At 37.2% G+C, this 144,179-nt stretch overlaps 1 protein-coding gene and 2 pseudogenes across 1 annotated transcript; all 3 read right to left on the minus strand.

Moving 5' to 3' along the window:
* Positions 1-1,737: 1,737 nt before the first annotated feature.
* Positions 1,738-2,706, minus strand: LOC149238280 (histone H2A pseudogene; annotated as a pseudogene).
* Positions 2,707-56,877: 54,171 nt separating this feature from the next.
* Positions 56,878-59,873, minus strand: LOC149238281 (cell division cycle 20.1, cofactor of APC complex-like; annotated as a pseudogene).
* Positions 59,874-60,919: 1,046 nt separating this feature from the next.
* LOC149238282 (uncharacterized) lies at positions 60,920-115,946 on the minus strand. Its single transcript, XM_089369519.1, has 5 exons — positions 115,864-115,946; positions 115,605-115,716; positions 62,404-62,535; positions 61,926-62,320; positions 60,920-61,883 (listed from the first exon to the last, which is right to left on the minus strand). Exons 1-5 carry the CDS (start codon positions 115,944-115,946, stop codon positions 61,061-61,063), a joined length of 1,545 nt encoding a protein of 514 aa, XP_089225645.1. The 3' UTR covers positions 60,920-61,060.
* Between the last annotated feature and the right edge of the window lie 28,233 nt (positions 115,947-144,179).

A 144,179-nucleotide genomic window follows, 5' to 3' on the forward strand; every position in this document is an offset into this window, starting at 1 on the left:
GTTTGCTTAGCATTATGAATTGTGATATTCTAAGAGGTTTGCCTGGTCATTTTAGAAATAGTTAGTTTCTTTCTTTTCATAGTCTCCCTGATCCTCTATTCATTGCATATTCCTTAAAATTCAATCACTCCTGCAAGAATCTCGCTGTGTATATATATATATGGTCTTTTGTTGACATAGACTTTATATTGGCCACTTGATGAGTTAGTTTATGAGTGACTGGGCTGTAGGGCCTAAAGAAAATAATAACATGAACAGGTTAATGGATTCCATGGTTAAAGATATGGAGGACGACACATTGAATTCAGTCTCTGCTATTAAATTACAACCCCCTTCCTGTTGGGTAAGTTTTTATCATTTCTCGCTGATTGTTGTTATCATCAGTTTGTTTCAGAGCTTCATGGTGCGAATCATTTGGATTTGAGTTGGCCTTGTATGAGGAAGCAATTGGATCCTTAAATTTATTTGTATCGCTTATCTTAAAATCTCAACACAATTAAAGGTTATGGTTTTTGAATTTAATGATTTGCCCAAATATGGTAGATACTGTACCAAGAATATAACCACCTCTAGTTTTTTAGAAATTAAAACATGGATTATATTTAATAATAAGCGAGAACCTGCAATTCACAAGAGGCTTTTGTGTTTCAAACTTATAAAACTTGGCAAATGAACCACATAGAAAAAGGTATCTTGTATCTGGTACACCATTTTCTGGTTGTTAGGACTTTTGGGAAATAAAATGATATTTTCACTGTATTTTCAATTTATTGTATAATCTCTTGGATTGATAAAATTCCTTTTGGCAATCTCTTGGATTTTCTCATATCGCAGTAGTGGCGACATTATACGGAGTCAGGGTTTGCCCATTTTAGGATTATTGATGAATTTCCTTGAACTGATGTTAACTGTTTAGCTTAGGTCTTAATTATACAGCTGTAGTATTCCATTGGCAATGATACAAAGGAGCCTAAGATAAAAATTATTTATCGACATAAAAAATATGGCATATATGGCATATCTAGCATAAAAATTCAGGCATAATTTTAAAAGTTGTTGCAAGAATAAATTTTTCTTAAAAAATTATAAAAATACCTAGAATGAACATAACATCATACATTTTATAAATTTTATTGGTATTTGAATAATTCAATCCATTTTGATACCCTGAACTGAGTACCAAACTATGGGAAAGTGAACAACGGGAAAAGTCAGTGGTCATAGCTGGAATGACTCGCAATTCACGGTGGAGTAGTGTTTTAGATTCGCATAGTCTTGGTGGTATATAATAGAAATTCCAGATTTTAAGAAAATTTGGCAGAAATTTTCGACAATCTAATTATAGCGATCAAGTTTCATAATTTTGACGGCCCTAAAGTTCTCAAAAAAATGAATTGCACAGTCACATTTAAAAAAAACAAACAAATTGGAATTCCTGACAAAATTTCTAAAAACACAAATGGGAATTCCTGACGGAATTGTGCCCTTGCTGGTCATAGTTTTTTACATTAATTTGAGTGAGTTTATTTATAATAATTGATATCATCAGTTTGTTTCAGAGTTTCATGGTGAGAATCATTTGGATTTGAGTTGGCCTTGGATGAGGAAGCAATTGGATCCTTAAATTTATTTGTATCGCTTATCTTAAAATCTCAACACAATTAAAGGTTATGGTTTCCGAATTTAATGATTTGCCCAAATATGGTAGATACTGTACCAAGAATATAACCACCTCTAGTTTTTCAGAAATTAAAACAGGGATTATATTTAATAATAAGCGAGAACCTGCAATTCACAAGAGGCTTTTGTGTTTCAAACTTATAAAACTTGGCAAATGAACCACATAGAAAAAAGGATTTTAATCCAAATTATTTACTATACAAAAGGCATCACCACCAGTCTCCAGATCGATTCCACACGAACAAACAAAACAGGGAGCAACATGGCCATACAGGCACCGTAACCCATAAAACCTTCGAAGGCTACAACATTAGCATCAAAGTCACACAAAAAAACCCAAAATCACGAAACCCAGGCCCGCTGACAGTCAAATCAGGCACATTCGTATTCATGGCTATGGATGCTTAAAAATACGCCAAAACCCCAAAATCCAAATGCCACTAGGACTTCTTTGAACCTTTAGCCTTCTCTGGCGTCTTTTCTCCAGCCTTCTTGGGCAAGAGCACCTGGTGAATGTTGGGAATTATGCCTCCATGAGCTATGGTAACTTTCCCCAAAAGCTTTCCCAATTCATCGTCATTTCTCACGGCCAGCTGAATATGGCGGGGAATTATCCTATTCTTCTTGTTGTCTCTGGCAGCATTTCCTGCCAATTCAAGAACCTCAGCTGCTAGGTATTCAAGCACAGCTGCAAGAAAAATGGGGGCTCCAATCCCAACCCTCTTGGCATATTTTCCATTCTTCAGATATCTGGCGAGCCTTCCAACAGGAAATTGAAGGCCGGCCTTGACTGATTTCATGACGGGATTTTTCTTGGATCCTCCCTTTTGGCCCCTAGCACCCTTCCCTGACTTAGTAGAGGTAGTGCTCTGTCCGAGTGACCATATCTGGCTCAGGTATCTCCTTAAACAGCTTGAACACTTCACCCACCTATCCATTCTGTGCATACCCAGCAATCATCACTGTCCATAAAACTGCATTTCGCTCGCTCGGTGGTTCTGCTCTGGGCAAGGGCGGGGTAGCAGGGGATGCTCCAGTTCACATGAATTTTTCAAATCGAGTTGGCGCGATTGCCATACGCTCGTTAAGGCATTGGCGGGGTTGGTGAAGTTGAAATAGGCAGTCGGCGTGCGAGGTGACGGTGACGGAGGTAACGGAGTTCACGTTCCGGCGAGGTGACGGAGACGGAGAGGGAAAGTCTGGTTGGGTGGTTGGCCGTAATAATGCGCTTTTCAGATGATCGGAATCTCTAAAAAGTCGCATTATAAACTACTCCAAATAATAAATACTAAAAAAATAAACACACCTCAACAATACCAAAACCTATCCATATGACTATAACAAAAAAATAACAATATATTATTTTATTATGAAAAATTTTGAGAAATAATAACTACACTAATTAATCAACGATATTTACACCGATATGCGTTATATGTGGCAAGGTTCTTCATGATGACACTGTTCAGATTCATTTTCCTCTACACAATCTGAAACATGTGTCCTATCCACCTACTTTGTCATCATCCCAATGAAAATCTGACACATTTGACACGTGGATCCCCTTCAGCATGGCATTGCAATCCCCAAGTGACGTCTTCACCTTCGTTTTCGTTCTGGTTACAGTAGGCCGCTTCACCGCATGATCGAGTCTTGTCGAGTACTGTCCATTAAGGACTCACTCTCAGAAACTCATAGACCTCCTCAATAAGCCTTTGACCGTTGGATAAATCATGACTAGGGTGGTCATCCTTGGTCGTGTATATTACTTTCCAAGCTATTCCCGGAGATGTCCAATAGTTGAAGGGTAGAAAACCCTCCTAGTGAAAAAGGAACGCTTCCAAAGAGAAACTTGTCGTATAGATTTAATAGGATCAATCCAGTAAGGTTGCTAATCCAGTGGGTATCTTACTAGTGAAATGAAGAACAATATCTTACTAGTAAAACATGAAGAATAGTACTAGTACTATTTTTGTTGGAACAACTACTCCAATGGAACAACCTGGGGTGGAATGAAGAGTTTGATATCAATGTTATCTTTGTCCAACTCCAAAGAGAATATCAATGGAAAAAAATGAAAATTCACGTGAAGGTAATAAATCAGAGACACTTAATAGGGAGAAATTTTATTTATCTATTAAAATCAAGGTTTTTCAACCTCCTGTATCAAGGATCAACAATTTTTGGTAAATAGGGAACAAAAGACAACACAATTTAAAGGTTATGGTAGAATGGACTATTTGATTAATCTTTGTATATTTGAGAGTTGTAGAAGGTGATTGGTAAACCTACCACTGTTGGGGAATTTGTCAAGATGCAATGTGACATCAATACAATAGAAAACAAATGGTTTTGAAATATTATAACCACCAATCCATTTTCTCTTCTAGCAAACACCATAATTTTCATATCTGCTCTGGTTGACATTCCCTATGATCTAAAAATCCTGCTTTAGTAAAGTAAACAAAGTTTGATTAATAGTGAAAAGCAGAGGGAGGATATTATTAAATGGTCGTTGAAATGCGTCACAGAAGGGTGACCCTGTCAAGTTTAAAGGTGGATTCAAGGTACTCGAACTGTAGTTCAAGTAGTACCAATCATCGCTACAGAAAAAACGAAAAGTAGGAGAAGCATAGAATGCTAGAAAATAACATACATAAAACACCACAACATGGTATGCACCTGGAATGGTGACAGTGGAAGTTGCTAGGAGAAACACAAACCTCTTACCATACAAGAAACCCCAATCATTCACCATTGAAGATGATTTGAATAAAAAATCAACAGAACGACCTACATAATCAAAGAATTAAAGAACTTACTTCATTGTTCGAGTAAGTAGGAATAGATAAGATCCAGAAATACAATCGAGCTCCCATTGGTCTCCCCGTCTTCATCACCATATTCTCTTCTGCCATGAATATCATCAGAATGAAGGAAATTTAACTCACAAATCACAAATCATATATCTAAGATTGCACCTAATATATCGAGTATCACTTTGGGAAATTCCGTTATAGACATGTTACAGTTTTAGAGAAGGGATGTGGTGAGTCGTCTTCAAGCATCTCACATAAGTTCTGGGAAATTTTCACGATGCTCATCTTTACTTCACTTTTTGAAGTTCAGGGGATATTCAAACATGTTTTCCCTGAGGATCAAACACACATCGATCATGTTGAGCGTGTTCTGGAAAGACAAATTTTTATTTTTTTTAGTGGTTTGATGATGATTTTACAAATTGCGTGGCTCACTTATATAAGGTTCAAGATGTTTCTAATTTAGTCCTACATCTGCATGCTATCCATGTGCTGGAGATAGAAAGAGCTCCTTTTCTTTCCAAAGTGAGCATGCAGTTCACACTACCTTGAATTTTTGTAGATCTACATCTAGAATTCCCTTGGAATCATATGCATCCCCTGAAACATTATCAACTGGCTCAATAGATTCAATATTATATGCTACATCACTTTTCATTTTCTTCTCAAACGCCTTAGCTTCAAACATGACCTTCGCAAAAACTCCAAAGGCACCCTCTGACATCAAGGCCTTCATATCATCCTCCAGGCTTCCATCTCTTACTTTCATGATTCGATTAATAACATATACTACATATAAAGGCTCATCGGGTATAGTAAAAGGAAGAGTAGTAAGAACTTCAACAAAATACACTAGAAATGGAAGTGATGAACAGCTCCAGCTTCCAAAATAAAATTGGCATATAATAGATGATAGGATTTTGTTTCTTGAAATACGCCTGCCTTGAATAAGATCGTATATGCAAGAAACCCCAACTTTTGTAGAAACAAATATGCTCCCAATAAAATTGGCATATAATAGATGATAGGATTTTGTTTCTTGAAATACGCCTGCCTTGAATAAGATCGTATATGCAAGAAACCCCAACTTTTGTAGAAACAAATATGCTCCCATAACTCTTATTATTTATATTCCTTGACACCTTGCCTGGATTCAATTCTTGACCAGAGCTAGAAGCACTTGATTGGATGAATTTGAAAGATAATTGAAGGCCATCACCCAAATGACTTTCGAAGAAAGAGGGATACTTCTCATTCATATGCATCAATAATAAGTGGTGTGCCAACTTTGAATTTGACTTTAGTTGATCAACTTCAAGAGCTATTAGATAAGGTACACATGTAATTGGATGGACTATCCCTTATAGAAGCACAATCTCTACAACCTTCGGTGTAGGTTTCTGAACTTGATCATTCATATCCAAGCATCTATATAATATGTTATTCCAATGCAACTAGATTATTCCTCCACAAATGTTACTATCACCAGCTCCAACAACAATAGGTATTGCACAACCAGCCATAGGTTGGCTATTCTTTTTATCACGAATACTAGAATCATGTAACCCCATTTTCTCCTCAGTGTCAACAAGAAAGTCATATAGGTTACATAATTCTTGCATCTTAATGCATGTATCAACAAGTGGCTTCGAGAATCTTTCCGATCTCCTTTTCCATCATGAACTCAAGTCTAGCAATAAAAAAGAAACTCAATTCCTGTAGTGATCAAGCCTTATTCAAAGAGCTCCTTATTCAATCCAACATCAAGGTAATGGCCCATAGTTACAAGGTGGTGTGATGTCAAGATTCTGCCAATTAATTCTTAGGAAGAAACAATCACCAACTTTTACAAAAACATTCAATGGAATGTTGTTTAATCAATGGATTCAATCCATTTATAGATATGATGCATAAGTGAAATTTGTTCATACAATCTTGTACTCTTGTGATCTAAAAATTCAAACCATTTTTAAAGGGAAAAAATTAGAATGTAATTTTGTTCTAGGATCTCTATTAAAACCATAAACTTTTCTCTACAAATGTATTTAATCATAGAACTGAGCTATCTATGCTTTGTCCTCTACAAACAAATGTTGAATTTTAAAAACAATATTCAATTTGTAAACTTCTAGATGCAATGATAAAATTCAACTCTATATTTCAAATGCTGCCACTTTCACAACTCTGTATTTTGTTCTAGGATCTCTATTAAAGCCATAAACTTTTCTCTACACAAGTATTTTGTATATAATCATAGAACTGAGCTATCTATGCTTTGTCCTCTACAAACAAATGTTGAATTTTAAAAACAATATTCAATTTTTAAACTTCTAGATGCAATGATAAAATTCAATTCTATGTTTCACATGCTGCCACTTCCACAATTTTCCCAAGCGATCACAGTTTTGTGCAGAGATTACCATAATTGATTTCAGGTACTAATTTCAATGCAAAATGTTTAGATATGGTGTACCATACAAAATGAAACATCTTAAGTCAATGCCATAAGAAGAATCTCCTTCGCGATTCCACCATCCAACCATTCGTTTGGCTTCACCATGACCAAAAGAACTCAATATCTATCTTGATCTACAACAATACTATTCAACAAATACCATAGATGTGTAGATCTTCTGGTAAAGAATTGGAGAGTGGATTATAAATGCATTAACCTGAAATTGGTGTACTTACAGAGATGGGGTAAAAACGGCTACGATACAATGACTGCAAATTCATAGACTTAGTTTTATTGCTATTATTTGAAATCACCAATTAGAACGGTTGTCCACCATCTTCAAATGTGCCATGATCTGATTTTAGAGAGCTCAGTTGACCAACTCTAATAAATATAGATCTGAACAAACAAAACAAAACAATAATAATACTGACAAACAAAACAATACTCTTTTAATCCAAATCAATACCTCATCTTTAACATATGTACATTGCAGTAAGATAATGTTTTGTTCAATCTACATAATGAGAGAAAAATAATATAATAAATATCACCACAAAAATAACAAAATCGATTATATAAGGTAAAAAAATGTTGTTGTATTTAAAATATATTCATTCAATTTAGAATAATAGGAAAAGAAATGAAAATTTTAATGAAAACTTATATGAAAATCCTTTTAAAATAATGAAATTGTAAAAGATAAAACTATATATTTTAATTATTATAAAATATTAAATGTTATTTAATTCATATTATAATTAAAAATAATTATTTTATTGATTTAAATCTACCATTTTAGCTAGGAGTAATGAAATTTTCTTTATTTATATTATATTTGTAATTTTGTCTAATAATTTTTTCTATTAAATTTATATTAAAAATATTAATTTTGTTTCTTAATAATTTTGATATATTAAAATAAAAAAACAATAATTATTTCATGTCGTCCTATCTCTGTGTTGTTCGACATTTATTTATATTTCTATTGGCATGTCTTTTGCACCCTTTTGGTGTAAATGGTAGTAATAATATTTGCCGGATAGAGAAGTGAGAGAGAGGGAGGGATGAAAAGGAGATCCATCCACCCATTCATCTTTTCTTCCTTGATATTTTCGCATTTGGTACACCCTTATTTAATAAAAGCACCACTAGACACTTGGGAAATTGAAGAATACCCAATTTTGATTGTCGTTCTTTTATATATACGTATGTAGATGGTTGGCCTAGACAAATCTGGAGGCTTGAACAATGTTGGAAAAATAACTATTAAGGAGAAGAATAAGGAGGGTAAAAATAAGAATAAGAAAGTGGAAATTTTGTAGGTTTGGAGGTGATGAGAATGCTTGCAAGTGTTAAGGACATATGATGGTGGATTTGCCCCAAATGTTCCCAAAAAGTGATGAAGAAGAATACAACTGCAAAGACAACAAGATTCAACATGAAGAGAAGACTAGTGGTAGGGTAGTAATGGTAACAGGTTCAAGGTTTAAGTCTTGTGATTGGAAGAAGATGAAATGGGTTTGAGAAGCATGCTAAGCATGCTCTGACTTCACCTTCCCTTTGAGATTCCCATTGTGGGTTGTGAGCTTATGCCTTATGTCCTCTCTTGTTGTTTGGGTAACTCCATTAGGACCGATGATGTTACGTAATCGACACATGCAGATGGCTACTACCTCAGATTCAGATGGAATTCCCATTCAAAAATATTTTTTTCTCATTTTATCAGGTATTATGGTTTGTGCCCATCTATTAATTTATTCTAGAGCTTTTATTTTTCTACCTAGGGTTTCATTACCGAGGCCTCTCAGTTTGTTTTTTTTTTTTTTTTTTTTTTTTTTTTTTTGTATATCAGACCGGTCTATGATGTGGATTTAGTTTATCTATTGCAACTTCTCCTTTTTAAAAATGGTCATAGAAAAACAAGATTGGGTTTTCAAAAAATATGATTGAAGAAACAAGTATGTATTAGAATGTTAAAATGAGTTTGAGAATTTTTTAAGTGGGTTGTGACCAAGTGGTTGAATAAAATAAAAGTAGTTTGAGTAATCAAACATTGATTGAATAAAATAAAAGCAGTTTGAATACTCAGAATTAGGTTCAAATCCGCTTGGTCAAGTGTTTAAATCAAATCAAAGTACTATTAGGGATCAGACCTAGGTTCAAAATCACCCAAAGGTGTGTTGCATTAATCATCCACTAACTCCTACATTTGGGACCAGGTGGAACTTTGGGTGAGTACCTTGATGGCTCATAGAAGTGGTGTATCTCAATGGGAAAGACAACATTCAAGTCCATCCTTGATGGCCAATGTATGTGGCTTATTTCAACTAATGAGGCCATGTGTAACTCCATGAATGTGGTGTAACACAACAAACAAAGCCAAGGGAAATTATTTTGGGACTTTGGTGAAGCATATATCACTAGGTCAAGGCATCTAAACTGAAAGTTGGGCACAATTTGTTAACAAAAGGATATTCACTGCCCAAAAAAGTAATCCTGTAATTTACTATTATTTATGATGAGCACTAATATTGCAGCAAGAATGCTGCAACTCCTGGGGCTACCGGATTTACTTTATCAACCTGGGGTTCGTACAAATTTGGAGGTGACAATGTTGTATACACAAGTAAAGTGATGGTTCTACATTTTGTCACTGTTTATCTGGTGAGAGACCACTAGGGTTTTCAAGCCAAACTTCTATGGATTCAGAAGAAGTTTGATTAATGATGAAAGAAAGAGAAATCTACTCTAGGAGAAAGCTTGTCTTCTGTAATAAGGAAAAGGATTGAAATCCAATGCTAAAAACACACCATTTCCTAACTAAATGTTGAGAAACTATGCTTGACAAGAATTCCAAGCTAACATGTATGAAATGCTACTATCCTAAGCATGGAATTTCAAAACATCAAACATCACTACTGTGCATGTAAAGGACTGAAATAAATCTGTTTTTTTATTTTTATTCTTTTTATGGGAAAACAAGTGTGAAAGCTAATTTCTTTTGATGGTGTGGCAGGTGGCTTAGGGATGCTCATGGATGTTTGGGAGACCCTTAGGTGACCTTGTGTGGCTTCCCAGAGGTTTCCCCTCAATTCGGCCTCAAAACAGGTCACTACAGGAAAACCTACAGGATGTCCTAAAAACCTACACGATTCCTTGTATTTCTACAGGATACAACCTAGAGAAAAACGATGGGTGGCTGAAGGTGATGGAAGGATTAGGGAAGGTGGTTGGTGGATGGAATGGAGTGAGAAAATGCCTAGGATCACTCAGAAATCAAAACCAATTGTTGAGCTAATTTATGTTCCTAAATTAGCACAAGTATTTAATATCAATCCGGGTTGTTTTATTCTTGGAGGCAAACCACTATTTGTGAAGATCTAATATAATCAATGCTTGAAAGATAAATGATTACAAACTAAGAAGAACTATATCTTAAAAACTCTTGATTCAATCAGCTTAAAAGAGGTAACATTGGAAGAGTTCTTGACTCAAGAAATCTACTTCCACCTCAAGTATTACTTCAATGAATTAGAGATTACAATCAAAGACTCAAGATGCATAAATCATACATGAAAAAGGCTCTTAACTTAAGAGACACTCAAAGCTTTCCATAGTAACTCATTCATCTCAAGATATAAATCTAAATGAAAACAAACCACTTGCATGTAAATGAAAGAGACTAATTCTAATTCACCATTTCATAGAGAGAATGCCCAACTTGAACATTTGTTTCCCAACTCAATTAGATGATGAATAAACCATTAACAAATGAAATCAATCACTATTCATAACCATGATACAATCTGAAATAAGACTTTGAAAAAAACTAAAGCTACCATCAACTAGATTTGTAATGAAATAAAACTAGTCTAACTTGGAAGTGTACTTAGCTTGGAGTGGGGGCCCTCCACCCTTGCCTTGCACACTTATGAAGATGATATCAGAAGCTTTATATCAGCTAAACATCCATGTATTGATCAGAAAAAATGAGAGTAACACAAGTCTTCAAATTAAGTCTTCAAACCCAAAAATATTACAGCATAAAAGTATCATATGTCAAGTGTGTTGAGCCATCAAAGTGTGGCTCTTAAATAAGGAGTTCATGAAACCAACTGATCTAAAATCACTCTAACAATCATATCTACTTTAGTCCACCTATCCAAGTCGAATCCACCTTCCTCATCCCAAGAAATATGACTAATATCTTGGAATCCCAAAACAGCCCTATTTAGATGGGATTTCTGGATGACTAGTCATGATTGACTAGCCCCAAAAAGGCATAAGAAAGCTCTTTCTGTTGTAACCAAGCATAGGTGGCTTGGTCCTAGTTCCCAAGCTTTGCATTTATGTATCCCATTCGTGCTCAAGTGGCCTGCATCCATATTATCCATAAAGTGATTACGGGAATTTCTGAAACAGCCAAAATTGCACTTAAAATCAAACTTTAATAAAAACTTTAGTATTTGACAAATTAAAGTTAAATACCTGTTTAGACTTCAAATATTCATCAAAATGTAATGGATGGAGTGGAAATAAAGGATAAATAGGTGTCTAGGTAGGTTTCTTAAAGCAAAAAGAAGATCAAAACTAAGGCCCAACATCTCTCCCTTGCTTATGTTCAAGCATGTCCCCATGCTTGCTTGCTTCTCTTGGATCTTCTGCCCTCTGAAGTGGATGTTGTACCTGTAGCTGCACCTCTGTTCACACAATCAAAATCTGTTCCCTGCTCAACCTTTAACATTGTTGTTTTTACTTTCTGTTTTTCATACTTGGCTTTCCACATGTTTTTGTCCTTCAACCAATTAAATGTCTGTTTGGAAAGTAGCTCATTCCTTCTTTTTAACCTGCTTATCTCTTCCTGCAATTTTTCATTGGTTTTTTACCAGCTGAGCATTATCCTTTTTGTGTGCTTTATTTTCTGTTTTCAATTGTTTTTCCACAATTTTACTTATCTCTAGCTGATCAGTCAAGTCTTTGATTTTAGCCAAGTCAATTTCTTTCTCAATATCTTGTGTGGTTTTTATTGCATTGAAAGGTTGGTTCTACCCGATTTGTCATTATGTCTGTGAACCAATCAATGTAATCTTCTGTGGTTACTAACTTCATTTTGAACAAAAATTATGATTATTGTTTTCAAATGAAAGCTTAGTAACACGGGGCTTACCTTTCTTCTCTGACCACTTTACCCTGTTTTGATGCCGACCTCCTTAACCTCTGCCCAAACTCTGTTTAGATTCCCTGTGTAAGGCAAACAATCAGCTGAATATGCTCTACTAACACATTATCCTCTGTTTTGTTTTTGAAGAAAATATATATTTTAAGTAATAATCATGTTTCCTTGAATCAATTAACATGTATTACAAAAAAAATTTACTCTCTGCCTCTCAACAAATCTTCAAAAACATATCTCTGCTCTCTGCCTCTCAACAATTTTCCAAAAACATATGGACAAATGACTGTATATAATATACAAATTTCTCTCGGCCTCTCATGAAAATTTGATTATATCACAGCAAAGTGTTCTGGCCTCTCACTGATTCCTCAAAAAGTAATGACTGTATGCAAGCAAATAGCTCTCGGCCTTGTAAATTCTTCAAAAACGATGACTGTATACACAATATACTCTCGGCCTCAAACGAATTCTCAAAAGAATGATGACTCTATAAACAACTAATTGTTCTCGGCCTTGTGAATTTCCATCGTTTTTGTCAAACAAGATCACTGTGTAAACAAAAATGCTTGCGGCCTCAAATAAATTTTCATCGTTTTTTTCATATACTTTGACTGTGTAAATAAAATGCTTGCGGCCTCAACAAATTCTCATTGTTTTTCAAACAAATTTACTGTGTAAATGCAAGGTTATAACCTAGAGGTCTCATCACAATCGCTCACCTCTTTTCCTCACTGTTTATACCACACAAATTCTCAAACAAATAAAACACAGAGTCCATAAATCCTCGGTCTCAAGTCAGATTTGCAGTCAATACAACATTTTTGCAGACGCACTACGCATTTCAATGGCACAAACATATGTATATGTGAGCGCACAGTGAGTTATAATTGCGTTTGACTCGTTTAAATCCTCCCTACAACATTCCTCTGTTTTGTTGACAGTCCTGGCGGCATACCTTAATGCGCCCTCTGTTATATAACTTACACATATAAACAACAGCCTTTGAATTTTAATGCAACTACCACACTCTGTTTTGTGCGACAATGTGTTTATGTGCGCATATGACAACTATGACCACTGCCACTCTGAGTTTATGCATATCAAACTTATTGCATCTACGCCGACGGCTTAAAACCTAGCGCGCAGGCCAACACATGTAAGTGCAACTAGTGCAAGTGGCGGTTCAACTTGCAACGGATATGGCATTCTTTATTGCATTCGGCGTTTAACAACCTTCTTATTTTATGCATAAAATCACTCAATGTTACCACCGTGTTATACATACAAATCATTCTTTAAATGCCGGCGATTTCTACCATAAATTTACACCATTTTCTACGCAGTCAATCTTTCACATACGCTCAGTAAACTTGGGTTATCCCGGATTTGAATGCTTACCTGATCCTCAACGGCCGCGTGGGAAGCTATCAACACTTCGATTCCTCCTTTGGCGGTCCTTTGAACTGATGTCACAGCGACCAGACCCGTGAGTTTAATGGCACTCACCTTATCTCCAGTTCTCGGGCGGATTTAACTCACTTCTCTCACCTTATCTCCTCACAGCTCTCGGCTTGTATTCAACGCTTCAACTCTTAAAACTCCCTCTCACACAGTCTTTCTTCCCTTTGGATTGCTCTCGGCCTCACCACGATTCACTGAGCATTTTCGCAATGAGGAACTTGTGGTTTGAATGTATGCCGAGAGGATTCTTATGACCGTTTCGTGTACGCTGCACGTTCATTACCTGATAGCTGTAGTTTTAATGGCCGTCCTTCCGCCGCTTTACTATCCAATAGCTCAACTCTGCCTTACCACCGTGTCGACGTCGTATCTACGTGCTGTCCCTCGTGGCTTTCATGGTTGATCATACCCTGGAGCGCTGCGCTGTTGGTAATGCTGGCCATGGTCGTGTGTTCTCATTGCACCGTCCTCCACATATCACACATTATTACGTGGCTTATACACGGCTTATGGTTATTACCATATGGCTGTAAATAAACGCCAAAACATTGTATTACGTTTTCCATGTTAAACGTGATGGTTTCGTTGCATCATTTACCATATGCCGTGACCATCATTACCTTGTGCTGTATGTTTACGGCCTTCACCTTGTTTATTCCTTCAGCATAACCCGTGGCCTCATACCATTCTCATATGCCATCGTATGTTGATTAATGCGCATAGACTATATGACTTATTCGTTTTTGAGCTTTTGAATAATGCACATATGATATGAGCCTTTGTTTGTTCAAATGATGCGCCTTAGGTTTTAAGCATTTAGGTTATAAAATATATATCGTCTAATCTTTGTTATTGCAGGTGCAATAACGTTACCATGTTTGATATATCGTTGATATATATATATACATGCATACCATATGTGTTTGTCAATAGAATATAGGTTATGCATAATATATTTGAGCGCTCATATATTTTGTAATTTATGAACCTTAGCACTCTTTTATAACCTTTGATATATGCTTAATATTTTAATATTCTTTGCGCATTTCTTTATAACATGTCCTTATAATTTTAAAATGACCATTGGGGTCATGTTTAAAATTATAACCATTCTAATGCTTGTGGGTTCTTGTGCAGGTACAAAGATGTTGGTTTAGCTTGATTTCTTTTGCATTTAAGGAAAATATCTAGGGAAGTTTATGTATATGAAATGGAATGAAAAAGAGGGAATGTAAATGGTATTTGAATAGGGAATATAGATGGAATATGAATATCAATGAATATTTGCAGGTACTAACTTCAATTAAATCAAAACTAGAAGTTTCTAAAAAAATTGAATTTCAAGCACAAAATGGCTATGAATATACTCCCTTGAATGCTGTTTGTACAGGTGGAATGTTGAATGCTGTTTGTGCAGGTGGAATGTTGAATGCTGTGGATAAATGAAAAGTAGACTTTTATTGCTTCCTTGTTTACTCTGCTCCCTTTCTTGAATTTATTCAGGTCCCTCAAATAATATTTCTCTTTTCAGGTCCCTTTGCAATGCCTTTGATAGATCATGTCGGCTCTGCTCTGGTTCTGCTGCAACTAAGTTTGCTTCAGGTCCCACTAAATATTATTTTATCTCAGGTCCCTCTGCAAATGCTTCTGGAATAATTTGATCTGCTGCAACTAAGTTTGCTTCAGGTCCCACTGAATAATGTTTCAACTCAGGTCCCTTCAGGTTCTGCTGCAACAAATTTGTTTCAGGTCCAAAGTGATCAACATAATACCTTAGCTGTGACAGCTAAAAGCTTGCTACAAGACTCTCCCTTGTTGAATGTTTGACTTGTCCTCAAGTCAATTGTGGAAAGGTCCTGTATTGAAATGATGTGAGAATAGTAAAACAAGAATAGTGAATTCATAGAGTCCAGGTTTCCCTGGTTTTCCCCTATGAATTCAAGTTTGCATGGTGCCAGTTGCCTGGTTTTCACCAGCAAACCAATTATTTTTTTATGTTTTGTTTTTTTTTTCATATATGTTTTTCTCCTTTTTTTTTTTTATGTTTTTGTTTGTTTTTTTTTTTTTTTTATATATATTTTTTTCCCGAACTGGAAGATGGCAGAGCCATAATTTCCAGTCTTGATTCTTCTACCAGTTGTTTCATGAATGTCTCTTTACTAATAGGCTGATGATAAACTTTCAGCCTATGACCATTTACAACAAATGAGGTGGGGTGTAATGGAGTTGGGAAGTATGAAAAGCTTATGGAAATAGGTTATATTGAAGTCATAATGTAGTAGTAAGGTTGGACTTCAACATGCTTGGTCATGGAGCTTAACATACAATATGGAGGATGAACAAATCATGAACAATATGAATTCAATATGAAAGGCTTCTTGGAGATTGATGTGACTTGACATGGTACTAAACTTGACTGCTTCTTCTAATGATTGTCTTCATGTCTTTTTGCCTTGATCTAGATCATGTTGTAGGGTTTGTGGATGTTGTTGGTCAACATTGAAGAGAAAGCTTCAAGAGTTTGAGTTTCATTGAATGAACTCAAGATCAGGTGTATCTTCATTTTTCCTTGACTTGAACATTTGTATTCACATTCTGAAATATGAATTTGATTTTGGAAAATTACTTCATCCATGGAGTTCACTCCTTCATTCTTCCTATGACCTGCAAAAACATAGCACTTGCCTGCAATACAACATTAGATGATGGAGGAAGAGAGTTGTACAGTCTCTCTTCTTCCAATATATATGTAAATCATTACAAGCATTGCTTAGAAAACAAGTCCAAATATGATAGACAAACATAATGCATTCATTTACCCCTTTGAGGAATGGTGGCCAGCCTAGACCTCCTAGTGGTATTTTGTTTACAAAATATTCGTTTGATATCCTATTAGAGTGATTCCAAAGCCAAGTTAAAGTGAATTCAGATGGCTACCTCCTGTATAAACAGGTTTTCAAAATGATATAAAATGATATGGTAAAAATTATAAGGAGTGCCATGTTTGATAAAGCTGTTTGTTAATTTTTAACTAGACCAATAATCACTATTTGAAGCGTAACTTCTTTGATAAAGATCAGATCAATGTGATTCCACTTGGATATTAAAGTAGATTCATTTTTGTATTTCCAGTAGAAACAGATTTTAAAAAGTTCTTAGGCTTGATATCACAAAATTGGTGATGAACAGACCTAGGAGGCAGAGTTTTACTATGTTGGTTTGAAGCCATACAGTCACTAAATGTGGCATAACTTTTTCATTTCACCTCCAAATGGGATGATTCAAATTGTGTCTTAAACTATACTTGAATATATATCTCCCATATAAACAGGTTTTGAAAATAAGATGATTTGGTATGTCAAATATGCCAATGAACAGTCAAGACCTAGAATTGTCACCATGCAGATTTTTCGACAAACAGTTAGTATTTCAAGAATAACTTTTTCATATGATACCTGATTGAAGTGATTCAAATTGATTTGGAAACTAGATTCAAAGGGCTATCTTCCCTATGAATTTCAGATAAAAATGTTTCCATTAGACACTTCAAACTCTGTTTTCAAAATTTCACTTGAGACCTAGTTTTGATTTTGATCACATTTTTATTTGTGATATGAATTGAGAACGTCAAAATGGATTTCAAAACTAGATTTCAAGATATATGTAAAATAAACCATGATTTCAAAATGATCCTATATGGTTACCCAAAATAGGCTTGGTCTTACTGCATTTTGCCATGTAGTCCTTTCAAATGAATATTGAACAATGATTTGAAGAAATTTATTATGGAAGTCTTATTGTGAGTTCATTCTACTTGTTTATTTATTCTATTCTATCCTATTCTATTTTAGAAAACTAATTCATTCTCTCAAGTATAAGAGAATTTCCAGTGCATCCATTTTCGTAACAAGATCATAAGTAAACTCATATCCAAATTTGAAAAGTATACTTTAATGAATGTTTGGACATGAAAATTTGTTTGATCATAAAGATTTGATGAGAAAGAAGGTTGAAGAATGGAGTAGTGTTGTAACCTGTTCTTTAACATCATCTTGTCGTTGAAAATGGATTTTGTAGTTTATTTTTTTGATTTTATGTTTTTGTTGGGGGGTTTTGTTTTGGAAACCTAATTCTAGGATCTCTATTTCTAGGCCTAAAGAAACATAATTAAAGAAATGAAATGTAACTAATGTTTTTGTTTATTTTGGATTTTATCTCTCTATTGACTATGCCGATATTTTGCCTCCCCGGCAACGGCGCCAAAATGTTGAGCTAATTTATGTTCCAAAATTAGCACAAGTATTTAATATCAATCCGGGTTGTTTTATTCTTGGAGGCAAACCACTATTTGTGAAGATCTAATATAATCAATGCTTGAAAGATAAATGATTACAAACTAAGAAGAACTATATCTTAAAAACTCTTGATTCAATCAGCTTAAAAGAGGTAACATTGGAAGAGTTCTTGACTCAAGAAATCTACTTCCACCTCAAGTATTACTTCAATGAATTAGAGATTACAATCAAAGACTCAAGATGCATAAATCATACATGAAAAAGGCTCTTAACTTAAGAGACACTCAAAGCTTTCCATAGTAACTCATTCATCTCAAGATATAAATCTAAATGAAAACAAACCACTTGCATGTAAATGAAAGAGACTAATTCTAATTCACCATTTCATAGAGAGAATGCCCAACTTGAACATTTGTTTCCCAACTCAATTAGATGATGAATAAACCATTAACAAATGAAATCAATCACTATTCATAACCATGATACAATCTGAAATAAGACTTTGAAAAAAACTAAAGCTACCATCAACTAGATTTGCAATGAAATAAAACTAGTCTAACTTGGAAGTGTACTTAGCTTGGAGTGGGGGCCCTCCACCCTTGCCTTGCACACTTATGAAGATGATATCAGAAGCTTTATATCAGCTAAACATCCATGTATTGATCAGCAAAAATGAGAGTAACACAAGTCTTCAAATTAAGTCTTCAAACCCAAAAATATTACAGCATAAAAGTATCATATGTCAAGTGTGTTGAGCCATCAAAGTGTGGCTCTTAAATAAGGAGTTCATGAAACCAACTGATCTAAAATCACTCTAACAATCATATCTACTTTAGTCCACCTATCCAAGTCGAATCCACCTTCCTCATCCCAAGAAATATGACTAATATCTTGGAATCCCAAAACAGCCCTATTTAGATGGGATTTCTGGATGACTAGTCATGATTGACTAGCTCCAAAAAGGCATAATAAAGCTCTTTCTGTTGTAACCAAGCATAGGTGGCTTGGTCCTAGTTCCCAAGCTTTGCATTTATGTATCCCATTCGTGCTCAAGTGGCCTGCATCCATATTATCCATAAAGTGATTACGGGAATTTCTGAAACAGCCAAAATTGCACTTAAAATCAAACTTTAATAAAAACTTTAGTATTTGACAAATTAAAGTTAAATACCTGTTTAGACTTCAAATATTCATCAAAATGTAATGGATGGAGTGGAAATAAAGGATAAATAGGTGTCTAGGTAGGTTTCTTAAAGCAAAAAGAAGATCAAAACTAAGGCCCAACACCAATGTTGGGAGATGGTTGGATTTGCTCAACATGCTTAGAGAATTTTCCTTGTAAAATGATGAAATTGGTGAAGGTCTTAGTGAAAGCAAGGAATGATTATGGACGGATGAAGTTGGAAGGAGGTTTCTTACTATAAAATCTTTCTTTACTTATGAGGTAAACTAGTTGCCTTGTTCAGTGACCAGTTCTCTAGGGTACCCAAACTTGTAAAATACATTCTCCTTTAAGAACTCAACCACCTTCTCCTCTGTTGCTCCCTTGATTGCCTTGGTTTAAGCCCACTTAGTCAGATAGTCAGTGCATACAATGATATAATGCTTTTTCTTGGAAGGAGGGTCAATAGGTCCAATGAAGTCCATGCCCCACTTGTTAAATGGCTCGAAATTCACTTGAGGTTGCAGAGGCATTTCATCTCTTGGAGTAGGCTTTCCCATCCTTTGACATCGATCACATTGAATAGTAAATCTTTTCACATCCTGATGAAGAGTGGGCCAATAATAACTTGCTTGTAACACTTTAAATGTTGTCCTATTTGCTGAAAAGTGACCTCCACAAGGCCCATCATGACATGTCAGAAGGATGTCAAAGACTTCCTCCTCCCTAACACACCTTCTCAGAATTTGATCTAGGCCTAGTTTGAAGACGTTGCCCCCAATCCAAGTGAAGGGGGAGCTCTTCCTCACAATCTTGCTTTTCTCTTTGGAATACAAATTCGGTGGGAATTGTGTAGATACCAAATAGTTTTCTATGTTAGAAAACCATCGAGAGAGAATTGAAATGGTGACTAAGTGCTCATCCGATAACTGGTCATCAACCATTCCCTCACCTGTAGGAAAAGTTAATCTGGACAAAAAATCTGCAACAACATTTTCCTTGCTAGGCTTATCAACAATAGTTAGATCAAACTGCTATAACAAAAGTAACCATCTAATAATACAGGCATTCACATCAGGTTTATTCATTAAATATTTGATTGCATCATGGTCAATATGTACAAATGTTTGATATCCTGTAATATAATGCCTAGATTTTTTCAATAAATGCATAACATCTAGTAGCTCCTTTTCGGTCACTGTGTAGTGTAGTTCAACCTTTGATAGATTCTTACTGATAAAGTAAATGGCATAAGGCAATTTTTCATCTATCTAGCCTAGGGCTTCTCCTATGGCTTTGTGTGAGGCATCATCATGTATATGAAAAGGAAGGGCCCAATTTGGACATCTGAGAATCAGTGCAGTGGTTAACTTGTCCTTTAGGGTGCCGAAGTCTTCTTGACAGCTTTTTGACCATACAAAATCAAAGTCTTTGGCCAACAACCCAAATAAAGGAGAAGCCAACTTTCTAACATCTCTGTGCTTTTGTGGAGGTGGGACCCTTTGAATGATAGCTATTTTGTTTGGGTCCGCTTGCAGTCCTTGCTGAGATATTGAATGACCTAACATAGTCCCCGTAGTCATCTAGAATTCAAATTTTTCGGGACTGAGAGATAGGTTCATATCAATGCATTTTTGCAACACCTTACCTAAGTTGGAAAAAGCCTCTTGGAAATCACATCCATAAGGTATAAAATCATCCATATAATTCTCTACCGCATCATGGACTAACTCGATAAAGATACTCAAGACTGCTCTCTGGAAAGTGACAGGGAATTGCATAGGCCAAAAGGAAGGACCCTATAGGCGAAAGTACCCCAAGGACAAGTGAAGATGGTTTTATCCTGGTCTTCTGGGCTGATTTGGATTTGATTGTACCTGTTTAATCCATCTAGGAAAGAGAAATGTTTTTTCCCTGCCAGGCCATCTAGAACTTGGTCGATGAAAGGTAGAGGGAAATGGTACTTCTTTGTGTCTTTGTTTAACTCCATGTAATTGACACAAATCCCCCACTTACCATTTTTCTTTGGAACCAACACCAAAGGAGAGACCCACTCACTGTCTGAGATAGGGTAAATGAATCCTGCATCTAGTAGCTTTTGTAGTTCTTCTTTGACTATATCTTTAAAAGCTAGATTCATCTTCCTTTGGGGTTGCCAGACTGACTTGCAACCTTCTTTGATATAAATGTGGTGAGTACACACCGAGGGGTGCACTCCCTTCATTTCTTTGTAGTTCCAAGCAAAGGCTTCTAGGTGTTCCTTTAGCATGTTACACAACTTTTCTTCTTAGTGAACAGAAAGATAAGGGTTGATTTTTAAAGCTCTCCCGAGGCTGAATTCTATGGTTTTGACACAGATAGGGTTGGAATCGGCTAATCATAGATCCATTTGATGGTTGTTTTGGGTTTCCTTTAATACTTCTTCTAAGGACAATGTACTTGGAGTTGGACTTTGGAGTATGTGTTCAATCAAATTATCTTATGTTTAATCAAATCATCTTCATCTTGTTGTCTCCCTCCCATGGTTGTTTCTAAGGTATAGAGTTGGGCAGAATAAACTTCATATTCATTGTCCTCTTTCAACCAAAAAGGTAAGTCATGTTCTAGAGATGGCTGAGCAGGAGGGTATAAGACTAACTGCTTGTACATAAGCCCATTATCGATGGTCATATCTCCAACCCTACAGCTAATGTAGGCATCAAAAATGGCTAACAAGGGCCTCCCAAGGATGAGAGGGTAACCAGTAAGCTTAGCCTTAGGCTGGAGAACTAGGAATTCTACAGGGTACTCCCAAGAGTCAATGGAGACCATCACATCCTCCACAATCCTCTCAGGGGTCACTGTGGAGTGGTCTGCAAGTTGCATAACTTTTGTGGTCTTTCTCAATGAACCTTTGAGGTTGAGTTTGAGCATGGTGTCCTTGGTCATCACATTAATGGTAGCCCCAAGATCGATCAAAGTGTGTGGGACAATGGTGCCATTGATGTGCACATATACTATATGGCTTCCAGGGTCTAAATACTTTGGACAGATTACCTACCCGAGCATTAAGTTGGACAACTGTCCAATGACATTAATGGTAGGGGCATCTCTTCTTCGCCTCCCTAGATGCTTGAAGAACTTCTCCTTAATCAACTTGTTGTAAATAGGTACATATTTAATAGCTTGGAGAAGTGGAATTTTGACACATAGGTTTTTCAATTCTCCCAGAAGTTCAGTCTCTTCGGGGGTAGGCTGGAGTGGTTCGGTTAGTCTCTTAGGAAAGGGTGGTGGATTTACTTTAGGCATGCTTTCCTCTCTTTCCTCCTCAACCTCCCTAGGTGGAGGTAGAGGTTGGTTGTTCGGGAGTACTCTCTCAGATCTTAGGTTGATCTCCTGAAGCTCCACAACAGAAGCAGGATAGGATGTCTCTCCACTATATACTTGTTGTGCTTGTTTGTTGTTCACGTTCGGATTTGGTTGGGCAATCATATGGGGTTGTTTAGGTGGAGAAAAGTGTAAAATCTGTGGTTGAGTAGGTGGTGAAGGCAATAAAGTTGGAGCATTGTTTTATGGGGGCCTCCACCCCTAGGGCAGTGCATTCCACTGAGGTTGTGGTGAAGCATATGGTTGAAATGATTGGCTGGCTGGCTGGGAATGATACTAAGGTACAAAGGACCAAAGGGGAGGTGCAGACTAGGAAGGATGAGCAAGGGAACCCCAAGAAGGTATGGATGCAGTCTAGTTGGGGTTGTAATATGTATGGGATGACCCTTGCATGCCCTTCTAGTATGGCCTAGGCCCATGAGGTCTCCTTTGGTTTATGTAGTAGAGTTGTTCTGTTACCCATTCAGTGCCTTGATATACAAATTTTAATCTAGGGAGAGAAGGGCACTTGTCTGTGGAGTGATTTTCTTCATAGACTAAGTAGATTTCAATAGAATTCAATGGACATTCATTCCTAGGGTACCTCTTGGTGCATCTAGGACAGAAAATGGCTAAAGCTCTCTCTTCTTCTTCCTATTTTCTCTTAATTTTCATAGTGTCCATCTATAGGGCAAGGGTTTGCAACATCTCACTCTTGAAATCCTTGAGCATGTTTCCAATTTCACCCTTGATGGATGAATTGGAAGAGGATGGACTGACCATAGGTTGACTATCCCTACCCTTTTTCCTAGCTACCCTAGAATGGTTTCTAAAGACAGTCTTTATATCCTCATAGCGTAACTGGTAGATATCTCCTCTTGCTAACAAGTTTAGGGTATCCAGAAGATCTTCCCTTACTCCTCTAAGTAGGACCAACTTCAGTGACTCAAGGTCAAGTGTGCACCTGGCCCTTTTGTAGCTAAGCTGGAATCTTTCTTCATAATCTTCTAGGGATTCATCATTGCCTAAGATCATCCTAAAAATTTCCTCTTTAGTGTCTTTAGACCTACAATAGTCTCGATACTTGTTGTTAAAGGCTTGCTGCATCTGAGCCCAAGTTGTGATGCTATCTCCAGGTAAACCCATGAACCAGCGCAAAGTTTCATCCTTGAGGGTGGATGGAAATAGTTTCAACTTCTGGTCTTCATTTGTGTAGTCATAAGTTTGACATATGACAAAAAACTCAAATAAGAAAGTGTCTGGATCTTCTGAGGTTAATCCATGGAAATGAGGAAGGGCAGAGGGGCTTATATTTTTCATCTTAGTATCCCCATTGGTTTCCTTGATGGGGAAGGCAACCTCAACTCTTTCTCTATTTCCTTTGTCATTTTTGTTTTCAGCCATTGGTTCAGTAGGAATGGGTTCTTCTTCTTATTCTTCCCTTGTAGGTTCTTCAAATACTTCTGGCTGCTCACCTAAGGGTTCCTCCATTTGACAACCACCAAAGAAGAGGGAAGGTTGACTGTTTGAAGTTGTGGGGGTATTTGGAAAAAGTTTCCCTAAGTTATCCCTATTCCTACGTGCATGAGAATATGTTTTTGTTGTGTTTTGCATTTTTTTTAACTTTGAAAGTAATTGAAGAATTGAAATTGTAGACTAAATGAAAACTACTGACTGAATGAAAAATTAACTGCTTGATTGAAATCTTACTTGCAGAATGGAAAGGAAAGAAAAGAATACAGAATGGAAAAGGAAGCAAACTAAATTACTTTTGCAGAAATGAAACTACTAGCAGAATAGTAGAAACAAGAAATGGAAGAAAGAAAGTAGTAATCACATATTACTCAGACACCTCCAAGGCAACGGTGCCAAAAAGTGATGAGCACCAGTATTGCAGCAGGAATGTTGCAACTATTGGGGCTACTAGATTTACTTTATCAACCCGGGGTTCGTACAAACTTGGAGGTGACAGTGTTGTATACACAAGTAAAAGTGATGGTTATGCCTTTTTTCATTGTTTAGCTAGCGAGATACCACTAGGGTTTTCAAGCCAAACTTCTATGGATTCAGAAGAAGCTTGATTACTAATGAAAGAAAGAGAAATATACTCTAGGAGAGCTTTTCTACTGTAATAAGGAAAATGACTGAAATCTAATGCTAGAAACACACCATTTCCTAACTAACTTCTGAGAAACTATGCTTGACAAGAATGCCAAGCTAACATGTATGAAATGCTACTACCCTAAGCATGGAAGTTCAAAACATCAAACATCACTACTGTGCATGTAAAGGACTGAAATAAATCTGTTTTTTTCTTTTTGTTCTTTTTATGTGAAAACACGTGTGAAAGCTAATCCCTTTTGGTGGTGTGCCAAGTGGCTTAGGGATGCTAATGGATGGTTGGAAGGTTTGGGAGACCCTTAGGTGACCTTGTGTGGCTTCCTGGAGGTTTTCCCTCAATTCGGCTTCAAAACTGGCCACTACAGGAAAACCTACAGGATGTCCTAAAAACCTACAGGATATAGCTGAGAGAAAAATGATGGGTGGTTGAAGGTGATGGAAGGCTTAGGGAAGGTGGTTGGTGGATGGAATGGAGTGAGAAAATGCCTAGGATCACTCAGAACTCAAAAGAAAGGTTGGGAGATGGTTGGATTTGCTCAACATGCTTGGAGAAGTTTCCATTTAAAATGATGAAATTGGTGAAGGTCTTAGTGAAAGCAAGGAATGATTATGGATGGATGAAACTGGAAGGAGGTTTCTTACTATGAAATCTTTCTCTACTTATCAAACACATGCACTGCATCAAATAATGATATTTTCCCAAGAATCATATAAACAAGAAGAATTTCAATGATCTAGAAAAACAGAGTTTAATGAGATAGCTGTCTACTTCATGCATGAGGAAAATTAGCAGAATAAGATGAATTCATTGATGAAATCTACTGTAAGACTGAAAATGAAAGAAATGGTAATTAAATCCTATGCTTGTAAATCGATCAAATGCTGGTTCAAGTACAGTAAGCTCTAAATTCTATGAGAAAGTAGAAATCTGTCTTTTTGGGGCTGCATAAGGGTCCTTTCCTCAAATCATGATCCCTGAAGGAAGAGGTGAGGCCAAGACACCTACTGACAGTTTTTTGATGCTCCTTTTATCCCTTCTAACTTGTTGCTAAAGTAAAGCACAAATGGAAGCAAAATAATAAACAAACTAATCACATGTACACTACTTGCAATGAAATACTTTTAAGGACAATTTAACCATGAATCTATGAAACTAATCTAAGAATACATATACAAGAAGAGGAGCCTTTGTTGCTAAGGTTGGGCCCGAACCCAAGAGCTTCAGCCCTCTGAGTTAACTGAGTACTGGATCATGAAAAAGCTCATTCTCATTATCAAAATAGAAAATTACATAGCAATGTCTTCCACAAGTCTCGAGCTCAAAAATAAATAGTGTTTTTCCAACAAAAATTTGAATCCTAATGAGGCTGTAGGCCTCTTTATTTATCCAACTGAAGTCTCCAATGACTTCCTTAAATCTAGGGAGGCTCGGCTCCCAAAATCGAGATGAACTAACTCTTTGAATATCACTAGCCTGACTGCCTTTTGATCTTCATGGCTTGGCTGCTTGTACTCCGAGCTAGCTTGATTGATGGAGGAATATTCGAATGGGGGAGGAGTAAATGAGGAGGATTTACCTTCTACAATCTCTCTTCCTTGTCCCATTCGAGTTTCAACCTTTAATCTTGCCAAAATTCCCTGATTTTCTCTCACAAACCTGCATTTAATGTACATTAGTCCACTAGGCATAATATCTCACTTTGACTCATCTCATTAAACAAAATATAATCAAAACATGTAATAAATTGTGAGAAGAGTTGATTTGACAAAGCTAGGAGGTGAAAATTAATGTCCATATAGTTATTTCCTTTAGTTTTTGTGCTGCCAAATGCTTAAAGTCTTGTGACTTGAAGAATGTGAGGAAGCTAGTGTTGAAAATGTAGCAAGAAAGTCTCAAATTTGATTTTACCTTAATCAAATTGAGGAAATTCGAAATTCCACATCAACAGACAACTTGGAGGAGTTAATTGAGGTGACATGGCCCTTTTCAGTCAGTTAAGAACACTCAATTCAAGTTAATTAGTTGAAGTTCAGCTTACTTGAGTTGATTCCTAAAAAATAGGATCTAGCTCAGTTAATTCGAGTTAGGGGTATGAAGTTAAGTTGTGTGTCGTGATTCCTAAATTTTAGGAGCCTGGGTTGAGTTAATTTCACTTGTAGCAATTTAATTCAGTTAAATTGAGTGTTGAGAATGCAACAAGATGATGGAGCTTAGTGGAAAGGAGTCGCCTTCACTAAGTGGGCCCGCAGGCAAATTATGGCGCAAAGTCTATTTTTAGACTATGTATATTTTTAGGCATATGGATCATGGTCTATGAGTTGCAGAATGCTGTTTATGGATGATTGGTCATGTTGGGAAAAATAGATGGACTTCTATTTTTGGATCACACCAGGAGTGATCAAAGTCTATTTTTAGAAGCCAGGCTAAAAATAGAAAAGTCAAATATTATTGTCTCATAATAATATTTAGACTATAAACTTTATCTTATCCTCTTGGAGCAGTTCAGTTTGAGCTACAGATGTGGCACATGCAGCTGTCAGAAGGAAATACGCTTTCTTTGTGGGTCAGTTGAGTTGTTGCATGTAGGACTTCAGTTAGAACTCAAGCAGTTGAGTTTGGTGGAGTTGGATGTGGAGTTGATGGAGTTGTGTTTAGTTTGACTTGGTTGAACTAGTTGTAATTAGTCTAACTGCAAATAGACTAGTGATGAGTTTTAACTCATAAAGCAACTAAAGAATACATCAGTTAACTTAGTTGCATGTCAGTGCATGTACAGTTCAGTGGAGACGGGTGTTAGAGGTTGAGATTGCTATCAGTTGTGACTATAGTTGTGCATGAGACTTTGCACAAGCAATGTATTGAGTATGCCAATGAGTATTTCCCACAATATGCCAAGAGAATAGCCTGTGCTCACGTGATTTCCAGTGTGAGTGATTCTCAGCAGGTTTTGTGCAATAGAGGCAGGCAAAGCAGTGGAGAAGATTTGAACCTGTGACTTGTTCAGGTTTGAGCTGGTTTGTGTGTAACAGGTGGAGATAGTGTTGGATACTTGAGAGGAGTATTGTACTATGTAATGTTACATGTTCTCAATCATTAATATACAAATACTGTGGGGTTTTCAGCTGTAATCTTTCCCCGGGTTACATACTGTGTTAATGTGTGCATGCTATTGACGTTTCATTGTTTTTGATGCTGCTAAATTGATGATCAACATAGAGGAGCTTATGTATTGTGCATGTATTCCACAATAGTGCATGATCAGGATAATCTATGTTGAATATGTGTTTATTATTCAAAATTTCTACATTGAGTTATGGTCAGTGGTTCTATGTCAGAAGTTAAGAATCTAGTGAATAGCATACATTGTTACCAGTAGTTAGTCATCGAACAATTACATAGTAAGCATATAAAGAGACGAGACATACAATAATGGAGAGATAACCTAGATGCACAAATATGCAATCTTTATTACGTATTGAACTAAACTCTTACATTGCTACATAAAAACATTTATCTCTCTCTCTCTCTCTCTCTCTCTCTCTCTCTCTCTCTCTCTCTCTCTCTCTCTATATATATATATATATATATATATATATATATATATATATATATATATATATATATATATATATATATATATATATATATATATATATATATATATATATATATATATCTATATATATATATTAATGAGACAGTTATACAGGTCTAACTATCAGATTGATTATGTTACTTAAATTGTCATCAGTTAAAATTATATCACATTATAGACTGTTGAATTAACTGGGGCTAGTCGGCAGGGCTGACTAGTCCTTTTTCCATCCAACTAGTTGGTCAAACTATCTAGCTCCTCCAATAAGACATGCTTATTAGGTATTACATATTGTTTACAACGTTTGCATCGAATTCACATGCCATTCCCACACTACTAAACACACTCCTTTCCTTGTCCACCATCCTATTCATTCTTTTAGGGAATCCATTATACCTAGGAATATATGGAGTATTCATTCAGGGTACTACCCCATGTTATTTGCAAGATTGTTCAAACTCTTCACTAGTACATATGGGCAGAAAATATGGCACCATACCCTGACAATTCAACCATACTCTCATATTTTACTTCCATTTTTTGTATTTTTTTAAAGCCTCAACTTTCTTTGGATATCTGATGAACACAATTATCCTTGGATATCTGATGATATGTTAGTTGCATATCTGATGATAATTGTGTACATCAGACATTTGATGACAATGGAATATCCTCTATCACCATCATTGCTATTAAAAATTCCCATGGTGTATCACCATAACTTTGCAACAAACATCATGTCCCTTTGGTAGTGTGAATGAGTGGACCTATGTAAAGAGTATATCTCCATTTATTTAAGTCATAATTGGCTTGGACATTCTACCCTATGGTTGCATGAGTCATGAAGTTAACACTGAGAATTCCAAGGAGAAGCAACAAAAATATGGGTGTTGTTAGAGAAGTGGCTCCAGGCATGGAGGACAAGACTCCAACCTGGTACCATGACATCATGGATCAAGCTAATGCACCTCACTTGTAAGTAGAATGAACCATATTTATCCTTGTTAACAAAATACCAACTCACTCCACAATAAGGAGGAGGGGGTATTTATATATGTTACCATGCCTAAAAAGTTGTATTATTATTCCATTTAAACTCGAGTTTGATATACATATTTAATTGTCAATTTTGAGAAAACAAAGTTTACTTTTCACTATTTCATATTGTTGCCATTTGTGTGAAATTTAAATACACATGAGTTTTGTAATCTCAAAGTACATATCAACCAAGATTTAGACAAGCTTGACTAATATCTATACACAATACCAATAAATTAATATACAAATACAAATGTCTAAAATTGAAAAATCACCTTCACCCTCAATTATATATATATATATATATATATATATATATATATATATATATATATATATATATATATATATATATATAGATATAGATATAGATAGATATAGATATAGATATGATCTTAAATTTCATAATAATGAATAATAATTTAATTCAAAGTCATAGTGTACTTACATATCAAATTGATGATAAGAACCCCCTTATATATTAGCATGCATAGACAATTGTACCCACGTGAAAAAAACATATTATGTTAAGAGATCAGCATGAAAAATTTAATCCTTATCAACAAGAACATGCATTTTTAATCAATCTTTTATCTGTAAATGCAGGCTTCTGTGATTTATGATAATATACCAAGTCTCTTTCGGATAAATCATATAGAGTTTTTTAGGGTTGCCACATTTTGAACCACTTACTTGGTTCATCATTAGGACAAAGATAGATAGGTTGATCAAAGGAACACATAAATAAAGTGGAGATGCAACATTTAAATCCAATAAATAATATTGTAATTACAAATATCATCACAAAAAAAAAAATGGAAATAAAATGAAAAGTCAAAACAAAGGCTACATAGTAGCTAGTACTTGTGGCTTAGCTTAAATATAGCTTAATTAATATTGTTTATATTAACATACATATATCTATGTGTGTGTGTTTTATTTTTATTAATATTTATAATTATTTATAATTAAATTTATTAAAATAGGTTTTTAATATAATAACAAGTCATTTTGAATTGAAAATATTGTGAAAATTTTATGATTTATGAAAATAGAAATAATAGAAAAAAGGAAAAAGAAAAATTCAAAAAGTTAAATAAAACTAAAAATAAAAAATTAGTAACTAATAGAAATGTAAATTACTGAACAATCCATAATAAGGCCTCAACCAATCACTTTACAAATAAATAAATTTAAATAATAACAAAAATAAAAAAAGTGAATTCCTAATGCTAAACTATGCATCAAAGTCATAATTTTTTGGTAAAAACAAACTAATACCAGTCAAAGGCAAAATTAAATGGGCTATAGTACGAAAGTTTAATAATAATAATATAGATATTTTTAATTTAAATTAAAAATAAAACCAAACCAAAAAGTAAGGGAAGAAAATAAAAAGATTTTTATTTATAATAAATAAATGGAAAATAAACTCTAAAAAGTAAATAAATAGAACCAAGAAATTAACAACGAATTGAAATATTTTTCTTTTTTATTGTGTGTTGTTTTGGTTAATTTATTTATTTAATATAAATTTCTACATAATATACATTTATTTAATTTTTATATAGTGATAATTTGAATATAAAACAATAACAAAGAATTGAAATATTTCTATTTTTAATTATTTGTTATTATAGCTTATGTATAATAATTTATTCATTTATCCATAGTTTAATATTGGAAATTTGATTTTTGTTATTTTATATTATTATTATTTAAATTTATTTATTTATAAGGTGATTGGTTGAGGTCTTATTATGGGTTGTTTAGAAACTTCCATTTATATTAATTACTAATTTTCTATTTAACTTTCTGATTTTTATTTTTTTATTTTTTTCTATTTTTCCATTTTCACGAATTATAGTTTTTTCTCCATATTTTCAATTTTAAGAGACTATATATATATTCTCCCAGGAAAAATTGTAATTTTCACACACATATTGTATAACATATCCAAAAATATGACTTGTACATACAAAAATCATATAAAAGTCTAAAAATTGATTTGTAATAACATATACATAAGAGTATCCATAAACATATGGCAAAATCCTATCCATGATAAGTTCAACTTTCTAGATATATAGATATATATATATATATATATATATATATATATATATATATATATATATATATATATATATATATATATATATATATATATTGCTTGTAATCATATGATAATGAGCAAAAATGATGTAACCATCAGTGTTCAAAATTGAACACGTCAGAGCCCTTCAAAGGGCCTGTGGCATGTCAGAGAAGTAAGGAGAAATTTTTACGCATCAAAAAAAAAAAAAAATTATGATTTTTGTCATTTAAAAAAAAATTGGAATAATATCTTAAAATTTTTTAAGAAGGGCTGTTAAATTTTCAACCCTTTTTTTAAATTTCATTTTTTCTGAAATTAAAATTTTAAGAATGTTGAATTTGTGAATTTCCTTTCATGTTAAAACTTAAATCCCATTTGAGAAACTCCCATTTCAAAAACAACAGTTTCTTTTTGAGTTGTTTTTTCTAATTGTGCATATGATGCAAGTTTTTATTACTTATTATGTCAAAATTACCTTTTCATACCATTACATTTGGCAGTTTCTAAGTTGCTCCCATTTAAAAACAACAAATTTTTTTTTTTGAGTTGTTTTTTCTAATTGTGCATATGATCCAAGTTCTTATTAATTATTATTTCACAATTACCTTTTGATACCATTTCATTTGGTAGTTTCAATTGAGAGCCACTAGATGTCAATATGGGTCATGTATTGGGTCTGTAATTTTACTGGGTTGTGCCTGAACGCTGCCCAAAGCAAGGTTTGACAACGATTTAAGCTGGAGAGGAGCATAGATTCATGATTCAGCAAACACCTGTCAAGCAAGGTTTAAGCACAATTTATGCTTGGAGAGGAGCGCATTCCACAGGCTTCCTAACATACTGGATTTTATTTGTTTGTGGATTCCCAATTCCTGGTATGTTTTCATATTCCCAATTTCTGAATGAGTTACTTGTATCAGTGTTAGTAAATGTGCTAGTGACTTGGAGGCAAGATACTAGTAATCAGAGAACAGATTTATCTTTGTTCATAATAATTCTAGATGCCACCCCAAATCTGGAAAGTATGTTGTGGAATTCTTGTAGTTTGCTTACCTTATTTTTCTAGAAAACAATAGGTCATCCACAAACATGAGATGTGAAATACCAGTGGTTCTTATTACCCCACATCTAGCAATTAGTCCATTTTCTCTAGCCAACTGAATGCCTCTGCTCAGACCATCAATAACTAAAATAAATAGTAACGGAGAAGGTGAACAATCTTGTTTTAGTCCCTTGTAGAGTTTGAAGAAATTAGTCGGTTTCTGGTTGATGAGTATTGACAGTTTTGTTGAGGAAATGCATGTCATAACGTAACAAGATTAGTCCAGATCTGTATAGCAGGCAATTCTCTGAGGAAATGCATGTCATAACGTAACAAGATTAGTCCAGATCTGTATAGCAGGCAATTCTCTGTGATCTGTAAATAAACATGTACTCATTTTTAATCAATCAATATCATATTAAGAAACACCACCCAATTGTGACTTCTCCCATAAATATTAAAAAAATCAATCTAATCCTATTAATCTAAAGAAAAACATAATATATTAAAATGGTGTGAGCAATCAACACTGATAACAAGATATAAAATATAAAATAACACAGAAAAGAAAGGAGATACCAAAAACATATACACCTTTGTACACTCTTCTGTTGAATCCTAAACCTGTTTAGAATTTTACTGAATTTTTTCATTCATGCAATAAACTTAAATTTGATTGAGCTACTTGTATATTGGCCTGTCTACTTGTAGTTGCGGCTCCTATCAGACCTACCTTATACACAACATCCATGGGGTTGTTGTTCCACCATTCTCCTATTACTCATTAAAACACATGTAAAGTTTTCTTTCTCTTTTTCATTTTTTTGAGGAATACATCTAGCTTAGGCTAGGCTAGCCCATGTATATATCGAAGAACAACTATCCACTCATATCAGCAATACTATTAATTATTAATTTCTCAAAACTAATGAGGAGTATCCCCACAAACCGACTGGTATACTTTATACTATGTCCATAAAAAAAATTAAGTGCATCAAAAATGATTTTGTGAACTATATAAACCTATTGCACTCACCTAAAAAGATTGTAGCTTCGTCTTTGGGTTTAGGAAAAGGATATGAACTGCCCTTCTTCGGATAGATCACGATTGCTCCAAGGACCCTAGCTCGGAGCCATGAGACATGAGCGTGCCACCACAAGGTTCCTTCCTGATCAACAATGATGAATCTGTATGTGTAACTTCCACCCGGTTGAATTGGGCACTGTGTAATATACTCGCGTCCATCGGCCCAACCTGTATGTAGTTGGTGTATTCCATGCCTGCCATGATTGAAACATCTATCACTCTCAGCTTTACATTATTTCTTTCATATAGTCAAAGAGGTAGGTTAACACCCCAACGAATTACCCTTTTCCAGAAGTTTAAAATACTGAGAGGTTAAGAAGTTGATTTCAAGGGATATTCAACGTAAAGTATTCTTGTTTGCTAAAATTATTTTTGTTCATTGAAATTATACGTAAGACCTATTTATGCATAATCTGAGATTGCACATATCAAAGGCAATAGGGACTTCGAAAATGGCTAGATTCATTTTTACAATAAATATCTGCGACTTTAAGAGATGGTAGATTTGAATTGAATCTGATATTCCAGGAATCTAATGCATATAAGTTAATAGATGGTAGATTTTAATTGAAGTGGATATTCCAGGAATCTGTAATAGTGGTAAATAGTAAATTTGAATTGAATAAAATATTTCAGAAATGTGCAATTAATATAAGAAATTGAATCTCCAAAAATCTGCCCGGTGAATTTGAATTAAATTAACTTCACCAAAGATTGAATCACCATATTCCAATTAAGGGATGTCCAAAAAATGAGAGCAGAGACAAACCAGTGAATAGTGGAATCCCACAGTCCCCGTTGCTTAAAAAAGAGTTGGTCCTGGTAACTGGCCATTTACAATGACTATATCATGCATCTGGCATAATCTCTGAATAGGGGTGATTTCAATCTGTTCCAATAAATTGAGATTGTAACAATATAATGAGACGGAATTTAGTTCAAATCATAGTTTGATATATGCCCATTAGTTTATTCATCTCCTTTCACTCAGAAATATTATATAAAATTTTCACAATATATCAATAGAGAGTTACCAGAACAAGAAGACATCACAAATAGCATTACAGAGTCATAGTTCTAAACAAAAGAGCTATGACAAACATACAGTGAAAGTATGATGGTGCATGTGTGATGAACAATTTCTATGGACCAAATAGTTTGCAACTCCCACCACTATGAGTATTAGTAACCCAACTGAGCATCCTGTCCAAAATACTCGTCCCACAAGCATTGGTATTCATACGATCTCGTCCTGAGTTTAAGCTTAGTCTCAATATTCAGCACGCAGTGCTAGGCCACAAAATTGTTTCAAGGGATTTAGTTGGACTCGATTTATTGCCAGGAAAATAATGAATGAGGATTAGAGATTTTAAGCAGGGTAGGAATATTTGGTGATACAATCCAGATCAACTTCCATAATGCCATAGGTTTTCCATCTATGTTACAGACAAAAAAAGGGGTTGATAAGTGGTCCAACATAATTTTTTAACAGGGAGCACGTTATTTCTATATTAATCTATTTTAAAAAATCAAGATAAATGGTATATGTATTTATTATAATATAGTTTTATAAATAATACAGTTTTATACAAGGTGGAAAAATTTATCATAATTTAGTTGTCAAATCAAAAGCCAGGATAGCTATGTCTGGCTGCGATTCTCAAAGGACTCATCACAGTTATTTAAGGAAAACCACGCCACCTAAAATAACCCGCTGGGGGTAGGCTTTCACCCTTGCCAGATGCCTCTCGGTCTGGGGTCGTTAACCTCTTTCCTTACGTCCAAAGAAAACGAGTTCTTACTCAAACAGGAGCAGTTAACCTCTTTCCTTACGTCCAAAGAAGACCAGTTCTTACTCAAACAGGAGCAGTTTTACGGCATACTCCAGACTCATTATTCATCATATTTACTCTTAATTTCTAATTTATTTATTTTTATTTTGGTTCAAGGAGTATTTTAAAATTGGATAAATAAGAAAGAGGTCAATTTATTGTTAGTTTCTTTATTTATGGACAAGAAAAAAATCAATAATTTGATTGGTTTTCTAAAAAAAACTATAATTTAAATAAAAATAACCATTTATTAATAACTTTAACATGTATAATTAAACCTTTTGCCAGCAAAATGTATTTTTCAAAATTACAAATGGTAAGGATAAATAAAATTGTAAAAATAAATAGGATATACCAATGTTCGACCAAGACTCTGGTGCGGGGAGACGCACAGGGGGACGTGTGGGAGTACCCTCAAATTTTAGGAAAATTTCGGGGGTGCGGCGAGTCGTCAAGGTATATATATATATATATATATATATATATATATATATATATATATATATATATATAGATATATATATATATAATTCAAGTTCATATTCATTGTCCACTGTTCAATAATGAAAACATAAAGATATTAAACAGACAATTGAAATTTGAATCATTGATCCATCCTCATCATTCATTTTGATACATACATCATTCATATGACATACTCAAGTGACAAGTCTCATTATTGAATTAATTATTATTCATACATACCATGAGATTCAAAAAACAAAAATAAAAATCAATAATAAAATATTCAAATACATTGATCGATATCATTCATCATTCAATGGTTCATCATTCTACAACAATGACTCGGCTCACCGTCCCTCAGCTTAGCGTCTCAACGTTCAGGCAAACAGTGGGCTGGAGCAATGCAAGGCGACTGGCTCAGAGTCTTGGCTCAGCAGCGGCGGCAGGGAGGTTGGCTGGGCGTGTTCACTGTTCACGCTTTCAACTGTGCGTGGAAATGGTATTTCAGCGCTGTCTGGAAATGCCTCTGCGTGGAAATGGAAATGACTTTGGATTGAAATGAAATGAGCTTTTAACTTTAAGTTTTGCCTTTCATGACTTTTAGGTTTAGGCTTTTAAGTTTTAGTTATTTAGTTTTAATTTTAATTTTTTTTGTAGACTTTTAAGTTTTAGTTATTTAGTTTTAATTTTAGTTAAAAAAAAAAATTAATGGTTTTGATTTTTGAATTTTTGATTTTGAATTTTTAATTTTTAAGTCTTATTAGACAAATTTAAAGGGGGACGCCCAGGCGCACCCTTTTTGGGGAGTCTAGACTCCCACACTGAAGGGGGACGCCCAGAAGCACCCTTTTTGGGGAGTCTTGGGGAGTCTAGACTCCCACACTGGGGAAACGCACCCCCTTGCGTCTCCGCAAGACTCCCCAAAAAGGGTGCGTGGGGAAACGCACCCCCAAGAGACTCCCCATCCCTGGTGCGTGGGGTGCGAGGGGTGAGCGCACTCGACCCTAGGGGATGCGTCCCCGTGGAACACTGGGATATACATGTGTTGTGCAAACATTATTCCTTATTCCTTTTATATGTACTAGTGGTCTAAAAGCACACAATTATAAGATTGATATACCTAGATAGGAAATTAGAAAAAGTTGGACTAAAGAGATATTAGATTTAAAAAATAAAAATGGTTTATATTTATAAAGATTTGTTCCGAATTTTACGTGAATTTTTTTTAATGGAATGTTACAAATACGTTATTAATATATATTTCTATGTTATTAATATATATAATTAATAAAAAATATAAGTTAAAATAAAAATATGTAAATGAGAGTAAATGTTTTGTTTAATTTTAGTTTTATTAAATATTGGTTATAAATTAATTATTTAAAAAAATTACAGAGGCTTTTTAATTTTGTGAATTATTATTATTTTTTTTAATGTGAATATTTGTTATATTATAGAATTAGCTTAATGCCTAATAATATATTGGTGATAATTTTGGACTAAGTTAAGATGAATCTATGATATAATTTTGGACTAGGTTAAGATGAATTTATGATATATTTTTAATGTATTCAAATGATTTTTTTTATTGTAATATTGACATTACACGCAGATGAATTTTTTTTGTTTTCAAGGAAAGTTATAGGGGCCAATGTTTCCAAGCGAGCTAATTTTCCATGGTTTTCTAAAAAAAAAGATTTGCCAATTTCCGTTTATTCTAAAAATGATTCGCCTAAATTTTATACTAATTTAGAGACTATAAAATAATTAAAAATTTTAGTATTCTTACAAAAATATTGCTAAACATTTTTTAGCTTAATATTGAGGATTAATAAGATTTTCTAACATTTTTAAACTTGGAAATTTTTTTCCATCCTTCAAATTTTCCATGTTCAATTTGAAGAAAATTTTCGGTCTTTAAAATTTCCATACTCATTTTAATTTAGACACATAATTCATACATTTAATTCAATTTAAATGCAAAAACACCTCATTCTCCTAGTTGCAATTAAGCTTAATTTATTCAATTTATAAGAATTAATAATAATTTCAAATGAGTGGCCATTAATTTTGCTCATACATTTGTGTTGACTATGAATGTATGCTCCAAAACATAATATCCCAAAGTCTAATTGGTGAACGGGGACCAAAGCGATACATTGATTGATTTAATAATAGCGCAATATAAGAGATTTAAAGGGACCAAACATTGAAAGATTATCAATTTCATTAACATTGTATCCCAAATGAATTATGTATCCCAAACTCTAATTCATGAAGCTAGACCAAAGTGATACATAGATTGATTTAATAATAGCACAATATAAGGTATTTAAGGGGAACAAAAATTGAAAGATTATCAATTTCATTGCCAATAAAGTTAAGGGTAAAGTGATTTACAATCAATTGTCTCTCATAATAACCTATTTTGAAGATCAAAGTTTAGTTAATGAAATGAACATAGAAGAATAATGAGTAAAAAGAGAATAATAAGATGTAAGTGGAAAAGATTTAACAACAATTTTTTTTTGTTTTTTTATTTTTCAATATGTCAATCATCTTTTTTACTAAATGTAATATGGATTCCAGTTTTATAAATCAAGAAGTAAGAAAATAATTTTTTTATATCTTTTTAAATTAAACAAAGAAATTTAAAATGCTATATTTTAGAGTAGAAGCACAAGTTTTTGGTCATGATATACAAAGCAATTTAATTACACTAGAAAAAACTCACACTCATGAGTGAATTGATTATTATTCATTCACTTTATTTATTTTTACAAAAATATAAACAAGCATTTTGAAGGATAAAAAAATTGGAAGTTATTCAATCAATCAAAGTATTGTTTAAATTCCTATACAATAATGACATTGATCAAAGTATATCTACCTATATTTTAATCCTAGAGACGTCTAATATCACATGTTTGCAATAGTGAAATGAATAATGTTAATTTATTATAGAGAAATCCAACATACAAAAAACAATAGATATAAATCCATATAAGACAATAATAATTAACAAGATAGAATGAGTGATGGCTTTACAATGTCATGTGGTAATATGTTTATATGTGTTGACTAGTCAATACTATGTTCATTATAACAAGTTGACTTGAGATGCAATGGAATGATTTGAAACATCCCAAACCATTGTACATTGTTCAATGCATTTTTTTTACTGTATAAAAGAAGGATAAATAGATGAAGAAAAATATTCCACTAATAAAGGCATGTAACAACTGAGAGAGAGATAGAGGCATTTGTTGTTTTTATTTTCCTAAAGAAAAACACACAATAAGAGTATTTGAAACAATTGAAATGCGCACTCTTTCATGTTTGTAATTTTATTTGAGATGTAATTAGAACCATAACATTGAAATGTACACACATGCATGTCTATAATTTTATGTGTGATGTAATTAGAACCATAACATTGAAATGTACAGTTGTTGAGCATTGAAATTTGGACTTCTAGTTGCCCACCTCCACTCTCAACCATATGTAGTTGTTAACATACATAACAATCATGGAACCATGCATGTTAATATTCATGGCTATCCTAATCATCTGGTGTTAGCAGTGTTGGGAGATAATCGTGCGTGATTTTTATTCATTATTTATTATCTAGCCACACCACCTTGTACAGCTGAATTTTCTTGCCAATTTCTACCTTCTAATTCTGGGTGGGTGTAATTCAACTGCTGAGAATCACTTTCTTCATTTGAGACAAAAGGAAGCATCTTAATGCTCTTCTCTAGTTGGAAGTGTTTGTGAACTCTTCTCAAGAAGTATCCATACATGACACATGCTGCATAGACTTGCCCCACTCGAACTGCCAACTGCTGGTGTGCTTTGTGCATCCCCTTTTTTGTGATTGTTTTCCTTGTGAATCGTGATGCCTTCTACATTACAATTACTAAAAAACAATTTGAGATATTCCTTGTTATAGAAGAAATTTCATTTTGGTGATGGCAATGTGCATAACCTTCCATGAAGATCAATGTTAATTTTAATTTTCAATGATCAACAGACCTATGTGTGTGAGATCTATTTGTTGCTTTTCATTAGTTTTCATATGAATTTTGTTGTATATTGTCTTATTTTCAAATAATATTATGTATTTTTATATTAATTTATATTTTTATATTTCTTGTTTTGTTGATTATAGGTATAAAATTCCACCTCTTGGTCACCCCAAAAAGGATCTGAAACAACTTTCACTTTCCGATGCATTTGGTATCTCTCAATGTTCTAATCAACTGCATATTTCTGAAAATGAAGTATATGATCATGTGGATGAGGACCATGAATCAGATAGTGCAGAACTTCTTGAAGAGGAACCAACATCCAAGAGGTACAAAAGAACATTCAAGTCCAAATGGAAGTTGAGATTTCCATGGGATTATGCTGTAAAAGATTTTAATGGTGTTGAAAGGATAAAATGTTCATGGTGTGTAAAATTTAAAAGGGAAACTCCATTTGATAAATATGGAAGCACAACCCTTCAAGTTAGTGCTTTAAACATCCATGCAACATCAGAGGCTCATAAAATTGCTTTGCAACTTGTAGAGGGAGAAAGTAAACGGAGTACTCTTCCAATTACAAAACATGTAGAACTAATGGTTGATGCTCAGAAAGAGAGAATTATATCAGTTATTGAGAACATGTATTTTGTTGCAATACATGATTTACCTTTGGAAGTATATAAGCCAATTTGTGACTTGAATAGGTATAAAAACACTCCTCACATGCCTCTAATAGATGAATACTCAGCATATACAAATACAACATCTGAAAAAGACTTTCTAGAAGCTGCTAAGGAGGTATATTGGAAAAAATTAAAAGATGAGATTTTCCAAAGTCCATATTACTCACTTTTAGTTGATGAAAGCACTGATCGGACTATGGTGCAACATTTGGTTATTTATATTACATATTTGACCAATGAAGGAATAGGTCCATGTGCTACAAAATTCATACAATTGCTACAAATTAGGGATGGAACATCACAGTCTATGTATGATGCCGTGACATCTCTTTTAGTAGACATGAATCTATCCATGACAAAGTTAGTTGGATTTGGATCTGATGGAGCATCATCCATGAGGGGTATTCGTGAAGGTTTATCTACTAAGCTTCGTCGACATGCCCCTCATTTAGTAGATATCCACTGTATAGCTCATCAAGAAGCATTAGTAGCTAATGATGCTTCATCTTATTTTGAAGAGTTGCAAGCTATTGATAAGTTTGCAAACAAGATCTATTCATGGTTTGGTAAATCTACTAAAAGACATGGAGAATTGAAAGAGTTAATGGAGTCATTTCAAATCACAAGGCTAGAAGTGTTACAAATTCATCATATTAGATGGCTTTCTAGAGGAAAAGTCATGGAAAGACTCGTTAAGCTCATGCCTACTTTGTTAAGGGACTGGGAGTTAGTGGAGAAAAAAATGTATGAGATGGCTACAATATTTCAAGTTCAATTTTGCATCCACTTACTTGCAGATGTGCTTATTGAGTTAAATAAGCTGAATCAAAAGTTTCAAGAGGATCATGTTGACATTACATCTATTGGAACAACTTTGGATATCACTATTAGCTTGCTTCATAAGCGATTTCTAAGAGGCACATTTGGGGCAGGTGCAATGCACACATCATCCTTCTTAAATAAAACACAACAAGGAACTCTTGAGTTTGCAGATTGCACAGGTATAGTACATGTACATGAATTGAGGTTTGAGAGTTTGCCAAAGTCACAAAGATCAGGGACACTAGATGACTACATTACGCTGGGAAAGGCTTTTGTAATGAAGGTGATTGACTCTCTAAATGCAAGGTTCACAGATTTACCTATTTTTAATGCAGCTAAGTTTTTTAGTCCTCGTAATTATTATGAGGATATGGATGACAGAGACTCTCAAACAAGAAGATGGTTGACATGTTTATGTGAAAAATTTAGTTCTGGAGGCTTGCTTGTTGTGGACAACATTAAATGTATGGGTGAAATGGATGAATTTATATGTACCATGTATAAATCTTACCCAAAAAAGCATATGTTTGGAGCATGGGATCTATGTGGAGGTGAAATTGAATGGTTTGAAGGATTTCCATGCTTAATGCAGCTATGGCAAGCAATTCTTGTTATTCCGGCTAGTACAACAGTTTGTGAAAGAGGTTTTTCAAAATTAAATCAGATAAAAAATGAGGATAGGTCAAGGCTTTCTTTAAAAACATTGGATATGTTAATTTTTATCTCTTTCAGTGCACCTCATGCTCTAAATGAGGTAGATTGGAATGCTATTTATGATGAATGGAAAGAGATGAAAACTCGAAAACCTCTTCCACTATGAAAATAGATTGAAAGAACTAGTAAGTTTCAGTGTTTATTACCATCATTGTCTTACTCTATCGAGTACTTGAATGAACCATTTTGGTAAGTGATTTTTTTTAGTTTTATACCATTTTCCTTTTGTAAATGAAAGCATAACCATATTTTTCAAGTTTGTATGTGAAGTTTTTCTGACACATATTGAATGTAATCATTGTAGGATATTGCACAAGATATGTTAAGCTGGAGGACCACAACTGTCAAAGTTTTATAACTGAAAGAAGAAGCTATCTTAGATCAATTTTGCAGCCAAGTATAGGGACTGTAGTTCCAATAATTTGAGATGTGCAAATATTGGAAGTCTCAGCTTTCCAAAAGAGTTTTACTAGACAATAGAATAGTGATTTGGTCAAATTTGAAGTTTATAAGCTAGAATTACACTGATACTTCCTATATAAGCTAGAATTTATTTTTAATTTTATAAATGAGACCTTCCATATACTTTTAGTATAAGTATTTTTGTTTCTTCGTATTTTTATTTTTATTTCAATTTCATTAAGATGTAATTATGTCTATATGTTTATTTTTTGTACTCATATGCAGTTTCCCAACTATGATTTTGTCCCTATAGTTGGTTCAATTGTGGCTGAGTTCAAGGGCTGCACAATATGCTCTTATGTGGTTACATTTCTCAATCACACGTGTAAGAGTAATTCATTTACTAATGCAGCCTTTGACGTAGTAGTATCTTTTTGTTTGTGAAAAAATAAAAAGAAATTTGAAAATAATTTACTATTGTCAATTGAATTGATTTTTTTTTTAATGCTTTTCATTATAGAAGTGTGACCTAGATGTGTGCCCTTATAAATGAAATTAAGACCCGCCCTTCAAATTTGATCACTGGTAACCATATATCAAAATAGGTGCCCCAAAAAAATGGAAAATAAACTCTAAAAAGTAAATAAGTAGAACCAAGAAATTAACAAAGAATTGAAATATTTTTTTTTTTTATTGTTTGTTGTTTTGGTTAATTTATTTATTTAATATAAATTTCTACATAGTATACATTTATTTAATTTATATATATAGTGATATTTTGAATATAAAAAAATAACAAAGAATTGAAATATTTTTATTTTTAATTATTTGTTATTATACCTTATGTATAATAATTTATCCATTTATCCATAGTTTAATATTGGAAATTCAATTTTTGCTATTTTATATTATTATTTAAATTTATTTATTTATAAGGTGATTGGTTGAGGTTTTACTATGGGTTGTTTAGTAATTACTAATTTTTTATTTAACTTTCGGTTTTTTATTTTTTTCCTTTTTCTATTTTTCCATTTTCATGAATTATATTTTTTTCTCCATATTTTCAATTTTAAGAGTGTATATATATATATATATATATATATTCCCAGGAAAAATCGTAATTTTCATTAATATAAGTGAAAATTACATATTGTATAACATATCCAAAAATGTGACGGTTGTATATACAAAAATCATATGAAGGTCTAAAAATTGATCTGTAATAACCTATACGTAAGAGTATCGATAAACATATAGCAAAACCCTATCCATGATAAGTTCAACTTTCTAGATATATGTACTGCTTGTCATCATATGATGATGAGTAAAAATGATGTAACCATATATCAAAATAGGTGCCAAAAAATAAAATCACTCAGTAGCTTCCACATCCTATAATGTCTCAATAAATGGTCAATGGTAGTATTGGTAATTCTCATGTCCATTATGTTATGTCAATGCCATATCCCATACACCCGTTGCCCACCATATTTAGATAACCTGTCCGAAAGAGTGTTCCTTTCCCTATAAATATTGTGACAAGTAACATAATCAAAATGTTCTTTTAACATCACAACCTCTCCAAAATGTTTCTGTGTGTGTGGGGGAGACATGTTGTATGCTAGTTAAACCAACCAAATACCACATTAGAGTCACCATAAACGTAAAACGTAAATGTGTAGTAGTTAGCATTATTTTTCAATAGTAAATAGAAGAAGTAACTCAAGCCTGGATAATTCTACAAAATTGTTTGACCTAGGTCCCAATCCAAACTTTAATTTATAATGATGGTTGTCATTTAAATGAAGTACTACTCCCCCACTACATCTGCCATGTTGTGCATATCCATCAAAATATGCCCACGATATCTAACAATCTAGAAATCAGTTATGTGACTTTGATACTCTTTATGGAGGATATTATATATTGCTATAATCTAAGCACTAATTTCCTCAGGGAAGAAATCACAATTTTGAAAGATCTTATGGTTCCTCCAGATCCATATATACCAATACTTGTTATTTTGTTAAAAGCATATTTTAATAAATTTAATTATAAAAAATTATATATATAAAAACACGCACACACATATATATAAAATAAGCATATATATTAAAGTGTATATATGTTAATGTAAACAATATTAGTTAATCACATTTCTTAATTTTAGGTGATGACATTAAACAATACAATATTTTATTAGTTCTTTTATTTTTGTGATGAATTTTTATGTATTTATTGTTTTTTAGTTTAATTATGTTGTAAGAAGTCTCCCTTTGAAAACAATTCCTGTAGCTACCACTGTGTCCCTGCCTGCCCCATTGGATTGAATGTTAGACAATTGAAATGTTTTAAACCATTAGATCCACTGTATCCTTCCAGCTAACCACCTAATTAACTCACAAAACCTTAACTAATCACAAAAACCTACTCATGTCTCTTCCACCTAACTATGAAATACAATACGAACTCTCATGTATCAGTCAGAATTAGTAGGTCACCTCCTAGTGGATTCTTTTCCAGAAGCAAAGATGGAGACTAGGATAAATGTAAGTAAATCAAGAATCTTCGTTGCGGGTGAGAAGAGATTCCCGTTGTTATCACAAAATCAAGCACTGGAAGGCTGCTGACCAGATAGACTCTGTGTAACTATTTCAAACCAGACTTTTGACTAAGGCTTAGCCTCCTTAGCCTGAGAGGGCTCTCTCAAAAGGTTATAGATTTTGAATATTGATAAGATGGCTAACTCTTGTAAGGTGAATTTAACAAACATGTTGGCTGGACAGACATTACAAAGACTTCCATTGGGCTCATGGAGTTAATCATCATTTCAGCAAACTATAAAACTACTCATTCATAGAAGTCAGGGCATGTAATGTTTAAACACTCAAAATACCTCTCATAGAAACCTCAACTTACAAATACACACAGGAAATCAGAGCAGCAAAGTGAATTCTGAGTGATTGTGTATCTATACAGTTGTAAAACATAAAGGATAAAACAAAACCACATATATCTTGAGCATTTGAAACACTGTGTGAATCCTGAGAAGAAAAGCAGTCATTTGTATTACTGAAAATAAGTTTTTACACAAGCCAAAATAAACTCTATTTTCTCAAATATCCAAACCTCATTACATCAAAGTTTCATCTATATATAGAAACATATCTTTAACTACTTAGAGCTTCCTCCTCCAGCATGAGGGGAGCTCGATGACTGCTGCTAATTACCCCTATCTGCTATTTAACTGACTCATTAAATACAATAAGTGCTAAACTGGAATTTCAAAGAGTCCTAATTAAACTAAAACTCTAATTCTATCCTCCTCGTAGAATGATTCTTTCTTGCTCCTTGACACCTGTCTCCTTTCAGTTTGGTCGAGATAGCTGGGAAGAAGATTCAATGTTCCAGGCTAGCTTTGGATGCTGGATGCGTTGATGGTTCAATAATATTAGGATAAAACCCCTGTTTTTCCGGTTCCAGTCTTCCACTACCTCTTCGAAAATGTAGCAGCATGTCTCCAGCTCTTTAATATCCCAAAAATGATGAGCATCACCATATTTCCAAATGTGCTGGAAGCTTCGTTGATGAACAGGTGTGCCAACCAAAACTCTCCATATGCAGCTCCTTCCAAACCCTAATGACCGATAATAAAGTGACTTTATAATCAAAAACTTTAAACTTAGGTCAAAACATTTCACCTTTGTTAAAGGTACACCTGTCATAATTTGAATGGCCTGGTAGCTTCCTTTGATCTCTTTCATGTCACTTAGGTGTTCCCTTTGAAAATTTATGATTATCCCATCAAACTATTTGCCTGTATTAAAAACAACACCTACAGTAGTTTCGCAGTTTCGTAGCGCGCTACGAAACTGCGAAACTGTTTAAACAGTTCATCTTTTCCTTGAGATTTTCACTGCTGGACCTTTAATTCTTTAAACCTCCTTTACATGTGGCAGAGATCTATATGTCTTCAAAATAATGGAACTAAACAAAATTTGACAAAACTTAGAACAAGACCTTTCTCACCATCAATGAGCAGCTAATTGACCTAGCTGTGCTTTTAAGTTTGCAACCTCCCTCCTCAGGACTTTGTTTTCAGCTCTTAGATTCATGTTTATTTTTCTGATGAATTTAGCTTGTTTGAGAGCTGGAACTGTCCATGTATAAACATCAGCTACTGAATCCACCTGACCTACTAGGTTTTTACTTCCTTTTAACACAGCTCTTCGATAATTTGCATACCTGACTGCAAACTCCCTAGTGGCATTTGTCACTTTATCAATTTCATTTTTTGCTGCCTCCAACTGGTCCTTTATGACTATAATATTACCTCCTTGGGAAATAATGACTGTTCTATTCTTGCCTTTTTGCTTAATTCTCTCTGCCTTCTCTGTTCTGGACAATTCTTCTGCTACCTCTGTTCTGGGCAGTTTCTCAGCTTCCCTTACTTGTTTTCTTGTAACAGGTCTTCTTGGTTTGAAGATAAATTCCTCACCTGGTTCATCAAACCTTAGTCTTTTTGAAGCTTTAGATTTTTTAGTGCTTTCTGGTGATGATTGAGTTAAATCAATGTGCATTGGTTCAACATGCACCGGTTCAACCTGCTCAAACTCAATGGCCTCAAGCAAATCACTCAAGCTGGCCTTAGATATCGGGCTTTCCTCAACAGCTAATGCTTTGCCTTTTTCTTTGCTTATTTGACTCCTTGTCCTAACTCTTGACACTGTTTCAGATCCACTTGGTCCAGGTGCATCTTTCTTATGCTTAGCTTCTTCTTTTGATGATGGCTGAGGTTGCTCTTTAATAACCAAGGGCTTCACTGATTTTCTCAACTGTGACTTGGCCTTCTTTTTATCCTTTGCCTCCTTTCGAAGCTCAGCTATCGTGGGTTCCTCAACTGATTCTTCTTTTTCTCTAACCGGCTGTGGAGTAAGACCTGTTTTACTCTGGAAACCAGCCATGAAGATGAAAGAGTTCCAGTCTCTACCAATTTTCTGAAGACCATCCAGCACTAACAGTTTAACCAAACCATGGTGAAATAATGATGTTTCACAATCATCCTTCCTTAATTGCACTTTGTCACACATTTTGCTGAGACTGCGAAACAAGTAAAATGGAATATCTATAGATGCTTTACCCGTAAAATGCAACAGCAACTTAAAGTGATAGGAGTAGACCTTATTATATCTTCCCTCACAGGTTAAGTACTTTTGAATACAGGTGAGAAGAAGGGCATAGTGCTCCTTAACATAGTTCCTAGGCACAACTTTTGTTAGATCTTCATTCACATATGCCTCTTTTAAAAACTCTTTGCAGGGGTTCATATCAAATTTAAAGTTCTTAAACCACTCTTGTCCCCCTCTTGGAATCTCAGTTACAGTAGCAATTGCCTCTGGAGACACTTGAACTTCTAACATAGCTATTTTAGAATTCAAACCCGTGAAGTTTAAGGCAAAATCCTTTGTTACCTGAGCATGGCCACCCTGCAGCTTCTTACAGAAATTCCAACAGCCAGCATCCTTGAAGGCTTTCTTCACGCTCTCATCTCTTAATGTAAGGTCCAAACCTTCAGGCTCTGTTCTCTGACATTTTCCAGACCTATGCTCTTTCTTCTCCATTTCACTTTTGAAATTTTCACACAGAGAATGGCCAACAGCTTCAACTCAAATGGTAATTCAATTTTTTTAATGCGGGCTCGCTTGAAAACAGGCTCACTTGAAAAACTCGGGCTCACTTGCAAAATCAAATATCTCATCACATAGGTTGGTCATTTATGCATCATCTACGATCATCATAAAAAATCTTTGCACGGTAAAACCATTTGAATAATATTTATGTGCATGCCTAAAAATATATTAGTGGAGTGATGGTTAATGAGTGTTTGGGAGGTACGCCCACTGACATGAACGGACAGAAGTGATGACTCATCCATAGACTTGACCCTTTAAGGAATATATGCTGCAAAACGCACGAATCTGCGATTTCGTAGCGCAATTAGTTATGAATTGGCAAAATGCGCTGCGAAACGACTTGATGCTGACGCACTACGAAATGGCTAAACAATGATTGCACTGCAGAACTGACCAATGAGACTGCGCTGCGGAATTACGGAAAGGATCGGTGACATAGGTAAGACAAGACATGGCTTTAACAATCATGATGGAGGATGACCGATAGGATTAGAGAATGATTTACATCAAACACCTTTAAAACTTCAACCCTAAGTAAGAAACATAGGACAAAAAACATTTGACACCAACTTTTTGACATTAAACTTGGACAAAGGATTATATACATATGTTTATAGTTCTAAGTGATAACACCCGTAATTTCGATTCTTTTCCATGGGCAAAGACAAAGACTCGGATAAATGTAGGGAAATCGAGAATCTTTGTTGTAGGTGAGAAAAGCTTCTAGTAATTTTGTTGCCCGTGAGAAATCATTGATGTCTCGTTAATTTTTCATCATTGTAAGACTTTTTTTTTTCCATCAACTTGTTTGTGGCTTTTAGGAGCAATTCCATAATTTTGTCTGGTTAATTTCATAATTATAAGATTTTTTTTTTCATCAACTAGTTTCTAGTTTCTGGTTTTTAGGAGCAATTCCATAATTTTGTTTTTGGTTTTTAGGAGAAATTCCATAATTTTGTTGTTGTTGAGAAATCATTGATGTCAGTTCATTTTCTATCATTGTATGAATTTTTTTTTTCTTCAACTTGGCTCTTGGTTTTAGGAGCAAATCATTTTTTTCCATCTTTAAAATTATGGTATTTGTTTTTTTGGTGGAAGTGATTATTGAATTCAGAAACTAATGTGAAAATGATACAATTATCAAATTGAGTAAGTGTTGTTCATACAATTTTTTCAATTAGTTTAGTTTATTGTTTTTAAGATTATTGAAATCTAAATATTGAAATATAAAAATGTCACTTTTTTTCAAATAATCCATTGTATTTAAATTAAATTAATGCAAGAAATTATATATATATATATATATATATATATATATATATATATATATATATATATATATATATATATATGAAAACCCAAATTTAAAAAAGAAGTATTCCATATATAGTCTAATAAAATAAGTATTCTTTATCCCATGTATGTTCATATACTAGTATTAAAAAAATGTTATTCCTTTTCCTCATGCATGTTCATATATTAGCATTAAAAAAGGCTCATATGTCTAGCTGATAATATATTATCATATAATAACAAAAAAGGATCCATTAAAAAAATAATAGATAAAAGAGATAGAATGGATAGAATAGATGTCATTTCCCTTAATCCAAGTGCAATCTAATATTCAATAAATTTGAATATGCCATTTAAAGCAAATGATAATATTAAAAGTTAAATTCAAAATCTGTTTTTTTTATTATATGATGTGAAATGATATTTTTTAATTACTTAAGATAAAGGGAAGAAAAATCAATATAATCGAATATGTTTACTCATTGTGCAACTATGGTCTAAGAAGAGTTTTTCCAATTTGTGTAGCAAATGGTGGTTATATTGGTTTTATTATCTCATGCATAGTGTTCATAAGAAGTATGACACCTAAGGTAGTAAGAAGTATGACCTTGAGCTTATTGGATTTTTGCCAATTTGTGTAGCAACTGGTGGCTATATTGGTTTTATTAACTCATGCATAATGATCATAAGATGTATGACACTTAAGGTAGTAAGAAGTATGGCCTTGAGTTTATCCACCTCAGGTATGCTATAGTTGTTCGCATATTAGCAATTGCAATGATAAGGTCCATGTGATAATTTGTATCACCATCTTGCATTGCAATGAAGCAACAACCAAAATTTTAGACTGAGTTTTCTTCAAATGGATAGTATTGAATTGAAATATTTTATTTAAGGGAGGAGAAGTTGTGTAATTAGTAGAGGATAATAGGTATCATTAATGTGGAAAGTTAGAGAATACCTTTTCAAACTTAATAGGATTCATGTGAAATTATTAAGGTATATTTTGAACACCATGTTGCAGTGTGGTATTGATTTGTCATTCATTATCATCATCATACAATGTATAAGAAGTGTTCACATATGTAGCTTTGTCATTTATGAAAATCTTCACCCCTTCTTTTGGCTCGAAAATTGGAATATGCACTTATCAACCACATGCACTGCTTGAATTTGGATTTGAAGTCCAATAAGGAATGGGAATGACATATTTATTAGCTTTTAAAATGGAAGTTGTAAGAATCAAGGACATGTGACTGGGATCATGGGGAGAAAAGTGGAGGAGATTTGGGAAACACTTGAGAGAAGACTAGAATGATGCACCTCCTCTTGTAGCTGCATCCTCACCGAAGTTGAAAGTAAGTTGCTGTACACAATTTGAAAATAAATCCTCAAACCTAAATCCTCAAATGAGTCAATGATTTGCAAATCTAGTTTACTGAAATTTGATCTTTTCCTATATAGTAAATTGTGCTAACATTTGTTGCAATGAAAGATGGAAATGAAAAGTATATAATCATGGAAAGGGAAGGGAAGGGAAAAAGGAAGGGGATTTAATTACTTACCTAATTCTAGCCCAAGAGACACAATATTTATATGTTAGACATTTGTGTGAAACCAAATAATCGACAATAGACTCTAGAAGTTATTTGACCTTATTATCCCCGACAAACTTTATTTATGCTATGTATTCTTCTAATTTTAAAAGAAAATCATTTGCCTCAGCTGGAGTTTTTTCTAAGATATCTTCAAATTCAGACCTTTCCCATGTGAGACAGTGGTGAATATTACATGGAAATGAATGAAGCATGCACATGGGTGCCTACTTTTTAGGGGGATCTCATGATGCTCCATAGTTCTTAGTCAAGTGAGGTATAACCATTTGGGTGTTACACTTGGTTCCCAGTGTTCAAAACTAGCAATGACTCCTAGAAGTAAACACACCTTGAATATGCATACAACATGGTAATGACATTTTCCAGAGCATTCAAAACAACATCAACCTCACCATTCTAGAAGGAATCACCAAAGACATTTTGGTATCTGGGATCACACGATTCTCCATTGCTTGAACCTGCAAATGTGGGTTGATTGCATTGGTTGTTGATGGTGCCACTCTTGACATTGCCTGCCCAATATTCCAATCCCAAAAGAGGAATTGTCTACTAATATTTCTCTTCTCAATAACGTCATCATCTGTTATAGTTTTCTTTCCCTGGCTCCCATGAGGCTAAGTTCTTTAGAAGCTCACATCCTAGAGAACCATCCCCACAACAAATAATTTTGCATGTTCCAACATTTTATGCACCTTTTTTCCAAATACATAAATATGAGCATCATAATGACTATTCAAAGTTTCACATCCTCTTACCCAATAGGATCTACAGGAAGAGATTCCAATGAATTGAAATAGAAGAGCTGCATAAGTATGAATGTAGAAATCAATATTAGAGAATAAATAATTGAATTCTCTTTTACCTTTCCCTTCCATTCCTATATGAAATGATACACTTCCATTTATATTTAAGATAGACACATAAAAAGAGTAAGTAGGGTACCAAAGAAATAAAACTTGCAAAAGTGGACGAAACATGCCATAACAATATTTCACAACCTCGTTTCCAAAGACCAACCATAGATGCCGTGGGATTCAACACTTGATGGGAACCACTTGCAAAATGTTTGAATACATTTAGATGCGATGGTATATGATTTCTGACAACAATAGATAAACAACAAACTAGCTGAAGACGACTAGTAGTAATTGAATTTGGTCCATTCACTCTCTTCAATAAATAATGGAGGAAAGAGAGAATTGGGACAATCAAGCATGTAAAACAATATCAATAGCGAAATCCTTCCTTGAAGACTTATATGAAAAGTTTTAGTCTCACATGATTAGTTGTTGCAACACCTTTTGGAAGATATTTCAACATTTATTGGGTTGTCAGCTTCATTTCTCTACTGACTTTCATTTGAAAATGAATAAATGGGTAGACCAAAGTAAATCACTCGAGGACAAAAACAAAATGTTCATACCTAAGTAATAAAATGCAGCCTATTAAAAGCCCTTTGTGTTCACTACAACACAAATAAATAGTGCAATTCTTATTTACATGTCCTACAATAAACTTATAATCAAGTTGTTATGGTTACCAATGGTTGGCCCCATACAAGCTTCCCAACTCTCTTCCTCCAGTTGTCTCCCATCACCAGCACAAGAAGCAACACAAGGCATCCTGCTTTGTTTAGAAATTGGATTGCATCCATTCCCAAGTAGTCAATGCTCTTAAGATCCCCTCGTCTTGCTAGAAATAAATCCATAATAGACATCAACTGTATGTACAATTTTACATAGGTGACTGATTCTAATTTTATCTAGATAAACTATGTTTTAAGGGGAAGTGACATCATAAAATCAATCCCATCCACTATGGTCCTTGTACTATTCTGAAGCAGGTTGGTGTGAATTCATGTCATTTAGATTTTCCTTGCCATATTTGCCTCCACAATGTTGGTAATGTTAATCATCTCAAACCCTGTGGACCTCCTATTTTGGAAGAGGAAGTTCACGTTTCCCACCCACTTGATAAAATTATGGATTTTCAATTATTGTTGGAGGAAGACACGCTACTAGACTTGTGCACCTGCTCCACTTGTTAGCAACAGACTATGACATATCTTATTTGGCACCAAAGCCGGCTTCCTTCTTAGGGCAAATGGTTGTCCCAGGTTTCTTTTGAACATAGCTTCCCGCCCCTTGTTGAGGCAGTGGGGTCATTCTTGCTAAAACAATGAAGAAATGATGTGCCACATCTAACAATCATTTATAGCTAGTCTTAATAGTTATTTGTAGGATAACAAAGGCATGGTTAATATTGAGCACTATGCATTTTCAGTATATATTATTTCTTAGTTAAAGATGACTTTGTCAAAAATAATCAAATCTGATCTTAGGTAAAATCTTATAAACGACATTTTCTTATAAAATGCATTTGCTTAGAAACATAAGATACTGAAGTTTTGGGAATCGATATTCTTGTGCATTTTATGTTTTCAAGTTTCCATCTTCAACATTTGAGTATTATGGCTTATCAATTAGCGAACCATCTGATGAAGGGAGGTAGATCCAGCTGTCTAGCAGTTTGAAAATGGGAAAGAGGTTGATATCACCTCCAGAGATCCCAACATGTGTAGTGATATGGGTTGTCAAATCCAAGAGGACGAATTAATGACAAAGTATGCACCTGCATAATGGATTTTTATATGTTACAATTCTTCTCCAGTTTATGCCTTATGACATTTCCTTTGCAACATTTGGTGCAATTTATAGTTAAGCTATATTTAAGATAAGCGGCTATGTAACCCTTGTTTTTATCTTTTATCTTTTAATTTTAAATTTATAACAACAAACTTAACTTAGTGGAAGTCATTTTTCTAACCTAATTACTTTTAAAATAATGCTAAGAAACAATGAACTTTCCTTTTTTTATTTTATGTTTTTTTTACATTTCTTTCCAATTTGCCAATGGATTTGCGAATGATGTTGACATTGTTGAATTTAGATTTTTCACATCTTTTAAATTACATATAATTCCTAATTTTGTTTTTGATTTTAAGTTGTGGAGCACCTTAGTTGATGTTACATTATATTTTGGATATTTTATTTGATGTTATATTATTTTTTTGATATGATTTATCAATTTCAAGTTGAGGTTGTTTCTCGAGCGTTATAGTCTTTCCGTTTGGGTTAAAATTCAATTAAAATTTGACTCGTTGTGATAAAGCTAAAATAATAAACGTTAATGTACCTTAAGTTAAATACCCATTATGATATGGCTGAAAGAATAGACTCTAATACCCTAGAGTTAAATATCCATTATTATGCCCCCTTGAATTAAATATCCATTCAAATTTGAAGACATCTCAACTTTTACTAAATAATAAATACTAATATATACTATTTAATGGAAAAAAATAAACACACCTCAACACTACCAAAACCTATCCATATGACTATAATAAAAAAATAACAATATATTATTTTACTAGCAATTGTCCCAAAAGGTAAAAAGAGAGGCCGATAGGATTATTAAATTTGAATTGTTGAACTTTTCTAGAAGAGTTAATTGGTTTGTGGAAAACCTTGTTTTCTTGGACTGGAGCATTGTGCAATTACTTTTCAGGAACACATTGAATGTCTTATTTCATTTTAGAGTAAGTTAATTACCCAAAATCAAGAGGTTAAGTTAATTACCCAAAATCAAGAAACCTCTATAGATGGCCAAGCATATACGAAGAATACATCTCATTCATATGCAATACTAAATCCATCTTTTCTTTTCTCTGAGTAAAATTTCAAAAGCATGAACACATGCCATTTCATATGCACAATAAACCCAACTTCTGAAATTTCAATGCTTGGTCAAATCTCCAAAGAAATTTGAACCAAAGAATCTACTTTTTGTTTTAATTGTCCTGTGTAAAGGAACGAGAAAATGCGAGGTAAGCGATGGAGAAGCCTGGCCACTAAGAGGAAACATGGCCACAAGAATGACCTGGTTCACTTCCGGGGCAAGGAGAAATTGTTGCCGCCACGGTTGCACTGTGGAAGCCATCAACAGTATAGCCCTGTAGCTTTCCCCTGCAAAGAAGGGGAAAAGGAAGTACCAATCAGCCATGCATAATAAATTACAGATCATCTGCAAACTCTGAATAAAACTAAGTGACTAAATGTTGCCACATTAAATTTAAGAAACCTAACAAGTATCTCCTTTTAATTACCTTAGAACTTTATGAATAGGGAAAAAAAGGGTTTTCATCTCGTTATTTCTTACTCATCAATAAATGAACTCATTACCAAAATGTACTGGAAAGTGGCAATAAATAGATGAAACCATGATGGAACTTAATCTACTTTATTGGCACTGAAACCCACACTATCTGGCATAAAGAAAGGTATTGGAAAACACATGTGGGTATGTTAAATTTTAGTACCAGCAAAAATATCAATTAATGGGGCAGATAGTATGAGAGGCCAAAATCTGACAAGGGTCCCAGAAAAAGCAGTCACAACAATTAACAAAAACAAAGAAGTTTCAAATCAAAGCACAGGCACCGGATGGAAATCAGACCAACTTAAACTAATTTTGGAAGCAGGTGAATATAGGATAAATATGGTTGTTTTAATAAAAAAAGATAAATATGGTTGATCAGTCCAACAGACCAATAACAGATACCAGCAAATGGGAGGAATGATATGATAGATCATAGAACCAATGAGCATGAACAACTTTAACAAACATTCAAAATATGCAAGGTGTTAGAGGACAAAGATAACTGATCAGACCAACAGTTCCATGAGACAGGATCTTGCAACAAGGGCACAACAAATGATGATGAATATCGCTTGTCCTAGCAGCACATTAGAAGCTCTCAATTTAGTGTCTACTCATTCATGGCTATATCATCAATACCTGGTATGCATGGAGGTCTTTAGTCAGTTTTTCAGTTCTTTAACAAACATTCAAAATATGCAAGGTGTTAGAGGACAAAGATAACTGATCAGACCAACAGTTCCATGAGACAGGATCTTGCAACAAGGGCACAACAAATGATGATGAATATCGCTTGTCCTAGCAGCACATTAGAAGCTCTCAATTTAGTGTCTACTCATTCATGGCTATATCATCAATACCTGGTATGCATGGAGGTCTTTAGTAAGTTTTTCAGTTCTTCTGTCGCAGTCAATATTTTTGTAAGGTTGAGAGTTGTAGCCACAAGTCAGGGTAATTCATGGAGTTCTTTCAAGTTTCAAGCACCTATGTATGTGACTATTTTTCTGATTAATGTCTATTAAAAAATGCTTTACTGATCTCTTGAATGAATATATGTGAGAGATGAATTTTGCAAGCCTAAGGAACTGAACTACGGTACAAGCCTAAGGAACTGAACTACGGTACAATGTAAAATATTACAAAAAAATTATACAAATGAAATAGCAATATAGATACAGAACTAAAATTCTATAGCAATATAGATATAGAATTTATCTCAGGTAAGAAATTACATAATAAGTGCGTCATAGCAAAATGAAGAAGATAAATCATTCAAGAATTACCTATAAGATTGAGTAGAGGCGTGAAGGCTTTTTGTAGAATGTGAATCATTCCATGAGTGGAGGATGCGTGGAGGTTTCTTTGTTGATGTGAATGAAATACTTGCTGACACTCATAAAGTATCATTTTCAGAACCTTCATTGAATAATATGGGGCTCCAAAGACTTGCGAAAACCAATTTAATTTTTACGATGTAGTTGAAGGAGTGGTTCTTGTCTCAGAAAGTTGTTGCAACATTGTTCCATCAAGTTTCAAAAAAGATAAATTCAAAGTTCATGGTATATGAGAAGAAAGAAAGAAGAAACTGTAGCATATTACATTGAAGAAAGTGGAACATGCTCCATGGCAATCCAACAGCCTGCAGAAGAGCTATGTGAAATAGAAAACAGAACATTTAATTACTACCTTGAGTTAAACATCCTCATTTCATAAATATAGAAAGATGCTTATTAGCAGATGTAAGTATGACACTTGCTGAAAGCCCTATTTTCATCTTTACTCTTCGCCCTTTTTGAGGTATCAGTAATTCCAAATACTTGCCAAAACCTGAGTGTTTCATCTGCTGTCGTTGATGCAACGGTGTACCCATCAGGGCTATGAAGAGGTAAGGCATAAGAAGGATGATGAAGACAAATCCATTCATAAAATGAAAGATGAATGCATAAGTACTCATAAAAATAAATCAATTTCCATACCTGTGCTAGATGAAGAACTCGAGAAGTATGACCTGTAAGTTCAGTAATATTCACCTCAGATGGTTACTTCCATAAGGTTAACTGGTTCTGACTAAATCCATGTGAACTCAGTAACTCACGTTCATGCCTATTCCAGAGTAATGAACAAACTTGGGAATGAGTGTCTACGGTATTTAAGCAGGCACCTGTGTGAGTATTCCAAAACTTTATAGACCTGTCTGCACTCCCTCCACCACATGCTAAAAGATTGCTTTGGAAGGGGCACCATGCCAAGGCCTTGACTGCTGCACAGTGTTCATCTAAGCGGTGGAGATATTGAGAGGTAGAATTATGGGATGCCATGCTCTGATCCCAAATGTACAATAGATTGTCATTCCCCCCACTTGCAAGTTGTTGGCCAGAAAGAGACCATTTCAATCCACAAACCTCCTGGTCATGCCCTCTGTATGTTTGAACAATGTGCTCTCGCATACGAACATCATGATTGATTATGATCCCATCCCGTCCTCCTGTCGTAAGAATAGGACCATTCCAAGCAAGGGCACCAACACGTGCATGATGACCTTTCAATGTTCTTAACTGCAATTTTATCCATGTCAAAATTTGGAGTTTTCCATTACATTGGAATGAAAAAACCTTGAAGAGATAAGGAGATTTTATTTACCTGTTTATCAGATGAAGAGTCCCATAGCTGTATAACAGAATTATTCAACCCAATGGCAATGTGCCTCCCATCAGGTGCCCAGCTAACACTAGTAACAGGGCCTTCTTCATCGTCTGCAATTAGAAGCTCCAATATAGAACTATTTGAAGCATTCCACAGGTATACAGTATTGCCAAGGTCTATGGACAACACATTGTTCAAACTCCAGTCTAGTAGGTTCAAGTAATAATCATCCACAAGGTCTGGTGCATCCAGAGTTCTATCTGCAGACTATAATCAACATGGATAAGTTAAAATATTAAGAAAAAAAAGGTAAATGGCCCTCCTCCTTGCGTCACATAATTCACTGGCCCTAAGATGTTGCAAATAATAGCCTGCACTTGGCATAAAGGCCGATTCCTTCTCTAGATAGATTTTAATCGCTTCATCGTAATCTTCAGGTACAACAAAGGGCAATGTCAAACAGGAACCGACATGGCTGGTGTAGTAGGGAAAATCGTGGTACGACGTTGAATCACTGTGGTCGATGCAATGAGTATTCAAATCTTTTGACCATGGACTATCAATCTGCAGATTCTCTTCACACAAAAGGCTTTCAGTGGAACTATCCATTTTAATTGTCAATATTGTATCGGTTGCCGAAAAATTTCTTAATGCCTTTGCAATGGAAAACAACTGTACCAAGGTGTTTCAGTTCAATGATAATAAAAAAGCAGCTCGACATTTTCTTGCTTTGAGCCTTCTGCCTTCTAGCCGAAGAATATGACAAGATTTTGCTCAAAATTAAAGAATATGCAGCTGGAATGTATTTAAGCTTCAAATTAGGAAATCCAAGCGGATCCAACTGAAACTTTTCAGTTCTTGTAATTGTCTCTACAATCTGTCCAAACATTTACTCTTTTAGAACAAAACCACAGATTCTTAACCCTTAACCCGCAAACTAAAGCATTCGAAATCCTGCTAGCTGGTTTTAGGTTCAAAAGACTACAGGAGATCAAAGCTTAAAGGTAAAACACAAGACAACGTGCACTCCAAAATTTACCAAAAAGAAAATCTATTTCCTTAAAACGCAAAAAGGTAAATCCAGGATTAAAGACTGAAGAATCAAAAAACTCAGACTGGCCAGATATAGTCTGAAAAATAGCATGTGCATCTAGTGTGGCAAGGAGGGAATTATTACACATATTTTGGTATTGCAAGTGCACTAGACAATATTTGTCTTATGAAGGGCAAGGATTCATGATAATTTCTATAGACCCATATACAATGGAGAGCTAGTCTTATGGTGATCCTTAACTCCATAGGAAGATAGGTGTGGTGGTGTTGCCATGTCCTTTGGCTCACTACTCTATCCTATTCATGAAAATTGACATGTTTCGAGGGTTCTCTAAAGGGTTTCGATAGAATGGATTTCCAATTTTTTGGGATGACTAAGAAACTAAAATTTATGCTAAACACCTTTCTTCGCTAGTACATTGTGTCCTCTATTGGATATCGTTGGCTTTCTTAATGTGGTGGCAGTGATGTAAGGGCCTACTCTTTCTTCTTTGTATTAACTTATAAGACTAAGCATTTTTCCAAACTGCAATATTCACTTTTGACCATTATTTGGGGTACAAGTAAATGCCAGAAGACAATGATAATACATGAATTGTGAAATGTTCAAGAAAATGAGCAACGGAAATCTTAAGCATGGAAATTTATTTATAAGTGTAGAAACCTGGTGAAATTTACTAATCCTTGATATGCAAACTTTATGTGTTTGGTGATATTTTTGTAAAAATAATCAAATTTCCAAATATTCTAAATAGTTTTGAAAAATTTGGTGATTTTTAACATAAAATAGTTTTATCCTATAAAAATTGGGCAAATTGGAATTGGAAAATCTTTATTTTGAAAAAAAATCGGAAAATCAGCCCATGGGTGAAATTTAGCCCCTGAAATTTACCCTGAAAACGATTCAGTGATCACAATATGTAAAAGGGGACTCCAGACCTGTCATTCTGGGCATCCAGGGTCTTACTGAATTTGACCCTCCCTCCCTTTCTAGATGGATTGAGCGGATCAGGCTCCTTATGGCAAACATCAATATTAGATAAATTTCTCACATTTATAGGGAGTCGAACAAAGAAGCGGATGTGATGTTGAAGGAAGGCCTTTGGGGTACCTTTGGTCTTATGAATTTCAGATTAATTGTGGAGGGCGCCGTCAGGGAGGTGGGCACACTAATATTACCTTAAATGACAGGCCTCTCATATGTTTTTTTGATACCAGATATTTTGGAGAATGTTTTTTGTTCTAGGTAGAGCATTGGCCTATATACTGAACTTTGGCCACTTTGGTACATGTTGTTTTTATTTACTAGTTTTTGTTGTTTTACAAGTTGTTCTTGTTTGATACTCTTGGGTATATTTTGTCACACAAGATGGAAATTTCTGGATGACATTTCTGAACAATGTACTGGATCTTATATTTCTCTAATAGAAATCCAGCGTTTTTTCCTCTAAAAAATAAAAACCTTCACATTCGACAATGTTCCAAATTTTCAGAGTCAGAAAACATTGCGTCATGAAGTATAGTATAAGAATCTACTTCGGGGAAGGATGTTCAGTATTTCCAGAGAAATGTATTAGTTTATTAAATTGATAACTCTGATACTCATCAAGTTAGTATAGAAATCACAAACGAAGAAACAAAGGCAAACATGATGTTTAGTGACTCAACTACAAACCCCTCAAGTTTCCTCGATGTCAGATATATTTTAGAGGGATGTTCAGTATTTCCAGAAAAATTTATTAGTTTATTAAATTGATAACTCTGATACTCATCAAGTTAGTATAGAAACCACAAATGAAGAAACAAAGGCAAACATGATGTTTAGTGACTCAACTACAAACCCCTCAAGCTTCCTCTTTAATTGAGCTACATAATTAAAATACCGTGCTTTTCAAGTAAATTTCCCGCAAAAGAAAAAATATATTCCTGTCAAACATATGTGAAGATTGATTCAGTGTTGTATTCAGAACGAGGCCAAATCTTGGCAAAAGTTGGGATTCATCTTTGATCCTTCACAAGTTAGAAAGCTAGTACTCCTTCACAGGTTAGAAATCTACTACAAATACACTTGAATGCTATTTTCAATGAACTTACTTGACAGCCTGAAGAAAGACGCTATTCCATATTGAGCATTGTCTCAATTGCATATTAAATCCAGCAACTTCTGAGGGTCATGCTGAATAGCGTGCCATTACCGAGGTCCTCGGTCAGTTTGCATCAGTAACCTAATTCATTCGGATCCCCCACAAATTCCGCGATATGGTCAAGAGACAACGTCAACATCTCGTATGTGTCCTCTTTCTGCACCACTCCAACTCCTTTGTCCGAGTCTCTTTCCATTAGTTTGCCAAGAACACCCCTGTGCTTTCCCTGCACAACAAGAATGGGTCCCCCTCTCTTTGGTATAGCAGTCTCTAAAATATCCTGTTTTACTCCTTGAACCACCATCCCATTCTCATCCAACAACAGATCACAAGTGATAGGATCGACCACATCGATGACCCTGCCCTTCTTTAAGTAGAGCTTTCCCCCCTTGAAGTGCTTGCTGATGATTCTGACCCGAATGTGGCTCCTGAGCCAAGGCATTTCTGTGTTCCTCTCTGCAACGTTACAATCGGACTTACTCTTTTCATTTCCTCCAATCTCAGATTCAATCTTTCTTCTGTCGTCCTCCACTCGCTTTTCTTTTCTACTAGGAGGCTTCTCACTCTTACTACTTTGATGTCGAAATTCCCTCTGTTCCTCCCCATCCTCCCGTCTGTTTCTTCTCTCGGTTCCGCCATATCCGTGCCCATCATCCACTTTCCGATAACCTCTTTCACCACGATCCAGATCCTTCTGCGCTTCCAACTCTCTTCTCTGTCTCTCTCTATCTTCCCCCCTCTTGTCATCTCTTTTCCCATCCCTCCCATCATCGGCCATTCTTCGGTGCCTGCTCTTTGATTCTCTGATCCTTCTATCCTCCCTGCTCACTGGATCTGCCCTTGTTTCATCCCTGCCTCTATAATCCCCTCTTTTCTCATCCCTACTTCCAAAGTCCCTACCCACGTCGTTCCTCTAAACCTCAGATTTCTCCTCAAACCTGATACCACCATAATTCAGTCGATTTTCGTCCTTATTCCTATAATCTTCCTCCATTCGAACCCTCGAGTGTCTACCACCTCCCTCTGTATTTCGCTCGTTGCTTCGAACTGCTATATTTTTAAGCCTCCTCAGGCAATCCTCCTCTTCAACGGACCCCAAATCAGCAACCTCCCTGAAACCCACAAGGACCTTCTCTTCGCTCCTGGAAAGCCTCAAAGTCACCGTTTGAGAAGAACCCTTATCCCCATTATCCAAAACCTCAATCACTTCACCCTTCAAACCCTCATGTCTGCCATCGACAACACGAAAAATTTTACCGACATCAACCCCTTTCCGCTGCCTCTCGACGAGCTTTTCCCTCGACGAGCTTTTCCCATGGCTTACAGGGCCAGCCTCTACTCACACCCAGGCATGCTTTCTATGCCCTGCTCGGCCTCGACGTGGTCTTGACCGACATCGCCCAAGTTAATGCAGACGGTTCCAGAATGAGCGGAAACGAATAATTGAAGGAGATCATGACGAATATTTTGAAAATGCGCACAGGTGTCAGCCTGAGAATCAAGCCTGAACAAATATGAAGCAAATCGCCCACTCCACCAGGTGTCAGCCTGAGAATCAAAAGGATGATGAAAGTCTCTTTCAAAGGAAGTCCTATTGGCCTAATTATGAAAAAGTTTGAGAAATAATAACTACAATAATTAATCAACGATAGTTACACCGATATGCGTTACATGTGGCGAGGTTCTTCATGATGACACTGTTCAGATTCATTGTCCTCGACACAATCTGAAACACGTGTCCTATCCACCTACTTTGTCATCATCCCAATGAAAATCTGACACATTTGACACGTGGAGCCCCTTCAGCATGGCATTGCAATCCCCAAGTGATGTATTCACCTTCGTTTTCGTTTTGGTTTCAGTAGGCCACCATCACCACATGATCGAGTCTTGTCAAGTACTGTCCATTAAGGACTCACTCCCAGAAACTCATAGACCTCCTCAATAAGCCTTTGACTATTGGATAAGTCATGACTAGGATGGTCATCCTTGGTCGTGTATATTACCTTGCAAGTTATTCCTAGAAATGTCCAATAGTTGAAGGGTAGAAAACCCTCCTAGTGCAAAAGGAATGCTTCCAGAGAGAAAATTGTCGTATAGATTTAACAGGATCAATCCAGTAAGGTTGCTAATCTTTCGGGTATCTTACTAGTGAAATGAAGAACAATATCTTACTAGTAAAACATGAAGAATAGTACTAGTGCTATTTTTGTCAGAACAACTCCTCCAATGGAACAACCTGGGGGCAGAGTGAAGAGATTAATATCAATGTGATATTCGTCCAACTCCAAAGAGAATATCAATGGTAAAAAATTGCAAAGTCACGTGAAGGTAATAAATCATAGACACTTAGTAGAGAGAAATCATATTTACATATTAAAATCAAGGTTTTTCAACCTCTTGTATCAAGGATCAACAATTTTTGGTAAGAAAATGCATACTTGACAGACAGGGAACAAAAGACAACACAATTTAAAGGTTATGGTAGAATGGACTATTTGAGAGTTGTTGAAGGTGATTGGTAAACCTACCATTTCTGGGGAATAATTTTCATATCTGCTTTGGTTGACATTCCCCGTGATCTCAAAATCCTGCTTTAGTAAAGTAAACAAAGTTTGATTAATAGTGAAAAGAAAAGGGAGGATCTTATTAAATGGTAGTTGAAATGCGTCATAGAACGGTGACCATGTCAAGTTTAAAGGTGGATTCAAGGTACTCGAACTATAGTTCAGTTAGTACCAATCATCACTACAGACAAAAAGCAGGGGAAGCATGGAAATCCATAAAATAACATACATAAAACACCACAGCATGGTATGCACCTGGAATGGCGACAGTTGAAGTTGCTAGGGGAAACAAAAACCTCTTACAGTACAAGAAACCTGAACAAAGCGACCTACATAATCAAGGAATTAAAGAACTTACTTCATTGTTCAAGTAAGTAGGAATAGATAAGATCTAGAAATATAATCGAGATCCCATTGGTCTCCCCGTCTTCATCACAAATCATATATCTAAAGATTGCACCTAATACATCGAGTAGCACATTGGGAAATTCCATTACAGACATGCTACAGTTTCAGAGAAGGGATGTGGTGAGTCATCTTCAAGCATCTCACAGAAGTTCTAGGAAATTTTCACGATGTTCATCTTTACTTCACTTTTTGAAGTTCAGGGGATATTCAAACATGTATTCCTTGAGGATCAAACACACATTGACCATGTTGAGCATGCTCCCAAAAGACAATTTTTTATTTTTTTAGTGGTTTGATGATGATTTTACAAATTGCATGGCTTTCACTTATATAAAGTTCAAGATGTTTCTAATTTAGTCCTACATCTGCATGCTATCCATGTGCTAGAGATAGAAAGAGCTCCTTTTCATTTCAAAGTGATCATGTGGTTCACACTACCTTCAATTTTTGTAGATAACATATACCACATATAGAGGCTCATCGGGTATAATAAAAGGAAGAGTAGTAAGAACTTCAACAAAATACACTAGAAATGGAAGTGATGAATAGCTCCAACTTCTAAAATAAAATTTTCATATAATAGATGATAGGAATTTGTTTCTTGAAATACACTTGCCTTGAATAAGCTTGTCTATGCAAGAAACCAAAACTTTTGTAGAAACAAATATGCTCCCATCACTCTTATTATTTATATTCATTGACAGCTTGCTTGGATTCAATGCTTGACCAGAGCTAGAAGCACTTGATTGGATGAATTTGAAAGATAATTGAAGGCCATCACCTAAAGGACTTTCGAAGAAAGAGGGATACTTCTCATTCATATGCATCAATAAGTGGTGTGCCAAATTTGAATTTGACTCGAGTTGATCAACTTCAAGAGCTATTAGATAAGGTACACATGTAATTGGATGGACTATCCCTTACAGAAGCACAATCTCTACCCTTCAAGTGTAGGTTTCCGAACTTGATCATTCATATCCAAGCATCTGTCTAATATGTTATTCCAATGCAACTAAATTATTCCTCCACAAATGTTACTATCACCAGCTCCAACAACAATAGGTACTGCAAAACCAACCATAGGCTGGTTGTTCTATTTATCGCAATTACTAGAATCACGTAACCCCATTTTCTCCTCAATGTCAACAAGAAAGTCATATAGGTTACATAATGCTTGCATCTTAATGCGTGTATCAACAAGTGGCTTCGAGAATCTTTCCAATCTCCTTTTCCATCATGAACTCAAGTCCAACAATAAAAAGGAAACGCAATTCCTATAGTGATCAAGCCTTATTCAAAGAGATTTTTATTCAAGCCAACATCAAGGTAATGCCCCATAGTCACAAGGTGGTGTGATGTCAAGATTTTGCCAATTAATCCTTAGGAAGAAACAATCACCAACTTTTACAAAACATTCAATGGAACATTGTTCAATCAATGGATTCAATCCATTTATAGATATGATGCATAAGTTAAATTTGTTCATACAATCTTGTACTCTTGCGATCTAACAATTCAAGCCATTTTTAAAGGAAAAAAATTAGAATGTAATTCTTTTCTAGGATCTCTATTAACACCATAAACTTTTCTCTACAAATGTATTTTGTATTTAATCATAGAACTGAGCTATCTATGCTTTGAATTTTGAAAACATTATTCAATTTGTAAACTTCCAGATGCAATGATAAAATTCAACTCTATATTTCACATGATGCCACTTCCACAATTTTCTCAAGCGATCACAATTTTATGCAGAGATTATCATCATTGATTTCAGGTATTAATTTCAATGCAAAATGTTTAGATATGGTATTAATTTCATTTTTTATTAAAGATACAAAATGAAACATCTTAGTCAATGCCATAAGAAGAATCTCCTTGGCCATTCCACCATCCAACCATTCGTTTGGCTTCACCATGAACAAAAGAACTCAATATCTATCTTGATCTGCCACAATACTATTCAACAAATACCGTAGATGTGTAGATCTTTTGGTAAAGAATTGGAAATTGGATTATAAATGCATTAACCTGAAATTGTCTGTACTTACAAAGATGTGATAAAAAAGGGTACGATACAATGGCTGCAAATTCACGGACTTATTTTTATTGCTATTCTTTGAGATCATCAATTAGAACGGTGGTCCACCATCTTCAAATGTGCCATGATCTGATTTTATAGAGCTCAATTGACCAACTCTAATAACTATAGATCTGAACCACAATATATATGTTCATTGCCTATTATAATATTTACAAACAAAACAATACTCTTTTGATGCAAATCAATACCTCATCTTTAACATACGTACATTGCAGTAATATAATGTTTTGTTCAATCTACATAATGAGAGAAAAATAATACAAGAAATATCACCACACAATAACAAAATCGATCATGTAAGGTAAAAATAACAAAATCGATCATGTAAGGTAAAAAAATGTTGTTGTATTTAAAATATATTCATTCAATTTAGAATAATAGGAAAAGAAATGGAAATTTTAATGAAAAATTATATGAAAATCCTTTTACAATAATGAAATTGTAAAAGATAAAACTATATATTTTAATTATTATAAAATATTAAATGTTATTTAATTCATCTTATAATTAAAAATAATTATTTTATTAATTTAAATTTACAATTTTAACCAGGAGTAATGAATTTTTCTTTATTTATATTATATGTGTACTTTTATCTAATGATTTTTTCTATTAAATTTATATTAAAAGTATTAATTTTGTTTTTTTATAATTTTGATATATTAAAATAAAAAATCATTATTATTTCATGTTGTCCTAGCTCTCTGTTGTTTTATATTCATGTACATTTCTATTGGCGTGTCTTTTGCACCTTTTTTGAGTAAATGGTAGTAAACACCTTTTTGGTGTAAATGGTAGTAATAATATTTGTCGGATAGAGAAGTGAGAGAGAGAGAGGGGGGATGAAAAGGAGATCCATACACCCATTCATATTTTCTTCCTTGATATTTTCGCATTTGGCACACCCTTATTTATTAGAATCTCCACTAGACACTTGGGAGATTGAAGACTACCCAATTTTGATTGTTGTTCTTTTATATATACATATGTAGATGGTTGGCCCAGACAAATCCCGAGGCTTGAACATTTTTGGAAAAATAACTATTAAGGAGAAGAATAAGGAGGGTAAAAATAAGAATAAGAAAGTGGAAATTTTGTAGGTTTGGAGGTGATGAGAATGCTTGCAGGTGTTGAGGACATATGATGTTGGATTTGCCCCAAATGTGCCCGAAACGTGATGAAGAAGAATACAACTGCAAAGACAACAAGATTCAACATGAAGAGAAGACTAGTGGCAGGGTAGTAATGGTAACAGGTTCAAGGTTTAAGTCTTGTGATTGGAAGAAGAAGAAGTGGGTTTGAGAAGCATGCTAAGCATGCTCTAACTGCACCTTCCCTTTGAGATTCCCATTGTGGGTTGTGAGCTTATGCCTTATGTCCTCTCTTGTCATTTGGGTAACTCCATTACCAATGATGATGTTACGAAATCGACACATGCAGATGGATACTACCTCAGATTCAGATGAAATTCCCATTCACAATTTTTTTTCTCATTTTATTAGGTATTATGGTTTGTGCCCATCTACTAATTTATTCTAGAGCTTTTATTTTTCTACCTAGGATTTCATTACCGAGGCCTCTCATTTTGTTTTGTTCTTTTTTTCTTTTCGTTTTTCGTATCTTAGACGCATCTATGATGTGGATATAGTTTATATATTGTAATTTCTCATTTTTAAAAATGGTCATAGAAAAACAAGATTTGGTTTTAAAAAAATATGATTGAAGAAACGAGTATGTATTAGAATGTTAAAATGAGTTTGAGAATTTTTTAAGTGGGTTGTGACCAAGTGGTTGAATAAAATAAAAGTAGTTTGAGTAATCAAACATTGGTTGAATAAAATAAAAACAGTGTGAATACTCAGACTTAGGTTCAAATCTGCTCGCTCAAGTGGTTAAATCAAATCAAAGTACTAGTAGGGATCAGACCTGGGTTCAAAACCACCCAAAGGTATGTTGCATTAATCATCCACTAACTCCTGCATTTAGGACCAGGTGGAACTTTGGGTGAGTACATTGATGGCTCATAGAAGTGGTGTATCTCAACGGGAAAGATGATATGCAAGTCTGTCCTTGATTGCCAATGTATGTGGCTCATTTAAAACTCCATGAATGTGGTGTAACACAACAAACAAAGCCAGGGGAAAGGATTTTGTGACTTTGGTGAAGCATATATCACTAGGTCAAAGGCATCTAAACTGAAAGTTGGGCACACTTTGTTAACAAAAGGATATTCGCTGCCCAAAACAAGTAATCATATCATTTACTGTTATTTGTGATGAGCACCACTATTGCAGCAAGAATGTTGCAACTCCTGGGGCTACCAAGCTTACTTTATCAACCTAGGGTTTGTACAAACTTGGAGGTGACAGTGTTGTATACACAAGTAAAAGTGATGGTTCTGCCTTTTGTCACTGTTTAGCTGGCGAGAGACCACTAGGGTTTTCAAGCCAAACTTCTATGGGTTCAAAATAAGCTTGATTACTCATGAAATAAAGAGAAATATACTTGAGGAGAAATCTTGTCTACTGCAATAAGGAAAAGGACCAAAATCCAATGCTAAAAACACACCATTTCCCAACTAATTGCCGAGAAACTATGCTTGACAAGAATGCCAAGCTAACATGTATGAAATGCTACTGTCCTAAGCATGGAAGTTCAAAACATCAAAGATCACTACTGTGCATGTAAAGGACTAAAATAAATTTGTTCTTTTCTTTTTATTCTTTTTATGGGAAAACAAGTGTGAAATCTAATCTATTTTGATAGTGTGGCAGGTGGCTTAGGGATGCTGATGGATGTTTGGAAGGTTTGGGAGACCCTTAGGTGACCTTGTGTGGCTTCCTGAAGGTTTTCCCTCAATTTGGCCTCAAAATAGGCCACTACAGGAAAACATATAGGATGTCCTAAAAACCTACGGGATTCCATGTATTTCTACAGGATATAGCCGAGAGCAAATGATGGGTGGTTGAAGGTGATGGAAGGCTTAGGGAAGGTGGTTGGTGGATGGAATGGAGTGAGAAAATGAATAGGATCACTTAGAACTCAAAACCAAGGTTGGGAGATAGTTGGATTTGCTCAACATGCTTGGAGAAGTTTCATGTAAAATGATGAAATTGGTGAAGGTCTTAGTGAAAGCAAGGAATGATTATGGATGGATGAAATTGGAAGGAGGTTTCTTACTATGAAATCTTTCTCTACTTATGAGGTAAACTAGCTACCTTGATCAGTGACCAGTTCTCTAGGGTACCCAAACTTGTAAAATACATACTCCCTTAAGAACTCAGCCACCTTCTCCTCTGTTTCTTCCTTGATTGCCTTGGTTTGAGTTCATTTAATTAGATAGTCAGTGCATACAATGATACACTGCTTTTTATTGGAAGGAGGGTTAATAGGTCCAATGAAGTCCATGCCCGACTTGTCAAATGGCTCGAAATTCACTTGAGGTTGCAGAGGCATTTCATCTCTTGGAGTACGCTTTCCCATCCTTTGACACCGACCACACTGACTAGTATATATTTCACATCGTGATGAAGAGTGGGATAATAATAACTAGCTTGTAACACATTAAATGTTGTCCTATTTGTGGAAAAGTGACCTCCACAAGGCCCATCATGACAGGTCAGAAGGATGTCAAAGACTTCCTCCTCCCTGACACACCTCAGAATTTAATCTGGGCCTAGTTTGAAGAGGTTGCCCCTAATCCAAGTGAAGGGGGTGCTCTTCCTCACAATCTTGCTTTTCTCTTTGGAGGACAAATTCGGTGGGAACTGTGTAGATACCAAATAGTTTTCTATGTTAGCAAACCATGGAGAGAGAACTGAAATGGCGAATAAGTGCTCATCTGGTAACTGATCATCAACCATTCCCTCCTCACTTGTAGGCAAAGTTAATCTGGACAAAAAATCTGCAAAAACATTTTCCTTACCAGCCTTATCAACAATGGTTATATCAAACTTCTGTAATAAAAGTAACCATCTAATAATACAGTCATTCACATCAGGTTTATTCATTAAATATTTGATTGCAGCATGGTCAGTATGTACAAATGTTTGATATCCTGTAATATAATGCCTAAATTTTTCAATGAATGCACAACATCTAGTAGCTCCTTTTCGGTCACTGTGTAGTTCAGTTTGGCCTTTGATAGATTCTTACTGATAAAGTAAATGGCATAAGGCAACTTTTCATCTATCTGGCCTAGGGCTTCTCCTATGGCTTTGTGTAAGGAATCGTCATGTATATGAAAAGTAAGGGCCCAATTTGGGCCTCGAAGAATCAGTGCAGTGGTTAACTTGTCCTTCAGGGTGCCGAGGTCCTCTTGACAACTTTTTGACCATACAAACTCAGAGTCTTTAGCCAACAACCCAAATAAAGGAGAAGCCAATTTGTTGAAGTCTTTTATAAACCTTCAGTAGTATCCATCTAACCCTAGGAAACTTATGACATCTCTCTACTTATGTGGAGGTGGGGCCCTTTGGATGATAGCTATTTTGTTTAGGTCCACCTGCAGTCCTTGCTGAGATATTGAATGACCTAACACAGTCCCTACAGTCATCAAGAATTCACATTTTTCGGGACTGAGAGACAGGTTCATTTCAATGCATTTGTGCAACACCTTACCTAAGTTGGACAAAGCCCACTGGAAATCACATCCATAAGGTGTAAAATCATCCATATAAATCTCTACCGCATCATGGGCTAACTCGACAAAGATACTCAAGACTACTCTGTGGAAAGTGGCAGGAGCATTGCATAGGCCAAAAGGAAGGACCCTATAGGTGAAAGTACCCCAAGGAAAAGTGAAGGTGGTTTTATCCTGGTCTTCTGGGCTGATCTGGATTTGATTGTACCCGCTAAATCCATCTAGGAAAGAGAAAAACTTTTTCCCTGCCAGGCCATCTATCACTTGGTCGATGAAAGGTAGAGGGAAATGGTCCTTCTTTGCGTCTTTGTTTAACTCCTTGTAATCGACACAAATCCACCACTTACCATGTTTCTTTGGAACCAACACCAAAGGAGAGACCCACTCACTATCTGAGATAGGGTAAATGAATCTTGCATCTAGCAACTTTTGTAGTTCTTCTTTGACTATATCTTTAAGAGCTGGATTCATCCTCCTTTGGTGTTACCAGATTGGCTTGCAACATTCTTTGATATAAATGTGGTCAGTACAAACCGAGGGGTGCACTCCTTTCATTTATTTGTAGTTCCAAGCAAAGGCTTCCAGGGGTTCCTTTAGTAGGTTGCACAATTTTTCTTCTTGGTGAATAGAAAGAGATGGGTTGATTTTCAAAGCTCTCTCGAGGCTGAATTCTATGTTTTTGACATGGATAGGGTTGGAATCGGCTAAGCATAGATCCATTTGATGGTTGTTTTTGGTTTCCTTTACTACTTCTTCTAAGGACAATGTACTAGGAGTTTGACTTTGGAGTATGTGTTCAATTAAATCATCTTCATCCTGTTGTCCCCCTCCGATGGTTGTTTCTAAGGTATATAGTTGGGTGGAATAAAATTCATCTTCATCGTCCTCTTCTGGCCACAAAGGTAAGTCATTTTCTAGAGATGGCTAAGCAGGAGGGTATAAGACTAACTGCTTAGACATAAGCTCATTTTCGATGGTCATATTCCAGCCCTGCAGCTAATGTAGGCATCGATAGTGGATAAGCAAGGCCTCCCAAGGATGAGAGGGTAACCAGTAAGGTTAGCCTTAGGTTGGAGAACTACGAAATCTACAGGGTACTCCCAAGAGTCAATGGAGACCATCACATCCTCCACAATCCCCTCAGGGGTCACTGTGGAGTGGTCTGCAAGTTGTATAACTGTTGTGGTCTTTCTCAATGAACCTTGGAGGTTGATCTTGAGCATGGTCTCCTTGGTAATTACATTAATGGAAGCCCTAATATCGATCAAAGTGTGTGGGACAATGGTGCCATTGATGTGCACATATACTATAGGGCTTCCAGGGTATAAATACTTTGGACAGATTACATGCCCCAACATTAAGTTGGACAGATGTCCAATCACATTAATGGTAGGGACATCTCTTCTTCGCCTCCCTGGATGCTTGAAGCACTTCTCCTTAATCAACTTGTTGTAAATAGGTACATATATAATAGCTTGGAGAAGTGGAATTTTGACACATAGGTTTTTTAATTCTCCCACAAGTTCAGTCTCTTCTAGGGTAGGCTGGAGTGGTTGGGTTAATCTCTTAGGAAAGGGTGGTGGATTTACTTTAGGCATGCTTTCCTCTCTTTCCTCTCTTTCCTCCTCAACCTCCCTAGGTTGAGGTAGAGGTTGGTTGTCCAGGAGTACTCTCCCAGAGCTTAGGTTAATCTCCTAAATCTCCACACCATATGCAGGATAAGATGTCTCTTCAATGTATACTTGTTGTGCATGTCTGTTGTTCAGGTTCGGATTTGGCTGGGTAGGCATCTGGGGTTGTTTAGGTGGAGTATAGTGTAAAAGCTATGGTTGAGCAGGTGGTGAAGGCAATAAAGTTGGGGCATTGTTGTATGGGGACCTCCACCCCTGGGGCGGTGTATTCCACGGAGGTTATGGTGGAGCATATGGTTGAAATCACTGGCTGGCTAGCTGGGAATGATATTGAGGTACAAGGACCAAGGAGGAGGTGTAGACCAGGAAGGATGAGTCGGGGAACCCCAAGAAGGTATGGATGTGGTTTGGTTGGGGTTGTAATATGCATGGGATTACCCTTGCATGCCCTGCTGGTACGGCCGAGGCCCATGAGGTCTCCTTTGGTTTATGTAGCAGAGATGTTCAATTACCCCTTCAGCTCCTTGATATATAGATTTTAATCGAGGGAGAGAAGGGCACTTGTTTGTGGAGTGGTTTTCTTCACAGAATAAGCAGATTTCAATAGAATTCAATGGACATTCATTCCTAGGGTGCCTCTTGGTGCATCTAGGATAGAAAATGGATAAATCTCTCTCATCTTCCTCCTGTTTTCTCTTAATGTGCATAGTGTCCATCTGTAGGGCAAGGGTTTTGTAGCATCTCACTCTTGAAATCCTCCAGCATGTTTCCAATTTCAACCTTGATGGATGAATTGGAAGAGGATGGAATGACCATAGGTTGACTACCCCTACCATTTTTCCTAGTTGTCCTAGAATGGTTTCTAAAGATAGTCTTGATATCCTCATAGTGTAACTAGTAGATATCTCCTCTTGCTAACAAGTTTAGGGTATCCAAAAGATCTTCCCTTACTCCTCTAAGCAGGACCAACTGCAGTGACTCAGGGTCAAGTGTGCACCTGGCCCTTTTGTAGCTAAGCTGGAATCTTTCTTCATAATCTTCTAGGGATTCATCATTGCCTAAGGTCATCCTAAAAATTTCCTCTTTAGTGTCTTTATACCTACAGTAGTCTCGATACTTGTTGTTGAAGGCTTGTTTCATCTGAGCCCATGTTGTGATTCTATATCCAAGTAAACCCATGAACCAGTGCAAAGTTGCATCCTTGAGAGTGGATGGAAATAGTTTCAACTTTTGTTCATCATTTGTGTAGTCGTAGGTTCGGCATATGAAAAAAAACTCAAATAAGAAAGTGTCTGGATCTTCTGAGGTCAGGCCATGGAAATGAGGAAGGGCAGAGGGTCTTATCTTTTTCATCTTAGTATCCCCATTGGTTTCCTTGATGGGGAAGGCACCCTCAACTCTTTCTCTATTTCCTCTGTCATTTCTGTTTTCAGCCATTGGTTCAATAGGAATGGGTTCTTCTTCTTCTTCTTCCCTTGTAGGTTCTTCAAATATTTCTGGTTTCTCACCTAAGGGTTCCTCCAGTTCACAACCACCGAAGAAGAGGGAAGGTTGGTTGTTTGAAGTAGTGGAGGTATTTGGCAAAAATTTCCCTAAGATATCCATATTCCTACATGGCATGAAAAATGTTTTTGTTGTGTTTTGCATTTTTTTCAAACTTTGAAAGTAATTGCAGAATTGAAATTGCAGACTGAATGAAAACTACTGATTGAATGAAAAATTAACTGCTTGATTGAAATCTTACTTGCAAAATGGAAAGGAAAGCAAAGAATGTAGAATGGAAAAGGAAGCAAACTAAATTACTTTTGCAGAAATGAAACTACTAGCAGAATATTAGAAACAAGAAATGGAAGAAAGAAAGAAATAATCACATATTACTCAGACACCTTCCCGACAATGGTGCCAAAAAGTGATGAGCACCAGTATTGCAGAAGGAATGCTGCAACTCTTGGGGCTACCGATTTTACTTTATCAACCTGGGGTTCATACAAACTTGGAGGTGACAGTGCTGTATACACAAGTAAAAGTGATGGTTCTGCTTTTTGTCACTATTTAGCTAGCGAGAGACCACTAGGGTTTTCAAGCCAGCTTCTATGGATTCAAAAGAAGCTTGATTACTAATGAAATAAAGAGAAATCTACTCTAGGAGAAAGCTTTTCTACTGCAATAAGGAAAAGGACTGAAATCCAATGCTAAAAACACACCATTTCCTAACTAACTGCCGAGAAACTATGCTTGACAAGAATACCAACCTAACATGTATGAAATTCTACTGTCCTAAGCATGGAAGTTCAAAACATCAAACATCACTACTGTGCATGTAAAGGACTAAAATAAATCTATTTTTTTCTTTTTATTATTTTTATGGGAAAACAAGTGTGAAAGCTAATCTCTTTTGGCGGTGTGGCAGGTGGCTTAAGGATGCTGATGGATGGTTGGAAGGTTTGAGGGACCCTTAGGTGACCTTGTGTGGATTCCTGGAGGTTTTCACTCAATTCAGCCTCAAAACAAGCCACTACAGGAAAACCTACAGGATGTCCTAAAACCTATAGGATTCCCTATATTTCTACAGGATACAGCTGAGAGAAAAACGATGGGTGGTTGAAGGTGATGAAAGGCTTAGGGAAGGTGGTTGGTGGATGGAATGGAGTGAGAAAATGCCTAGGATTACTCAGAACTCAAAACCAAGGTTGGGAGATGGTTGGATTTGCTCAACATGCTTGGAGAATTTTCCATGTAAAATGATGAAATTGGTGAAGCTCTTAGTGAAAGCAAGGAATGATTATGGATGGATGAAGTTGGAAGGAGGTTTCTTACTATGAAATATTTCTCTACTTATGAAACACATGAACTGCATCAAACAATGATATTTTCCCAAAAATCATGTAAACAAGAAGAATTTCAATGAGCTAGAAAAACAGAGTTTAATGAGCTAGCTGTCTACTTCATGTATAAGGAAAATTTGTAGAATGAGATGAAGTCATTGATGAGATGTATTGTAAGATTGAAAATGGAAGAAATGGTAATCAAATCCTACACTTGCAAATCGATCAAATGCTAGTTCAAGTACCCTAAACTCTAAATTCTATGAGATAGTAGAAATCTGCCTTTTTGGGGCCGCATAGGGGTCCTTTCCTCAAATCATGATACCTGAAGGAAGAGGTGAGTCAAACACACCTACTGACAGCTTTGTGATGCTCCTTTTATCCCTTCTAACTTGCTTTTGAGGTAAAGTACAAATGGAAGCAAACTAATAAATGAACTAATCACATCTACACTACTTGCATTGAAATACTTCTAAGGACAATTTAACCATGAATCTATGAAACTAATCTAAGAATACAGATACAAGAAGAGGAGCCTTTCTTGCTAGAGTTTGGCCCTAACCCAAGAGCTTCAGCCCTCTGAGTTAACTCAATACTGGATCATGAAAAAGCTCATTCTCATTATCAAAACAAAAAATTACATAGCAATGTCTTCCACAAGTCTGGAGCTCAAAAATAACTAGTGTTTTTACAACAAAAATTTGAATCCTAATGAGGCTCTAGGCCTCTTTATTTATACAACTGAAGTCTCCAATGACTTCCTTAAATCTAGGGAGGCTCGACTCCCAAACTCGAGATGAACTAACTCTTTGACTATCACTTGCTCAGCTGCCTTTTGATCTTCATGACTTGGTTGCTTGTACTCCAAGCTAGTGTGATTGATGGAGGAATATTCAAATGAGGGAGGAGTAAATGAGGAGGATTTACCTCCTACAATCTCTCTTCCTTGTCCCATTCGATTTTCAACCTTTAATCTTGCCAAAATTCCCTGATTTTCTCTCACAAACTTGCATTTAATGCACATTAGTCCACTAGGCATAATATCTCACTTTGACTCATCTCATTAAACAAAATATAATCAAAACATGTAATAAATTGTGATAAGAGTTGATTTGACTAAGCTAGGAGGTGAATTAAGGTCCATATAGTTACCCAATGATGAGGCTCATCATCACCCCCGTACTGAAAGTGTTGCTCATCCTCTGAGAAACTCAATCAATATCCATGGCTTTCATAGTTCTAGTGGCTTCCCTGACATCCCATGCTTCTGATGTGGGTTCTTATTCTTGTGCGTAGAATCTTTCCTTCCTTTCTATCTCCTCCCACTACTTTCTTTCTTCCTCTTCCTTCGTTCTAACATCCCCAAGAGCAGTGGTGGACTGATGTTGAAAATGGAAACAAGAAATGCTAAAAATATAAATGCTAAAAATAACATTGCTATAAATATTATTTCAGGATATACTCCAACTCAGTTGGAAATAGAAAAAAATAGAAATGCTAAAAATAACATTTCTATAAATAGCATTTCAGGATAGATTCCAATTCTAATTAGTCCCTGAATTAAAATTCGAATTTGATCTTAGCAGTTGTTTGTAAAATAATTAATTAATTCATCTTGAGTTAAATAGTTGTAGAAAATAAAAAATGAAGTCTATGTGAAGACATGCAACAGTTTCCCCTTTGATTGAGGAAGTTATCCCTTAATTAAGGAGATCAAGATGAGTTGTACTTTGAGTTGTAATTAATTAGCTCAGTTATATGAGTTAAGTCTAGTTAGATTAGTTCCAACAATTTGTGGAACTGATTGTGTGTTTAGTTAGTTAATGCATGCATGCATGTAACTGTTGCACTTCAGATAACTGAATATTCTCTCATAAATAACTCATGCATGTCAGTTAGTCAGAGACCTAGTTGAGATCAGAAGAAGGGACAATGTACTATCAGTTGGAGGATTTTTCCTATATAGGAAAATCATCCATGGAGAAGGAATTATCTCCATCAGGATTGCACAGTTACTTCTGATTTTGGTGAGTTGTGTGAGAGGTGAATTCACACAGGTGGCAGCATGGACCCCAGGAAAAATTGTGCAAGGAAATAGGAGGCTTGGAGGGCAGAGGAGAAGGTTTTTGAGAAGCCTTTAATTATTTATGAGCAGCAGAGGGATTGTAGTGAGAGCTGGATAGCTTGTGAGCTAAAGCTTTGTGTAATCCAGGCATATTTCCACTTGTATGATAATACAGAGATCGGGGTTTTTAGCAAGGCTTTCCCCAGAGTATTCTTCTGTGTTTCATGTGTATGATTTCTTCTTCTCTGTTATATGTGTTCTGATTGATCTAGCTAAAATTGATTAAGCTTCCACAAGTTTGATTATAGAAGTAGATATAGTATTTTGCTTTAGTATATTGCATTATCAGGTGATCTACAGTGGGAAATTCTACAACTAAATCTCAAGCCAATCCAATTGACTTTGAGCCTTTGGATGTTTTGTTTGTACATGGGTGTCATGTTTAGTGCTTCTCTCATCCTTTGAGGAGAATGGTATTCTCTGATTTTCAAACTATATGGCAAAGTATTACATCTCCTTCGGAAAGTTTGCATGCTGTCATCCCCTAACAATCTGAACATATCATCAAAATGTGTAATTGCTTTATCTTGGGTAGCAAGATACCTGGGTGCAAGTTGAGGATCATTTGCAATTAAATTATGTGTGCTGATGACAACCATTGGATTTGACTGCTCAGCTCTTATCATGAGAGGCTTTATTTGTTCCCTTGCCAATATCCTCTTAATTTCTATAGCCCTTGCTTCCTCATGGTTCATCCATGATGCCAAAGCCATCAAATATAAATCCCCTAGCTTTGCATTAGGATCCCATACATTCATATCTGTCAAGGCCATGTTATGCAAGTAGAACTCAGACATCTTAGCCCTATCTTCCAATGTGCTTTGATCACAAAGATCATTGAACTTTCTATATTCCTGGAATGACATGGTGCCTCTCTATGCTAGGGTCTTGATTTGGATCTGTAACCACTGTTCCTTAAGGTATAATTCATATGACTTAGTTGGCATCCAACATTGGATTTCTTACAAAGATAGATTGGCCATGGATGCCAATTGATTGTCTCTTTCCTGTAGCTGTCCTTTCAACCATGCATTTTCTGCCTCCAACTAAGTTTTTATTATGGCCTCTCTGTACCTCAGGCCACTCAATTCTCTGCCCATTTCTTTGAGCTTCTCCTCCATGTGACCAATGTCCTCCACTCCCTTGGACTTGGAAATCTGCATCCATCTGTGTGTTATGGATCTTTCTTTCTCAAGCTCAAAGAATAATGGGATGGAAAATTTTTGTGGAATGACCCTGCCCCCTTCAATAAATCTGTAGTAGGAGTCAAGGTTAGGTTGAGGACTAGGTTCCCTTAGCTTTGGGTCCTCTCTCTTTGTTTCTTCCTGCATAATTTCTTCCTTATCCAATTTCTAAGTTTCCTGTAGGTTTAGCAGAGTTTCCTGTGAGATTGCCTCTGCTTCCTGTAGGTCATGCTGTGTATCCTGTAGGATTCCTTTTCCTTTGAATGAGGTAGATCTAGTCACAAGCCTTCTCTCATAAGTGATAGCAGACTTAGGGGAGGTTTGTGCTGAGGATCCTTCTCCTTGATTTTTTGTGAGAGGAGCCATCTTCTCCTACTGTTTAGGTGAGTCCTCAATAACAATGGGAACCTTGGTTGGAGTTTGAGGTTTTCCCTGCCTTAACCTTGTACTTTTTCTTGTTCTAAAGTATAAGAGGGTTTGCCTTTGTCTCTTGCCTTTTTTTTTGATCGGGGTGCTAAGGGCAGTGAGGGAAGTTGATGCCTCTTTCTTAGTGGGTTCTGGAGACACCCTGGGTGACTCCTCCTTGTCCTCTGCCTCCTCTTTTCCATTTCCCTTTTCACGTTTGTCCTTCGCCTCTTCTTCCCCCTCTAGATCCTCATCTTGTTTATCTATTTCCTCCTTGACATCTTCCTCTGTTTCTTCATCACTTCCCTTCTCTTTCTCTTCCTCTTCCTCCTCCTCTATTTCCTCTTCATCCCTCTCTACTTCTTCTTCATCTGTTTCAGTCTCTTCTTCATCCTTTTCATTGATAGTAGGGCTGATATCATATGTGAGGGCTTTGATATCGTCTTTTGTCTGCATGTCTCTGAAAATTGCCCATTGGATAGGAATTATGAGGTTTTGGAGGGAATCTTCTATGATTATTCTAATTAACCCATGGTGGGCTAACTATTGGTAGTTTCCTTCCTGCACCTTTATGCTCATATCTATCAGTGATTGCAGAAGGAAGTATGGTATGCTGAGCCTGTGGTGAGGAGGTGTTTCTACTCCAAACCTCAATTCTTCAAGAAGCCTAAAGTGATATCCATATACCACACTATACCTACCTTCAAATGATATGTATTTTATAAGATGGTAGCTTACCTCATTCCAAGGGTATGGTAGCCTTTCTCTCCTCACTCCATTTTTGTCTTCAATGGGCTCCTCTCCCTCTAGAAAGAATTTCTTCTTGGTAGTTTGGCTATTTCCCTTGTCTTCCTTTATCCAAGGCACTCCTAAGGGAAGTGTGGTAATTATGCTTATGAGTTCAGGGGTGAGCTCTATGGAAAAGCCTCTCACCACAACGGTGGCATGGGTTTTGGTCAGTGGAATGAGGGAGAGAGAAAAACCTCAGGCTACTTCATCATCGTACCCCCTCAATTCCTCAAAGTACCCCATTCAATTATGCCTTGTGAATATTTCTAGCACAGGAGGGTGTTGGTGAATCCTTACAGTGTTAATGGGCTCCCTTCTATTAAACCCCCCTGTCATTTGGTTTGGTAAATTTCAGGAGAAAAGATGTATGATACAAAATTTTAATGCTTGAGGAAATGGGACCAAAATTTCTGTGGACACAATTCCCTTATATAATCAAACTAGGATATTTTTCTATTCTTTTTACTTGGAAAAATGGAAGGAAATGTAGACCCTACCTCCTCATAGTGATTTTTGTAGCCAGCCCCTGTGTTTCCCCCTCTAAAATTTCTCTCTGCCGATCCTGTAGATTGCCTGGCTGTATCCTGTAGGATTCCTGTTTGATCGTGTAGGATTTACTGTAGGATCCTATAGGAAGTCATTTGTAGGAAAAAATGAAGTTTTCCTCTCCTATAGGTTGCTTGGGGACAAGAGCGAATTTGCTAGAGTAAGCCTTGAGAAGGTGAATGCATGAGTGCATGTGGATCAACATTTATTTCCTCTTATGGTCGAGTTGAGTGAGGTGGTGTGCTGGCAGCTAAGGTACAAATTTCTATTTTTGGACCTTTTATCCCCACTACCACATCATCATTCCCCTCACCTCATAATCAACTCCCACATCGAGCATCCATAGTCTCAACTGCTTCTGACCTCATTCTCCTTTTCTTTGACTTGACTGCTGCCACGTGTGTGAGGACTAACTATTTTGTCCTCGTTGATTGAACGAAGGTGGCCTAGTTAACTGGCCACCTTTCAACCAACTCATTCATGACCTTTACATATTTTGATTACATTATGAAAATGAGAGAGTGAAGCAAGATACTTACATGTGGTAACAATATTTTGTTGCATTTTGTTGAAGAAATCAGGTTTTTGTTGTATGTTGGTTGCATGTGATCTCTCCTTCTTTTTTTATGTTGTTTTATTGTCCTTTGATGATTTCCTTGATGTGAAGGTACCTGGTGTTGAAGATGATAGTGCTACTGCTGCTCTAGAGCTTCTTCTACCCTTGGATCTCCATCCTGGAAACTTCCTGCAGCTTATGATTTTTATTCTATGGGATAGGCTGCTACAGGATTTCCTACAGGATGTCATGTAGTTGCTTCTCCCTAAAAAAATTTAATCATTTCTACTGTTGGGACTTGATGATGATGAACATGGAAAGAGAGGAGGTATAGGGGTGTGTGAATAATGAGAAATAACCTTCAGGTGGTGTTCCCCTTTGCTCTCTGTCTCACCTTTTTTCTCTATGTTTTTTTTCTTGAAGACTGTAATTTTTTGAAAACTAATTTTTTAATTATGAATGCAGGGGTGATCAAGGTGGAGAGAGGTATGGTAATGAAGTGGTGATGTAGGGATTTTAATTTTTTTGACATGGATAGGTCCTTTCCTTTCCCTAGGGTTACTTCCTATAGGATTCCAAAGCCATGGTAATTCCTACAGGATCATCCTTTTGGTTTTTAGGGGATCCTTTAGGCTTACAAGGAATCCTATAGAAAACATAGTACCCTTACAAACTGAGGCAAATGAGTGAAAAAAATGAAAGGAATGGTGGAATTTTGAAGGATAATGAATGAAGTAAAGATATGAGTAGAATAGGTCCCTTTTGATTCTCCTTTTCTCTCTGATCGTCCTCCTGCTGACCTGCAAACAATTTTTCATGATTTATTTTTTATTTTTATTTTTGAAAACAACTAGTTTTCCTCTCCTAGTTGCTTTCCCTGGGCGCCTCAAGAGAGGTTTTCACCCAGAGATATTTTTTATTTCTCTCTTCTTCTTTTTTTTACACCATTGGGCCAGCCCAAGAGGTTTTCAACCCAATAGTGGGACTCAGACGCCTCATGGAGGTTTTCACCTGAGTCTCCTTATTTTTTATTTTTTCTTTTTCTTAGTGACTTGATGAGGAAAAAGTTGAGGCTTGCTCCACCACCATCACCGTTTTATTGATACCATCAATGAACTCTTTCTTTGACAATGGCCTTTTGTAAACTTTCAATCTGTACCCATTAACAAGTAAAGGAATGGCCTTTGCATTTGTGGTTCTGATTTGCACTGAACCATTATCATGACATCTCTCTATGACATAAGGCCCTAACCATCTTGTCCTTAACTTTCCCTTAAAGTCTTTATATCTCGACTCATATAAAAAATCCCAATCACCTTCTTGAAATTGCTTATCCTTGATGTTCTTATCATGCCAGATGTTCCTTTGAATTTGAGTTACCTATGTGTGTAGGAGGGCCTGCATTCTGAACTCATCTAAACCGTTCAACTAGAGAAATCTCTCTTTTTGTGCACTATTGAGATCTAGATCCAGTTGGGCTTCCATCCTCAATGTATTATACTCAAAATCAATGGAAAACAGGGCCTTTTTCCCATAGACTAGATCATAGGGTGTGAATCCAGTGGTGGTTTTCCAGGTGGTATTATAGGCCCAAGTGGTCTCAACTAGTCTATCTTCCCAATCTTTCCTATTTCTGCTAACCACTTTCGTCAAGATGCCCTCCAACGATCTGTTGGTCACCTCCACTTGCCCATTATCTTGTGGGTGATAGGGAGTGGAGGTTCTATGCTTGATCTTGTGCTAGCTTAGCAAGTCTTCAATCATGTTGGAGGTAAATTGGCTACCTTGATCAGTGACAAGTTCTCTAGGGTACCCAAACTTGTAAAATGCATTCTCCCTTAAGAACTCAGCCACCTTCTCCTCTGTTGTTGCCTTGATTTCCTTGGTTTTAGCCCACTTATTCAGATAGTCAATGCATACAATAATATACTGCTTTTTCTTGGAAGGAGGGTCAATAGGTCTAATGAAGTCCATGCCCCACTTGTCAGATGGCTCAAAAGTCACTTGAGGTTGTAGAGGCATTTCATCTCTTGGAGTAGGCTTTCCCATCCTTTAGCACCGATCACACTGACTAGTATATCTTTTCACATCCTGATGAAGAGTGGGCCAATAATAACTAGCTTGTAACACTTTAAATGTTGTCCTCTTTGCTACAAAGTGACCTCCAAAATATCCATCATGACAGGTCAGAAGGATGTCAAATATTTCATCCTCCCTGACACACCTTCTCAGAATTTGATCTAGGCCTAGTTTGAAGAGGTTTCCCCCAATCCAAGTGAAGGGGGTGCTCTTCCTCACAATCTTGTTTTTCTCTTTGGAGGACAAATTCAGTGGGAACTGTGCAGATACCAAATAGTTTGCTATGTTAGCAAACCATGGAGAGAGAACTGAAATGGTGAATAAGTTCTCATCTAGTAACGGATCATCAACCATTCCCTCCTCACCTGCAAGCAAAGTTAATCTGGACAAAAATATGCAACACCATTTTCCTTGCTAGACTTATCAACAATAGTTAGATCAAATTGTTGTAATAAAAGTAACCATCTAATAATCTAGGAATTAACATAAGGTTTATTCATTAAATATTTGATTGCAACATGGTCAGTATGTACAAATGTTTGATAGCCTGTAATATAATGCCTAAATTTGTTCAATGAATGCACAACAATGAGTAGCTCCTTTTCGGTCACTATGTAGTTCAGTTCTGCCTTTGACAAATTCTTATTGATAAAGTAAATGACATAAGATAATTTTTCATCTATCTAGCCTAGGGCTTCTCTTATGGCTTTGTGTGAGCCATTAGCATGTATATGAAAAGGAAGGGCCCAATTTGGGCCTCAAAGAATTAGTGAAGTGGTTAACTTGTCCTTCAGGGTGCCGAGGTCCTCTTGACAACTTTTTGACCATACAAACTCAGAGTCTTTGGCCAACAACCCAAATAAAGGAGAAACCAAATTGTGGAAGTCTTTTATAAACCTTTGGTTGTATCCAACTAACCCTAGGAAACTTCTGACGTCTCTTTTCTTTTGTGGAGGTGGGACCCTTTGGATGATATCTATTTTGGTTGGGTCCACCTGCAGTCCTTGCTGAGCTATTGAATGTTCTAACATAGTCCCTATAGTCGTCAAGAATTCACATTTTTTGAGACTGAGAGATAGGTTCATACCAATGCATTTGTGCATCACCTTACCTAAGTTGGACAGAGCCTCCTAGAAATCACATCCATAAGGTGTAAAATCATCTATATAAATCTCTACTACCTCATGGGCTAACTCGGCAAAGATTCTAAGGACTGCTCTGTGGAAAGTGGCAGGAGCATTACATAGGCCAAAAAGGACCCTATAGGCGAAAGTACCCCAAGGACAAGTGAAGGTGGTTTTATCCTAGTCTTCGGGGCTAATTTGGATTTGATTGTACCTGTTGAATCCATCTAGGAAAGAGAAATTTTTTTCCCTTCCAAGCCATCTAGCATTTGGTCAATGAAAGGTAGAGGGAAATGGTCATTCTTTATCATTTGTTTAATTCCCTGTAATTGACACAAATCCTCCACTTACCATTTTTCTTTGGAACCAACACCAAAGGAGAGACCCACTCAGTATCTAAGATAGGGTAAATGAATCATGCATCTAGCAGCTTTTGTAGTTCTTCTTTGACTATATTTTTAAGAGTTGGATTTATCCTCCTTTGGTGTTTTCAAACTGGCTTGCAACCTTCTTTTATATAAATGTGGTGAGTACACACCGAGGGGTACAATCCCTTCATTTCTTTGTAGTTCCAAGCAAAGGCATCCAGGTGTTACATTAGCAGGTTGCACAACTTTTCTTCTTAGTGAATAGAAAGAGATGGGTTGATTTTCAAAGCTCTCTCAGGGCCAAATTCTATGGTTTTGATAGGTATAGGGTTGGAATTGGTTAAGCATAGATCCATTTGATGGTTGTTTTAGGTTTCCTTTACTAATTCTTCTAAGTACAATGTACTCGGAGTTGGACTTTGGAGTATGTGTTCAATCAAATCATCTTCATCCTACTGTCCCCCTCCCATGGTTGTTTCTAAGGTATAGAGTTGGGTGGAATAAACTTCATCTTCCTCCTCCTCTTCCAGCCACAAAGGTAAGTCATGTTATAGAGATGGCTGAGTAGGAGGCTATAGGACTAACTGCTCGGACATATGCCCATTTTTTTGGGTCATATTTCCAGCCCTGCAGCTAATGTAGGCATCGACAGTGGCTAACCAAGGCCTCCCAAGGATGAGAGGGTAACCAGTAAGCTTAGCCTTAGGCTGGAGAACTATGAAATCTGTAGGGTACTCCCAAGAGCCAATGGAGATCATCACATCCTCCACAATCCCCTTAGGGGTCACTGTGGAGTGGTCTGCAAGTTGCATAATTGTTGTGGTCTTTGTCAATGAACCTTGGAGGTTGAGCTTCCGCATGGTTTCCTTGGTCATCACATTAATGGTAGCCCCAAGTGTGTGGGACAATGGTGTCATTGATGTGAACATATACTACAGGGCTTCCAGGGTCCAAATACTTTGGACAGATTACTTGCCCCAACATTAAGTTGGACACCTGTCCAATGACATTAATGGTAGGGACATCTCTTCTTCGCCTCCATGGATGCTTAAAGCACTTATCCTTAATTAACTTGTTGTAAATAGGTACTTCTTTAATTGCTTGGAGAAGTGGAATTTTGACACATAGGTTTTTCAATTCTCCCAGAAGTTCAGTCTCTTTTGGGGTAGGCTGGAGTGGTTGGTTTAATCTCTCAGGAAAAGGTGGTGGATTTACTTTAGGCATGCTTTCTTCTCTTTCCTCCTCAACCTCCCTAGGTGGAGGTAGAGGTTTGTTGTCTAGGAGTACTCTCCCAGATCTCAGGTTGATATCCTAAATATCCATAGCATAAGCAGGATATGATGTCTCTCCACTATATACTTTTCTGCCTGTTTGTTGTTCGGGTTCGGATTTGGCTGGGTAGGCATATGGGGTTGTTTAGGTGGAGCAGAGTATAAAAGCTGTGGTTGAGCAGGTGGTGAAGGAAATAAATATGGAGCATTGTTGTATGGGGGCCTCCACCCCTGGGGTAGCGTGTTCCACTGAGGTTGTGGCATAACATATGGTTGAAATGACTGTTTGGTTGGCTAGGAATGGTACTGAGGTGCAAAGGACCAAGGAGGAGGTGTAGACCAAGAAGGATGAGAAGGGAACCCACAAAAAGGTATGGATGTTGTCTGGTTGGGGTTGTAATATGCATGGGATGACCCTCGCATGCCCTGCTGGTATGGCCTAGGCCCATGAGGTCTCGTTTGATTTATGTAGCAGAGCTATTCAGTTACCCCTTCAGCTCCTTAATATACATCTTTTAATCCAAGTAGAGAAGGGCACTTGTCTGTGGAGTGGTTTTCTTCACAGACTGAGTATATTTCAATAGAATTCGATGGACATTCATTCCTAGGGTGCCTCCTGATGCATCTAGGATAGAAAACGGTTAAAGTTCTCCCTTTTTCCTCCTATTTTATCTTAATGTGCATAGTTTCCATCTGTAGGGAAAGGGTTTGCAACATCTCACTCTTGAAATCCTCCAACATGTTTCCAATTGCACCCTTGATGGATGAATTAGAAGAGGATGGAATTGTTAGCTCTGCTATATAACGGGGATTTTGTATGATCAGAGACAAACTTGGTCTGCTTGGTTGGCCCAAAAATGGATCCAAAACACTCCCAAAGTCTGAAAATCTGCTTAAAATCATGCCAGGGGATCCATTCATGCTGTTGAAATCTCCAATTTTTGTCAAGGTCATCCACCAATTGAAATTGTTGCTACTAGAAAGCCCTTGGAAGATCGACAATACACTATCGGGAGGCCTAAAACACTCGAAAACTATGAAAAAACCCACAGGCACAGGCTTAAACAATGGTTGCACAGCAGCCATTAGATCTAGCCGATCAGTGGCCTAGATCTAATCGCCAAATCACAATCAGTGGAGGCGGATCGCATCGGCAAGAAGCACATGATCTATTATACATAAGGCTCGGGCAATGTGCGATCAATGATTGCGATCGGATCACATCGCTGTATCGCATCGGCGGAAACCAAAGGGGCAAGGTTTTAACATATGCATACAGTGTGACCCGATAGACGGACCTGATGGGTTGTCCGCCAAAGCCCATTTTCAATGTATTTTTGTGTGTTTTCGCGTATTTCCAAATAAAAAGGGAATCATAGAACAGGCCGAGTGCGACATGCAACAGCGACCTAGGGGTGGACACGATAGGAAGATTAAGTCGCATTTAAGGACCTCTAAAGTTTGGAAAAGCATAAATGGGTGGGATTTACAGTATTACAGTGTTTTCTGTGTAAAACAGAAAACGCTCATTAGTAAACATTTTAAAGGGAAAGCAAAAGCCCGAATAGCCATTTCAAGAAAGAGACATAAGGCTGGAAGGGGAAAGGTGACAACATAGCACACGCAGCTCATCCAAAACTGACAAAGTAGTCATGGAGCAGTACAGCACAACAAACCATCGCATTCAACAGACAGTATGGCCGAGAAGGGAAAGGACAAGCCTTGAGCAGTTAAATGCATTTATCAGTTATGGAACTTCTTCCATATGACACTCCACCTGCTTGAGAAGGACAACATAGCACCCGAGAAGATCAAATTCATCCGCTACAGCAAGCAATTGCACCAAAGACTCCATCAGAGAGTTAAAGCGGTTGGTGGTCAATTATGACCCCTCCACACCTGGAACAACAGAATATCTTTGTAATCAAACTCTATATATACCAAGAACACAGATGTAATCAGGGTTGATGAATGTTATTCTGATGTAAGGTTCAACTTCTGGAGACTATAACTACTGTGATACCTGCAACGTCTGGTCTTCATTTTCATCTAATACAAGCTTCTTTTGCTGTTAATTTCTCACTTTCCACTTCGTCTTTGTTCCAGGCTATGCCTGTTATGAATTTGTCTTGAATTCTTGATGTTTGGCATTAGAGGGGTTGTCATCCCACCTTTGTGTTAAAGTCTTGTTTATTTTAGTAAATGTATTATTCAGGTTTCTGTTTGCTTAGTGATAGAGAGCTGTCATCATGTCTGTGCATTAAGAAACAGATTTGTAGACCTTTTTAACTGGTTGCAGCTGGCCATCACATGGTCTTGTTCATCTGCTGGTGCGGTCAGTATTCTCCATCTTCACCTACTCTTTAAACTATGAGTGATTGGTGGTCTAAAGCCTTGTAGTCTAGGGGTGTTCACCCATGTCTGGGGTCAAGCATAGTAGAAGTGGTTATCTGTCTTGAATATGCATCATTCCTTACATTCATCCACCATTTTCCAACATTTTTGTTGAGTTTGTAATGTTCTTGAGCATATCTGATATACAATCTAGGAGAGTTTCTTGGGGTGATAACATTAATTGGCGCCGTTGCCGGGGAGAGGAGATCGAAGATCAGCTTCCTTGGAAGACGACACAGTTCCATATTTTGATGATAGACAAAGTTTGGGCACATTTTTGGTTGTAATCATCTATCTGGTGACTCTACTAGAGGACCTACATAGTGGCGACTCCACATTGCAGTTCTGGCTCAGTTTGTGAGACATACTCGAAGAAATCCTCAGAAATTACCAGCTGACCCAGTGCCTGATCCTGAGAAGATTGTTAAATTGAAGAAAACATCACAGAAAGGGGCATCAGGATCATATAAGCCGAAGAAAATACATGCATATCTGAAAGATAAAGTTATAGATGAAGATATACAGTTTGAAGATTTAGAGCCCAGCACTGTTAGTAAGGAAATTGCTTCAGAGATTTATACAGCCCCTTGTTTAGTTAGTTCCCCTTTGAATCTTAGTCCAAAGAAAGTTTCCCATACAGTCCATAACATCCCGTTGTCTCTGTCATCCATTTCATTGTTTCATACTAGTCAATCTACCAGTGTTTTCCCACATATCCCAGTCATGGCAGGACAACAAGCACCCACGAGGATAGAAAGAATTGTTGCTACTAGATATGGACCTTTGGTCTTTCCTGTTCCATTGAATCCCATGGCTGTGGGATAATATCAGAAGTATATGCCGAAATTCACTGGTACAGAGGGAGTAACAGTAGAAGAACACCTTGAAGCTTTCTATAGTTATGCTGATAACTTAGATATAAGTGAAAACGATGTGTGGATGAGAGTTTTTGTCCAGCCTTGATGGAGAGGCCAGAAAGTGGTTCAGAGAATTAACCCCTAGGTCTATAGCAGATATTGAGGCCTTAGATGATGTGTTCTTAAGGCATTGGGGGGATAATAGAGATTTGATCTACTACTATACTGAATTTGGGAACTTGCAAAGGGAGAATGGTGAGCTTCTGTCTAATTTCAACATCAGATTCAACCATATGTACAGCAGAATACCATATGAAGTGAAACCTACCCCTACTTCTGCTATGATTACTTATGCCAATGCCTTCGATTCTCAGTTCTACCTGCTGTTAAGAGAAAGAAGATGTGCTTCTTTGGCTGATATTCAAGATGCATCCTTTGAAGTAGAATCAAACATCATGGTTGTAGAAAGACTCGAAGGAGATGCTGATAGGAGAAGACAGGGAGGAGAGCTCTCACCATCCTCAGATCTTAAGATCGATAAATTAGCTAGGATGATAGAGTCATTAGCCTTTGAAGTTTCCAGATTAGAGGCTGAGCAATATTCTGAGGAAGCAAGAGCTCCTAGTGCCTTTTCTCTTCCAAGTCCAGATCCATATAGAGGAGCATAGAGCAATTACAGGTTTTGCAGAGAAGCAAAAATGCAAACGAAGATAAAAGGGTGAAGACCCTTTTTCAGAGTATAGTCATGGAGGAAGAGCAGTGTGAAGAAGAGGATGAGGTCCATGGTTTGGAAGATAAGGGTTGTGCTCCTTTCTTAACCAGGGCTGCTTATGAGAAATAATTATGCAGAGGCCCTGCTTATGAGTTTGTTGTACCTACAGAACAACAAGCTTATCAGCAGAAGCAACCAGCAGCAGGTCCTACCATCCTCGAAGAATCTGAGCCTAAAGATAGCCTAGCTTTCAATGACTATGTAGATCTGAAAATTGACAAGCCTGTTGTTGTCCCCAACCCAGTGATCAAAAAGGGAGAAGAAAGCTCCCCATCATCTTATGTTTCTCTATTTGCTCAAGAGACAAGCCCTCATAGTTGCCTCCTAGGCACTAAGGCAGGCCATAACTTGATGCCCAGGGCTGATACTGATAATCTCAGTCTTGATATTCTGAGGCCTACCCAGGTGGCCTCCACACATCTTGGAAGGGTAGTGTTCCAGATCACAGAGGAAGAGGATGCATAGTTTTTGGACACTTCCTTAGATGTGGACTGTTCAAAGAAAGATGCAAGAGCGGATGAATTCTTTGTGTCCCCTGCATAAGAATGCATTGGTTCACCATTTATATTAATCGTACAGGCCACAGATGACACAAACAAGTACACGACAATCATTGTTATTCAGCAGGTGTACAAAAGCTCCCATGAAGAACATCCAAGGATGAAAGCATACAAAGAGGGGGTGAAATATAAGCCATCTCTACCTGATAAGGTCAAATGCCCTAAACTCTTTGAGGTAGAGGATCAAATAAATCCAATTTTGCATATCTTTGATGAACCGGCTGATAGGCCGACCGAGAGGAGGGGAAACAATTTTGATGGTCCAGTAGATGGCCAATTTTTGAAGATTTATGTTGTTTAAGGTTTCCAAGCCTTAATGATTGTAAGAATGTTCTTTTACAGGTTTTAGCGTAGACTTAATTAGACTCCATGCCCAATGGAATACTAGGTAAATATTTTTAAGCTTGTTTTGTATGAAGCCATTGGTCTGCAGTTCTTGAGACCTCACAGGGAGGATCTCATCCCTAGAAGGAGCCAGTGTTAGCTCTGCTATATAACGGGGATTTTCTATGATAAGAGACAGGCTTGGTATGCTTGGTTGGCCCAAAAATGGATCCAAAACACTCCCAAAGTCTGCAAATCTGCTTAAAATCATGCCAGGGGATCCATTAATGCTGTTGAAATCTCCAATTTTTGTCAAGGTCATCCACCAATCGAAATTGTTGCAGCTGGAAAGCCCTTGGAAGGTCGGCAATACACTATCGGGAGGCCTAAAACACTCTAAAACCGTGAAAAAACCCATAGGCACAGGCTCAAACAATGGTTGCACATCAGCTATTAGATATGGCCAATCAGCGGCCTAGATCTAATCGGCAAATCGCAATCGGCGGAGGCGGATCACATCGGCAAGAAGCACATGATCTATTATATATAAGGCCGGGGCAATGTGCGATTAGCGATTACGATCGGATCGCATCGCTGTATCACATCGGCGGAAACCAAAGGGGCGGGGTTTTAACATATGCATACAGTATGACCCAATAGACGGACCTGATGGTTTTCAGAAATAAAATGTATAATCTTTCATGTCCGCTAAAGCCCATTTTCAATGTATTTTTGTGTGTTTTCACGTATTTCCAAATAAAAGGGAATCATAGAACAGGCTGAGTGTGACATGCGACAGCGACCCAGGGGCGGACCCGATAGGAAGATTAAGTCGCATTTAAGGACCTCTAAAGTTCAGAAAAGCAGAAATGGGCGGGATTTACAGTATTACAGTGTCTTCTGTGTAAAACAGAAAACACTCATTAGTAAACATTTTAAAGGGAAAGCAGAAGCCCGAATAGCCATTTCAAGAAGGAGACATAAGGCTGGAAGGGGAAAGGTGACAACATAGCACACGCAGCTCATCCCAAACCGACAAAGCAGTCATGGAGCAGTACAACGCAACAAACCACCGCATTCAACAGACAATATGGCCGAGAAGGGAAAGGACAAGACTCAAGCAGTTAAATGCATTTATCAGTTATGGAACTTCTTCCATACGACACTCCACCTGCTTGAGAAGGACAACAGAGCACCCGAGAAGATCAAATTCATCTGCTACAGTAAGCAATTGCACCAAAGACTCCATCAGAGAGTTAAAGTGGTTGGTGGTCAATTATGACCCCTCCACACTTGGAACATTAGAATATCTTTGTAATGAAATTCTCTATATACCCAGAACACAAACGTAATCAGGGTTGATGAATGTTATTCTAATGTAAGGTTCAACTTCTGGATACTATAACTACTGTGATACCTGCAACGTCTGGTCTTCATTTTCAGCTAATACAAGCTTCTTTTGTTGTTAATTGCTCACTTTCCACTTTTTCTTTGTTCCAGGCTGTGCTTGTTATGCATTTGTCTTGAATTCTTGATGTTTGGCATTAGAGGGGATGTCATCCCACCTTTGTGTTAAATTATTGTTTATTTTAGTAAATGTATTATTCAGGTTTTTGTTTTCTTAGTGATAGAGAGCTGTCATCCTGTCTATGCATTAAGAAACAGATTTGCAGACCTTTTTAACTGGTTGCGGCTGGCCATCACATGGTCTTGTGCATTTGCTGGTGTGGTCAGTATTCTCCATCTTCACCTACTCTTTAAACTGTGAGTGATTGGTGGTCTAAAGCCTTGTAGTCTGGGGGTGTTCACCCATGTCTGGGGTTAAGCATAGTAGAAGTGGTTATCTGGCTTGAATATGCATCATTCCTTCCATTCATCCACCATTTTCCAACATTTTTGTTGAGTTTGTAATTTTCTCGAGCATCTCTGATATACAACCTAGGAGAGTTTCTTGGGGTGATAACAGGACTGACCATGGGTTGACTACCCCTACCCTTTTTCCTAGCTGCCCTAGAATGGTTTCTAACGATAGTCTTGATATCCTCATAGGGTAACTGGTAGATATCCCCTCATGCTAACAAGTTCAGGGTATCTAGAAGATCTTCCCTTACTCCTCTAAGCAGGACCAACTTCAGCGACTCATGGTCAAGTGTGCACCTAGCCCTTTTGTAGCTAAGCTGGAATCTTTCTTCATAATCTTCTAGGGATTCATCATTGCCTAAGGTTATCCTAAAATTTCCTCTTTAGTGTATTTAGACCTATAGTAGTATCGATACTTGTTGTTGAAGGCTTGCTGCATCTGAGCCCATGTTGTGATCCTATCTCCAGGTAAACCCATGAGCCAACACAATGCTGCATCCTTGAGAGTGGATGGAAATAGTTTCAACTTCTGCTCATCATTGGTGTAGTCATGGGTTTGGCATATGACAACAAACTCAAAGAAGAAAGTGTCTGGATATTCTAAGGTCAGGCCATGGAAATGAGGAAGGGTAGAGGGGCTTATGTTTTTCATCTTAGTATCCCCATTGGTTTCCCTGATGGGGAAGACACCCTCAACTCTTTCTCTATTTCCTCTATCATTTCTATTTTCAGCCATTGGTTTAGCGGGAATGGGTTCTTCTTCTTCTTCTTTCCCGTAGGTTCTTCAAATATTTCTGGTTTCTCACCTAAGGGTTCCTCTAGTTCACAACCATTTAAGAAGAGGGAAGGTTGGTTGTTTGAAGCAGTGGGGGTATTTGGCAAAAATTTCCCTAAGTTATCCCTATTCCTACGAGGCATGAAAAAATGCATTTGTTGTGTTTTGCATTTTCTTTCAAACTTTGAAAGTAATTGCAGATTGAGTGAAAACTACTGACTGAATGAAAAATTAACTGCTTGATTTAAATCTTACTTGCAGAATGGAAAGGAAAGCAAAGAATGAAAAATGGAAAAGGAAGCAAACTAAATTAATTTTGTAGAAATGAAACTACTAGCAGAATATTAGAAACAAGAAATGGAAGAAAGAAAGCAGTAATCACATATTACTCAGACACCTCCCCGACAACGATGCCAAAAAGTGATGAGCACCAGTATTGTAGCAAGAATGTTGCAACTCCTGGGGCTACCGGCTTTATTTTATCAACCTGCGGTTTGTACAAACTTGGAGGTGACAGTGCTGTATACACAAGTAAAAGTGATGGTTCTGCCTTTTGTCACTATTTAGCTGGTGAGAGACCACTAGGGTTTTCAAGCCAGACTTCTATGGATTCAAAAGAAGCTTGATTACTGATGAAAGAAAAAGAAATCTACTCTAGGAGAAATCTTGTCTATGGCAATAAGGAAAAGGACTGAAATCCAATGCTAAAAACACACCATTTCCTAACTAACTGCTGAGAAACTATGCTTGACAAGAATTCCAAGCTAACATGTATGAAATGATACTATCGTAAGCATGGAAGTTCAAAACATCAAACATCACTACTGTGAATGTAAAGGATTAAAATAAATCTGTTTTTTTATGTTTATTCTTTTTTATGGGAAAACAAGTGTGAAAGCTAATCTCTTTTGGTGGTGTGGCGGGTCGTTTAGGGATACTAATGGATGGTTGAAAGGTTTGGGAGACCCTTAGGTGACCTTGTGTGGATTCTTGGGGGTTTCCCCTCAATTCAGCCTTAAAATAGGCCACTACAGGAAAACCTACAGGATGTCCTAAAAACGTAAAGGATTCTGTGTATTTCTACAGGATACAACTGAGAGAAAAACGATGGGTGGCTGAAGGTGATGGAAGGCTTAGGGAAGGTGGTTGGTGGATGGAATGGAGTGAGAAAATGCCTAGGATCACTCAGAACTCAAAGCCAAGGTTGAGATGGTTGGATTTGTTCAACATGCTTGGAGAAGTTTCCATGTAAAATGATGAAATTGATGAAGGTATTAGTGAAAGAAAGGAATGATTATGGATGGATGAATTTGTAAGTAGGTTTCTTTCTATGAAATATTTCTCTACTTATGAAACACTTGCACTACATCAGACAACAATTTGCCCAAAAATCATGTAAACAAGAAGAATTTCAATGAGCTAGAAAAACAGAGTTTAATGAGCTAGCTGCCTACTTTATGCATGAGGAAAATTTACAGAATAAGATGAAGTCATTGATGAGATCTACTGTAAGACTGAAAATGAAAGAAATGGTAATTAAATCCTACACTTGCAAACTGATCAAATGCTGGTTCAAGTACAGTAAACTGTAAATTCTATGAGAAAGTAGAAATCTATCTTTTTGGGGCTACATAGAGGTCGTTTCCTCAAATGATGATCCCTAAAGGAAGAGGTGAGGCCAAGACACCCACTGACAAATTTGTGATGCCCCTTTTATCCCTTCTAACCTACTGCTGAAGTAAAGCACAAATGGAAGCAAACTAATAAACAAACTAATCACATCTAGACTACTTGCAATGAAATACTTCTAAGGACAATTTAACCATGAATCTATGAAATTAATATAAGCATAAAGATACAAGAAGAGCAACCTTTTCTGCTAGGGTTGGGCCCTAACCCAAGAGCTTCAGCCCTTTGAGTTAACTAAGAACTGGATCATGAAAAAGCCCACTCTCATTATCAAAATAGAAAATTACATAGCAATGTCTTCCACAAGTCTGGAGCTCAGAAATAACTAGTGTTTTTACAACAAAAATTCAAATCCTAATGAGTCTCTAGGCCTATTTATTTATCCAACTGAAGTCTCCAACGACTTCCTTAAATATATGGAGGCTCGGCTCCCAAACTTGAGATGAACTAACTCTTTGACTATCACTTGCTCAGCTGCCTTTTGATCTTCATGACTTGGCTGCTTGTACTTCGAGCTAGTGTGATTGATGGAGGAATATTCGAATGAGGGAAGAGTAAATGAGGAGGATTTACCTCCTACAATCTCTCTTCCTTGTCCCATTCTAGTTTCATCCTTTAATCTTTCCAAAATTCCTTGATTTTCTCTCACAAACCTGCATTTAATGCACATTAGTCCACTAGGAATAGTATCTCACTTTGACTCATATCATTAAACAAAATATAATCAAAACATGTAATAAATTGTGAGAAGAGTTAATTTGACTAAGCTAGGAGGTAAATTAAGGTCCATATAGTTACCTAATGATGAGCCTCATCAATTTGTTATAAGGAATTGAAGATGTGTTAAATTTGGCAACTAGGGATCAATTCCCTCATTTGGAAGCTCCTCTTTTGATGGCACTCTTCAAACCTTTAAGAGCTCTTCATGACATCATTCATCATTGGGAGCTTTTGATTTTTTTTGTCTTCCTCCAAATGCTTTTTTTTTCAGGTCTGCTCAAGTTGGCTCCCCTTCATGTCATCTCATAGAGGAAAAGACATGTCTTTTCACCCCACATGAACCATTATAAATATAGCATATGCCCTCCTCAGTTTGGCACCTCTTCACACATTCTCTCTCTTCTAATTGGTTCATTCACATATAAGGCATCATATTCTTGTCACACCTGCGAAGGGTGGACTAGGCATCTCTGTTCTTCTGCATTGACTTTTATGTAGTGACCTTTGACCAAATTTGATTGAGGCTTATTTGGAACTATTTTACTGTGATTTCTATGAAGATATCTATGTTTGGGAGGGCCACACATTCTGGCATAGGAACCGAGGCTTTTGGTGAAGTTTGTCTTGCGTTGACTATAGGGTCTGACCTCAGGTTGACCATAGAGTTGAATTTTTGGTTGACCAAGTTTGACTGCTCCTCTATTGATTGCTTTTGTTGTTGGTTGACCTCCAAGGAAGGCTGAATTTACTTGACCTTGATCAAGCTCAAGGAGGACACTTTTACTACTACACTGACCACTAATGGATTTTTGGTTAAGGTTGTTTGACTACTGTTGACTAACAACGAAATTGCAGGTTTTGATTGGGATTTTTATTTGACTAAGGGAAGTGGTATTGAATCATCTATCATTGTACTCTATTGGATATCTCTTTCTGCAAAACATTTGATATTTGATAATAAGACAGATTGATCAAGGGTTTTCCCCATCTTAGGCTTTTTCCCCAGCTTGAGCCAAATTCTTGTGTTCTCTTGTCTTGGCTTGCCTTTTGCATTATATCTTCTTGTTCTATCTACAATTACTGTCAATGTGAATGGTTAATGTGATTTCTATTGGAAATTAAAGTGGAAATTATCATTAGGCTAAGAAAAGGAAATTGAAGTAATTGTTGCAAGCATAGAACATGCCATTGTTATATAAAATTAAAATGGTATCAGAGCCCAGGTGAGGACAAACCCAAGCAAGAGGAAAAAACAATCACTAAGATATTTGTTGGAAAAAGATTATTAGACAAGTCTCCATGGACTCTACATCTTACATCAATAATGAGGGCAAGCTCAATGACAAGTTTGACTTTGATCTGACTTTGGAAGAGCATCAAGTATTGGACTATGCGCAAGGAAAAGTGGTGGAGTCTCATTCAAATGCACATTCTACTGCTAGAACGAAGTATAGAAAAGGTGAGGTAAAAGCTAACAAAATTATAATTGACCCCGTTTAAAATAATTTTGTTGCATATATTTCTGATTTAGGAACTTCTAAGGAAATGTATGTTAAGTTGGTTGGTATGTTCAAAGTGAAAAGTGCAAGACAAATTCTCTTTCTCAAGAACAAGTTGAAGGATACCAAGATGGATAAAGGGGAGTCTATCCAATCCTACTTCATTAGAATAATTCAAATCAAGAATGACCTACTATCTATTGGAGAATTTATCGCTGACAGGTAAATCACTCTCATTGCTCCTGAGGTCTTTCAAGACCATGGGATATATTTGTCACCGCCATTCTCAACAATGACAGGGTACCTAATTTTGATGAGTTATTGGATAGATGCACTCAAGAGGAAACAAGGATGATGGAGACTCAAATAAAATCCTACAATGGAAATGAACCTATTCCTTTCTCTGCACATGCGAAGAGGAAGAATGATGTTGGTCCAAGAAAACAAGGTCAAGGATCTAAGAAGGGATTCAAAGGAAGAGGAAAAGGAAGATGATATAATTGTAACAAGCTCGGCCACTATGCTAGAGAGTGTCCTCACAATAAAAATCCTCTAAGGGATGACAATAACAACAACTGCAATTACAAAAGCAATGATAATCAAAGGAACAACATGTATAACAACAAAGGAAATAGGAATGCTCTCGCTTTCCAATAAGGAAATAATCAACCTCCCAAGAGGACACAAAATGATAAGTATGATGAAAGTAATGTTGTAGAAAAAAAAGATGATTTCTATCTTATTTCCACCATATCTACTTCCTCTCCTCTAGATACTTTAGATCATTGGTTAATTTATAGTGGAGCCTCAAGCCACTTAACTAGATACAAGGAGGCCCTCTCAAATTTAGTTGAGAAGAAAACTAATATAAAGATTATACTTGGAGATAATTCCACCTACCTCGTGAAAGGGATAGGAACTATCACTCTTCACTTGAATTATGGTCAAACCATACATCTTCAGGAAGTGTTGTATGTGCCTGATTTGAAGAAGAACTTGGTGTCTATTTCTGCGATGGAAGACAAAGGCTTCAAGGTAGCATTCATTGATGGAAAGGTATGTATATGGCATAGAAACCATAAATATGCTTTTACTATTATATTTAGGGTTGATGGTCTCTATCAAGTTGGTGGAAGTCCTTTGGGAGCTTTGGCAAGTGATACATCTCTTCAATGTGAATTATGGCACTAGAGATTTTCCCACTTACATTACAAATCCTTACCTGGGTTAAGGAAGATAGTCACAGGGATGCCCAACTTTCATATGAATCATGAAGGAGTTTGTCAAGGTTGTGTAGCTGGGAAACATACAAAGGGACCATTCCCTTCTAGTGAAAGCAAGACAACTGATATTATTCAATTGGTCCATTATGACCTGTTTGCTGTCTTTCCCATAACATCATTAGGAAGATACACATATTATGAAATATTTGTGGATGAATTCTTAGAAAAAACATGGATTTATTTCCTGAAGAAGAAGGATGAAGTGTTAAAATGGTTCCGTTCTTTCAAAGCATTAGTGGAAAATCAAACGGGGAAGAAGATAATGGTGTTAAGGACACACAATCGAACCAAATATGAATCCAATGAATTCAATGAATTTTGTAGAGAGGCTGGCATTAAGAGGGAGACAACTATTCTATACACTCTAGAGTGGAATGGTGTTGCTGAAAGAAAGAACTGAAAAAACATGGAAGCCACCTGTGTTATGATCTATGATCAAGTTCTACCGAAATTCTTGTGGGGAGAAGCTGCCAACACTGTTGTATATGTTCAAAATTGGATTCATCATCAAGCCTTGGATTTCAATACACCCGAGTAAGTCTTCACTCGTAAGAAACTTGATGTTTCTCATTTTAGAATATTTGGTTGTCTTGTGTTTTTCATGTGCCTAAAGAGAAGAGGAATAAGTTGGAAGCTTCTAGGAAGAAATATATATTCTTCGGATATAGTGAAAATTAAAATGCATATAGAATATATGTACTTGGTCAAAGAAATGTAGAAGTAAGTAGAGATGTTACCTTTGATGAAGATTGTGCCCTCGGGAAAGCCAAAGATCTCCCCAAGTCAAGGAAGGATGATGATGATGCTACTGAAAAACAAGAAGAACCTTATATGGATGAGCCTATGCCTGATGTTGATGGCCCGATAGATCCTCTTGATTCACCTCCTGGTGGCCCCTCTAACCTAAGGAAAATAACACTATGACTCAAGGATACACTTCAAGATGTTGAAAAGCATACTGCTCCAAGAGGGACATTTAACGAAAGTAAGAAGTCTAATAGGTATCAAGGGTATTTGGGTGCTATGAGTACTATTATTCAAGATGAACCTTGCACGTTCAAAGAAGGTGTGAAAAACTAGGTATGGAAAGATGTGATGAGTGAGGAGTATGAGTCAATCATGAAGAATGACATCTGGGAAGTGGTTCCTAGACCCAAGGACAAGTCTATGGTCACTTCTAAATGGATCTACAAGATAAAACATGGAGTTGATGGAAGTTCTGAAAATTATAAGGCAAGGTTCATAGCTCGTGGCTTCTCTCAAATGGAAGGAATGGACTGTGACAAAATATTTGCACTGGTTGCTCGATATACCACTATTCGATCTATAATTTCTCTCACTGAAAATCAAGGTTGGAGCCTTCATCAGTTGGACATCAAGACTACTTTATTACATGGATCAGTTAGCAAGGATGTCTACTTGGAACAACTAGAGGGTTTTGAAGTACAAGATCGAAGATCTCATGTATGCCGAATGAGGAAAGCCCTCTATGGGTTCAAGCAAGCCGTTAGGGCTTGGTATGAGAGGATTGATAACTATCTTATGAAGCTAATATTCACAAGGATATATGTTGATCCAAACATATATTTCAAGGTTGAAAAGGGCATGCCACTTATTTTGACCCTTTATGTTGATGATATCTTTCTAAGTAGTGAAGACCCTCTCATTTATCAATGTAAGAGGGATTTGACTTCCGAGTTCAAAATGAAGGACATAGGATTGATGCATTACTTCTTAGGCATGGAAGTTTGGCAAAAGACTGGAGAGATTTTCCTTTCTCAAGGGAAATAGATTGTGAAGTTGTTAGAAAGATGTGGGATGGTGGAATGAAAGTTTGTGTCTATTTCATTGGAACTAAACTTTAAGAAGTTATGTGGAAGTTTTTCTTGTCCCGAATTGGAAAATCCTTCTGAATATAGAAAACTTGTGGGGGGGCTTGATGTTATTGGTAAAATATTGATCGGACATACACTTTTTTGTAAATACTTTGAGTCAATTTATGGTTGATCCTCATCACATACATTGGGTTGTTGCAAAGAATCTCTTAAGATATCTTTGTGGCACTATCAACTACAAACTATGATACACTACTAGGAATTTGAGGCTACATGGATATTCTGATGCTGACTGGGCTGGAAATGTGGTAGATAGAAAAATCACATTTGGATGTTGATTTTTTCTATGATTTGCTTCAATTTATTGGATGAGAAAGCAAAAATCAGTTTCTCTAAACACCATCGAGGTCGAATATATTGCAGCTAGTATGGCCTGTTGTGAAGCTATTTGGTTGAGAAAGATCTTCAATGATCATTTAGCATGTGTTGGATACCACTGTCATCTACTACGAAAATCAAAGTTGGATTCACATTTCAGAGAATCTTGTGTTCCATGACCTCTCCAAGCATATTGATATCAGGTACCACTTTATCTTGGATATGGTACAACGGGGAGAAATAAGGCTCCAACACATAAGGGCAACTGAACAAGTTGTAGAAATCCTCACAAAGCACTTGGGGAAGTTAAGTTCTTAGCTTTCTAAGAGAGACTTGGAGTCATGGAAGGACCCTCCCAGGAGGGTCCCATGGCACATTGAGCTTTGGGAGATCCTTGGGGCCTAGGGTACTTCTTGGAGTGATGTGTGACCATAGGGCGAGTGGTTCACCTTCCCCTATAGGTACGTTGTGTATAGGGTGAGTGGTCCACCTTCCCCTTTGATACCCCATGATGATATATGTGAGAATAGGGTGAGTAGTTCACCTTCCCCTATGGTTGATGATATATGCATAGGATGAGCGGTTCACCTTCTCCTATGGCATATGAGCAAGATGAGTGGTTAAACATCTCCTGCGGATGCCCCAACATACGTCCTACCCTTGCAATTTGGGACTCATGGAAAATGCCTCTCATTTGGACAATGCATTGAGAAAGGTGGTTAGGGACCATAGCACTACAGATGGATGCATCATATACTACTGTGCTCCCTATGTCTAGGATGCATGATGTTCAACAACTTGATAACTTAGGATCAAGTCTGATTGGGGTTCTACCCCTGGTTATGTGGACTAAATTTTGTCATTGGAGAGTGGTAAGGCCTTGTTACACACTCTTATCGATCCTTCTTATTATCTATATTAATCTGCAACAGAGACGTGGCAAAATGCAGAGATAGTACATGATGATCAGGATGGCATGATGATGGATGGATATTGGTAGGTGTAATTCTCCCTTGTTAAGAGGGAGTGTTAAAGTTGGCAACTAGGGATCAATTCCATAATTTGGAAGCTACTCTTTTGATGACACTCTTCAAGCCTCAAAGAATTCTTGATGAAATCATTCATCATTGGGAATTTTGGATTTATTTTGTCTTCCTAAAAATTATTCTTTTTCAGGTCCGCTCAAGTCGACTCCCCTTCATGTCAGCTCATGGATGAAAATACATGTATTTTCACCCCACGTCAATAAATATAACATATTTCCTCCTCATTTTGGCACCTTTTCACAACAACACATTCTCTCTCTTCTGATTGGTTCGTTCACATATGAGGAAACAAATTCTTCTCACATGTGCGAGGGGTGTATTGGGCATATTTGTTCTTATGTGTTGACTTTTATGCAGTGACTTTTGACCAGCTTTGACCTTATTTGGAACCATTTTTCTTCGATTTTTGGGGAGATATCTCTGTTTGGTAGGCCACACATTGTGGCATAGGAACAGAGGCTTTTGGTGAAGTTTGACATGCGTTGACCGTTGGGTTTGATATTAGGTTGACCGTAGAGTTGACTATCTGGTTGATTGAGTTTGACTACTCCTTTGTTGACTCATTTTGTTTTTGTTTGACCTCCAAGGAAGACCAAATTTCCTTGACCTTGACCAAGCTCAAGGAGGAAATTTTTACCGATGCGTGGACCACTGTTGACTTTCCGGTTAAGGATTTTTGATACCGTTGACTAAGAATAGAATTGAAAATTTTGATTGGGCTATTTATTTGACTAAGAGAAATGGTATTGGATCATATATCATTGTACTCTATTAGATATTATCTCTTTGCTAAACATTTTATATTTGATAATAAGAAGGATTGATCAAGGGTTTTCCCCATATTGCGGTTTTTCCCTGGCTTGAGCCAAATCCTTACGTTCTCTTGTCTTAGCTTGTATTTTTCATTTTATTGTTCTTGTTCTATCTACAGTTACTGTCAATGTGATTGTTATTGGAAATTAAAGTGGAAATTATCATTGGGCTAATAGTAGGACTTTGAAGTAATTGTTGTAAGCATAGAACATACCATTGTTATCTAAAATTAACAATTTGCTTCCAGAGGAGTCATCCATGATTCTCTAAATCCTTGAAACTTGAGTTAATCACCCTTTAGGTGGAATGTTGTATACATTTTATATCTAGAGGTTGGTGTCATGCCACATGGCTTGACTCAACTGTGATGATGGTTCCATTGCCTTTGGCCATGCTTGTAGGGGCAAGCATGCCACTTTGGTGAGAATTGAACCATAGCGGGGACTAAGACAACACCCTTCTTTCACCAACCTTGTTAACCTCTTGTTCCTCAAAATTGTTTTGTTTGAGACTTCAAAACAACTTGTTGAGGCCTAAAAAAAGGTTTGCACAAGAAGGTTGAAAGTCACCTAGGAACGTAAGAAAACACCCTGTTGTTATATCATGGTCTTCTAATTGGTATCCTAGTGGAATTTCTCCTCCTCTAGAAACCACATCTAAGTATCATATTTTATAAGAGTGCATGATGAGAATTTTAGAGGTTAAGTTTACTAACATTGTATTTTATACATTACAATTCTCGTGTTGATCCTAAGCTTATTTAATGGCATGAAATGATGAGTGTAATTTCAACTTTCCTCTTGTGTTATTTTTGTGCTTGAATTTCTTGTAGCTCATTTCATTTCGTTTTATGTTACATGGTTTGTGTTCATCAATGATTAGGTTTTATTCAAATTTCAATATTCCTATAAGGTTTGAATGAGGTTTTCCATTATGTTTGGTTATATACTTTTTTTTTAATTCACACAACTTTAAAGTGGAATACATCATAAAATAACAAGAAATCAACATCCATAAACATATGAGTAAGAATCATGATTAATAAACATATATAAGTAACAATAAATAATGAACTCAATGAACTCAAAGAATATTAGCCTTGCTACTAGAATCCTCACAAAGAAACAACATGAGGAAGAGGTAGAATCTCTATAGTGGAAATATGATTTCACATCAAGTACAAACAATAACACTCAACAAATCCTATCCTTTCAGCATTTGATCCATAGAGGTTTTCTGACTCTTAAATCTCAAGGTTAAAATTTGGTGAACCCTATGACATTACTTTTGTTTATGCACTTCTATGACTATTTTATGATTTTGTGGAAGAAAGTGCTTGCAAAGGATGGAAACATTCCTTTGCAATAATTTATGAGGTTAGTGTTTTGCACATTCCAGCCATGAACAACAAGAGATTCAATGCCTATAATAGGTGAGAAGAATGCAAATTGATTTGATGTTATTTATTTAGAAATTAAAGGAGAAGGGATTTAGTTTTTGTTTACTTTTTTTGGTATTTTTTTTGGAGGGAGAACCTTTTGGTCAGTGCCTACTGATTGAAGGATGCTTTATTTTTCACCTTGTCTAAAATTGTGAATTTTAGTAAGTTTGATTTGGATTTTCTTCATCTTTCTAGCCTTTAGTAGGTATGTATGCACACACTATAGCAAAAGGGGTTAGCTCAATTGGTTGTGTTGTTGGGAAAAGTATCCAATACGGAATGACCCTATCCCACTCTAAGGGTGATAGTACCTCAGCAACAATCGAAGTAAAGCTATCTAAGATTTCTTCTTTATGAAAGTAAAATAGGAGAGAAAGGGATCCACTAACCGATGTCTTCCGCTAATGGTTGATCCAATCTTCTCTCCTTGCTGCTTGCTCCCAGCTCCTTGCTCTTTCACTGGCCCAGCTACACCAAGATCCTGCAAAATGGCAAGAAAAGGAAACTACAAGAAGCATACATTCATAATTGATTCAAGGATTAGAATAAATCAAATACACAAATATAACAATACATCATTGAGATACATGCATATAGAAGAACCTCAAATGCTTTATTAATGGAAGAAGTAAAGTTCAGGAAGTGATACAACCATAAAAGGTCCAATCCAGCATCACCTCCCAGCAGAAAGAAATCTCCTCTTCACCTCCTTCAAAGCAAATCACCCAATAGTTCTATACTCAAACCAACAGCACTTCCTTACATTCACAAGATTCCAGCCTCCCTAGACCTCATGAGAGAGATCTATATATAGGATTTTTGGAGAAAGGATGAGTCAGCTTGAGAGCTGACTAGTGTCCTCTCTCACTTCAGTTATTCTTCAGTTCTTGAGTCCACTTGGAGGTTCTTGCTTCCACTTGGAGATCTAGACCCTCTTACTCATCACCAGTCGAATTCCTTGATCCAAGTGTCATTTTGGAAGCTTCCTGGGCATTGACACCTTGAGGAATGATTGTGCCACATGTCCAAACTCACCCAGCGCAGGTAGCCTTCTTTGCAGTTGACATTCAGCGCAGGTAGACAGTGGAGCACTTGACATTCAGTGCAGATGCTCAGTGGAGCAGTTGACATGATCCAGAATTGCCTTGTTTTTGAGTGTTTTCAGGTGGAGAACTGCTATTTAGTGCTGTGGTTTGCTGACCTTGTTCCTCTAGGGGTAGGAACAACATGTTTAGGGACTTTGGATCCCTTAGATTATGGACATTTCATGCTTCATGCTGTAAGGCACAAAAATGTCTATAACAGTTGCCCCCTAAAGTATGAGGTCGTTTATCGAGTGAAATGCTTTATCAGGAGGATCCGAAGTTCATTCAATCGCTGAGAGGTGACCTGTAATAAAATACAATACAATACATTATTTTTCATTCTGCTTTCATGATCTAGCTGAGGCGGGCATTCCCATGCTCAGCTTTATAAATTCATTTTGGTACATAGAACAGACGATCGTCTGATGATAGACTGATAATTCTCTGCTGAAATTATCATCCTTTGAGTAGGATGATCATCTGCTGCAATGATGTACATGTCAAATGTCTTTATATTTCCTGAATATATATCGCAGCCCGGATGGATGAAACTAGATCCGGGGTCTTCAAACTCATTCGATCTTCACTCTAAGTACAAGTCGATCCATGTGAGAATTGCGCTAAAGTCGAATATGGAAAGACATCGATTGATTACCAGTCAATGATGTAAACCGTTAACAAGTGTGAGAGGAATCACCGATAATGATAATGACCCTCAAGGTACTGCAGTACAATCCGCGTGGTGTGAATAAAGGACTTGGCGTCGAACACCACGCAAAATCTTCTGGTCAAAGGTCATTGATGTATACCTGTCGCCGGAAGTGAGAAACTTGCCATTGAGGCATGCAAGCTTCAAAGTACTGGGGGGGGTGTTCCTAGATCAACTTCTTGGATAATGAGCTGAAGTCGACAAGAAGCGATCCGTCAAAGGAGGGCCTTAATGAATCCCACATCAGTGACACGGAATGGAGATAATGATTTTAATGGAGGTGAAAACAATCTGTGACATATGATTCAGGGTGGTGATCATGGATGGATGAAGGATAATGTATGGCAGTGGATGGGACACGGTTGACTCTTTCTGAACAACATCTCTTGAACATATAACGACACTGATGCGATGGATCGGTAGCATTACCCCAAATGTGGATGGTTTGGCGAGACCATGGTGATGAGACCGGTGAATGAAACAACGCAACCCGATGTGATACGGAGGAAAAGCGTCATGTTCAAGAGCGACTTGCTACCATTACAGCTTTGAGGTTCTCCCAATTTTTCCCCAGTCATTTCTGACCAGTACCTCTTTATTTTTGTCAAGCTTGAGGAGGATAACATATGCTTGTTCTATAACCTGCCCTTCGGGCAAGCCCATCGCTATGTTTTAACGAGCCTAGCGATAGGGAAACTCGTTCTTGTCTAAAGACAAGTTTGTCGCTATTTAATCATTTTAACGAGTCTAACGACAAGGAAAACTCGGTCCTTTTCATTTTTAGAGAGTCTGAAAAGGTACAGAAAGTTAACTCCAAAATTCCTTTTTCGTCATCTAATCCCTTAAGTCTGAAAAGTATAAAACAATACAGAAGGGATGAATTTTCGATAACTTTAACGAGCCGAATAACACAAGCGCTCAACCTTTTTGTGCAATAATCCCTCAGGTCCAAAAAGATTAAAATCTAGAGGAGGGATAGCTCTTCCGGTCACTTTAAAGAGCTGGAAGGCCAAAACTCGGCAATCTTTTCATATTTTATGAGTCAGTTGAAAAGAGCTCAAAGAAGACTCGTCTTTTGAGGAACGAGTGATAAACAGGGATAGCAGCAGATTCCAGGTACAGGTTGGAATTTTCCAATCACGGCAGTGTCACAAGGATGGCTAGGTGAAATCACTCTTCGCAGCTATTCCTCAAAATGGGTAAACAATCATATGGAGGTGAATGATCGGCCAAATGACGGTGGAGGTGGCAGGTGCAAACACGACCAAGGTTTTTTATGGCTGATAAATTTACGATCACAGAGGTTATTTACCGGAATAGGTTCATTTTTTATTTAAAAATGAGCTTAAACTCTGGGGGAAACATTGCTCACTGCTTTTATTTATTTTTTAACGAGCATGAAGACCGCGTTAAAACTGCTCGGATCTTGCGTTTATTTTTTAACGAGCATGAACTTTATGCTAAAACTGCTCGATTATACCAGTCATAAGATAAGAAATGTCTCCTGTGAGATCTCTATTTTTAAGGAGTTTCATCTCACAGAGATTTACTCCATATCCTTTCTTTATGCAAGTTCGGAAACGGTTAATCCCAAAAACAGATAAATAACCGCTCTTTGCTTGCACTCCAAAAGGTTTGTATGCCCCCAGGTATAAAATACAATTTCAAGGCTGCCCCTACTTATCCGTCAAAACATTTGTTTTAAAGGGTGAGGCTTACCTCTTTCAGGTTACCCAAAGATTGTTCTGTTAATCTTTCAAACTGAACATTTCCTCGGCACTGTCTACCGAAATAGACAAAGGTGGGTGAAAAATAGTTTATTCCACCCACATAAATTTGACAAAAGAATCTTATTCTAGAACAACCCCTCTTCCTCTACGGACGGGGTACGGACTAGTCATATTCTCCCGCGGAAATTCTATCTTATACCCAAAGTTTTCTCTGCCCTAAGCAGACCAGGATGCATGCCCCCTGGGTTCCAGTCCCATCTTTCCGAATCATTCGCACTCATCGGGAAGGAGGACTGGGGGTGGAGACATTTCTTGATTGAATAGACCATTCAGGGTTGGTATGTGACTATTTGCGATGCGTGATCCCGGAAATGAAAGTTGGTCTACGAGCTTGACCATTCTTCCTTCGTGTGGAAAACACATTACTCTAAAGAGTGAGGAGACTATTGCTCCCATGCAATATATATAGTCTCATCCAAGGAGTAGGTTATAATCCAAGGGTCCTTGAACGACCATCACGTTCATTTGAACGGTCTTCCCTTTCAATGTAACAGGCACATTGGGGAGGATCCCTAATGGTCGACTGGTTCCTTTATCGAAACCCGAGAGATTTCTTATCTCAGGCAAAAGCGCCGGGGAACCCAGTGCTTTCCAAGCAATAGAGGAAAGGATACTCACAGATGACCCTTCATCAATGATAGTGCCAACCATTACCATTCTGTATATTTGGACGATGATTCTGAATGGTATACTGGCTGGCAACCGGGGTCTGCCTAGTTGGTTCCAATCAAAGGACACAACCAGGTTGCTTGGTGGTGGGACCGAATACACGGCCGGATATGACCCTGACGATGTTCCTTCCTGCGATAAAGGAATGGGCGCATTGCCCTGATGCTCGTCAGAGTCTGTGTTGACGAAAAGAATCTGGATGGTGTCATCCTTCTTCTCTTCAGTGAGGGTGTCATTCGAAGATGAATCTTCAGTGACGGTGTCATTTGAAGATGAAACTTCTGAAGGGAGAACCGGGTCAACTGCCGTTTTGACCTTTGGACTTTCGTCCGGTCTGGATTCAGTAGGTTCATTTTCAATGACTGTCGCTTCAGCTGACCACTTGAGCGGGCCAGCTGTATTTTCAACCAACGAAGGACTTGGCACGAGTTTTTTGTATCCAGGAGGAAGTCTCAACGGTGAAACCGGACGATCTTCCAAAACTCTCTTCGCTTCGTCTAAGAAGGGACAACGGTGGATGGCGTGATCGCCTTCACACAGTCTGCAGGGGGATCTTGCTCCCCCTCTTTGTCTTGAACCTTCATTTTCGCTGGTTGACGGTAAGCATTCAACATGGCTATCAGAGGTTGATGCTCCCGAATTGTGCAAACGAGGGGACCAGTCCCTTAGTATCCGGGGAATACAGGGACAATCTCTATGGAAGTGGTCTCCTCTACATATGACACATGGCGATTTAGGCCCGGTTTGTGTTGTGTGTGGATTTTTGTCAGATGTCTTTTGCTTGCCCCCAATCGCCTTAGGCTCCTTCTTCTTCTTCTCTCTCTTCTTCTTCTCCTTCTTCTCCATGGGAGCTTGGCTTCTGCCGGCTCTACCTTGCGAAGATGAAGGATTGGAGGAAGAGTTATAGGAAGTAGAAGGCTGGTGGGCAGCTCTAGACAGATCTAACTGTTGACTCGACTGCTCAGGAACCATGGTGTTTTGAACTACATTGGTTGAGAATAGCCAAATTGGCAGGCCAATTGTCAGTCCTGGAAGCGACAATGTGGCCATGTGGGGCGCACCAACTTCTCCCCAAGAGGAGAAAGGACTAGGATTTCCATCATGTGGAATTCCTTGGTTGGGGCGTTCCATGTTCTCAACTTACAGATCAACGCAGGAATAAGAGGTGATTATGTTCCGTTTAAAATAAATTTTATAACGACACTTTAGACACAACTTGCTTTTTCACTTTTTAAGAGTCGAGAAAAAGCTAAAGATGACTCTAGTCTCCTTCGATGTTTTAACGAGCCCGAAGTGACAAATGCTCGGATGGACTTTTTCAGTTATAGAGTTTGAAAAAGGCCAAAAGAAACTGCTCTGGAGATCTAGGCAGAGGGTGTGCCAAACTTTTCGCAAAACCACAGAATACGTTTTACGGTACGAGTGGTCGATCTTCGTGAATGCTGTGTTCACTGCATTGCGATCAGTAGGGCGGCCGACACGGCTTCCTATGGATAAAGGCTTTGTTCCTATAGGGGTCTCCCAATATATACGCGACGGTACATGGGAGCACAAGTCCGTATTGATACTTATCGCTTCACCGTGGAGGAATCACCCAACCACTCAACGCTAAGATATCACGTTTAACGACGCCGGAACACGTCTCTAGCTTAGACCTCTATGTGTTTGCGTTATGTTTCAATGTGTTGTTATGTAAATTCAATTCATTTTAATGTTGATCTTGTTTAGCAGTTTGCCTTTATGGATCACCACGAGATGTATAATACAACTTCCTAAATGCGGTCTAAGATGATAAGAAAGCTTTTCAATCTTTCAACTTTGAAAATCTTAACTACTGAGGGAAAAGAAAGACATCATCTTTTCACACAGATCATAGAGCACACACTAATGCACTTTTTCCTAAATCAACATGCAAACTGTCAAAATGTACATGCACAATGCAGGTATTTCTTTTCTCTTTCTTAATGTTGATGTATTACAAAAAGAAAGCTGTTGTATAACTTTGAATTCAATTTCAAGTGAAAGCAAACAAGCTTTGTCCAAAACCAAAAGACACCTTAAGATTTACTTGTTTCGATACTAGAAATACATAAATTCAAACCATATGACGAAAGCAAAAGCTCAATCAGCTATGAACAGCAAACAAACTAACTCTTAAGATCAAAACGACACTTATCACAGGTCTAGATCTAAGAGGCCACAGCAAGACTAGTTCACTTTCGTTATGGGAAACTGCAAATGATGTAAGAGATACACAAAGAAAAAATACAGTTTCTTTATACAACCGAGGCGGAATAGTGGCAAGGAAAGGTGGTTTCAGATAGGTACATTGACTGATAACAAGCTGCAAAAACAGGGATGAAAACAGGGCAACAAACAGCAGGGAACCCCAGTAGCACAAGGCAAAACTGGTTCAGCGCAGGTAGTACACTGTCAGTTTGACATTCAGCGCAGGTAGCCCCTTCGGGACTTGCGATGAAATGCAGACTGCCTTCACAGTGTCTGCAATGAAGAGAGAAACTCTCGTTTTTCTTAGTTTCCGGGTTACAGATTGCTCAAAAATTCACAGTTTTTGGCCAAATCAAAAGCTATCAATCAAGTACACACTAAAGGGTAATTATGAGGATGAAAAGCTATCACTAAGAGCTGTTCAGAGTCTTTGTGGATCAGCTCTTCAAATCATAAACATGCCCAGAAACTGAGCTAGAGTAGCTGCCCTCTACTTTGCATTTGAAAGATTCAAATGCAGTTCGATTCGGTACTCCCTGTGTTTAGGAAATGAATAGCAAAAACACAAACAACCAACAAGATACGATCCCCAGCGGAGTCGCCAATTTGTTGTTGGGAAAAGTATCCAATACGGAATGACCCTATCCCACTCTAAGGGTGATAGTACCTCAGCAACAATCGAAGTAAAGCTATCTAAGATTTCTTCTTTATGAAAGTAAAACAGGAGAGAAAGGGATCCACTAACCGATGTCTTCCGCTAATGGTTGATCCAATCTTCTCTCCTTGCTGCTTGCTCCCAGCTCCTTGCTCTTTCACTGGCCCAGCTACACCAAGATCCTGCAAAATGGCAAGAAAAAGAAACTACAAGAAGCATACATTCATAATTGATTCAAGGATTAGAATAAATCAAATACACAAATATAACAATACATCATTGAGATACATGCATATAGAAGAACCTCAAATGCTTTATAAATGGAAGAAGTAAAGTTCAGGAAGTGATACAACCATAAAAGGTCCAATCCAGCATCACCTCCCAGCAGAAAGAAATCTCCTCTTCACCTCCTTCAAAGCAAATCACCCAATAGTTCTATACTCAAACCAACATCACTTCCTTACATTCACAAGATTCCAGCCTCCCTAGACCTCATGAGAGAGATCTATATATAGGATTTTTGGAGAAAGGATGAGTCAGCTTGAGAGCTGACTAGTGTCCTCTCTCACTTCAGTTATTCTTCAGTTCTTGAGTCCACTCTAAGGGTGATAGTACCTCAGCAACAATCGAAGTAAAGCTATCTAAGATTTCTTCTTTATGAAAGTAAAACAGGGGAGAAAGAGATCCACTAACCGATGTCTTCTGCTAATGGTTGATCCAATCTTCTCTCCTTGCTGCTTGCTCCCAGCTCCTTGCTCTTTCACTGGCCCAGCTACACCAAGATCCTGCAAAATGGCAAGAAAGGGAAACTACAAGAAGCATACATTCATAATTGATTCAAGGATTAGAATAAATCAAATACACAAATATAACAATACATCATTGAGATACATGCATATAGAAGAACCTCAAATGATTTATTAATGGAAGAAGTAAAGTTCAGGAAGTGATACAACCATAAAAGGCCCAATCCAGCATCACCTCCCGGCAGAAAGAAATCTCCTCTTCACCTCCTTCAAAGCAAATCACCCAATAGTTCTATACTCAAACCAACAGCACTTCCTTACATTCACAAGATTCCAGCCTCCCTAGACCTCATGAGAGAGATCTATATATAGGATTTTTGGAGAAAGGATGAGTTAGCTTGAGAGCTGACTAGTGTCCTCTCTCACTTCAGTTATTCTTCAGTTCTTGAGTCCACTTGGAGGTTCTTGCTTCCACTTGGAGATCTAGACCCTCTTACTCATCACCAGTCGAATTCCTTGATCCAAGTGTCATTTTGGAAGCTTCCTGGGCATTGACACCTTGAGGAATGATTGTGCCACATGTCCAAACTCGCCCAGCGCAGGTAGCCTTCTTTGCAGTTGACATTCAGCGCAGGTAGACAGTGGAGCACTTGACATTCAGCGCAGATGCTCAGTGGAGCAGTTGACATGATCCAGAATTGCCTTGTTTTTGAGTGTTTTCAGGTGGAGAACTGCTATTTAGTGCTGTGGTTTGCTGACCTTGTTCCTCTAGGGGTAGGAACAACATGTTTAGGGACTTTGGATCCCTTAGATTATGGACATTTCATGCTTCATGCTGTAAGGCACAAAAATGTCTATAACAGGTTGGTGTCACTGTTGCTGGAATTTTGCTAGTTTTGTGCCTATAGGTGCACCATTAGAATCCATTTGGGTTAGGTGCATAAGTCTATGGTGATGGGCTTACTATGGATGTTACCCATGAATTTGGGAAAGCATCACTTGGGTTTCCCTATTGGATTTTCTTGGGAAATAAAATTCGATACTTATTGATCACCTTTGGATATTGTGTAGACTAAGATGGTTTATATATTTCACTTATTTCTTTATTTATACCCGTATTTATTGTAGAATGATGGTTTTCAATCTCTTTTTTAGCAAAAGGGTTGCATATATGCCTATTTTTTAATGATTTGATAGTCGAATGAAATTACATGTGTATGCTCTTTATTTTATTCAAACTATTTGACTAGTTGAATTTATGAGATTGTCATCTATTGATTTGAGTGTTGAAAGCTTTTAAGGCCAATCAATTTCAACAATAACGTAAAGGTAGGATGCATGTTATTTGTTTATCTCTCAATTCTGGCATGAATGATGCTTGAGCCATTAGGCATCAATGAAATCAAGAGCTAATAAAAAATCATAATTAGTTGATTTACAATTGCTAGTGATGCCTAATTGGTGCTTCTCTATGTTTTAGCAATGTTATTGTGATGGATTTATTTTATATTTTTTATGGGAAAATCTTTAGGTGCTAATATTATACCTTACTCTGTTTTCTCTTTTATCTTACACCTAGTGTCTACCTTCTTTTACTCTGGCCATTCTTGCTTCCTATTTTCTAGGTAAAGTCATATGATACAACCATGGCTTCTGAGAAATATTGAGGTTATAAGGTAGCATATAGTGATGTGTGATAAGTGTAGCCTGGTTTAATAGCATAATCGATCAAATCTAACCTAAATTACCAAGTTATGTTGGGTGTGTGTTATATTCTTTCCATGACTAGCCCCATGTGCGATTTGAGGGGGGCAGTAGCCCCCCTCTACGGGGTTCGGGGCAATGCCTCAGGAATTTTTTTTTGGACCCTATATTAGGTGGGCGGACCTACCTATGGTTTTGTGCATGGGTTTTGCACATGGTTTTGGGCATGATGGTTTTATTCCCATGGTATCTTCTAGATCTGGTCAAGGGAACTACAATTATGTTCTAATCCAGGGTTAATGGATTGAGGTTTATGAATGCTGCGACATGTATATATATATGTATTGTAACATTGAAAGGAATATAATGAAAAATCAATCTGGTAGTCTTGGTTTTGGGATCCAGAGGAAAATATTTGTGCATTTGTCTTGTATTTCTCGCCATTATATATTTTCTTTCTTAAGAATTCGTTTGCAGGTAATTTCTACAGGTTTAAAGCCTACAATTTGATCATGTGAATATAAGTTCATAAGTTATTTTCAAGCCTTAATAATATGATAGAGCTTCTCGAATATTTGTGATTTGTGTTCCAATTCCTAGGGGTGCTTGTTGACTTAGGGGGTCCTAACCCAGGTTCGGAGTTCGCTATGCCAACCAACAAAACCCTACACTACTGGCCCTTTCGGCAACAACCCATGTGGTGTAGGCTACAGTATCACCCAAAGCAGTATGGGGGGATGCTGGAACCAAGTTTCCGCATCCAGAGATCAGTGTGATGTCTTTTGGTGTCCTAGATCTTCCTTCGCGCAGATCTACAAGCCCCTAGGGTTTGACACTGCAGCTCTATTCAAACTTCCTTGAGACCTTCACGAAGGTCTACGATTGGTATTTGTGGACCCTTAACAGTTGAATCATCCACTTATGCGTATCATAAAATAATCATAGATCCGGGCTCGCGCATATCTACTTAAGTATTTTAATAAACACAGCAGCATGTATCATAATCTTCACTAAAGTACTTAACATGTAGTGCATATAGTTATTAAGACTTATTCCACAGAGTCACACATCATTAGATCAAAACTTCATAAATACACTATTCATCCACAACATATATTGCAATAATAAATAGACAAAAGTAAATAGATAAACATAGGAATTCTTCAATAATTTTCTTTATTGATCTTCTGTTAGGATTTACAAACTCAAAACTACCCTGGGCAATCAGCTGCAGACACTACTTTTAGGCCTCCGCGCACTCAGCTGCGAAGCCTTTCTTCATTCTATCTGCTTGCTCCCTACATACCTTTTTCCTTCCCTCAGATGTAGACATAGACATGCCTTAGACTCTCTAAGGCACACCTATTTATATCCTTTTACATTCAATTCCATGGTCCGCGGACCATGGGTGGATCTCAAAACCGACTCAAATTTTACATAAACAAGGAGCTAAAACGCCTTTTACTCCTAATCACCTATGCACTCTGCATCCACAAATCGCGGAGAATTTACATCTTTGACAAAAATTACATCAAAAATTGGGTTTTTAACCCCAAAACTGACCCAGGGGAACCCATCCCAATAGGCCCCCAACACAAAGATCGTGACTCACCCTCAAGTCACTTAGTTGGCTTTGGATCCTTCCACGCTTGGATGTAAACTCTATGGAAGTCAACTTTGAAAGTTGCTTAGGCTGACGACTACATGTACAGAGTTGGGGACAAACTTGGGTGTTATTTAACTACCATGTGGAGACTTACTTCCATTAAGACCCAAAAAATCTTCGTCTCTGTGATGAGCACGTGGTCCTTTCTAGCCCATAGGGAAGAGAACTCCGTTGTCTCCGATAATCCTTCTTCCATCAGAAGAAAATGACTACCCTCCGACAACTCCCATGCTACCAACACAATGGAGAGCAGCAACCAAGCATAATGAAATGACTTGGATTCATCCTTGGCCTCGTGGAAATTTGCGTGGAACTCCTGGCATAGGTATATGGAACCAATTAAACAGTACTCCTTTCATGCACTGAGCTGCTAGAGATACGACGGGCACCAGAACTTCATCCATGAGACACTTCCTCATCACATTGCCTGCCAATATCTGTGTGGCCAAATGAACTACAGGGCCATTTATCGACAGGATGGAATACCCTCACACCTTCTTCACAAGCTCATAATCTTTTTTCATGCACTCTACCAACTCCTTCTCTCTTGTCTTTCCACCAAACTCCTTAGCCTGATTCAGACCTTCATGAGGTAGGTGGGTAATCCTGTGGATAAGCATATATGTGATGAGTATAGGTCCTCTTAGCCATAAACACCCATCATGTACCAGAGTGAGCAACGGGTGTATGAAAGTGTTAATTGGGGTGCCATGGTAATGTGGCACCTAAAGCAACCTGAGCAGCCCAGATTACTCAACATCGCAAGCCCATTCCTCTATTTCCAGCGCTGTCACACTCATGACTTCATAATATACCTGCTTCATGAAGTTATCCATCGCTAAGTGTGGGAACTTAGCATGATCTGCTAAGTCCCAATCCTCCATCTTTAGTAATGGGACTCGTGCCAGCCGTGGACCTTCAAAAGGCACCTACTTAGGTAGCAAGGGTGTGGAAATGACAAATTTATCAGTCTCAGTTTTTTGGAATCTTTGCCTTTCCCTACCTCGGAGGGATATACTGACGGAGCTTTGTGAGGGGCTTCGCTCCTTTGGTATCTACATCTTCTGTTCCATATCCTCCTTAGCCTTTAGGTCTACAACCTTTTCTTTTCCTTTTTTCGGCTGCTTGTCTTTTTTCTATGTAAGTGGCACGATATGATTCCTGGGGTAAGTGCATACTTGTACCAGCTTTTGCTACTTCTCCTTTTCCATGGATTGTTTCGGCCTTGGCAACCTCGGCGTCGTGGGTACCACAGGCATAACTTCAGCATTGGATATTTCAGGGACTGGGGCGTCATATACGATTGCTTCTGCACTCAAATCCTCAGCGGGGTTGGTGGTAGCCATCTTCTCCATAAACAACTCACGGGCTTCAAGAGACACATCTGTGTGGGTGAAGAATTCCTCCCAAAATGCTCGACTCATCGGCAGACAACATATTACAACAAAAATGATAAGTATGCAAAGTGTTCTTTGTTGTACCAACATGTGTAATCTATATGCTTTTTTGAATTCAAATCTGACCGTTCCCCCCAAATTTCGATCATTAATGTTGTTTTGGTGATAGATCTTCAAAGATTTTGGCCTTTAATGCCGCCAACCCGCTTCTCTTAACTGTCTTTTGGTTGTCAAGTCATGAAAAATGACTCCAACGGTCACTTTCCTCCTGTGCTGGACGGTACCCCTCCCCATAGCGCAACTTCCTACACACAACTTCATATATTGTAACTTCACCATGTTTTGCACAACTCACCTGCTGTGTAGTTCTTCGACCTAGGTAGTGTAGTTTATAGTCCCACGCTCCCTTACAACTGCCTGGAGCACTAAGACTGCCCTGCCACCATGTAGTCATTGTGCAAGATCCCCTATATATGGCTTCAATCGGATTCCATTCACTCTTCTTGGAAAAGGATATCCATTCAGCTTTGCGAGCTGAACTACGCCTCCATCTATAATTTCCTTGATTATATATGGCCCTAGCCAATGCATCTAAAATCTCCCCAGAAACTTAGTGAACTTACTATCATATAAGAATACCAGGTCATTCACCTTGAACGTGTGAAGCTTTATGTGTCAATCATGCCATGCTTTTTCACGTTCCTTCTATACTTGCTGGTGGAATCCAACCAAAAAATCTATCCTCCACGAGCTCCCTCAGCTGCGTGAGCTGTTCCTCCAAAGGCCTCACGATCTGCCATACTAGTGAGAGCTGCTATGCACAGACTAGGCATAATGTACTCCATTGTTATCACAACTTCTACACCAAAGACCAACTTGAATGATGTTTTTCCTGTCGACTTCTTGCAAGTAGTCCTATAAGCCCATAAAATTGTAGGTACGTGCACATCCCAGTCATTTACCTGTGCATTGCATATATTTGTTTGCACATTCTCCAAAATATTATTGAAGGCCTCCACATTCCCATTTGCCTATGGGTGATATGGTGTACTCTTTTGATGATAGACCTGGAACTCTTCCATGAGGGCGCTGATCATTTTGTTTAGAAAGTGTGTACCTATGTCGCTCATCAACACTTTTAGTCAACCAAACCAAGTTAAGACATATTCAAATGAAAACTTAATTGTTGTAGCCCTTGTACAATCTTTAATCGGTTGTGCCTCTGCCCATTTGGTTAGATACTGTGTTGCGTTTATGATGTAGCGCACACCTGTCTTCTTTCCTAGGGGCTAAGTTTTCCCAACAAAACCAATTGCCCATTTTTCAGATGGTTGCAACGATACCTAAGGATTCAGTAGCAACTCATCCCTTTGCGATGATGTGCCCATTCTTTGACACACATCTCATGCCCTACAGTACACCTTAGAATCCTTATGCAATGTTGGCCACCATAGAACTATGCGCAAAATCTTCTGTGCAGTCGCTTTTCCTGCATAGTGTCCTTTCCTAGCCCCTCCATGAGCATCAACGAGAATGCTACTTCTCTCAAAATCTGGCACACATCTTCACAATATTTTTCCTGCACCCATCTTATACAAATGTCCCACAATTACTGAAAATTTTACCGCACGCACTACGAACTCGTTCTTTTATTGACTTGTGTACCCTTTTGGTGCCATTCGCATAGTCAAAAGTGAATAATATTTGCAAAATGATTATCCGCTATGCACACTACGAAGAGCTGCACATCTGGAAACCCTTCCTCCAAATTAGTAGGCTCTTCTCCTATTTCAATCCGTGACAGATGGTCAAGTCCTACATTCAACCTCCCTGGATTCACAATGACCTCAAAGTCATACTCCTATAATAACAGTAACCATCGGTATATCTTTCCCCCCAACACAGGTTTATTGACCAGGTATTTGAAGGCAGAATGATCCATGTACATATTGAAGTGTCTGCCCAGTAGATAGTGCTTGAACTTCTGTAGTGTGTACACCATGGCCAATCCTTCACGCTTTGTGATTGATTAGTTCTTCTTAGCCTTCGATAATTTCCTAATCGCAAAGGCTATAGGGTGGTCCATCTCTCCTTCACCAGCCTATGTCAATACCGCACCTAACGTAATGCAAGAGGCATTGACATGTACATATAATTTCTTCTTTCAATCGGGGAAGACCAATATCGGTGCGGTGACCATCTTTTCTTCCAAAACATCTAAGTTGCGTTGACATTCTTCATCCCAATAGAATGTTGCGTCATTCTTTAGCATTTTCTCCATAGGCATAGTAATATGAGCGTATGATTTGATAAATTTTCTATAATATCTTGTATGTCCCAATGTCACGTGCAATTGCTTTACGTTCCTCTGGGCCTCCAGATTCACTATCACTGCAATATTAGTAGGGTCCATCATTAATCCTTGTTTGCACACCACATGAATGAGAAGGATTCCAAAGGGAACACAAAATATGCACTTCTTCAGGTTCAACACGATCTGGTATCTGCGACACTCATCCAACATCAAGTGTAGACTTTCTACATAGCGCTTTACTAGTCTGAACACCATCCAGTCATCAAATTACACCTCCAAGAACTTATGAATAAACTCCTTGAACGTTGCGATGACTACGCAAAAAAATATCACAGGTGCATTCTTGAGTCCAAACAACATTACAATATATTGAAAACAACCCCATTCCATTGTGAAGGTCATTTTTCTTCTATCCTCTTGCGCGATCTTAATGTAATGGTACCCCGAAAACCCATCAATGAACAAGTAGGCCTCCTGCCCTCCAACATTTTCTAATACCTCATCAGTAGACAGTGTCTGAAATGGATCATGGGCACAGGCATCATTGAGCTTCCTCAGATCTACTCAAATCCTTATCTCGCCCTTCTGCTTTTTCTCCTGACCCACCATGGGGCTCACCCAATTGGATTCTTCAACTGGTTCTATGATGCCTGCTTCCAACATCTTATCCAACTCCAATTGAACCTTTTCCTTGTACTTAGGATTCAGATGATACGACCTCTGCTTAACAAGCTTCACATCCCGTTTCAGAGTGATTTTCATAATACCCAAGTCCCCTATTATGCCCTTCAATTCTGAAAACTTGGTAGGGAACAGATCTTGATATTCACGAAGTAACTCAGCAACCTTATCCACAGTAGTGTCATCCAAATAATCCCCAACCTTTTGCAAACTTCAGTTCTGCTTCAGTCCCAATGTTCACTTGCTTGGTTTTCAATGGTGCGGTGATGTTTGGGTTCTCTATTTGTGGGCCCTCGACTTCATGATTCCTTTCGGCCTCTAGAATATTAATATTTCTTGGATCTTCATCCTACTCCTCAGCTATCACATTATAACATTCAAGTGCGTGGCGTAGCTGGGTGCTCCAATTTGGTTGGACCCATTCTAGGGGTTCTTGCGGTATTCTGAAGATCACTGCCTTAACCTCCTATAGAGCTTCATCAATGCTCTCAAACCCCTCTTCAAAATTGAAGGTCATTAAGAATCCTTCCCTCAATATATCCCACTCCACGGTTCCATGGTGGAGCTCTATTTTCAAATACTAGTTCATGGGGATTGTGTCTAAAGTATGGCAAGACAAGTGTACACACTCCGATTGCGGTTACGTTCCATAAGATTTAGTCCACTTCACTAGGTGATCATGTGGATCATCCCTCCCATCATATTTCTCAGTCAATCGAAGGTTAGGTCAATGGAACTGAAACCTCATCATTCTTCTATATTCTTGCCATCCGTCAAAGCTATCCTTGTGTGTACCCCACCATCGTGCGAGTGTAGCACACAGTGCCAAATATAATGCTTGGAAGCAGTGATGCTTAGGGACTTCAAGCTCAAATGCATCCAAGAAATTATCCACATCAGTTAAACCATCATAATAAGGTAAATCCTTACCTCCAACGAAACACAGTGCAACAATTTAATCATCATGTTGCAACGCAGTGTAGATACTTCATGCATCTGATTCTGCCAATGCACCATCTCTTCATCTAAATTAGAGGTGCAAGAACTCTCCCAGTCCCATGCAATCAATCCATCTATTGTTGGATTAATCCAGTCTTGATATTGCACTATTATTTTGTAGATCTGATCTAAGTCACCCTCACTTTTTTCATAATCGCAAACCGGTTCAGTGTAGCGCACCCCTTTTGCAGGGTCCAATGGTACTATAACTTGAAGTGACTTCTTTTCAAATGACATTGTCCTCTTCTTCAAGCTGATGACTCCATTCATGTGAATGGCCCAGTCAATTCCGAGGAGCACAAGGTATGGATTATTGTCATCAACAATCTCTATTACTTCAAAGTCAACTAGCACGCTTGCACCTTCTATATCCACTATTACTCCATGTAATCGTCCCATAGGGATGATCTTCTATTGATTTTCTATTCTAAGCTAGATCAAAGACCACTGCAGTGTAGGTCTCCCCATTCTCTCCCATGTCTGTTTAGGAAAAAATTCGCGTCAGACCCCAGATCCAAAATGACCTGGTCCACATCATATTCTCCTATTTGTGCGGTGAGCCTCATCTCCTACCCTATTCTTGCCTTATGTTTGCCATTTTTTCTAACAACGTGATTTCCATTAGGGGCATTTTCTTTACCATCACATTTTTTTATGAACTCCTGCAGGCCTTTCACATCTTTACTGTCACACAGTAGTTTCATGCAGGTCTCCAAGAAAGTGGTAATCACAGAGGGATTAACCTCTGTAGGCATGCTGGTTTCTTTCACTTTGTTCTGGCTTCCTGAGGTGGAAGCCTGAATGAAGCTTTTCTTGTCTTCCATAAAAGTTTCCTTAATGTGTGCCAAATCAAAACCAACTTCTTTTTCTGGGGCCTTGTGGACCCATCCATCCTCTTCAGGTTGTTTTCCTTTATCATCATCAATTGTTATTCTGATTCTTAGCACTATGTTCACATTATGATCTTCCTCGTGGGGCTCAACCCTCATCATCTGTGTAGGTTTTAACCCTGCACATAAATTACTTGCATACGAATTCTTAAAACACATTAAATAAGCAATGCGAGAGCATAACACATATACACAGAGATTTTCGGGACTACCAGCCTGATTTTTCTTTATGTTCCTTTCAATGTTACAATACATATATATACATGCCGAAGCATCCAATACCATGGAACAAAAACCATCGCACCCAAAACCATGTGCGAAAACCATGCACAAAACCATAGGTAGGTTCGCCCCACCTAATATAGGGTTCAAAAACATTTTCCCCAGGGCATTGCCTTGGACCCCATAGAGGGGGGCTACCTGCCCCCCTCAAACCCCTTGGACCCCCCCTGTGACCCCCCCGTTGCACAATTGGTGCAATGAAGGGGGTATCTGCCCCCCCTCTAATCCCTTGGTTGACTAGGGAGGCTAGTCGTAGAAAGAATATATCACAACTCAACATTCTCCCACTTGTTGTTTTCTTTCCAGAGGGGGCTACAAGAGAGCTTAGTCATTTATCCAGACCTGCAACACCCATTGTTTCTCTACTCCAAGAGAACTTCTCAGAGCTCACATATTTTGTCAATTCATCTGTAGTATTCTTCAAAGTGTCCACCTTTACCAACAACACCTTATGTCTTCTCTCATATCCCTCACAAAGTGATACTGAACATCAATGTGCTTTGTCTTTGAATGGTAAGCAGGGTTCTTTGCCAAGAAAATTGCACTTTGGCTATCACAATCTATCCTTATAGCTCCCTGTACTAACCCCATACTTGAACACAATCTCTACAACCAAACTTCTTCCTTGTTTGCATGAGTGGATGCCATGTATTCTGCTTCTGTAGTTGATAGTGCCACTACAGATTGTTTCTTACTCATCCAACTGACTACGCCTCCAAATAGGTTAAATACATACCCACTTGTAGATATTTTCTACTCCAGATATCCAACCCAGTGTGTATCAACAAAGCCACGAATATCCAAAACTCTGTCCAATCCTAGTCTTCCTTGGTAGCACAAAACATAATCACTAGTGCCACGCAAATACCTGAAAACCTGCTTCACTGTTGTCCAATGCTCCTTGCCTAGTTTTAACATAAACCTACTCAATACTCCCACTGCATGTGCAATGTTTGGTTTAGTACAGACCATCACATACATTAGGCTACCGACTGCACTTGCATTTGGAACATGGGACATGTCCTCTTCCTCTTCTTGTGTCTTGGGACACTGTTCAAAAAATAAATTTACACCAATAGGAATAGGAACCTTCACCTGTTTACTATCTTGCATATTAAACCTCAGCAGCATTGTCTTGACATACTTCCTCTGGTTTAACCAAAGCTTCCTCTTTTCCCGATCTCTTTTAATTTCCAAGCCCAAAATATAGTTTGCAGCACCAAGATCTTTCATGTCGAATTTGGAGGAAAATTGGGTCTTCAAATCCTCGATAATTTCTTTGTCATTTCCAACCAGAAACATATCATCCACATATAAGACCACATAAATAACATGGTCACCAATTAATTTAAAATACACATAGTGATCTGCATTGCTTCTGGTGAAGCTAAGTCCCCGTATAAATGTATCAAATTTCTGATACCACATCCTTGGTGACTGTTTTAACCCATACATAGATTTCTTTAACTTGCTAATCCAGGTGGATGTTGGTGGCCACCCACCTATCCCACTTGGACTCTCACAACTATTTCTTTCGGTTTTTCAGTTTCCTTATTTGTAGCACAATTTACTATTTTCAGTAGTTTTTTGGGTCCTAAACTTCTGGAGCCGTTTTGAAGCCCTAAATGACCTTTTTGCGAAAATTGGGAGCAACATGAATCCATTAACAAGTTTTTCTCTTCCCAAAGTTGTATTCCTCAGATAGATCTTTCTAATGAGGTATAGTGTGCATCAAACGAAGATCGTATGCAAAAATTACGACCCCGGGAAGTTGATGTACCAATTTACCCAAATGGGGTCCACAGTTTGGCGTTTCATCTCCTAGGGTTAGGTTTTTGGATGTTTAGGGTTTTCCATTGTTTCTCAATAACAAAAAGGCCTTCGAGCCTCATTGTAACATAGTTCAGAGGCATGTAGCTGCCACATCTCTTCTCAAAGATAAGCTACCATCGCCCTCGCTAGTTTATTTCCATTTCTATTTGTAAGCATATTTTAGTATTTTACATTAATGAAATGAAGCATTATTTCTGTTGTATCTGTTGACACCTAATCCTTCTGATTGGGTGAATATATGTAAATAGATAAATAAGAAATATGAACAGTCATTGGGAGATGAACTGAACAGTCTCTCCCTCATGTATATAATGAAGACCTACCTGATGGAATAATACACGAATCATTTTTGCCTTATGGAGTTACTGCCTGGCTTGACATGGTATCAGAGCCAACTCCTTTTTTTAGCTTTTATGCCCTTTGTAACTCCCTATTCTGCTCCTCTGCTCCTCTACTCTCCATTCAAAATAGCCTTCCATACAAAGCATTGTCTCTCCATTCAAAAACGATGTATGTTCATAAATGTTGGTAGCCTGCTCCATGCAGTCACCTGAACGTTGCTGCCACAATCACCAGAACGCTGCTCCATGCAGGTTATCAGGTTCCTTTGTTGAATATTCCAAAACCAATTTTAGTTCCAATGCTGAGACGGTTTCGATTTCTCTGTCATGACATCTTCCACCTTTTTCCATTGATGTTCGATGAACCTTCTCGTGTAAACTCTGGAAACTCTATGTTAATTCTTTGAAAGAAAATTTATGAAATGTATGAAGTCGATTGTTGCCCTGAGTAATGAGTTGAAGCTGCCATAACAATCGTGCACAGTCGTGGGGGTGAAGATCATTTTACTTTATTGAATGAATGCTGGTCAAAACTCCTGCTTTGGTTCATATGTGCTGAAGAGAGCATTGTATGATGGAATGCTTCTTATTTGAAATGGAATGGTTTGTTCAAATCACTGTGTGAATCCTACGTTAATGTTATGTTGGGAAATTTTAAATGATATGCTGCATGAATCCTTGAAAGCCATATGATAGCTGCAATTCTTTTATACATGGTCGTCGTGTGATGGTGTTCCTTTCTTTCTTGAAGGTCGTTCTGTGAGTGAAGTGGGTATGTTGTATGGTATTCGATATATATTGCAGCCAAACATATTCGATATATATTGTGCATTGAATATTTTTAAAAGGGTCCATATGGTAGCTACAATCTTCCACCTTTTTCTGTTGCCTTTTCATGTAAAACAATTCAAGAACATTGCAGAAAAATGATGAGGATGAAATTTGAAAATTTTCTGAGGATGCATAGCTGATCTATGTTTTATATTTTCATGAAAGACAAAGACTGTACATGGAGAAAATGCCCTTTTGAAATGTAAAAAAAAATTACCACTAGAAGTACAATTTTACTGTATATTGGCAGAAATTATTTTTCTATCAGAAGAAGTTTTTTTTAAAGAATGCATTCAATCATATCCATGGTGGGAATAGTTCTCACTGGCAAGGAGAACTATCCTGAATGGTCCTAGATGATAAAACACACCCTCATTTTCAATGAGTTGTGGAAAGGAGTGTGTGTCGAAGACAGAGACAATGAACCAATACAGCCTACCTCAGACAAAGAACTCATCACTTGGGAAAACAATAATAGCAAAGCTTATGCATTAATCGCAACATCTGTAAATGAAGAGGTGAGTCGCCATATTTCCTCATATTCAACTGCCTTTGAAGCCTTACAAAAGCTGAAAGAACTCTATGACTCACATTCTGCACTTGAATTTGTTCAACTCATGATTAAACTCTTCACACTTGAACTACAAAATAATGATCCTCTTGCTCTTGCATTTGAAGTAAAGCCTATAATGCATGATATCAAATCCACTAAGGTTGAATTGGATATTCCTCTTATTTCTTTCTCAAGGCACTTTATCCTACTTACTCCAATTATCTTGAGTCATTGCAAGCAAATGGAAATCTCAAAGATATAACCTTTGACTCTCTTGTGAAAAAGTTTGTTGAAAGAGAGAAAGATTTTGGAAAGAAGACATCCCCTAAATCTTCTGAAGAGGCTGTGTGCCTTGCTCATAAAGAAAAGCATCCTGCTCAAGATTCTACAAGAGGAAGAGGTGGTTGAAGAGGAAGAGGAAGATATTTCAGAGGTAGGGGGGCAGACATTCTCAAGGAGAAAAGTCATATTTTCACTGCATACACTGAAAAGAAATGGATCACATGATGCCTCTACATGCAAGCTACCATGGGACAAAATTGAGCAGAAAATAAACCAACAGAAAGGTAAAACTGATGATACAGACAAAGGTAAAGCACCTGAATCCGCTCACTATGTTGTGGCACAATGTAACATTGGAGTAAATGAAGATTTATTTAATGATTCACTTGCTTCTTGGAAAAATGATTGGTTGCTTGATTCAGAAGAAACCTGCCACATGACTCATATAAAATATTTTTTTGAAGATTTCACTGATAATTTTGATGGAGCAGTATACTTTGCAGACCAATCAAAAATCAAGCCATTAGGGCTTGGCACAATCAGGCTTAAACTACCTGGTCTTCCAGACTTTCTTCTGCATCATGTTCTATATCTCCCACAGCTCAAGAGAAACTTGCTATCCTTGGTCCACATCCACCAGCAAGGTCACTCCATTCATATGTTTGATGGCAATCTTGAGGTAATAAAAGCATCTGACCACTCACTTGTCATGAGGGGAATAGAAGAAGAAAGGTTTCTTAAGCTGCAAGGAACTTCTGCTCATACACAACATTTCTCATACAATTCTCATCATGAAGAAGGTACACTTCCATCAAGTTTATTATGGCATGCTAGATTTGGACATTTGAACTATGACAGTCTCCGCTTATTGAAGAAAAATGGTGTTGCTGGTTTGCCTACAATTCCTAGGAAACTTAAGCAATGTGATGCTTCCATTCTAGGAAAGCATAGCAAACAATATTTTCATGATTCACATTCAAGAGCACATAGAAAACTTGAACTCATTCATTCAGATTTATGTGGTCCAATGCCTGTTCCTTCTGCAAATGGAAATAAATATATCATGACATTTATTGATGACTACACCAAAATGTGTTGGGTTTATTTATTGAAGAAAAAATCTGATGTTTTTCAAACATTCAAGAATTTTCATAAATGGATTGAAAATGATGCACAACCTCATATTGGGTCTATTCGCACTAATAATGAAAAGAATACACATCAAATGAATTTGAAAACTATTTTTGCCAACATGGGATCAAACAACAAACAACTGTGCCTTATAATCCCCAACAGAATGGTGTAGCTGAAAAATGAATAGGACAATCTTAAATATGGTACGATCCATGCTCTTCTTCAAAAATGTAAAGATAATGTTTTGGGCTGATGCTGTTCTATGTGCTCCATATATAAAGAATAGATGTCCATCTAATGCTATAAGAAACAAGACTCCATATGAAATGTGGTATGGACATGTTCCTTCGGTAAAGCATCTTAGGGTCTTTGGTTCCACCTGTTATGCCTTGATACCAAAGGTACATAGAAACAAACTTGGTGCTAGAAGTCGTAAGTGTATCTTTCTGGGGTATTCAAACACCTCCAAAGCATACCACCTCTATGATGAAGTAAATAAGAAGTTTGTTGTATCTAGAGATGTAATTTTTCTTGAATCATCCAAAACTAACAATGTTGTTGAGCGGCAACTTGATCACTTGGATAGATTCGCTAAAGCAAAATCATTTCAAGAATTTGATAATCAGATTCCACATCTTGAAGGGGGGATTCCTATACTAGATCAACATGTGGAATCTTCTTCTGAAGAACACTCTCCCCCGCATGAAACTCCAACAACGAATGATGCTTTAAGTGATGTGATTGATAGAATTGGGAGACTCAATCTTGATTCAGTCCCAACTCAATCAATGATGCAGTCTAGACCATCTAAAAAAGGTCCCCCAAATTGGCTGACAAGGACACTTGAAAGTGTTCATGCTGATGAGGTTGAAAAGACAGGAACTAGAAATTCAAACTGGCAAAATGGAGGTGATTTGGATGACTCTAATTCACTTATTGATATGGATGTTTCTTATGATTGTGAATTGAACAATCTATATATTTTGAACCAACTTCCTTCAAAGAAGCTGCTTCTCATGATGAATGGAAAGAAGTAATGCAAAAGGAGTATGATGCACTCATAAGGAACGACACTTGGAAGCTGGTTGATCCTCCATTAGGAACCAAACCAATTGGCTACAAGTGGGTCTACAAGAACAAGTATAAAGCTGATGGCTCACTTGACAAGCACAAAGCTAGGCTTGTGGCAAAAGGTTTTGCACAGAAGCAAGGGTCGATTATGAGGAGACTTTTCCCCCACAGCAAAATGGGCTACCATCCGGACACTCTTTTCACTAGCAGCTCAGAACGGTTGGAAAGTCCACCAAATGGATGTAAAAACTACTTTCTTAAATGGATATCTAAAAGAGAATGTTTTTATGTCCCAGCCTGAAGGATTTGTTGTGAAAGGACATGAACATAAAGTATGCAAATTGGTGAAGTCCTTGTATGGCCTCAAACAAGCACCGTGAGCTTGGTATGAAAAACTAACTGAGCATCTTCTGAAACTCAATTTCAAACATTATGATCTTGATGATGCAACTTTATTTGTCAAGAAAGTTGGCAAAACAGTTGTATATCTTGTGGCATATGTAGATGATCTTTTGATGACAAGGAAAAATGAAAGCTACATTGCATCCATAAAGAAGGAATTGGGGAAAAGTTTTGAAATGACTGATTTGGGCTATGTTCATTACTATCTTGGCATTGAAGTAACCCAACATCCGAAGTCCATATTTCTGTCTCAAAATAAATACATTGGAAATCTGTTGAATAGGTTTGGCATGACATAATGCAATCCTATTACTACTCCAATGGAACAAAACTTAAAGCTCACATCTATTGAAGGAAAAGAATTTGAGGATGCAACAAAGTATAGACAACTTGTAGGAAGACTCAACTACCTAACTACTACCAGACCAGACATTTCGTTTGCTGTTGGAATCCTCTCCAGGTTTATGCAAAAGCCTTGTGAGGGACATTGGTCTACTGCAAAAAGAGTTCTAAGGTACTTGAAGGGAACTCAAGACTTTGGAATCAAGTATACACAGGTGGACGACTTTAGCTTGATTGGATACTCTGATTCAGACTTCGATGGAGATAAAAAAACTGGGGTATCTACTTCAGGATATTCTATGAGTCTTGGATCAGGAGCTATCTCCTGGAGATCATGCAAACAATCAGTTCCAGTAGATTCCACAACAGAAGAAGAATACGTGGCAGCAGCTGAAGCAACAAAAGAAATTGTGTGGCTCAGGAAAATTCTTGAAGATTTGCAGGTAAAACAAGTACAATCAACTCCACTCATGATTGACAATACCTATGCAATAAAGTTGGCCAAGAACCCAAAGTTCCATGATCGAACGAAGCACATCAATACTAAATATCATCTGATTCGACATCATGTTGAGGCCAAAACAATCCATCTCCGTCATTGTTCCACATATGACCGAATTGTAGACATCTTCACCAAAGCGCTTGGAAGAGAAAAGCTTGAACGATTCAGAATGATGCTTGGACTCACCAACATCCCTTCAGATTAAGGGGGGGAATGTTGACACCTAATCCTTGTGATTGGGTGAATATATGTAAATAGATAAATAAGAAATATGAACACGGGAGATGAACTGAATAGTCTCTCCCTAATATATATAATGAAGACCTACCAGATGGAATAATACACGAATCATTTTTGCCTTATGGAGTTACTTCCTGGCCTGACAGTATCTCTGTATTTTTGGTTATCTCTATAATTTGTTTTGTTCCTATTTAAATCCAGATCAGTGGTATCAAAGCGGTCTGCTCTTTCTCTTTTTTTCTTTGCATGTCCCCAATGAGGTCGGGATATAAGGAGTTAGGGCTTGAACTCATCGAACCTTTGAAATACTAGCCTCGCAAATCCCAATGGCCTCCCATGGCGGATGAAAAGAAAGACGAGGGGGCAGGAGATCCTATCAAAATCTTGCTTGAAGAAGCCCTCAAGCAACAAAGGAACACGATGATGTAAAACTTTGCCCAAATCCTTCAGCGGCTACCCATGGGCAATGCATCTACTTCCAGCAGCTACTCTGGAAACGCCACACCCTTTAAGGTACAATTTAATTTTGAAATCCCCATATTTGAGGGTCATATAGATGCAAATGTCGTGGATAAATGGTTAAATCTACTAGAAGGGTATTTTTCTGTTCATGATTTTTCCAGCTAGGAAAAGATTACTTTTTCTCTTCTCAAAGTAGCCCCCCATGTCAAGGACTGGTGGGAAATCTACTGCGAGTAGAAGGATGAAAGTATGAATTCACTGTTTTCAGCTGCACCCACTTGGAATTCATTCTGGGATGCCATCAAGGAGTAGTACTACCCTATTAAAAGCTATGAGGACAAATACATAAAGTGAACCACATTGCGACAGGGAAGGGACCAAAATGTGTCGGAGTTCACAAACATTTTTCATACCCTTCGCACTCAATTGAGTATTAGGGATTATGAGTTGCATTTGGTACTCAAATATTGTGACTTCCTACATATATACATCCAGGATGAGATGGAGTTTCTGAACATATCCTCGCTTGGCACGACGTACCGATACACTGTCAAAATCGAGCAAAAGTTTAAACAAAAGAAGCGAGATTTTGGATCTGCAAATCCGAAGAACAAAGGACTAAGCCAAGGCGGGGTGACCCAAGACAACTTGTCGAAGCTGCAAGAAAATAACAACACCATGAACTCAAAGAAGGACATAGGGAAGTGGTGTGAGTTCCACAAGAGCCCCAATCACAGCACAAGTGAGTGTCGGACCAAGCAGTCACTGGTGGCCGAGTTGAAGGCTTCAGAATCAGATGCATGTTTCGACCCTAAGTCAGAACCGGACAAGGGGAATGACAAAGGGAAGTAGATCATTGACGTGGAGCCCAACACTACTATTTCCACTGCTAAAATCCAAAAGAATGAGCTTGAAGATCCAGAGGAGAAGGAGCGTATTTTCCACTCACAGATGTGGGTGAAGGGTTCGCTGCTGCAATTCATTATTGATAGTGGGAGCCAAAAGAACCTCATTTCAGCAGATGTCGTGAAGTGGTTGGGCCTACTAACTACACCACACCTACAACCGTACAGTATTGGGTGGCTTCACCAAGGAAGAGATCTCCGAGTTCGCCAACAGTGTCACCTTCCCTACAACATCAAACCCTTCATAGATGAGGTATTGTGTGATGTTGCACCTCTGGATGATTGTGATGTATTATTAGGTTAGCCATACTTATGAAGGCGACATGCTGTGTATGAGTCAAGGTCTCATGCTGTTATTATTTCTTTGGGTAATTCATTATATAGGATATTGGAGGTAGCCCCACCTACAACCACCTCTTTTGTCACTACTAAGAAATGTAGCAAGCTCATCTCCCAGACTGGGAAATTCATTTTCTATTTGGTTCACTCCAAAAGTAAGGGGAAGATCGTCACCACATCCATAAACACCGCAAAGGGTTCTTCCACACAGCAACAACAAAAGATGGATATGGTCCTGAAAGCAGTCGAGAACATCTTCTCCTCACCCACAGGGACACCGTTGCACTATCAGGTCAAGCATTCATTCGATCTGACTCCTAGAGCACCTCTACCCAATGGGTCGACATATCATTTCTCCATTATGGAAAATGCCAAGTACAAGCAGTGACATGATCAGCATCAGGTACCACACAAGTTTCAAGTGGACGACAAAGTCTGGTTTCATCTGCAGAAAGAATGCCTTAGAAGAGCCCATCAGAAGCTCAGACTACTTCGACATGGTCCTTACTCCAGTACCAAGGCTGTGGGAAAAAATGCTTTGGAGAACAACATTCCCCCATTCATTCGCTTGCACCGAGTGTTCAATTTGGATTGTCCTCTACCATGCTTCCCACCATTACTAGACACATCAGAGGTTGTAGAACAGCTCACCAGGGACCAAGTTCAGTAGAAGTTTCCTCATCTCATGGAGGAACTCAACGCAATGGGGACCATTGCTTCCTAAGGAGGGAGGAATGATCCAGGTGGATGTTGGTTTCCACCCACCTATCCCACTTGGACCCCCACAACTGTCTCTTTCAGTTTTTCAGTTTCCTTATTTATAGCACAGTTTACTATTTTTAGCAGTTTTTCGGGTCCTAAACTTCTGGCGCTGTTTTGAGGCCGTAAACGACATTTTTTGGGAAAACTGGGAGCCACATGGGTCCATGGACTAATGATGTTCTTCCCAAAGTTTTAATCCTCGAATAGATCTTTCTAACGAGGCATTGTGTGCAGCAAACAGAGATTGTATGCCAAAGTTACGACCCCGGGAAGTTGACGTACCAATTTACCCAAATGGGGCCCACAGTTTCGTATTTCATCTCCTAGGGTTAGGTTTTTGAATGTTTGTGGTTTTCCGTTGTTTCTCAACAATAAATAGCCCTTTGAGCCTCATTGTAACACAGTTCAGAGGCATGTAGCTACCACATCTCTTCTCAGAGATAAGCTACCCTCACCCTAGCTGGTTTATTTCCATTTTTGTTTGTAAGCATATTTCAGTATTTTACATTAATGAAATGAAGCATTATTTTGTTGTATATTTATATTTATGGTTATTTCTGTTTTTTTTTGCATTCTTGTTTAAATCCGAATCACTTGCATACCAGTTTTTTCTTACCCTTCACTGCAAAGCCTTCAGGGTGCTTCATGTAGATCTCCTCTTCCAGATCCCCAGGAAGGAAAGCTATTTTCGCATACATTTGTTCTACCTCAAAATCAAAAGTAGCAACAACAGATAAAAGTAATCTAATAGAAGCTACCTTGGCACAAAGAGAAAAAATATCACCAAAATCAATTCCCGGCACTTGGGAATAACCTTTTTCTACCAACCGAGCTTTGTATTTCTCCACCTTTCCTTCTGCATTTGTCTTCTTCTTGAACACCCATTTGCTGCCAATGGGTTTCCTTCCAGCCAACAACTCCGCCATATCCCAAGCGTCATTTTTGTGCAAAGATGTCATTTCATCAACCATGGCCTCTATCTAGAGTTTTCCATCCTCTGAATCTACTGCTTCCTTCATAGTTCTGGGATCATCATCAGTAATAGATAAAGAAAAATTTGAGAAAAAAGCAGATGGACTATACTTTTCTGGCTGCCTTCTTTCTCAAACTAATCTTCTCACAACCGGAGTTTGTGGCTCTTCATCTTTTGATTCCTCTTCTGCTGTAGAGTCTGATTCTTCCTCCTTTAGCTCAAACTCTATCTTCTCAGGTTCCTTTGATGGGACTTCATGTTTAATAAAAAAATTCACCTCTCTGAACACCAATCTTGGTTTTACACAACCTTCCTTGGTACTGGTTCCAAAGCTTATAACCCTTTAAACCATCCTTATACCCAATAAAGATGCACTTTTCAGATTTACTATCCAAATTTTTTATTTTCTCCTTTGGAACATGTACATATGTATCACATCCAAATACCCTCAAATGTGAAAGAGAGGGTTTCTTACCAGTCCATACCTCTTGTGGAGTCTTATCCTCCAATGCTGATGAGGGTGATCTGTTGACCAGGTAACATGCTGTCTTCACCGCCTCTTCCCACAATTCCTATCCTAACCCGGCACTGCTGAGCATGCTCCTTTCCCTTTCCATCAACGTCTTGTTCATTCTTTCTGCAAATCCATTTTGATAAGGTGTGTATGGAGTATTCTTCTGTCGTGCTATACCAGATTTCTTACATAATTCATCAAATTCCTTGCTGCAAAACTCTCCACTATTATTTGTCCTTAGCACCTTTATCTTCTTCTCTCTCTGGTTTTCCACCACAACCTTAAATTATTTAAACCTATCAAAGACTTCAGATTTCTTCTTGAGGAAATATATCCATGTATTCCTTGAGAAGTCATCTATAAATGATACATAGTACACAGAATTACCTAGTGATGGAACCTTCACAGCTCCAAACACATCACTATGCACAAGCTCTAATATCTGTTTCAATCTCTTACCACCAAATGGGAAACTCACCCGATTCTGCTTCCCATAAACACAATTTTCATAGAAATCAAAATCTAGAGAGGTATTAGGCATACCTTCTACCATACCTTTACCATGAAGTATTTAAGGCCCTTCTCTCCAATATGTCCAAGCCTTTGATGCCACAACATGGTTTTTTCTCTAGAGACCACTAGATTTTCTGCTCCACTTTCAAGAACCACAAAATTGTTGCACCCATCAATAATAGTGCTATCTTGCAGCTTGTACAGAGTTCCAATCCAAACTCCCCACATCAATACCAGTGCTCCCTGAACCATCTTGTAGGTATCTTTCTCAAACACTATTTTTACACCTGCATCATCCATCTTTCTTACAAAAATCAGATTTCCGGCCAGTGCAGGAATATGCAGAACACCCGAAAGTGTTCTAACCCTTCCATCTTGCAACTTCAACTTGACTTTTCCACGACCAATGATTCTAGCCTTCCTATCATCCCCCAAGAAGACATCACCACCATCATATTTCTCATACACACAGAACCACTCTCTATGGGGAGTGAAGTGAAAGGATGCACCTGAGTCAATCGACCATGCCTCATGATCTACATGTGTACTTGAAGAAGCCAAGTACACATCCCCATCTTCATCTAAGGTGGTTTTTGCCTCTGCAAAAGGAGCATCATCAGATCCCTTTCCTTTGTCAAGAGCTTTAGATTTACAGTCCCTTTTGTAGTGCCCTTCCTTTCCGCATTTCCAACACACCACCTTTATAGGTTTTCCTAGAGATTTAGATCTCCCTCTAGATTTAGATCTCCCACTCGATGACTTATTTTTGTTTCTGTTCTGGGACCGTCCTTGTACAGATAAGGCATCACCATTCTGGCTCTCCATATTTTTCCATCTCATCTCCTCTGTCACCAAGGATGAGACTATTTCATCAAACTACAAGGCAGTTGCATTGCTACCTATTGCAATAACTAGACTATCCCATGAATCTGGTAGAGAACACAACAAATTGATGCCCTTATCTTCATATGAAATTTTAATATCAACAAATAATAATTGACTTCCTACAGTATTAAATATGTTCATATGCTATGTCACCAAGTCTCCATCTTTCATCCTCAAGTTATACAACTTTTTCCATAGGAACAGTTTATTCACTAGAGACTTAGATTGGTACAAAGACCCTAACTTGTCCCACAAAGCGTTCACCGTAGCTTCCTCTAATACATTCAATAATACTAAATCAGAGACACACAATTGTATTGTGCTCTTTGCCTTCTAATCCAACTTCTTCCATTCTTCATTAGACACTCTCGTTGGTTTAGTACTCGGATCTACTACAATCCACTGATCTTTATCCACCAATAGATTCTCCATCTTTAGTTTCCACAACTCAAAACTCTGACCATTAAATTTCTTGATCTCTATCTTTCCACTGCTCGCCATCTTCTTTCACCACCATAATCGATCCCACAGATCTCCCACTGAACATGGTCTAACACAGGCCCGAGTGAAACCCCTCAGCAATAAAGACATCCCCTTGAAGCCAAAATAGCTATGATACCAAATGTAGGTTTTAACCCCATATAGAAATTACCTGCATACGAATTTTTAAAACACAGTAAATAAACAGTGTGAGAGCATAACACATAAAACACATATACACAGAGATATTCCCCTGGATCCCAAAACGGGACTACCAGCTTGATTTTTCATTATGTTCCTTTCAATGTTACAATACATATATATACATGCCGAAGCATCCAATAGCATGGACCGAAAACCATCGCACCCAAAACCATGTGCGAAAACCATAGGTAGGTTCGCCCACCTAATATAGGGTCCAAATAAAATTTCCCCGGGGCACTGCCTTGGATCACTTAGAGGGGGGCTACCCACCCCCCTTAAACCCCCTGGACAAGGGGGGATGCCGCCTCCCTGTGACCCCCCTGCTGCGGAATCGGAGCAACGAAGGGGGCGCTCCGCCACCCCTCTAACCCCCTGGTTGACTAGGGAGGCTAGTCATGGAAAGAATATAACACAACCCAACAATCTATAAGTTTTGTGTAGGTTGCTGAGGCTGCGCCTTTTTCTCCTGCATCTTAGCTATCAAGACAGGGAATTCTTCTATAGTGTGGTAAAAATGGCTATAGTATTGACATGATGGGCATGTATAATTCTGACCTAACACTCCTGTGAGTAGTTCCATGGCGTTCCATAGTTATAGCAAATAACCAGTCCGTGACCTCTACCAAGTCCTCCTCCTCCTCGGCCTCATCATCGTCCTCTTCCCTGATAACCTCTGTGTGCTCCTCTTGCACCCTAATCTGGAGGCCAAGCTTATGCTTGCATCAGATACGTAGGCATTCTGTCCATCATTAGTTCATAGCTGTGACAGTGGCGTTCATCGTGTCCCACTGATTTGCAGAAGTCACAGAACAACTTTTGTGTTGTCTGAATGCACTTCTAGAGAAAATGACAATTATCCGTTGCATGTTTTCCAACCACCTGACAAGTAGTGCACCATAGCGCAACCCTCACACTCGGTCCTGCTGGAACTTATGGCCTTAGGAGAATTGGACCCCCTCCTGTGATATAGTTCGCAAATACAGACAATGGTCTTTATCATGCCCCTCGCTCTTACGTTTCAGACACTAGACTTCTGCGTGCACTTCTGTCTTAGCCTCCTTATCTTTCTTCAATCTCTACAATTCTAATAGGTTCTATAACTGAGAATAGATTTGTTGTACCCCCAAGGTCGCATCCTGCATAGGTGTCGCATCCAACCTCATCGTGATTTTTGTTAGGTTGTGTCATATTCTTTCCATGACTAGCCCACGTAATTAATTGGGGGGTTAGAGGGGGAGTCACAGGGGGTTTGAGGCGTACCAGTAACCCCACTTTATGGGGTCTAGGGCAGCACCTCAGAAAATTTTGGTTTTGGACCCTATGTTAGGTTGGGCGGACCCACCTATGGTTTTGTGCATGATTTTCTCACATGTTTTTTGGACGCGATGGTTTTCAGTCCATGGTATTGGACGCGATGGTTTTTGGTCCATGTTATTGGATGCTTCGACATGTATAAATATGTATTATAACATTGAAAGGAACATAATGAAAAATCAAGCTGGTAGTCCTGGTTTTGTGATCCAGGGGAAAATCTCTGTGTATATGTATTTTATGTGTCATGCCCTCGCATTGTTTATTTTATGTGTTTTAGAATTCGTATGCAGGTAATTTTTGCACGGAGTTAAAACCTACAATTTCTAGGGCTTCTACCTAAGTTCCTATCTTTTGCTATGACAGAGCAATCCTCAGGTGGGGCAGAAGCGAAGCTATAAACCACTCATGGTGCTGACCATCTGTGAGCTGCATATTAGCTTCTCGGATCACACATTTTAGCCTTTGATCTAACTCCCAAGGTGTCTCATCAACCCTCATCGTGATCTCCTTAGATCCAACTACTGACTGCAAGTAAGACTGAGGCTTACTAAACTCTTTGTTTAAAGCACCTTAGTCTCTACAAGCGTTTCCACAGGATGATTAAAATAATACTTAATATACCACGTCAGCGCGCGATCCTGCAGAGCGGTAACTAACTGTGCCTTCTTTATGTTGTCATCAGTAATCTGTTGTGATGTCCACATAGCATTTGCAACAAACCAGAACTGATCTATGTCTTCACTCCCTATACCTTTGAAAATCGGCAACTTCATTGTGTTCAACATGTTAAACGGTGGTGGTGGTGGTGGTGGAGGTGTGGGCGAAGGTGTATGTAGTGGAGGTGGAGTGGATGGACGATGTGTCCATTGAAAAACCTGTATTATCAGCTAGACAACACTTTGCGGCGAGGCATATACCACTCCCTTGTCGTCACTTGAAGGAGGTCCAATCAATGGGATATATTCAGGACCTGATCTCTCTTGATCTTTGAAGGGTTTTCCACTTCATGTAGCTCCAAACATCAAGGCAATGACATAACCTGTTTTTCACACAAGAGCATCTTAATCCAGGCATTCAAATTTCTCAGATACTTACCTCGCGGTCCCTTGAAGAAGTGCCACTCTCCTTCATTGTAGCTGACTAAGGTATCAAATTCGAATTCTATAACAAATACTCCAATAATTCGATTAGGCCAGTGGTCGAAAGCCTGCGAGATTTTGTCTTCAGAGGTTTCAAATCATCATACCAACTCTGGAGTCCACACTGTTGGACCGTCAAGCTTCCACCTCCCTTGGCTGTCTACCAGCTTATCTATCCAATCGTATAATTTGATCGAGAAGGTGCAGAAGAAAATTTTGTGTATTTCCGTATACAAATATCTGTCCAACCACTGCTCCTTTGACGGGCGCGAATTCTTGTCCTCCTACGCTGTGAATTCATGAATATTTCTATCCAACCACTTCTCAATTTCTTTCTTGGGTGGATTCAAGTGATGTGACATAACACATCTCCTTCAAGTAGATCTCGGTCTCAGCAATAAAACAATTTGTCGGCTTAGGGGTTCCTAACCCAGTTTCAAAATTAGCTACACCAAACAACAAAGCCCTACACTACTGCCCTTTCGGCAACAACCCGCGCAGTGCATGCTAGAGTCTCATCTGCAATAGTATGGGGGGATGATGGAACCAAATTTCCACATCTAGAGATCAGTGTGATGTCTTTTTCATTAGATCAACGCTTCATAAATACATTATTCATCCACAACATATATTGTAATCATAAATAAATAGAAGTAAATAGATAAACACAGGGATTCTTCAATAATCTTCTTTATTGATCTTATGTTAGGATTTACAGACTCAAAACTACATTGCACACTCAGCTGTAGGGGTCCGCGCACTCAGCTGCGAACTCTACTTTTAGGCCTCTGCTCACTCAGATGGGCAACCTTTCTTCCTTCTATATACTTGCTCCCTACTTAGCTTTTTCCTTCCCTTAAATGTAGACATAGACATGCCTTAGACTCTCTAAGACAGACCTATTTATAGCCTTTTCCATACAATCCCATGGTTCACAGACCATGGGTGGATCTAAAAAATGACTCAACTTTTACATAAACAAGGGCTAAAACCCCTTTTACTCCTAATCACCTACGTTCTCTACATCCAAAAATCGTGGATACTTTACATCTTTTACAAAAATTACATCAAAACTTGGGTTTTTAATCCCAAAATTTACCCAGGGGACCCCATCCCAACAACGTGTATAGGTGAAGTCTCATACAATTGAAATCAAGGATCTTTGCTTACTTGAATAGCCTTCTGGTGTGTATTTCTTTGTATGTCTAATTTCTTTATGCTTAGGCCACTTAATTTGGGAATCAAGGAGCTCTTCCTGTCACCAGTAAAACCTAAAAGTTGGTAGTCAGTTGTGGAAGGTGATTCAATTTCATAATTGTCATAGATAATTCAATTTTTATTATAGTGGTTTGCATTCTAGTGCTGATCTACAACCAAGAGATGCAACGATTTGGAAATCCACAAATGATATTTGTGTCTGGCGTAATATATGCCAATGAGAGGATGAGGTGTCACATATGTTTGCATAAACTCAAAGGAAGATGAGCACCATTTGTTCCGCAAGAAAGAATGTTGTTGCTTGCAAGGGAGGTTTGTGGATTGAGAGATATTTGAAGTCTTGAACATGTTGAATTGATATGCAAAATAGTATGGCCAAGGATTACAAAATCCCTTTAACCAATCTTAGACTCTGATCAGTGATGTCTAATAGACTTGTCAGCATATCTTACTTTTGTGATGTGCATTCCTAATATTATTTTGACAACATTATAAATGCTTAATAGCTAGAGGTAAGGAGAGCATCAACCTCATACAATTACAAGTACAACCTTGATGATGTTTACTTAATATCAGTTAACAAATAATATAAACTAAGAAAATTTTATTAATGTCCAAAGAATGACCACAATAGTAAATTGATGGGACTTTGAAGTACAATCCAATGGAGGTATAAATTGGGAGTTCCAAAGCAACTCATAATCAATGAATCACAAGAAAAAGAAAAGTTAAACAATAGTAACTAGAAATAATATAGATACAATGGCCATATAAAAAACAATACGACAAAATAAAAACAATTTTTTTACTAATTCCTATTTAGACAAGGAGAATGGACAACCACGAAGGAGCTAATGTACTCTTCAATAACCTCCTCTAGAGAGAAATTTGGACTGAGGAGACTTGTGATTTTGGGCAGAAGTTGTTCATGTGTCATAACTTTCTCAATAGATAAGGCTAAAAGGGAGAACTTGGTGATGGACGAGAGTAGAGTTGGATTTGGAGTGGCTAAAAATTTACTAGAGATTCAATGGACTATATCTCATGTTTTTCTTCCACTGCATGTCATTTTACAATTGCATCAGGCTTTTATCTTATGTCTTTCGGTTCATGTACTTTGTTGTATTGAATATATTTCATCTAAATGGGGCAGTGCTAAGTTTTTTCACTTTATACATGCTCCCTATGTTTTAATGATGTTTCACTCTAAAGTATGAATGTAACAAGCAGAGTGAGGCACTCTATAATCTGGTGTAAAGGATTTTCCATGTTGTTTCAGGTGTGTATTGCTAATAAAAAAAATAAAAAAAAGAGAGCAGGTATCTAATTTTAAAACAATGAAAAACTACCATAGACTTGTCTTAACCTTGGATTTGTTAGTGTTTAGAGAGATGAAAAAAGTGATTTGTAAACCTCAATATTAGTAAATAGCACATAATGGTGCAAAAAGATTGGTTTTTTCACTTTCAAATGCTATTTTATTTATTCTTGATGCATAATAGATAAGGGCTAAGATGGATCTATGCTAGACATTAGGGGAATTTTGAGGTCTAGAATGGGCCTCCTAAGAAAAAAAAATAAAATTAATAGTAAAAACAATAAAGTAAGAGTTATAATGAACTTTTAAAGGAAAAGAAAGATTTTATTTTTTTCATTGTCTTTTTGACTTGTATCCTTGTATATTTACACAAATTTCAAGTATGGGAACTCGTTGGATGCAGAATTAAACTATCCTTTTGCCACATTTTATTATTAGCCATTTCTTCTATTTACAATTTTCCTAGACAAGGAGTTATTTAAGCTTATATTTACTTCACAACGATCTTGACTCCTCTTTGCTTCTATAATCTAATGATTTCCTCAAACCTCAACTTGCAATACATGCTATGTTCTTTTGGATTATTTAAAAAAAACTTATTAAAAATTTTGAGATTAAAATATTATACATTTGTTTGGATGCTCATCCTTACTAAAATATTTTAATGTATGCTTGCAGTTGCATCGAGACTAGGGTGGTGCATCTATAGCTCAAGTAGATCATGACATCTATAACATTGATAAATAAATTGAAAAAAATGAAGTCCATAAAAATATAAAATTAAAACTAGCCAACCATAATAACAAAAACTAAAATGGAGACCATAATAATTATAAACTCTATTATACAATGAACCAACATAGATGCATTTTATACTCACATGTTTTAAACATTGAGAAAATTGCATGTGTTTCTTTTGATCTCTCTCATTGCTTATTTGGTCTAGGTTAACATGGATCTATACTAGTCATGAGTAATGCAATTGCCCATATATTTATAGATCCAAGGTATTTATTGGTTATGGAATTGAGGTTCTTTATTTGACGATACATTTGGTGGTGCATGTGGACAATGAAAGTGACTTAGTGAATTCAACTAGCTTGTCTTCTCCCTTATCTGGCAGAAAAAATCCCCTCTCAAACATTTTTGCTAGATTAATATGTCGTATTTCTTTTCACAGGTTCTGTGAACTTAGAAAACCAGCTTAACACTGATTTCCAGATTTGTTTGAAATTCAAATCGAGCCCAGTCTGGAATGCTTTTGTGCCATACCATAACCATGCTTGTATCCTTACATCAAAAGAGTGAAAATAATGAGTGTTTTTTAATGCCAATTTATGTCTTAAATTATATGATTCAAAATGTAGAATGTAGAACTGTGATGGTGACCTCAAAAAATTGTTAAATTTCAACTTTTGAATGAATGTATCGTTATTAATGGCAGTGTTTACGAGTATGACTGGGATATCGAAAATCTCCTGTTTTTTTTAGATATTAGCTAATTTTGGGAACTTTAGTTTTTCTAAATTGGTGTTTTTCTCACCGATCGTGTTTTTTCTATGCTATTATGCTATTTGGTATTTCAACATCGTGTCCTTGTTTGAGTCTACCAATTTCCTTATATGTTGTTTCCTTTGATCGGATTCTCTAAAAAGACTATTTCTCTGAGTGACAACATTTGACAAAGCACCATATATTGTTACAGGTATCGTATTCAGAGTGAAAAAAAGGTTGTAGTCTACAGTGTCCATCCATCAGAGCTAGCCATTTTGCAATGCTTGGGTTGTGTGAAAGCTAAGATACTTGCTTCAAAAAGCTATCATTATTAGAATTGAGGCTTCTGTGATTTATGATTTAAGAAAAAATCTTCTAGATAAATCACATTAATTATTTAGGGTCCACGTGTTTCAAACCCCTATTGAGGTTCATCAACAGGACAAAGATGGATTGTTCACCAAAGTGCTATTCAGATTCATGGGGTCATCACCGTGCATTGCATGCACGAGCGGCCAGTGCAGTGCATGAGAATGGAACTGAGGACGATGAATTATTTGGGGGATTAGGCAGCACAGGGGGTCTGGTTGGTTCAACTTCAAGTTCAGGAATTCACAATGCATCTCTAAGCAATGGTTCTGCCTTGTTAAACCCCCCTAATGTTTCTGAAAGGGGTGGCGATGAGACATGGTATGAAGTTGGACGTTCAAAAACATATACACCAACAGCTGATGATGTGGGCTATGCTCTGAAGCTGGAATGTGTGGCAGTTGATGCAGCCACGGGAATACGAGTAGGTTCATTTAACACACTCCACACTTCTTGTATATCCTGTGCAGTACTAAAGTTTGTTCCCCTTGTCCTAATAGGTAAAAATGACCTTTAACTTCCAAATTGGTCTCTAATACTCTACACTCTCTATGAAATTTAAATTAGAATTAGAATTTAAATTAGAGAGAAGAAATTAGAATTTAAATGTTATAGAGATCATGGTTGTACACTCTCAAAGCTCTATTAGTTTCTCTCAAAAATATCAAAACTATAATGATTTCCTTAAATATTTATTCCTAGATAAAGGTGGGGGTTTCATTTATTGATGATTACTGTGCATTTTCTATGATGTTCATAAGTAGCTATTCTTAAAGTCAGAGGGGGTTGAATTGAAATAGAAGGGGCCTATAATCTAGGTCTCTTTGATTTCAAGCAATATGGGTTGGTGATTGGACATCAATCAAAATGGATGATCTTAGGCATTGATGGAGGCAAAAAGGATGGACCTAAACCATCGTCACAAACTGTTATTTTTTTTAATAGCTACAAGTTCATCAGATATCTGATGAATCCATATCCTTATGATATTCGACATAAATATTCATTAGATATTCGAAAATCATTCAAACAAACATATCCATTGGAGGTAAAACACCTCTATTCGATAGCCTCATTAGATGTTGAATTTTGATACAAAGTTTCGTCAACTATATAATGAACTTCTATCAGATTATCTGATGTTCTATGTCCAAAATTTGATGGAATGGTTCATTGGATATCCGACGCACTTTCAAAAAACATCCGTCAGATATCCAATGATTATATGTAAAAAAATATTGACTAATTTCGATAAGGATATCCAACAAAGGTGTGTTGGATATTCAAAGACAACATGTTCATTTAATTATTCAACGAAATTACACTGAAAAAACTAGGATCCATGTTTCATTGGAGTATCGATGTAATTTCATCAAAAAACCAATGGACAACCATCAAACTTTAGTGCATGAGGAAGTAGTGTTTGACCACATAATTCACCTCCATTATTAGTCCATAACATCTTTACCTTCCTATCAGTCTAATTTTTCATAAGAGATTTGAACTCATGAAATTTCTTGAAAACCTCATACTTCTTCCTTAGGAAATACAACCATGTCATCCTAGAGAAATCATCAATGAAGGAAACATAATATATAAACCCACCCAATGATTATACTAAATTGTCCCAAATACATCACTATGAACTAGTTATAGATTACCAATAAAAAAATCAACTTCTAGAGAGTTACTAGGTAAGCCTTCAACTATAACTTTTCTTTGCATAATTCATCTCCCCAATTTTTCCCATCCTCTAATACCATAACATGGATTCGCCGGCTAGACAAGAGGCTAACCCATTATTTCTAGGATTGATTGTACTACTGTGACTTATTGGGTTGATATGCCCCAAAAATTTGTACAATGATATAATTTGAACACCTCTTATCAACACCATCACTCCATGAACCATCTTACGTGAATTATTTTTGAATATGCTATGCACACCTGCATCACCCATTTGAGGGACATATATTAGATTTATGGCTAAACCCAGAATGTGTCGTACACCTAGAAATGTTTTATTATGACCATCCTTTATTACTAGTCAAACTCAAGCCCATCTTTCTATTTTGGTTGTTGATTC

The sequence above is a fragment of the Pinus tabuliformis genome, chromosome 8, assembly GCF_031772625.1.
Source record: "Pinus tabuliformis cultivar Carrire ecotype Pingquan chromosome 8, CPIR1, whole genome shotgun sequence".
NCBI classification, from domain to species: domain Eukaryota; kingdom Viridiplantae; phylum Streptophyta; class Pinopsida; order Pinales; family Pinaceae; genus Pinus; species Pinus tabuliformis.

Excerpts from the sequence above, each read along its gene's own strand:
- LOC149238282 (XM_089369519.1), bottom strand. The coding sequence starts at position 115,946 with ATGGATAACTTCATGAAGCAGGTATATTATGAAGTCATGAGTGTGACA. Across the intron at positions 62,536-115,604 it reads ATTATGAGCTTGTGAAGAAG|GCTGACACCTGGTGGAGTGG; the intron begins GTGTGAGGGTAT and ends TTTGATTCTCAG. Across the intron at positions 62,321-62,403 it reads TTTCCGCTCATTCTGGAACC|GCTGGCCCTGTAAGCCATGG; the intron begins GTCTGCATTAAC and ends GTGTGAGTAGAG.